This window comes from Staurois parvus, unplaced genomic scaffold (genome assembly GCF_062004578.1).
Source record: "Staurois parvus isolate SC_StPar_1 unplaced genomic scaffold, SC_StPar_1.0 ptg000321l, whole genome shotgun sequence".
In the NCBI taxonomy this organism is placed as follows: Eukaryota; Metazoa; Chordata; class Amphibia; order Anura; family Ranidae; genus Staurois; species Staurois parvus.
The window spans coordinates 1487292-1631470 of NW_028318117.1; the positions used below are offsets into that span (position 1 = coordinate 1487292).

Sequence of the window (144179 nt, forward strand, 5' to 3'; positions counted from 1 at the left end):
ACTCACAGGGTGAAATTCACCAATAACATGACTTCTTATCTGATCTTATTCCTAATTTATCTATATGATCATGCCTGTTATAAACACTCAACAGTTGTACAAAGGAAGTGGAATCTACAGCATCAAAGCCCTCTTTTTTTCATTACAAAAGATCTGGGCTGGCAGCCAGGCTGCTAATTTTTATTCTGTTATCTTTGTTACAAAAATGTTGCAGTCCTTTAAAGTAGTAGTAAACCACGTCCGAAAAAAAAAAAAATCCCCTTCAAGGTAATTTCATAATGTGCTAGTATGCATTGCATACTAGTACATTATGAAGGACTTACCTTAAAACATGGAAGCAGTTGTCACCACTGTAGAGGCTTCCATACTCATCCTGTCTTCCTTCGGAGTATGCAAGCTCTGGCCATTCGGCTGGCTGAGCATCAATGATGTCATTCACAAATTAAATTCAGGTATGTTATATTTTTAGATAGTTACATTGGTTCAGTTTGGACCAATTTAACTATGTATACACCATACCTGGTTGATGCCCTTGGAAGCTGGAGATCACTGAAGTAGATATCACACTCCTCTTGCTTTCAGGTCCCATGCTGAATGTCTGGCTTGGTGCATTCTGAACACAACAGCTCAGCCATTCAGAGAATGCTTTACATTTTCTGAATGAATGCAAAACATTCTCCGATTGAACAAGGTTGAGAGGTGGGGTGGTGATGTCACAATCTCCACCTCATCCAATCAGGGAACACTTTGCATTAATTTAGAAAATGCAACGCCTTCTCTGATTGGTGCCCATGCTAAGCAGCCAACCTCCTGTGTTTAGAGTGCATCAGGGAAGCTATTCAGTATGGGACCGGGAAGCAAGTGAATAAGGTCTTTTCTGGACTGAAATGCATTAGCATGGGTCGTGCTATGGAACATTTTACTTCTCATTAATTTATTTTTCACCTTGTTGCCGACATTTGTTCATAAGTATCTACTTTAAATGGAGATCACTGGAGTAGCAGTAGTTAGTTCAGTAATTTACAGCCTCCAGGGGCATTGGCCACACATGGTATATACATAGTTACATTAGTCCAGGCTGGACCAATGTAACTATGTAAAAGTATACCATACTGTCAGCGCTCCTGCTCCATCATATTTGCTGGTTCCAGCATCCTGGCTTTGGACATAATGCATTCTCCTTGTCTGTCTGTCCACCTGCAAGGTGATTGATGTAGCCAGTCTCTGGGTGGAGACCAAACCTGATTTAAGCCAGTCAAGCCTGCAGTCTCATGCTTGTGATAGTGCTGGTTACATGTGCTCAAGCACCCTGTTTGTGTATCCTGCTCTGCTGTCTGGATATCCTCGTTGACAACGTCAAATCAGAAATCAACTATTCTCTGAATTCTGCCTGCCTTTTGACTACAGATTTGACCCTGACTATTATGAACCTTGCCTGCTTTGTACCTGGACTATTGAACCATTTTGCCTGTCTGCCAATTGCGAGTATCTGTTTGTGCTCAGTTTTCGCCTGCCTGATGTGGTGGCTAGGCACTATAGCATTGTGTATAGGGGGCAACCGAGTACCAGTAGGTCTGCTTTCCTTATGGGAAAGTGGGCTGCTATAGGCGAAGAATACAGAAGCCAGCTATAATGCCTGACCACCTGCATTAGGGGTAAGCATGACACATACCTGGATTTCGTCTTTAAAAAATATGGTTCGTGAGAAGCCTTATGTTAAATGGTCAAATGTTTTGAAAACCTGACCATCACACCTAAAAGAGCTTGTTGGAATGCAATTTGTAATATCATGAGAATTTTGTATAAAATGTAGTAAACTGTACTCTGGGTTAGGGTTATAACTGTTAAAACTGTGATTTAACAGCGAGAAGCTAATAACACAAACTACCCAGCATTGCTCCATCACTGCTGAATCAATAGTACAGCAATAATGAACTAATATCACAACTGAAAACATGTACCAAATTTTTAAAATATAGCCTGCTATGAACATATCCAGAATGAAATAGCATTCTATCCATTTTCCCCTAATTTACTTTAAACCTTACCCCGTGGATGCTGAACAATTAGGTATTTAGATAGAAAGAACACAATAGAGTAAAGGATATTACACATTCTTGTAAGGCAGATAGGGAGACAAAGTTAAAATGTAAAAGTACCAACATAAGTGTTTTCCTACAGTGAAGCTAACCCAATACCACGTCTGGCTTGCATAAATATGCATCATGTAGTAAACTTTGGGTGAGCACCCTACAGGCTGTAAACAGCTGTGTCAGCTTAGATGAGGTTCACATGGTCATCTGAAGGACTTTCTCTTCCTTGTCATACGTTCATGAGAAAACAGACATGACAAGTGAGGGAGATGGAAGGTAGATTAGAGAAACATAGCAAGCTATTGTTCTCTATGCTGTCCCATATTAACTGCACAGAAACAACCTGCCATACAAGGGAAAAGCACATCCTGCTGCATTCTTCTCCCATGTTTTCCTTTTTCTGTTTATGGGAGATTGAGCAAATAAGTACCTGCATAAAGAACCATAGCCCCCTTTATTACCTCAGCCACTGTCATGTTATATGTTAGCCATTTTCTACAAAAGTTTCTCCAGACAGCTTTTTGGATAAACTACTGCCCTACATTCTCAGGAGAAAACAAAGTGAAGGAAATTGGGAACACATTTCCAACCTGTCTGACTTTTCCAGCCCCAAGGTTATGTGTTTTCAATCATTTTTCAGTTGTCTGTACACTGTTAGATTGTGTTACTGATATACTAAAGTCACCTATGAAAATTTGAAAGCCATGCTTAGGTAACTTTGGGCCAGAATATGTCTGATCTGTCCTCACTGCTTACAATATTGCAGCTGATTTTTGCCAAAGAGATTTATGTTGGTTTGGGAGAAAGGAAGGTGGATTATAGGAGATATATGGAAGTTTTTTTGCCACAAACATTGGTAGCCATAAGGGTGGTATAGAAGAAAAAAAGGAATTGGTAGCAACATTGACTTGATTAATCTTCCTATCAAGTCAATGTTTAAAACTGGTAGCCTTTTCCAATAAAATATCTCAAAGTGTTACAATGGCTTTGACAGATTGGATGTGAATACCAGCATGCAAAAATTACCTTCTGGATAGTGGGTTTTGTTATTTGGCCATTTATTATAAAATATTTTAAAGTATATATTGCCCTACCAGATTACCAACACTATGAGTGTCAATGCCGGATGATTAAAATTCTATGGCTAGTGGGTTTTGTTATGTAGCCATTTATATTAAAATATCCAAAGTGTTAATATGACCTTCACAGACTGCTAAGACTTGGCCAGCATGTAATGTTCTTCTTATGGTAGTGTTATGTACCAGCAAGATCCACAGTTAACACCTCAACCTACATCACAATCCAGACAAGCAAAAAAATGAGTATTCTAGGTTGGTGGACATTTTCTGTGTGTCACCTTTATATAATGTCATATCTAAGATATACCATTCCTTTTTACATAATATTATTAGTACCTTATTAACTTGAATGCATTTTGTAGGGATTCGGTTATCGTTTGACACCAGTGGGCTGTTGGTCTCTGTTTGTGGCAAGAGAGACCAGTCCCAAAGTACAACACAAGTATTATTTACCTTTGTTTGGTCTTCTCTTGACACAATTGGGAACATCCAGCAGCATAATGGAAGGCTAATGGCTGCAAGAGCTGTGGAGAGGAGTCACAAGTAGTGGCACAAATTTGTTTAAGCAATATTGACAGCAGTTAGGCTGGATCACCATTTTGCTCCACTAGGTGAACTGATTTGTTAATGAACTGTGACTGCAGGTTACCAATTGAATGACCAATGGGTGTGTGTAATTTATACGGGTTTGTTATGTCAACATGACATAGGTGTTATTTATTAAAATTGGTGCAAAATCCAGTGCAGGCTTACATAGAAACCAACCAGGTTGCATATTTTATTGCAAAAGCTTAATTGAACAAGCTGAAGTTAGAAGATGATTGGCTACCACCATGCACAGCTGCACTAGATTCTGAGTGCTCCACTTTTATTCCTTTATTAAATATCAACCATAGAATTTTTTAAGTCCAAATAATGGATTAGAAAAAGTTCAAATACAAGTACCTGGATCATGATAATCCATAAGGCTTTGTGCTACGTCTTGAGTATAGGTCACATTTGCTTACTCAGGGAAAAAGACCTGCACTTCTAAATGGAACATGGGTTATGTAAGTGGACTGACATGAGGTCCAAAGTACCCCTTTACCAGTTCATGTAATGTCAGTGATTTGTGGCAAGAATTAGAACTGCTCAGGACATTGCTGGTTTGGATTTGCTGAATAGCTGCCAGGGAGAAACTGAGCTCATCAATAAACAAAATGTAGCCACCTCCTTTTATTCTGCAGATTTTGACTTGTGGTTTGTACAGCGCATTGCTAGTTTTGTATTTGAACACTATCCCTGGAATTCATAAAGAATAGAACAGACAGATTTTGCAAAAGTATACCTCAGGTGTTGCAAAAGTGGTGATGAATGTGACAATTCATGCACCTGTCTAGAATTATGCTCATGCTGTGTGACTTTTAGAATGCACTCGAGCCACTTTTGCAAAATCTGTCTGAGCCAGTTTTTATCTCTGTACGCAAAAAGGGAGATTGTCTGAATTAGCTTCACTTTTACATTTGGCACATTCAATGCAACATAATGTTAAGGGGATGCATCCAATGCAACACAATGTAAAAGTGTTGCTGGTAAATCCTTTGTTTGTTTACAATGTAAAAGTGGCGCATTTAAGAACTACCTAAATTAGGTGCATGAGTCGCTGTCCAAACCAAAAGCGTCAAAAAGGCTTCATGATTTTGGCGCAATAGAGTAATAGAGGGATTAACCTCAGAAAAGTGGTGCAGCAGCATTATTGAATTCCCCCTATATATTTTACATTCTGGATTTACTTTTCATGTAAACTGTCATATGACAAAGTTGGGGACAAAAGAAGTGGTGACTACAAAAGAAGTGGTGTCTGCATCATGGAGCATCATCAATCAGTTTAGCTTAAGGCAGCATGACCGCTAAATGCTCTCAAAGTAATACATCTACCTTATTTTTGTGCACTCTAGGATATTATTCATTTAATTAACAAGTTAATTTGGACCTAAACAGAATAGAGGGTAGCCTAATGTATATTTGACTTTGGTTGAAAGAGAAAAACATTCTTTTGCTTTCTTTTCAAGGTACTTGAAAATCTGTTATTTCCCAGCTTTGGAAGGAACACAACCATAATTGCTTATCTGTTTAAAAAAATTCTGCTCAATTGTATCTGTGACATATTTTACAGCATGATTTATATTCATTTTCTGGAACATTTTCTCTATTTTCAAGGTAATCTAACCACAGTGAATTATACAGAATTGTGTGTTATTTTTCATGTAGTAGGTCAAACACATGTGAATAGCAAATATAAGTTAAGTTAAATCACAGTGGAAGTGCCCTAAGTGAAGATTTAATGTGAGGAAATTGAAGTAAGGAGGCACTCTTAATAATAATGCTGCTGATTTGATGCAGTTACTTCTAATATATATATAATGGGACAAGTGGGAAAGCAGCAGAAAATGAAAATGACTCTATTTTCTGAATCTTTGTGCCTCATGAGGGCCCAGGGCTATGCAGAAGAAAACTTGTTTTTATACAGTGTGGCTAAGGCACTTCTTACAAATAGAGAACAATAGCAGATACTATAAATACAGAAGATTACCCAAACTCCATATTTGTGTGTTTGACACTGAGTGCTGTTTAGATAATTTGGTATATATATTGAGCATAACAATACTGTACGCTGCACATCTCATAAAAATGTTCTACTGTAAGGTAGTTTAAGGGATGTTACAGCTATGTGTTAAAGGATGGGTTTGTGAAATGAATATATACGTACAAAGAGTTGTATTTAGCATTCATGCTGCCGTTTGACACATCCTCCACCTGTCTGTCACTGTTATGTAATTGCTGTAATAAAATTAAAACCAGAAGATTCACTTTATTTTCTGAGGCTCCATGGTTTATTTAACAACCTGCAAAAAAAAACAGTTGCATGTTAACTAATCTGCAAAGAGTCTTGTGACTCCCCTGTGTAGACTCAGCTACCACTTTTATCCACAAATGTCCAGAGAGGACCACACAAGATGAAAATAACAATAACCAGTTGACAAATTGTAAATCATAAATTTACCTTACCCTGCTTTGATAGTTAATGTCCCCCTTGTGCAGCTTTCACCCTGGACATGCACTCGCTGGCCACTTTATTAGGTACACCTTGCTTGAGCCACGAAAATATCCCCCACACCATTTAACTACCACAAGCAGCCTGAACCATTTATACAAGCCAGGATGGATCCATACTTTCATGTTGTTTACACCAAATTCTGATCTTTCCACCTGAATGTCACAGCGACCAGTCTGCCCATTCTCCTCTGATCTCTGACATCAACAAGGCATTTTCATCTGCAGAACTGCCGCTCACTGGATATTTTCTCTATTTTGGACCATTCTCTGTAAACCCTAGAGGTGGTTGTGCATGAAAACCCCTGCAGTTTTTGAAATACTCAGACCAGCCCGTCTGGCACCAACAACCATGCCACACTCAAAGTCACTTAAATCCCCATTCTGGTGCTCAGTTTTAATTTCAGCAAGTCATCTTCACCATGTCTACATGCCTAAATGCATCTAGCTGCTGCCATGTGATTGGCTGATTAGCAATTTGTGCTACCAGGCAATTGAACAGGTGTATCTAATAAAGTGGCTGATGCGTGTACAACCTCACAGGTCCCTTTGTAATTTAAACGCAATACAACATATGGGTTCTTTCCACTAGCAACACGCATTGCACTGACAAGCATTGCATTTGTAAAATAGCTGATCTAAAAGGAAAAGCACCATAACCTGTTATCCTATTTATCTTGATCCCAAATATGTATAGGTTTATATACATACTGTATGATTACCTATTGTATCTTATCTCACATGCTGTGAGTTCAATAGCTACAATTCAATGAGAATGAAAACATCCTTGTAAACTCAATCCATTTATAAAAGTGGATACTGGGGGGGGTATTTAATATGTGTTATATTGTAAAATTGGTACACACCTTTTCTTTCATTTTACAGGAAGATGTCTCAAAAACAAACCTTTCGTTAAACCTTTCGTTAAATCGGAACAGCTATATACACAGCAGGGGTGGACTGACCATTCAGACCCTTGGGCACTGCCCAAGGACATAGGGCCAGTAGGGGGCCCCATAAGCAGGGCTATCTATCCGCACTGGCTCCCCTGGGCAAAGCCCAGGCACCATAGGTGCTTGGGGAGCCCCTGCAATCCCCCCTCAATAGGGGGGATTGTATGTGGATGGTGATCAATACAGCGGGTGGGGGAAATATCTGAAACCGATCTTTTGTAGCTCTCACTGCATCAGACCCCTGGTATTTCACCAACCCCTCCCTCCTTCACCCCCAACTGTGAAAAATATGTAAAAAATAAATATTAAATTTAAAATAATTAAAAATTTAAATATAAAAAAATAAAAATTGTAACATTTAAAAAAAAATCAGACTAATATTTCTAATGAGACTAAAAATACATATATGTGGCATAATTTAGCCACATCCACTGTATGCCATGGCTCACTATGTGCGCCGCAGATCACCATCTCTCTGGTAGGGGCCCCAGCGCATTACTTTGCCCAGGGGCCCATGATGCTGTTAAGGTGGCACTGCCTATGAGAGGCTGCTGTTACTTTGGGTCACCAGCTTTAAGTCTCCTTCCACTTTGCATGTCCCCGAGCTTGGTGCCCCTACGCGTGGGCCTGCTGCATTAATGCTGTGTCATAAAAATGGCTGCTGAGCAGATGCCATCTTTAAACCTGAAGCCCCCATGATCTCCTATTGCTCAAGTCACCATGAGTTGTCAGTCTGCCCTTGATACAGAGACTAAATACATACTGTATATGGTTGCAATTACGCGCACTGAGATGTATACAGCTCTGCCCCACATCACAACTTAAACTAACAAGGGACGAACCTAAACATTCTCTTTTGCAACTGTCCTTTCACTTCCAGTGAAATATTTGATATTAAAGATGTATTATTCATTAAAAAGCTGTGTTAAGAGAGAAGCATGGCCAGAACTTATTTGTCCATAGTTCTCTTATGGGTCACAGGCATTCACTTACTTTTGCTCAGAGTCAGCATATAGCAGGCTATTACCAACTGTCAGCTGATGCAGCAGAGCTGCTCTAGGCTCTGGAAGGATCTCGACAATATCATTGGGAACCACCCAGCTGCATGATTGACAGTTGTGCCTGCCCCTTCTCTAGTCCAGTGAGCACTGGAGGAGCAGAGCAGAGAGTTGCGTTCTGCTCTAAGCAGACTGAGTGATTAGTGGTCATGTGACAGCTCAGTTCTCAGGCCTGAAGCCGACATTGGACATCTGCAGTGTTAGACTGATGCTGCAGCATAGAGATGAATATGAATGTTTATTTTTTTTATAAACCTCATAAATCTCTTTTAATTGGTAAGTTTTATGTTTTCTTGGACTTCAACTTTAAGGTGTAATTTTTTTTAAATAAAATTATAACTCAGTTGTTAAAAGTTATATTTTTCACAGGCAAAAAGTTCTAACATGTTTGAAAATCTCTTGGCAACAAGTAATTGTTCTTATTTCAGTAGAAAAATAAAATTAAGCTTTCAACGAACGTTGGCTGACCTAGGAAGATAATTGAAATAGTTCCTGGTGATGAGCATTGCTTGTCAGTAGAGGGATGCTGCCTCTTTTGACCTCATTGTTAACGTGGTCCTGATTTGTGTAATAGAAGTACAGGTATATCTGCATAAATATTTGCCAGCAATTGTGCAGGGTTTCTATGACAGTACAGTTCGAAAGATAGAAGTAATCAGCACTCATTAACAGAAGTGGTCTAACATACCCGCCATCTTTCCTTTCATTACACGTTTGCTTGAGAATATTTTACAAGCATTCCCAGACAAAATTATATCACAAACTATTACATGCAGGGTTACAAGACTATAAAGTGATAAAGGAGTGAGACTTGAATTGGGCTTTAAACATTACTTATACAATACATTTTATGCACAGTCGAGTGGATACCAAGAATGTGATTGGCTATAAGATCGCTGTGATGAAACATTGAGGTTTTGAGTGTGATATGTAAATTTTCTATTAGTGAACTACAATAGTAGGATTGTGAAAAAGTGCTGAGTATCAACAAATTCTGATCTGTGCTTGTAACGGTAAATTGTCTGTGGCAGAAAGAGAGGGAGAGACTATCCCAGAACCAGTGTTTTTTGAAATGGAAAAAAAATGTTTATTTAACAAGCAGTTAAACTAAGACAAAACCAGTAAAAACCCTTAAAATATTTTACTATTATTATTCATTTTCAGAATAAGAAACTTGTTGACGTGAGACTTCCTTTTTGCGAAACCTTCCTTCCGAGTCCTGTGCCCAATCTTCCCACATAAAATATATATTCAATTCTATTAAACAAAGTCTGTTACATTAAAAAATAAATTATCCCAGTTTCTGTCAAAATAAAGTTGTGATGTGTAAGTCAGTAGAAGACATCTTACCATTCCTTCTACCCACTTACTGGTTTTAGTACTGAAATGATAGAGAACAATATATATACCTTAATTGCCTGTCGTGACCATGTCTACCACGAAGCTTGACAAGGATCTGATTTCACATGGCACCTTAGGACTGTCATTAATTAGACTGCAATCTTGCTTCCTGCCCACGTTTGTGTCCTTGCTTTGCTGTTGCAACCCTTTGGAAGATAGTGCAGTTATTTCTTTCAGCAATATATTATCAGGCTGACTGATCATGGCTATGGGGACAATAGGTAAAATGTAGCTACAGGGATTTTGGAGGATATAAGGTTTTTCACACAAGCTACAGATCACCCTGGTAGCCTGTTCCTGAACTTTAACATATTCTCCATTATAAAACTAGGCTAACATTAATGTAGCTCATAGTACAGATTTGTCATTGTCTGTTCCGTATTTCACAAATGAGTTTAATGCAGTAAAAAGATCTTTGGTAGGCCCTACAGAAAATATATTATACTAAGACAGCAAGTACTGTACAAATGCTTATTGTTTCCTGTGATCTGTGAGAGACGCTTGGGCACTGGCTTGGCAATGTAATTCAATACTGTACCTAGCAGTAAGAATGATCACATTGAGCTATCAAATTAGATTGTATACTAAGATGGATTTCATGCAACTTGACTCCTTAAACAAAGTCCAAAGGCAACAACTCCACCAGCTTAAAAGAAGAAGCATATGGTGTTAGCAGCCAATACTGTTACCACATTGCTGCTTAAGTTCCTCACAAAGAAGAAATTCTTATACAGCTACAATGTTGTAATATGAATATTTGTTGGCTGATCATGTTAGAATTGAAAAAGGTACTATAACCTGATGGGTCTGGAAGAGCATACAATGGGCAGGGAAATTGCACTAGGAGGACCATAGTATTTTGCTTATTGTTATTCCCATAGCACAATACAGAATAATGGTAGAGACTGGATATGACTAATTTATTAATAAAAATCATCTCCATTGCTAACCCAAAATCATATCCAGCAAAACCTTTTTTTAAGTTTTAGATGAATTGCTAGAAATGTTTGCTTTTTGTTGCTGTGTGTGCTCCTGCTGGGGAAATTTACCAACATTTCCTGTGTATTTGATGGGTGTTACAGACACAGTAAATGTCAAGAAAACTAAAAATTTTAAAATAATTTTTTAAAGATACGGTGAGAAATTGTTCCTAGTAGGGACATAGAAGGTAATAAAAATCAGTAGAAACTTTAAGCTTTCTCTACAATATACAAAATTAGCCTGAAGTTGGGCTTTAATATGATTTGGGGAGGAGAGGTGAATAATGTGTCCCTTTTCAATGAAACATCAATGTTGACTATTTCCCTGGTATCAATCTGATTCATTTTTCTCTCCAGTTATGGAAATTATACTAGATCCTAATTTCCTAATGTCCTTCCTCTCATGCCAGGGTACTAGCTGTTATCCTAGACTCTGACCTGTCTTTTTTGCCCCAAATCCAATCACTGTCAAAAACCTGTAGACTTCACCTCCGTAACATTTCTAAAATTCACCCCTTCTTAACTAATGAAACTACCAGCTATTCATTCATTCCTTTGTAATCTCTCACCTTGAGTATTGCATACAACATACAAAGCCATTACCAATTCTGCCCCAGGCTACATCACTAAACTTGTCTCTGAATATCATCCAAACCTTCTATGCTCCTCCCAAGACTTCCTGCTTTCAAGCTGTCTTATCTCCTCCTCTCATGCTTGTCTCCAGGACTCCTCCAGAGCCACTACCATCCTCTAGAACTCCCTACCTCAGTTTGTCCAGCTATCTCCTATTCTGGCTGCTTTTAGGCGATCTCTAAAAACATCTCTTCTGGGAACCCTATCACACCTCCAACTAACTGAACGTTTATCACTTCCATCAGCTCATCCCCCACAGTTATAACCTTTTGTACAATTTGTAAACCCTATTAGATTGTAAGCTCCTAGGAGCAGGGCCCTCTTAACACTCTTGTATTTTATTGTATTGTAACTGTACTCTCTCTTTATTAGGTAAAGTGCTGGGCAAACTGTTGGCACTATAAAATATGATATGATAATAATGATGATAATAATAATAATTCTATGCTTCCCATTATTCTAGGAAATATCCTGTCACCACTCAGAGATATCCCAGGAGTAGTGCAGAGACTGCTGCTGGCTTATCTGTCCCTTGCCCTCATACGGGCTTGTCTTCACCTGTGTTACACTTTCAAAGCTCATTTTTTAATGGCTTTTGAGCACGTGTGACTGCCCTTGGGTTGGGTAGTTGAAAAGTTGCCACCCTTTAGTGCTGCACTTCAAATTTTTTTACGCAACAAAAAATATTTCCATGCAATAACCATTAATAATACTGTTACTGACTTTGATTATCTCTAAAGCTAGCCATAGAAGATTAGTATTTCTTTGTTCAGCCAGTGGGCTGAATGAAAACAACTAACAAGATTCCTCCATTCACATGTAATGCCCTCCAGTGTAGATAGGGTTTTTTACAGTTAGAGGCTTGCTAGAAGCCTGCGTATGAGTCATCCTGGGAGTGAGTCAGTGAGGTTACTTAAGGCTGAAGGGCTCTGAAGGTCAGTTCTCTGATACCTCCCCCTGTTCTAGAGACTTGGAGACCTTTCTAGAAGGCAGTGGGTGGGGGTGAGGAGGGGCTGATCTGTATACTTAGGGGAACCTGGCCAATCCCCAGGCAGGAGGCCTGGTATGGTGGCTAGGTCAGCGCTTAAATATGAGAGAGCCTGGTCAGCAGTGGAGTCAGGTGGAAGATGGAGTGAGGAAGTACTGCTGGTGTGGAGCCTGAGAGGGGGCCCCAGAGGAGGGGCATCTGCCTAGAGGCTGGAAGCTGGAAAGAAGGACCTCCACTGTCCCACAGTGTGTCAGCAGGGAAGGAGCCAGACCAACGTAAGGCCTGAAAGTAAGTTCAACCTTTAAAGCTACAGGAACTGGACACTGTTAATACTTCTACACCCCCTGGGCCAAAGAAAGGAGAGGGCAGTCAAGTGCAATCTAGGAAGAGAATTGAAATAGTTCCTGGTGATGAGCATTGCTTGTCAACAGGGGGATGATGCCTCTTTTGACCTCATTGTTAACATGGCCCTGATTTGTGTAATAGATGTACAGGTATATCTGCATAAATATGATGTGCCAGCAATTGTGCAGGGTTTCTAAGTATGACAGTACAGTCCGAAAGATAGACGTAATCAGCACTCATTAACAGAAGTTCTACACCCCCTGGGCCAAAGAAAGGAGAGGGCAGTCAAGTGCAATACCCAAACTAGTTCTCCCTGGGACTGCATTATTTGTGTACATTATTTGTGTGTCTAGGAATCCCTTTCCCTGGATACTCTCAAGACAGCCAGGTGGATGAGGATATTTTCATCTGGGGTCTGAGGAAGTTCATTTAAGGGGACCAAGTGCTCCTTGCAAAGACTTTGTGTCGATCTGTCAAAAGAGAAGAGCCACTTGTGAAGGAGTAGAGAGCCTAGAATCTGTTCTTTTGTGCCTTTGCTGGATTTTTTTGTCCTTTGTATGCCTAAGAAGTTGTCCTTCAAGTTGTTTCAGTTCCATTGGGCATCCCATATACCCATAGACTCCATCCAAGTTCTTAACCCCTACTTAAACAACAAAACCAAGCTCATGGACAAAAGTTTTTACAAATTATGAATCCGACAATCAACTTCTGTCAAACACGGATGGCCAAACACACTATTTGAAATTTGTCCGGTGACTGCTGAACTGGCTGAATTTAGATCCATTTAAGGTTACCTTAACTCATCTATTTTCTTACTGAACTAACACCATTCTGTCATAAGTGAGACTTTTTATACCATCATTTTATTTGGTTTACAAAACATTATTTGCTAAAAGTAATAAGGAATCTTCATCTTTGATAGCTGTCACCAGAATATCTGTCCCCACTGAAAGATTTCTTGTCACCTCTTGCTCTCATGATGAATAGAAAGACTGTGTCTCCCCAGCAAGGACACAGACAGTGACAACAATTTGTAAGATATTTGAAGTCTTCCTTATTATATCCAGAGCTAAAAACAAAAAAAAAAGTTTTGCCTTTTTATTCCCTTTAAGAAAGCCTAGGATATGACTGGGACCAAGATTGCTCAACATATTTAGGCACATTGTCATTTTTTTATCCCACTATGTGATCAATAAAGACTTTTGAAGTGGACTTTTTTGGAGTCTAACACTTTTTTCATCTAGTTATGCTTACTTGTCTAGGTGTGCATGCTGCTGAACTATGCTGCATTGGTGATCCAAGGTTGCTGAGAAATGTTAAGCATTCAGCACTTACGAAAATGTCAGATGCATGGACCCCTTGCTGCACTTCATCTGTCCTATGCTACTGCAGGACCCATCAGTAAGGAACCACAGAGTGCAGCTGGAGACCAGGCATCCTACAAACCTAAAAGTTTACTGATTTTTTTTTTGATCTTTCAACAAACTAAGGCCTTCAATGCGATGGCATTTGGTGGTGCAGGCAATTGGACAGGTATCTTTTTTTTCTTTGTGGTTAACATTTTGTGAAGTTTTGAAGATCCTTCTGTAATATTTTTATATTCTGCTTTTAAAAATTACCTTACCATATCCAAAATGCATCAATAGGAATTTAGAAAAACATGGACTTTATAGGCACAGAAGGATACATTTAAAAAAACAAAAACAACAATATTAATATATAATTAAAATACGGATTTCAGTTTACACCCATTGTGATAAAAAGCACCCTCAACCAATAATATATCCTAATTGCATCTTAAATCCCATGATTTTCAACATAGCTACTATTTGTCGTGTATTTCCTCAATTATTAGCTCAACATGTTCAGAGATAGCCAATTCCTCAGGGGCTTCTTTGGGTGCTGACTCAAAAGCTTCTATGACAGCAGAGTTACACTCAAAACTCTGCAAAGCATACAGGTCACCATCCAGGTATAAAAGCATGTGAACAAATCAAACATTAGGAAGAATAGTTTGTCATGACACCTGAATGTAGTATGAGTCAAGCATTAAAAACCATCATATAGTTATCCATATATTAATATTTAGGGTAGATTTAGGGTAGGGCTCCTTGAATTCAAACTCAATTTTTCTTTTACAGGCCCCACCAAGGTCCTAATATTACTGCTCATGGGGGCCACTTGGTCCAGATTAGCAGAAAAGATCAAATCTTCCCTCATGCACCAAGGAGTAATGGCCAGCTGTAGGTAACTTGACAGCAGAGAACTATATCGTCTGTCCTGAGTGGATCATTCCATGATTGTGCCTTATCCAAAGTGAAGAAAAAAATGTGCTTGTCACCAAGGCTTATCTATCTATCCAGACCCTAGCGGCCTGTAGTTGGAGTGAGAGCATTGATTTGTAAAGGGGAATAAGCAGTGATGTCTTCTAGCCTTGTGTAACATGTCCACAGTCTCTGTCTTCTGGAGAAAGTCTCCAGTCTCTAGCAAGACATGTGGCATGCCTACAGTCTCTTACCATCGTTTCCTCTAGTATGTCTGCAGTCTGGCAGTCATCTTAAGCAGTATACATACTGAACATTATGTGTGGTCTTTTGGAGATATTAGAAGCAGCAATTAAGGCACCCTACACCTCATAACTTGACAGCCATTGATCTAGACCATCAGATAGATTGGTGTAGCTGTAAATGTTACAGCTACAAAAATAGACGAGGGGTGTTTACAAGCTGGTTCCCGTGGAATGACACATTTTGCTTTTTTGAGTATTTTGCATGAAACTCATTGGGGGGGGGTTACTAAAACTGGAGAGTGCAAAATCTGGTGCAGCTCTGCCTAGAAACCAATCAGCTTCCAGGTTTTATTGTCAAAGTCTAATTGAACAAGCTGAAGTTAGAAGCTGATTGGCTACCACGCACAGCTGCACCAGTTTTAGTAAATCCCCCTCATTGTGTAAAAAATATTTACAGGCATGAAATGTATGTAGCACAACAATTTAAAGTTTCTAAAACACTTCAGGTTATCTCATACAAAACACGCACAATTTAACAGACATCAACAACGTCTTTTACTGCAAATCCAGAGTACAGTTTATGGTGTGTACATTAAGTCATGCCTTAACAAAAGGAAATTAGAGAGCAGGAATCAGTAATACTTCTTGGAGCATTAAAAATTAAAAGCAAACATACAGAAACATTCAAGGATTAAGTAGGGATTATTCATGAAGTTGGCAGCCTTTGCAACATTGTACTGTACAGTATCTTATCTTATTGACAAAAGACGACCACACAGATGGCTGTTGTGAGTATTTCAGTCTGGCAATTGATATATGAAAGAAAATAAAGTTGGAGATGTCAGATCCTTGCATTCCACTCTTTAATTATTTGGTTTATTCTTTCTCACAGAACTTAACTACGGAAACAAGAGTGTTTCTGAAACTATTCCAAAGCACTTGAATACCTGTTGGCAAACTTATTTAAACAGATAAATAAATATATGCAGGTAATATGCAAACATCATTAATTTCTGCACTTTCATTTCTCAATTTAATATAGCATTATTTATTCAAGTTAACCTGTTGTTATCTTAAATCTGACTTCTAGGAAAAAAGATACAAAGTATTGCAGCTTTGTAGTTATTTTTACATCCGGGGAACTTGCATTCTCAAGAGAGTTCAGTCATGGCAACTCCCATTATTCTCACATAACAAAGTCGCTGCATAGTGGAACTTTACTCCAAAAATTAAAAATGTGCAGATAGGCAGGATTTTTAATGCAGAGGAGACATTCTATGTCTCTTCTACTTGAATGTATTTTAAACTGCTTGACTGCATCTGCCTAGATCAGGGGTGGGCAACTGTGGCCCTCCAGCTGTTGTAGAACTACAAGTCCCATGAGGCATTGCAAAACTGACAGTTGCAAGCATGGCTCCCAAAGGCAGAGGCATGATGGGACTTGTAGTTCACCAACAGCTGGAGGGCCACAGTTGCCCACCCCTGGCCTAGATGAATGCACTACCAAGCATGTGCTGGGAGTGATGCCATCCCGGGCCAATCAAAATTCCTAAAAATCTGAACCTGGAAGAAGACCATTACCCATTACCTTACCCTATCCAAAATGTATCAATAGGAATTTAGAAAAACATGGACTTTATAGGCACAAAGAGACACATTAAAAAAAAATAAAAACAGCTTTATTAATATATAATTAAAATACTGGGTACAGTTTACATCCATTGTGATAAAAAGCACCCTCAAACAATAATATGTCCTAATTTCATCTTAAATCTCAAGACTTCCAACATAGCTACTATTTGCCGTATATTTTTTCAATTAATAGCTCAACATGTTTTGCAGATAGCCACTTCCTCAGGGGCTTCTTTGGGTGCTGACTCAGTTACCTGGAACGTGGAAGAAGACCATTTGAACGTGTCACCAGCCAAACATGATCAATAAAATGTAATGTATTTTTTTTAAATGTACGCAATGTAGCTACCTGCATTTGACTTGGTTTCAGCCTCTTGCAGTGTTCGAAGAAAAATTAGAACACAGAGCCAATATGTTCCTGTGTTGCACTCTAAGAAATATGTTGCTAGGAAAAGAAAGCAGAGTGACAGAAAGATATGCTTACCACTGTGCTGCTTCTCCTTTCAGTGTCCAGTTACAGGCTGAGGCAGGTCCAGGATGACTTGGGCTCAAGGGAAGTGCTTTGAATAATGCTGGCCATTATACTGAGGACATCTAATAGAAGAAAGAGTTCCTGTTTTAAAATCTCTGGATTGAAGATGAATTCTGCATCACAAGGTAGTTTTGTTATTGTATCTTTTGTTTGGTTATTCAGTTTTTTCTTGTTATTTTGGGCTCGAGTTCTGCTTAAAAATGTATCCTGTCAGCCAGATGCACTGAGGCTGTCTGGGTGTTGCTTGATACCTAAAGTGATACTAAACCCAGAAACCTGCATTCACTATATCTGGTCTCCCACAATACACACTACATGGAAATGCAATTATTTTAGTAAATATAAACTGTTAAATACCTTTTCTCATCAGCAGTTAGAGCAGTTTTGTGACTTCAGCAGAGCACTGGTTAAAGCTTGTAGGAGGAGTTTTCTTTCTGCTCTAGGAAGATGCAAAACCCCTGACCTCTGTCTGGACAGTGCTGATTGGTGCTGTGCTGATCACATGTACTCTCCCAAGAAAAAAAAAAACCTCTCTAGCAATACACACCAAAGCATGTGCATGTGACCACAGGTTCAGTCTGTATCAGGTGATCATTTCAACAAGAGAAGGGGCAGAGAAAAGAGGATCAAACAGCCTTTTTACAATGCAGAGGTTTAACCCCTTAGGTTCCACAGTGAGTATAACAAGCATGCTTTACTGCATATACAGACTGATTTTACTGTTGTGGGTTAAATAACACTTTAAATAAATGGGATTGGGGGTTCTGAGCTGCTATGAAAGAAAGCTAAAGTTGTGTGCAGACATTCATAAGTGTTTGCTACTCTAGCGACATGGCAGCCTCCAGGTACATGTATTTCTAATACCTGAAACATATTTTACATGCAATAAACCTATTGTGCTTTCATTCTAACACAGCAAATGTGCTTACAGGAGGAAGAGCACAGGGACGACCCTCATACGTGTGCTGGTGCTTTTTCATTGTTGAATTAGCAGGTTAGGATGTGTCCTGGCCTGAGATGAACCTTCAGGAAGAGAGAGACCTGGCTGTGCTATCTGGCAGAAGTTTCTCGATAAAAGGACTGGCTGAACAGAATTACAAACCCTTCGGTATGTAAAACAGTTAGCATATATGAACTGTATTTCAAATGTGTATATAGTTGTATGCAGGACCAGCGCTACCACTAGGTGAACTGGGCATCCGCCTGGGGCGCACTGCCACCTTGGGGGCAGAACCACAGCCACTGGTTACCCTACTCTCCGCCATGGATGGATCTAGGGGGGTGCTGGGGTGGGCTATGCCCCCCTAGATTTGAGTTGTTCTCCCCGCAGGCTAGTCTTTCTATGGACGCTGCGCTGGCCACTAAGAGCCCTCTCCCATCCCAGCACTCATAGCTGGGACAAGGGGAGAACAGCCTGGAGCAGGGAAGCCCACAAAGGAAAAATTACCGGAGATTGCTGGAAGGTGCAGGCTGTGCTCTCCTGTCAGTGGAGACACTGTATCACTCTTACATTGGCATGTTTTTAAGTTTTTTATTCATTCCGTAGCTCCATGCTGCAGAGAGATGAACGGTCATTGGAGGAGATAGGGGGTAATCAAACTGTGTACAGCCTGATCCAAAAGTGATCCTGTGTCATCTGCTGTAGGATCAACCCTTTAACAGGTGTGAGAGAGTACAGCACAACCCTCCCCTCTGCCGAGTTTACCGCCTGTAATTTTTATGGGGGTTGGGGAGCTTACAGGGTGGCGAACTGTATACAATGAAAGGAGGGGTAACAAATATTTGTGCTGAGATGAGGTTTTTTTTTTGCAGAAAGGGGAGATGAGGACTATTTGTGTTGGGGGGATATTTTCTAGGAGTAGGGGGGAGATTTTGGGAGGGGGGTGGAGAATTGTGCTAAAAGGGAGGGGGGGGTATTTGAGTAAGGTAGACCTACCATGGGAGACAGGGGCGGACTGACAACTCATGGGGTCCCCGGGCAAAAGGGGATCATTGGGCCCCTGTTTCCTTGCTCAACCTCAAAAAAAGCCTATGAAAAAGGTACCAGGGGCATCTCATGGGAACCCCTACTGACCCCGGCCTTCGGGCAGTGCCTGAGTTTCCAAATGGTCAGTCCGCCCCTTATAGGAGGTGAGATATTTTCTATCCCATGTTGACAAGAGGTGTTTTGGATTGTCACTTTGAACATACAGTATATTTACCAGATGGATTAATGGGATGTATCACATTATTATATATAATGGATGACACCTCTCTTGGTGGTTGTTGTATCAGTTCATATATATTAAAAATGAAATATCCTCCTGCGGTCAACTATGAAATTACCTAATAAATAGCCAGCTGCTATCACCTATTCCCTATACCTCAGGATGTGTAAATTATAACAAAAAAAAAAGGTGAAGCGCTATGCAAATGCAACAAATCAGTGTATATACACACAAATATCGGTGAATAAATATACATTAATAAGCAATAATTAAAACGTGAGACTACAATCTTTTAAATAATATAGATTGACATGTGCTTAAAACAGCAACACACTGTGCAAAAACAAATGCCTGGTCTGCCAATAAAAATATAAACACACCAGGTTAAATGAAATATATACCCAAAATAGATATATATACATAAATAATATTAACGTGAGACTCCAATCCTTGAAATAATACAAAGTGACCCGTGCTTAAAAACAGCAACACACTGTGTAAAAAATGCCTGGTCTGCTAAACAATATGTATACACACCAGGAGTGAAATATATACGCAAAATTAGATATCCATTATTAATATATGTCCAGGATCCGTCTATGTGTGGTGGCTCTTGATGCACTGACTGCAGCCTCAGTCCACTCCTTGTGAAAGTCCCCAGCACTTTTGAATGGCCTTTTCCTGACAATCCTCTCCAGACTACGGTCATCCCTGCTGCTTGTGCACCTTTTTCTTCCACACTTTTCCCTTCCACATAACTTTCTATTAATGTGCTTTGATACAGCACTTTGGGAACATCCAACTTCTTTTGCAATTACCTTTTGAGGCTTTCCCTCCTTATGGTTGGTGTCAGTGATGGTTTTCTGCACAACTGTCAGGTCAGCAGTCTTTCCCATGATTGTGATTCCTACTGAACCAGACTGAGAGACCATTTAAAGGCTCAGGAACCCTTTGCATGTGCTATGGCTTAATTAACTGATTACAGTGGGACACTTTGAGCCTAGAATATTGCACCTTTTCACAGTATTCTAATTTTCTGAGATTGTAGATTTGGGGTTTTCACGAGCTGTAAGCCATAATCATCACAATTATGACAAATCACGGCTTGAACTATCTTGCTTTGCATGTAATGAGTCTATCTCATGTATTAGTTTCACCTTTTAAGTTGCATTACTGAAATACATGAACTTTTGCACGATATTCTAATTTTTCGAGTTTCACCTGTAGTTTATTGCTTTGGTGCTGCCATGTTGACCAAGTTAGCTTAGTTTGTAATGGAAATTAGATTACCACCTTTCCAGGAACCAAAACACCTGTCACTATTAAACCATACCCTAAAACCACCTAGCATGTTTTTAAAGCAGTGAATGTGACAATTGCCAAATATTCATTGGTGGTACCTATTCCCTGTATACAAAAACACATTCACCCTCTAAATCTTTTGACCAACTGAAGACCAAGACTTTTCTGACACTTTTTGTTTACATGTACAAATCAGTATATATATAAGAAAATTGGACTGCTGCACAAAAAAATCTTTTATTCTTGAAAAATCACCATACAAAAGGGTGATCCAAAAAAATGGAAAACGCCATACATCATAGTGTTCATTGGCTTTGTCCATTTTTTTGGATCACCCTTTTGTATGGTGATTTTTCAAGAGTAAAAGTTCTTTATGTGCAGCAATCCAATTTTCTTTTTTCTATACAGTATATGGCTTTAGGGAGGGGCTGATTGTTATGCACCGTGATTGATCAGCGTTGTGCACTCCACCCACATTACTGATATATATATATATATATATATATATATATATATATGTAAAGCAGAGGCTCTAGAGAATAAAATGGTGAATTTTACAATTTTTTATGTCACACAGTATTTGTGTGTGCAGTGTTTTTTTGGGGACAAAATGCACATTTTTGAATTTGAATGCACAAAAATATAATTGTTTACCCCATTGTTTCGTAAAATATAAAAGATGATGTTACACAGAGTAACAATGGGCAACTATGTGGCCAATGAGATTTAATGTTGATAAATGTAAGGTTATGCACTTGGGGTTAAAAATATGCATGCATCATATATACTAGGGGGGTACAACTGGGGGAATCAATGGTGGAGAAGGATCTGGGGGTTCTGGTAGATCACAAGCTTAATAATGGCATGCAAAGCCAAGCTGCGGTTCATAAAGTGAGCAAAATCTTCTCTCGTATTAAAAGAGGTATAGACTCCAGAGAGAGAGATATCATTTTACCCCTGTACAAATCATTAGTAATACCTCATCTAGAATATGCAGTTCAGTTTTGTGCACCAATTCACAAAAAGAACATTGGGGAACTGGAGAAAGTACAGAGAAGGGCAACCAAACTGATAAGAGGTATGGAGGAGCTCAGCTATGAGGAAAGATTAGAGGAACTGAATTTATTCTCTCTTGAAAAGAGGAGATTAAGGGGGGATATGATCAACATGTATAAATACATCAGTGGTTCATATAGTGAACTCGGTGTAGAACTATTCACCCTGAGGTCATCACAGAGGACAAGGGGGCACTCTTTACGTCTGGAGGAAAAGAAATGTAATCTCCAAACACAGAAACGTTTCTTCACAGTGAGAGCTGTGAAAATGTGGAATAGACTCCCTCAAGAGTTGGTTCTGGCCAGCTCAGTGGATTGCTTCAAAAAAGGCCAGGATTCTTTCTTTGATACACAGAATATAACTGGATACTAACATTTGTAGGTAAAGTTGATCCAGGGAATATCCGATTACTTCGTGGGGGATCAGGAAGGAATTTTTTTTCCCAGCAGGTGCAAATTGGATCATGCTTTGCTGGGGTTTTTTTTTGCCTTCCTCTGGATCAACTGTGGGTATAGGATTATAATGTTTTTTTTTCTATGGTTGAACTGGATGGACTTTTGTCTTTTTTTCAGCCGGACTAACTATGTAAATGGTGTAAATTTTTCTGGCGAAACCGGAAGTGATGAAAGCTTTTGGTTTCTGACACCATAGAGATCCTTGCAGCTGTTCTGGTCTCCAATCAGCTCTTGGTCAGCCAGCAGAACTGCCAGCTGGACGTTTGGGTCTCCTGGTGGGGCGGAAGAGCACAATCAAGCTGGTGGTGGATGTCCCCTCCCACTGCTTGTAAAAGCAATCCAGTGGTTAATTATTCACTAGGATTGCTTTTACAAGAAAGCTGACCGCTGGCTGAAGAAAACAATACTAGGATGATGCCTGCGGCTGCAGGCATAATCCCGTTATAACCACATGAAGTCCAGCACTGTACTGGTATGTTACTGGTCAAAAGTGACTTTGTATCAGCATATACCAGCCATGACAGTGGCATGGAAATAGAATCTTACGCCAGTACACATTACTTTCTCACTCTTTATTACCTGTTATTTTATTTTCCATTTCCTCCAATCCAAAGGGTATAGTAATATTGTCCAGTGGATCCCGCATGCCTTAATCTGGCCCTGAATAGTGGTTGTATCACTTTAATATTTTCTATCTCTTTTTCATGAGCTTTTTGGCTATGAAATCCATAAAAATTTTGACTCTCAAACTGCATTTTTTGAAGATGTTTGCAGATCATGAACATATACAGTACATTTTCAAAAGACCTTTTGCAACCAGCTAATATTTCTGTAAAAACACAATGGCTTTGAGGGACAGATGCCTGAGATAATTCTGAGATCCGATTACTGGACTTTTCCAACCTTACATCTATTGTCTAAACTTGGAACAAACAGAGTTAATCCTGAATGACACTATAAAAAGATGATTACTATGGCTTCAGCTGGCTTGATAGTTGGCACTCTGGGCACGAGGGAGCAGCAAGACTATGGTAACGTGATTCCTATCTTTATCATGATGTTGGGTAGTTTGCTTTTGCATTTTAACAGAAATTATTTGAATTTGCAATAGTGTTTAACATATTATCCCATATTTACATTTGTGATATAATATATTTTTACATTTGAATAACAACAAATGAATGATATTATTGCAGATGGTGAGGGAAGAAGGGTCAATTTTGATCCCATACATTGGGTTGCATGAGCAGAAACTAGCATATATATTTTTTTAAACAAAGACACCATTTTTTTCTTTTTGGTAAATTTGATATGGATGATGTTGGAGTTGCAAAAAAGCATCTCTGTTTGTTCTGATATGCTTGTACAGAGTGTTAAAGTGTCAGTTTGGAGGTGTGGAGGAACTGTACACTCTATAACTCCTATAGAGACTACTAAAAAGAAATAGATAAAAATCTAGAGTGATCTCTAGGCTATTGAAAAAAGTACCTATTTCTAGCTGGACACAACAACTTCATCGAGCCAGATACAAAAGACTGATCACAAAAATGTATTATATTTGTTGCTCTGCTTTTTTGATAAGAAGTATTATTCTTCATGTGATTTAGAATAGGAGATTAGAGATTCTGGAGCATAAAGTATAATAGCGTATTATAAAAACTACAGGAAAGGAAAGTGGAAGCATTGCCTATAGCAACCAATCCAATTCCAGCTAATATTTTCTCAGTGCAGGTTTGAAAATAAAAGCTTATTGTTTAATTGGCAAAATGTCAGCTTGCTATATTTCTTATAGAACAAGGCAATTGTCAGTAAGGGGTTCAGTAGGCAATCAGGGTTGTGCTGCCAATTATGCAAATAATCATTTGGAAGCAATTATATAAATATTATTATAGGTAATAATTGAATCACTTCTTCTTTCATGAAACACTCTAGCAAAATCATTGAAATAATTGTTGATATGTACCAGTCGCATCAAGTAAATTGCTATGGTTCTATGGCTTTGTGTTTTATAGACTATAAGTGAAAGCAGCCCTCCCACTGGTAAAACCAAAAGTGGAAGGTCATAGCTATTCACGGTGGGTCATATGCAGGGATATGAATGATTCAACCACCAAAGTATATTTTTTCTTAAAATACATTTAAAAAGATTTTGAAAGTGATGCAAAAACAAACGCTGCCAGACAAATGAGCCTAAAGTAAGTCCCCAATTTCTCCTACCCACTTCCCAACTCCCTGTGCAGTAAAAACATAAGTTAAATGAATCCCAAGCATGTACAAAACATTACAGCATAATACGCAAGCACACACAAGACCTGGTGATCATTACACACAATTTGTAAACATTTATGTACAGAGTACTCCATGGACACAAAGTCCAAACCATGAGGATTCCCACCCATAAGGCAGCCAATCCTGGCCTTCTCTCCTCCGCAGACAAAGAGAACCTCTGTGTTGGTCAGGCCTAATGTTCATAAGTAGACATGTAAAATTGCAGGGAAGATTTGACTAGTCCTTTCCAGAATGCAACTATGGGAGCATCCAGTTCTTTCCAGTTCCAGTTCAGATTAAAAACCCTTGTAGGGGTAATCTTCTACACCTATCCAAGCAGCCAAACAGAGATTGACAGAATAATGTATAATATGGTAATCTCATTCACAGTAGACCCAGCAGAGCCTCAAAAAGAACAAGGAGCAAAATAGAAGTCCGCTAATACACCAAAATAAGGTGTGGATCACAGCACCAAAATATTGCTATGAGGCAAATTTAAGGGAAAAAGATCCCAAGAAAGAAGGTCATTTTTGCGTGATCCAAATAGTTTGACTAGGCAACAAATTTTATTGCAGAACCATGAAAAATCAACAAAGTGAAAAAGAAGTTTCTGTACAAAAATATACACCTCCACCCATCGCCATTAAGAGTTTGACAACATTGTCAATTAAAACCAGGGAGTCCAGACGGAAAATGACTTTGGAGCAATGTCTGACCATCAGCAATATCATGTCTTAAATATCACAGACCTCACCTCAAAACTGAGCATGAAAAATTAAACAACGTATCCACTTGAAAGGAGGAAAATGATAAGACCTAATGCTGAAGATTGCAACTCCTTTGCAACACTGTGTAAATCTATCTCTGATAAATGCAAAACAGCTGATATAATGTACTCATACAGTAATGAGGAAGCAAAGGGAAGAGTTAACAATGGCCGGAGCAGGGTTTAAAGGCTGGATAAATGCACCTGACAAACAGCTGCTTGCTGAGGGAAGTATCAAGCCAACATATGTATTGTGGCAATTAACCTAGCCCATATGCAGCACGGTGAGTGGCTTTAGGATATGAAGCATATACAATGGATGTCTCTTAAGACCAATATAAGATGAAGTAGTCCTGCAGATATTTGGAGGTATAGCAGTCTCAGCAGTACAGACCCAAGTGGAAAAAGCTGAGGAGAGACCTGATAAGGCCTAGTTTACTTGAAAGCTCAAATAGGTTGTAAACTCATTTATTATCTAAAGGCCTGCTTGCTGTGGGAGGCCTGAATCTTGGAGAAAAAGGATCAAGCCATCCACATAGATAATCAGAAGCTCCTCAATACTGCCCACTAGCAAGTGCCTAATGACATTGGAGGTACATTGGAGGTACAAAGGGCTATAGCCAAAGGCTTCATCCATAAAGAATATGTAAACCCAATATTTCATATTATTGATATGTGCTTGTTGTACCATGTATTTGTATGAAACAGTATCCTGTTCTCTTTGTATTTCTTTGTATGAATCTCAAACATTTGGTAAAACCAACAAACATTTCCCCACTGACTGTATAATCTTATCCAAAAAAATCTGGAACTAAGTCAGTCACTTATAGGGAGTCATACTCACAATGGACATAAAAACACAGGCATATCACACTGAACAAGATATTCGATCCAAACAGCATCTGAGTCCATACAATGGAACTCTGGATGACCAACTGGCTAACACGTTTCAAGGACACAGCCTCTTCCTCAGTGGCTCTGAGGAAGAGGCTGTGTCCTCAAAACGCATTAGCCATCCATTTCCTTTGGCGCTACCCCAAGCTCCATCAATATTGAAAGGAAGTGGTTGATATAATTAATAATTTATTCCAAGCTGCTATACATGTAGACCCTACATGTTGCCTGTTGAATATTCTGGGTGATATAGAGCCTAGAGAATTCACCCATGAGGCAATTTCCAGAGTTCTTTTTCTAGCACATAAATTACTTTTGGCCCATTGGAAATTTTTGAACCTCCCTCCTTAAAGGATGCCCTGTTAAATTTGATAAACTATGAGTGTCTTGACTGGATACCCCTGAACTCAGTCCTTTAGAGCTGCTTCAAATGCAACTTTTGCAGTGCCTCTCGGGTTGATACTGTACCAATCATGCACACAGAGATGGACGCGGTCATCCATTTTGCTCCAAACCCCTCCATCTTGTATCTCTCTCTCCCAAATCAGATTCCTCTGATATCCCCCTCCCTCCCTGTTGAGTGACATGTGGTCTGGATGTTGACAGAGATCACAGGCAGCAAACTCATTGGGAGGGCGTCATGGCTATAAACCACACTAGCTGGTGCCCCTATGTCTGCGAGACTCTTGCTGGAGAAGGGATCGTAAAACAATAAACCAAGCCCTCACTGAGCCTCAAAGACATTCCAGGTAGTCGTAAAAACAGACTTACATTTAAAAACGCACTTTTCCATATAATTTTATATCTTCAAATAGGACATAATTACATAAACATGGAGCACATATTCGGACGGCTCACTTTAATACAAGTCGCCTGGTATATTACACCCCCTAGCTGGCATATACAGGAGAGCAGAAAATTATATCTCCTTAACCATCCAAGCAGGTATGTCATATTGCATACCTAGACGTTCCGCAGGTGATTCTGCATATTAATCTACTAGTGGCAAGGCTGCTAAATGGTTCTAGCTTGGGTCTCCACCCCAACACCCCTCCCCAAATGAGGCGATTGGTTCTCTGCTCTAAGGAGACACCCTGCTGAGTTCCTAGAAAAAGCTGAGCTAAGTTAAGAGAAGTTGAAGATTCTCCCTTTTAACATCGGAACTAACTTTGGGAGATAAGGCATCCTTTGGCTCTGAAACCTGATCTGCTTAACCCAAGACTGACAGCAACTACTTTATCCCTCTAAAACTTCTTTCTGTTATCTCTTCGCTGTGCTATTGCTTTCTGTATATTTATATATATATATATATTGGCTACATCTTTTTCTGTAAATATTTTTATTGCACCCTTTTAACCTTTTAGTAATAAATCTTACTTTCTGAAAGTGTTGAACTGTTTCTAAAGCTCTTTAATGCAAACTAAGAACCCCTGCCTCTGAAGAGCGCTACTGTATGTGTGTTTTAAACTTCTCTATAACCTGCCTGCGGTGACAGTGGTATACAGACGCTTATACAAACATCATAGTGTTATTGCTAATATTGCCGAGTTTCCTCTTTCTTTGTACAAAAAGGAGGTGGTGGCAGTGTGAAGGATTAATTGTGTAATTAACCTGACCCAGTAACAATCGATCTCAGGCTGCAGGTACACAGGTTGTGGTCCATTAGCTGGAAAATCTGTGTGCAGGGTGCAGCTGGGTGTGGCATTGTTACGTACGTGACAGCACGGTTTTAGATTGGCCAGTCCTTCGGTCACGAGTTTGGTGAGAAGGGCTGATGCCGCGATCGTCACAGATACTGCTTGTAGATTATCTGTTCCTGTGATATTTGCATGCTTATGTTTTATATTTGTATACCACGATACTTACTGGTGATTGTTTTGGAACTTTGCTTTAGCTTTGTGATTTTGGTCAAACTGGACTGCTGTAATTTTGTCTGTATTTAATAAACTCTTTGATTTAAAAAAAAATTTCTGTGGACCCTTGCTTGTTAGCGGGGAGCAACAAGAGTAACATCTCACTGGCTTGGCCAGTGAGGGAGTGACGGCATTGGGGCACCCTGATACCAATTAATAGTGTACCTATCATTTCCCAAAGAATGATTGGCCTTGGATGTTTTCATTATTTTCAATAGTATGCTGCTAATCAAAGACACAATGCTAGTCACCTGATCTGCCTGAAATCATGTGGGTCAGGTGACATCTCATATCTTGAGTGACCTTTAATTTAAAGCGATTGATTGATTGATTGATTGATTAAAATATCCTACATGAAACAAATCCCACAAAGCCCATAATCTGCATTAATTAATGAATTAATGCAAGTAGCACAGAAAGGTTTATTGAGGCATATAAATGTTAAGTATGCTAGCAATCAATTAGAATTGTCTGATAAATTTGCTCTATTATGTTTTTGCATGACTGCATACCTCTAGACAGGAAGACAACTGTAATAAACATTATCATTTAGGCTTCATGCCAAGGTGCTTCAAGCTCACTCAGCCTAACTCCTGTCCAGGTCTGATTTAACAGACATTAGTGGGTTCAGGATTCCTTCTGTTAAACTCTAACATAAATCAGTGAGCAAAAGAATGCAAAGGCCTGTAGTTTATATACACTGATTATAACACAGACTTGCACAGTATACAGTATATATACATAAACCTCATATCCTGTAGAGGTGATTGGAAGTTCAGCACTAGGAATGAGCGAATCGGCCTGGGTTTGATTCGCAGGGGGATTTTGTGCAATCCTGCTTAAATCTGCAAAACTCAATTGTATTTAGCAAATCCCACTAAAGTCTATGGGGGTGAATCTTGATACTAACTGGAGACATTTGACAAAGCAAGAACAATGTTTAAATATCATACAGCAGGGAGAGAATTATTTTAATGCAATGTTAAAGTGTTAAATTATATGCTTCAAAGCTGTCTGTAAAGTGGGTGTAAACCTCGGACTTGAAAAATGAACAAAGTGTATCCCACTATAGTGTGTACTAGCCTGAAGCCAAACCACCTAGTGTGGCTCCTTTCTGACAGCTCCTCTCTCTGCTATCTGGATGAGTCACTTCTGACAGTTTTTCCTAACACAATACCCTAGAGCAGGGGTGTCAAACTGGCGGCCCTCCAGCTGTTGTGAAACTACAAGTCCCATCATGCCTCTACCTTTGGGAGTCATGCTTGTAACTGTCAATCTTGCAATGCCTCATGGGGCTTGTAGTTTTGAGCTGGGGGCTGCCAGTTTGACACCCTAGAGGGAGATGCCCCCCCCCCAGCACACATCAAGTGACTCACAGCCTCTAACACACAGCAGATGACTATTTTCTATGACCCTATGTGCCTTGCGCCTATATTCCTTTGTAGAGAGGGGGTGTCTCTTTCATCCAGCCAGTTGCCAGATATCAAGGAACTCTTTCCTCTATGCTCTGCAGTATGAGTGACTTCAGATCCCTGCCCCCTGCTGCTAGAGCTGAGAAGAGAACCTCTGATCTGTGTCTTTTTAGAAAAATCTACATAGGAGGTTGCTTCAGATAAACGGGTACAACTTATGTAGGATAATTTGTTTAATTTCTGTGTATCATCTGAGGTTAGTCACTTCACTGGGTATACAGGGCTGTGGATAAGGGGGTACCACCAGTCCTCCTGTATGGGGCCCAGGCCAGCAAGGGGGCCCAGGCAGCTGGGCAAATTGGATGTGGGTAGGAAGCGTGATTGCACAGCAGGGGGGAAGGGCAGTTACTGAAACCGATCCCTACATTCCATGCCCCCACCCTCACAGTGCTGCCGGCTTACCTCCTCTCCTTTCCACTTGCAGCGGCAAGAACACAATGGGATCCTTCAAGATGGAGAGTGGAGGAAGGTCACATTTACCAGTCCCTTCCTTTCCTGAATGAGCACAACTAGTGATCAGTACCGATCACTCACTGTGTTTATTCATAACTGAAACATAGTAAACTTTATTGGGGAGGCTCTGTCAGGTTGGCAGTATGGGGCCCTGTTGTTTCTAACAGCAGCCCTGTTGGTATATGTCAGGGTTTACAACCACTTTAAGCCATATGTGGTGTTATGAAATAGTATAATTTCTCACAGACAGTGCCAGTAGCATCATATATTTTGCATGTGCAATTGATTTTTTTAACTTTTACATTTACCTTGGCTTAATTACAGCAGCACCACTATCTGATTCATTTCAACTTGAAAAAATATCTTTTTCAGGTAGTTTTCAGGGACAAATGATTTTTTTTTAATCCAATGGTAATAGGCCTAAATGGAACAGTACAATTACCATCCACAACAGATCTAACAGCTATAGGAACATTTATTTTTAAATAAAATAAAGCTAAATCCCTAAACTTTGTACACATTGGCCAGTGCTATAACAGTAAGGTAGTGTAGTTTGTGAGATTCCTTTTCACACTACCACACTTCAAAACCACAACCTCAAATTCTTTGACCCCCCCTCCCATCCTTGTATCCCCAAGTCAGGTGGCTTGAGCAGACTTCGCCCAAGCTTTTGAGCTGCAACCCCTCCCCTATATAATCTATTAGAAATTTCCCAGCCTGGTTTGCCCCAGGGTGGAATATTCCCAGATGCAATTTCTTATTGCTTTTTTTTTACTCATACTATTTTTATTTTCATCTGTATTTTTATTTAATTTTTGTCTGGGTTTTGAGTTATTAATGTGGTGGTTGGACTGCACACAGGCCAGGTGCATCTGCAATACTCAGGACTGCTGTTAGAAACCATGGGGCCCCATAGAGCCAACTTGACAGCCCCCTCCCCAAAAAAAAGTTTACTATGATTTAGTTATCAATGAACACAGTGAGTGATCAGTACTGATCACTCATTGTATTCATTCAGGAAAGGTACAGTAGGTATTGGTAAATGTGACATATTTACTGAACCCTTCCCCCATTCTCCATCCTGAAGGATCCTATTGTGTGTTTGCAGTTGCCAGAGAGAAAGAGAGGAGGGAAGTTCGCAGCACTGCGGGTTTGGGGGCACACAGGGGGGCCCAGGCAGTAAGGGGAAATGTATGATGCACAGGAAGGGTTATGTGTTTGACAGGGGGAAAATTACTGGAACTCATCACATGTATGGCTCTCTCTGCAGCAGCTGAAAGCCCGCGGGAGGTTGAGGAGAAGAAGCCAGCTTTCAGCTGTTGCAGAGAGAGCCATATAGGGGATTGGTTCCAGTGCCCCCCCCCCTTTCCGCTGTGCCTATCACCCTTCCTTCTCACATCCAATTTACCCAGCTGCCTGGACCCCCCTGCTGGCCTGGACCCCATACAGAAGGACTGGTGTTACCACCTTATCCACAGCCCTGGCAATACTACTTTCCCAGCGTAGTCTTTCTCCTCCCAGGCTCTCAGCAGCTGCTGTATTTGTATGTAAGTATTCAGTAGGTGACAAGTCTTGGTACTGTGACCTCTTTCTCCTCTTCCCCCCAACATTACTACCTTCTTCCCTTCCTCCTTCACTTCTTCCTCCTTCTCTCCCACCTCTTCCCTCTACTCCTCTTCCCCTTTATTCATCTTTTCCTCCTCCAATATGATTACGGTATGAGGAGAAGATCTGGTGAGCTGGGTTTTTTTTCACCCCACCAGTGGCTCATTATGCAGGAGGTTGTGAAGTGGCTGACAAATCTTCCTCTTCTTATTGCTCCTAGGCACAGAGCAGCCAGTTCTCTGCAAGCATTACCAATGTTCTATTTTCCTCTTCTACTAATCCACCATAGCCAAAAACTAGTTATTAAGTGTCGACAACAGGTGACTGCAATCCACAGGGTTGGTCCACAGAGCTCTTCAGTGTGGGCCTTTTTAAATGTGTCCGCTACTGGAGCAGAATTAATAAATGTCCCAAAATAACCCCCATGCCCATCCTAATCTCAGCTTTATCAAACTGCTGGCTTTGCAGCAGCTCCCCTTTGAGCTTGTGGAATCACCCTTTTATACGAGTGACATCACTGAGCTACTGTGCCTCACCACTGCCTCTTGGGATAGCTGGATGTCCCAAATCCCACAAGAAAATACTCCAGCCCATTTCAGGGGCATAGTCTTGCAGGTTTTGTACACCCAGCTATCTCAGGAGGCACTAATGAGGCACAGTGATGTCTTACATGCCTAACTTAAGTGCTGGAAGCCAGGGAAGTATGTTTTCCTTTTATTTAGCAAATGCTATATTTTTAAATCACTTTTGCAGGTGATTTGACTTTATTGGTTGGGGGGCTTTCAATCCATTTTTATTAGGTCTGATTGAAAAAAAAAAAAAAACTTTGAAAATTGACAATTGCAGTCAAAAATGATTAGGTAATGTGCTCCACTTGCCCTCCAGAGGATCTACCTCCCTTCCTGACCAGGCCATTTTTTGTGACATGGTGCTGCGTTACTTAACTGACAATTCTGTGGTCATGCAACACTGTACATAAATGAAATTGATGTCCTTTTTTTTCCACAAATAGAGCTTTCTTTCGGTGATATTTGATCACCTGTGCATTTTTTATTTTTTGTGCTATAAACAAAAAAACCCGACAATTTTGAAAAAACAAACAAACAATATTTTTGTCTTTTTGGTATAAAACATCCATTAAAAAAATTTGAAAAATCAAATTTCGTCATAAATACAGGCCAAAAATGTATTCTGCTACATGTCTTTGGTAAAAAAATCCCAATACGTGTAAATTAATTAGTTTACGTGAAAGTTATAGCGTTTACAAATGGCGGTGTAAATACTGGAATTTTTATTTTTGTTATACTAGTAATGTCGGCGATCAGCGACTTATAGAGGGACTGCAGTTGACATTCTGACACTGGGGGGGAACTAACTACCACTGATATCCCAATGACACTAAAACAGTGATCAGTGCTAATAAAAAGCTCTGCCTGTACTAATGACACTGGGCAAGAAAGGGTTAACATCTGCAGAGATCAAAGGGTCAGCTGTGTGCTGTGTGCTGTTTTACTATGTGTGCTGTGTGTGTTTTACTAGGGAAACATGCTGCTGTGTATTTCTGTGCTGTGCAGAGAAATACACAGCAGCATGTTATTGCTGGCAGGAGAGAGACCTGTGTTGCACACAGGTCTCTCCCGTCAGTGTTGATCAGCGATCGCCAGGTGCTGGCTGGGAATCTCTGGCCAGGACCCAGTGTTTAACATCTGTAGCCGCCAATGGCAGTGTGGGTGGAGTGGCATACACGTGCCCCCTACCCGGAAATGCAGATCACGTATATAGATTGTAAGCTCTAATGAGCAGGGCCCTCTAATTCCTCTTGTACCAAATTGTATTGTAACTGTAATGTCTACCTTCATTTTGTACGCTGCGTAAACTGTTGGCTCTATATAAATCCTGTATAATAATAATATGTCATTTTGCGCAGCCGTGCCACCCTGTAGCAGTACTTCTGCTATAGGGCAGAGGGGAAGCGGTTAAAAAACACATGCAGATTGTTATTACTGTAGTGTATGTGGACAGTGACAGGCTGTAAAGACATTAGCAGAACATTAGCAACATTAAAATAATATTAAACCCCAAACCGTTTATACCTTGATGCATTCTCTGCAGTAAGGTAAAAAAAAAGGTCTGACTACCTGCCCTACCCCTCCTCCTTTCCTAAACACTTACCTGGCTCCATGTCAGCACTGCCGACTCCAGAATCACTCACCTGACTTCCTGCTTTCACAGGCGAAACTGAGAGCAGCGAAGCTATAGGCTCCTGTTACTGTCAGTCAAACACCAATGAGGGAGTGAGGGCATGTCCTTCTGGTGCTGTGTGTGTCTATAGACACACAGCTTGGCACAGGACCCGAGAAGTAATGTGCATGCAAATGTGTACATTTTGCACCCGGCTTGCTACAGGGGGCACCCAAAGGAGGGGAAGACCCCAAAGCACCAGAAGGACCAGCTGAGGCATAAGTGACATTTCTCTTCAATATCATTGGACAGAGCAAGTAAATGTTTTTAATTAAAAAATAAATAAATATTCTGAGTGTTACTTTAAAGGTAACAAAGGATGAAACAAAAAAAAACCCCTTTCCTCTACCCCATCCTACAAATTCTCCAAGATACACAAAATTTTCCTACTTACATGACATAAGTACAGATTTACATTCACTTTAAAAGACTTTCTAGTGCCTACAAGCTCTACAGTAATCTTTTCCTCTGCACTGTATTTGCAGCATTCCCCAAGCTTTTTCTGCCAACACAATTTCTCAATATGGCTGCTGGGAACTCACCCTTGTGTTACTGGAACTCAACCTGCTATTGGTCCTTCTAATCCAGCTGACCTAAGTTCAAAGGCCAGGTAGTGTATTATAGTTACAATGCAAATGCCCACTTTTTTGCTGCAGCATTAAAAGGCAAACACGTGGAATGCACTTCAAACCCATGGTACCTGCATACCCAGACCTTATTCCTATTCAAAACCCTCTAAGGGGTTAACAATTTTTTAATGATTTTGTGAAACAAAATGCCTGTTCTTAGAAATTGCGGGCTGGCTTTGGAAGCATTGATACTTTGGTTTAATTTAGTTTATTAATATTTTATTTATTTTAATGCATGGGAGGAGAGTTATGAACTACATCAATGTGTATAATTTACTTTTTTTTTTTACTAATATGATATTTTTAATTTCACAGATGGCATATGCACAATGTAATTTAATGACTGTCCTAAAACTGTTACCTATAATTATGTGTAATCACTAAATCAAGCTATCTTTTGCTGAGATGGTGTCTGGTGGTTAGTGGGATGTATTATGGATCACAAATTCAGGAAATAACATAGAGTACATTCTGTTTGGTGCAGTTCTGTGTCAACAGGTTTTATTGAGCCCTTAAGGGGATCTCTTTGACATGCTGAGCATATGCTTTTATATTTCCACACAAGACATTTGGTGATATGCTTTTTCAATTAAAATGTATTGCTTAGAACAAACTGATCTCACATTTTGATCATTAGCAGCTAGCAATTAGATACCTAATAACATGATTTTCTGATTTAATCTGCCATATCACATAGCAAGCCCCTTACCTTTTACTGGATTTATTCACATTGTGTTGGATGTAGAATACACTTCCAGACTGGGACATGACAGCTGTACTATAATGTGAACAAACAAGCACTTAGCGGTGCCTATGGTTCATTGTCACTCAGATAAGAACTGCTTTTACATTTTTTCTCAACAGGAATGCAGGTTAATACACTTGCCAATTAAGTACTGTATATCCTGTTGGGACAGGTTTCTGCACCTGCTGTGATATCTTTGGACACAGAAATCAGAACCCCATGGGAAGGGGCAACTCTCCAGTTGCTGCAGAAGATCACAGATGAGATGTCATACAACACTTTATACACGTTTTGTGGCAGCTGCCCTTGATAACACTCCTATTGGTTGCCTCTGTGCTTGGTGTATAGCTCTGTTATCAACCATTGTCCAAAGTCTTTAACACTGGCTGGCTATTATTCTTGGAGTTACCTAAAATTATTGGCTTTAATCAATAAAGAATTATAATTCTTAAATTATATCTAAAATCGAGACTTTTATTTAATTTTGGATAGAGAAGGGAATGAATAAAACCCCAATTAGTATTGTTTTTGCCATATGTGCCCCTTTTGGGACATGTTCCTTAATTTTCTGATCTGTAGACAAAGGGAAGTAGAGATCATTTCTCAAAAGTGAGGGAAATTCATTTCTAGGCTGACATAACCAGAAAAAGTGTGCCCATTGGAAGACTTCTATTCCCATGGACATACTGAAAGGGTGAATCTCCACAAACAGGGACACCAATACAAAACTAATAAGGGTTCTAAACATTGCCTACTCTATCCAAAACAAAAGAATGACTTTTTTTGAATATACAGTACTTTAGGTGGTAATTCTTAATAGTAATAACTCATTCCAAACAGAATTCACTCTGTTGAATCAAACCAGAATAAGATGGATTGTGATTAGTTGCTATGGGTTATTGGACTGACCACTTATAATATTACCTAAAATCACCTAAAAAGGGAAGTTCTACATTTCCCCTTCCTGCCTGCAAGCTTTTGGGACACGCTGTCTCGTGCATGCACTGGAAAGCCAGTTGTGGAGTACCAGGAAGTCACATCCAGCTTCCCACATCCATGATGGTGTTGCTGGGGACCCAAAGGCCAGCAATGAGCTGGCCAAAAGTGAGGATTGTGCTGAATCCCTGGATTGGTAAGTGCATGTTTACTAAACATTAGCAGCTACAGCATTTGCAGCTGCTGACTTTTATTTTTTTTTTTTAGATTGAAGTTCCTCTTTAAAGGCCCATTCACACTGTATACATTGGGTTGTGCTGGGCAACGTTGCTCAGCACAGTCTCGGCACAGAGACAAAGTAATTTGCCTTGTCTTTTATGGTGTCAATCCACAACCCTGGGTTACGGCAGTGTGTTCTGAAAAAAGTACTGCATGCAGTATTTTTTTCAGCTCAGCAGACTGCAGAAGAAGCCACCACACCCCAACACTACTGTGCGAATAGAACTTAATGAAATATCACTTGTGACATTTCAATAAAGTTCTAAAAAAAAATAAAACAGTGTGATGCGCTGGGATCATCAATTTGGCACAATGCCCACTTGCCAGGCACACACCAATGGCCAGGTGTTCTAAATGGCTTGTGGTAGGAATGGACCCTAAGAATATAGCATAATCCAGTCAAAACTTAATATGTAAATGTATACAGGGAGTACTACCTGCCTGCTCAGTACTTCAGGTTATGTTGGTAACCTGATGATCTGAGAACACTGGCTTGCGATCTATAAAATATACAGTATTTCCAAATAAATTCTCTGCAAACATTTTGCTGTCTCTTACATATTAAAACTTTCAGTCTCTGTGATGTGATCTGTGGATTCCTTTTACTATGAATTAGATAAAATTCAACAGTAAGTAGAGAGAATATCTGACTGTAGCACAGTTGCAGTTTTTGCTGGATAGCATTCATAGCTTCACAACTAATATTCTTCTGGTGCCCTGCTCCTTTCTTATATGGCTGGGGATCTTTATAGAGAGGGTGAGCAGTCATCTAGAAGCAGCAGTGTTGAAGTGCTCTCCTCTGGGGGAAAATCTGTAAGCACTAAAACCCAAATATGTTACATCATAAGTCCATCTTGTTTATTGTAACCTGGAGAGCATCACAGCATCCCCTCATAGTTTGTATCTAGTGGGGCTTTCAAAACACAATACTGACTGAATAGTGGAGGCTATGCCATATAGATTGGAGGGAAGTATGCCAAGTGTTTGGGACTATAATGTACACTGCACAGTGGAAAGCCTGCAAGATGTTCTATGGAATGTTTAGTAAAGTTCATAAAAGCCACTGCAGTGCCTCATTACTGAGCACAGATGAAAGTGACATTGCTATGGGCAATGTTGTGCACTCACACTGACTATTGTAACTGTGCACGGGCACAGTTCACACTTTTGTTCCATCCCAAGACCACTTGGAAAAGGTGTTCCAGGGACACAATGCACTTAACTGTTCCTGTTCCAATACAGTTCACTTCAGTGAGAGTGTAAACTGTGCCAGAGCCAAGAACTCACCATTGATCACTGAGCACAGATTCATGGATCACTATGATCTAGTTGGCAGAGGTGATGATGTAAATGTGCTTGAGAACACTTGTTTATAGCCCAGCTTGATTGCAGACCAGCAGGGGAGGAGGGACAATTGAACTTGGGCATGGTTCAGCTCAACTGTGGTCTGTGTGAGGGCACTCTTAGAGGTTTGAAGTACAGACAATACCTGGGAAGAGTGTTTTGCAGTAGGCTCAGGTTGACAATGGGTGGTAGCCTGGAGACAGAGGGCTCATCTCTGCAGTGTCTGGGCAGACATACCTGGGTTTTCAATCTTTGGCTCTCAAGTAAGGATGGAACCTGCTTAGGATCAAGATGTGGAACTACTAGAGAAATCAAGAGCATGAAAATATATAGTATATAAGTGTTCCTTCAAACCAGACCTCCTTACTGAGAGAATTCTAGAACCTATACACATGTGTAGAGTCAGTGGGGTGCGGTTTGGACCATCTTGCTCCACTCCTGCAATGTTGCTGTTGAGGCACCTGGGTATGGAACTAGCTTACCAGCCCAGCCCCTGAGTGGCCTGCCTTTCAGTGAGACCTGATTTTTATGTGCTGCAATAAAGTAACACTTACAGGTGTTATCCCTCCCCCTGACTTTGACTGGACAGTAAGAGGAGAAGCAGACTGATGAGCTCATTTCTCTGTCACTCTGCTCACACCTTTTATCAGCACTCTAGTTAGCACATGAGGATTGAAGCAATACTGACTTACTTGTTTGCTACTTCTGCCTCTCCCTGCATCTGTCAATCTGAGCACTACTATAAAGGGACTGCAAGAGACAGATATCAAGTACTACTACTGTACTATTGATTAAATAAAAACTGTATTCATTTGTGTTTTTATATCTTTCTGGACTTGATATTTAAAGGGAATCTGTCATGTAAGAATAATGGAGGTTGACATTGCCAAACTCTTCCTATGAGAATGCAAGTTCCCTATTATGCATACTTGGCACATGAAATGTCATGTTGTTCAGGTCAAAGGTCACCCATGCCATTTTGTCAAAATAAGACACAGAGAAGCAGTGACCTTTTAGCTGCATGCCAAACTTTGATAGGATTAGCAGACTCTAACCCCAATACACCTCTTAGCCCCCTCATAAAACCATAAAACGTATAAACTTGAGTAATTAGGAAAGTAGGCAGATATCCTTCCCACTAATTCCCCATTGTAAATACCATAGCCGGAGTCATTAGCGAATACACATTTCTGTCTATCTTGTTCTGAACCATTCAAACCTGAGTGTATTTCATAACTCCTGACATAATAAGAGTACATCCAGGTAAGGAAATATTTACCCATATCAAATAATCAGCAGCATTTTAAGCCCAAACACCACTATATTAGAAGATACAGGCAGCTAATGGGACACATTACCTCTTCTAGGTGAAATAGACATCTGAGGTCCCCCCCATATTTATATTACTTGAAAAGGTAATTTCACACTGGACAATAATATACAAGTTTACAAGTTAGCAGGTTGTAACTTGTAGGTATTCAAACATATTAATAGCTATAGAAAACTGTATCTGTGGCATGATCATAAACATTGTGACATCCCTTCAGCCACATGTTAGACCTAGTGATTGGCCAAATCATTTCTGTCAACAACCCCCTCAAGGTCCAGAAAAGAGGGGCTGAAACCACACTGGACAGCATTCCTTTATCATCAAAGCAAGGAACACCTGTCAAGATTTATGAGAGCCAATGTACCATCTTGCCTGTTTATTGGACTCTGGTGAACCAGGGCTTGATAAGTACTTTTCATTCTTTAACCCTTGTTGTTTCCTGTTGCTTTGTTGTCTCTTTTTTTATGTAACACCTTTTTCTGTAAATATTTTGTCTGCACCATTTTTCGTTTAGCTGTCTTTTATTTTATTAAACGATATTTCAAAATTGCTAATATTGTCTCTAATGCACTAAAGCTGAACTTAAAGAACCCCTGTCTCTTGAAGAGTTCTAATTCATGGTAAACCTCTGGATATACCTGTCTGTGGTGACAGTGTGTGTACAGACATTTATTTAAAGTCATAAATCGCTATTCCTAATATTGTGAACAGGTGATAGGTTGACAACCCTAGTTGGTCGCAGTGTAAAGGGTTAATTGCTGAGAGTGTCATTGTCATGTAGCTGACAACAGGGTGTGAGTTTGACCAGCCATTTGTCACAAGTTGGTGAAGAGGGCTGTGGTCTGATGCACATGCTTCACAACAGTGTGTTATTATTATTTTATTACTAGACAATAGTTATATAGCACCAACAGTTTGCACGACACTTTACAAAATGAAGGTAGACATTACAGTTACAATATAATTTGGTACAAGAGGAAACAGAGGGCCCTGCTTGTTAGAGCTTACAATCCAAGAGATATGCTGATGTTATGGCTTCAACACCTTCTAATTTGCAGTCCTAGAAAAAGTATAGAGGCAGTCAATTCTGGCCGTTTTCTGACACCTATTAGGAGCATACTTCTTCTGGGTCTGTGACTTAAAGATATTTGTCAGACACAGTGAAACAATTAGCATTTTCTTCAAGAGGCCAGCAATGGCAACCTCTGTACCTCCCCTGCAACAGTGTCTTTTTATATATGTAAAGAAAATGTAGCCTTGACCTGGATTGGCTTTTGATTGCTGCAAATACTAACTAAATGTTCTTTCTCAGGTCAAAATTAATAAAGTGATTTTTGTTACTTCTTTTTTTTTTATTTCCAGTCTTAGCCCAGATGGATGGAAATGGCTAAAACCTGAAGTATGAAATAAGTGTATTTGTATTAGCATTAGAAGGATGTGGAAAAAAAGCTGATAATTGTTTTTTAATCCTCTAGAAATGTTCAAGTAGTAATTATGTCAAATGATCTCTGCTGGGAATTTGTTCTTTCTGATGTCTGAAGGCATTCTTCAATATTACTGAAATGTTGAAGGCATCATAATATTTCAAATGCTTGGTAAATCTACTTTCAAAGGATTAGTCCACACAAAGGCAGCAGAGTGAAAATAATTACACGTTTAGCTTGAGCTGTTGGATACTGACAAACAGTAATGACGTGCGCAATGATAGACCACACAAATTTACTGAGCAGAGGCTGTGTTATTTTAACTAGAACACTGGAATGTAACTGAGGGTGACATAAAAGTATTCCTCTATTTTTATATTCCAGTGAGTCCGGGGAGGGTTTATTGGGCTTGGCGACACTCTGTAGTGAGCTGTGTATGCAGGAGCATTTTGGGGGCAGTGATTCATGTGTCTGAAAATAGATGCGCTTCTGATAAACTGTCTGGAATGTACCACCTGAACTGAGAAATCAACATGTCTCTGTAAAAATACTTTATAAGAGTTAGCAGAAATTTTCAAAGAATTGCTTGATTGTTCCATATGAGTTACAGGCAGTCTGCAACATCTTTGGCTTTAGAAAATTTGTGGACAGATTGTCAGGAGGGCAAGGAGCTCTTGGTTTAACAAAATACATATATCATATACAGTTTCCCACTGACACTTGCTCCTTTACAACGGTGCCATGTTAACACCACAGATCCCAGAACAAATGCAAAATGATTCTTGAACTTTGTGATCAGGGAACAATGGTACATTGGATATGGAATCACAGAACAATGTTACTCTAGCCTAGTAATTAGGGAACTACTATGCCACTCTGAATTAAGAATCATAGAACATAGAGAAAATGGCCTTGCAATCTCAGAACAATATTACACTGACTTGACTTGACTGAAATCACAAAATAATGACTGAAATCACAAAACAATGTTAAACTGAGCTAGAAATCACATCACAATGGCACACTAATCTTGTAATTCCAGGGCAATGTTATCCTGGAACTGCAGAACAATGTCACACTGACATTGGAATCATAGAAAAATGGAACACTCTTGGAATCACAGAACATCACATTGACCTTGGAATCACATAACAATATCATACTGACCTTAAAATCACAAATCAATATTACACTGACCTTTAAATGTAGATGTGTACCCCCTTAGGAGTTGCTGGATTATTTTTGGGCTTCCTGTTGCTCGGGTCCTTCTTTGAAAGTGCAACCTTCTGACATCACAGTACACTCCTAACCGGAATAATCACCACCAGAAAGCCAACTCACACACTAATTGAAGTGAACTGGTAAGAAGTTTAAAGCAAACTTTAATGTAGCTTGTTTACACAGCATAAACAGAATTGGCATGTGCACAGTCAGTTGTTACTTGTGTCAGCTTTAAATAAGAAGACAACACTTATCACAAAGTCTCTGCTAGTGTTAGCAGGCCTGCTTTTCAGAAACTAACCCAATACCTTCAACCTGAGGTGGCTTTACAGTCCCCAGTGAGCAGTGAGAACTATCAAACAGGTAGACTAGCTTACTTTGGACCCTCAGGACTTGATGGCAGTGAGGTAGCCTGAAATAAGAAAAAAGCTCTTTACCACAAACAACAAATGTTCTCTTAAATGCAGTGAAGAGTCTTCTGCATGCGTGATGGGGCCCAGTTGGTGCACAATGAGAGGAAGTGTGAATAATGATTCTCTGAAGAACAATACAATAAAGAAAGGGAAGAACAGCACTCCCCTTCAAAGTAGAAACTGACTTGTGTAATGCCCCTTTAAAGCACTAGTCACTAGTAGATCTAAAGCAGTAAGATGTTAAGCTGGCAGAAGTGACTGTTGAGATAGGACAGCTCCTCTCTGGACTGCAGGACTATTGGCAGAATAGGGAAAAGTCTCTTTAAAAGAGTAAATTGATTATGGTGGTGACACAGCTGTGGATTGGCCTGTGGAATGGCTGTTCAGCTCTGATGAAGAGGCAGTGTTGAGTGTGGTCAAGCAATAGCGACTGGAGGAACTGGGCTGCATCTTACAATAACTATGTGCAATGTCTGCAACTGTGTGCAGGAAAATAGCAAATATGGAGCAAGTGTCAGTGTTCCCTTTTCTTGGTAATGCTTGGGACTCTCTCACCTGAGGGATGGCATCTGATGAATCCTGGCGGTCTTTCTCTCTCCTCCGATGGGGCCTCCTCCGGTCCTGCCTGGAGCATTCCGCCCAGTCGCCTGCTGGAAGATTAGCTTTCTAGACAATGTGGCAGGGTCAGCGATCAAAAGGTTCTCCTTGCCTCTCTTCTTTCTCTTTCCACGGTCTGGTCCAGTCCTCTGTCAGCACACTCCTCTCTTCATATCTCTCCTCTCTTTCTTACCCCTCAGTCTCCAGGCCTTTTTTACACTATATTGCCAAAAGTATTAGGACACCCTTCCAAATCATTGGATTCAGGTGTTCCACTCACCTTCATGGCCATAGGTGTATAAAATCAAGAACCTAGGCATGCAGATTGCTTCTACAAACATTTGTGAAATAATCAGTCGCTTTCAGGAGCTCAGTGTGCTACCATGATAGGTTGCCACCTGTGCAGTAAGTCTATCCGTGAAATTTCCTTGCATCTAAATATTCCACAATCAACTGTTAGTGGTATTATAACAAAACAGAAGCAACTGGGAACAGAAACTCAGCCACGAAGTGGTAGGCCACATAAAATGACAGAGCAGAGTCTGTGCATGCTGAAAAGCACAGTGCACAGAAGTCACCAACTGTCAGCAGAGTCAATAGCTAAAGACCTCCAAACTTTGTGTGGCCTTCAGATTAGCACAACAGTGTGTAGAGAGCTTCATGGAATGGGTTTCCATGGCCGAGCAGCTGCATCCAAGCCTCACATCACCAAGTGCAACACAAGCGTCAGATGCAGTGGTGTAAAGCACGCCACCATTGGACTCTAGAGCGGTGGAGTCATGTTCTCTGGAGTGACAAATCACGCTTCTCTGTCTGGCAATCTGATGGATGTGTCTGGGTTTGGTGGTTGCCAGGAGAACGGTACTTGCCTGACTGCATTGGGCTTAGTGTAAAGTTTGGTGGAGGGGGGATTATGTTGTGGGGTTTGTTTTTCAGGGGTTTTTCAGGGGTTGCTTTTGGCCCCTTAGTTCCAGCAAAGGAAACTCTTAAAGCATCAGCTAACAAAAACATTTTGGAGAATTTCATGCTCCCAACTTTGTGGGAACAGTGTGGGGATGGCCTCTACCTGTTCCAACATGACTGAGCATCAGATATGGATAAGCGAGTTTGGGGTGGAGAAACTTGACTGGCCTGCACAGAGTCCTGACCTCAACCCAATAGAACACCTTTGGGATGAATTAGAGTGGAGACTGCGAGCCAGGCCTTCTCATCTGACATCAGTGTCTGACCTCACAAATGCGCTTCTGGAAGAATGATCAAACATTTCCATAGACACACTCCTAAACCTTGAGGCCAGCCTTCCACACTCCAGCTCCTCTGGGAAATGTAGTTCCTACATACACTGCTCCTTAGTAAAGTCCTGCTATTCAGCATACAAGTTCCATGGGGCTGTTCTACAGAGTGTGAATGCCACTGTTCTTCAGGACACTGTGTTTGCTTTAACATCCTGCATCGAACACTTGTAGCAGGGTTTTACACATGGAATCACCTCGCAATGGCACAATGACCTTGGAATCATACACCAATATCATGCTGACCTTGGAATCACAGAACAATGTCACACTGATCTTGGAATCACAGAGCAATGCCATACTGACTTTGGAATTGCAGAACAATGTCACATTGACCTTGAAAACACATAACAACGATTGTCCTTGGAATCACAGAACAATGTCACACTGCCTTGGAATCGCAGAGCAATGCCTCACTGACTTTAGAATTGTAAAACAATGTCACACTGACCTTGAAAACACATAACAATGTCACAATGACCTTTAAATTACAGAAAAATGTCACACTGACTTTAAAAACACAGAACAATGCCACAATGACCTTGAAAACACAGAGCAATGTCACAATGACCTTGGAATCACAAAATCACAGAACAATGGCACACACTGATCTTGAAATCACAGAGCAATGGCTTAATGAGCATGGTAACACAGAACAGAGCAGCGTTGCTTAAAATTTGCAAATATTTGGAGAATTTTATATGGTTCCAGGGATTTCACTACCCATGTGCACCTATCCGGTGCTAGTTATAAATTGATAGTTCCCAGCTTGGCCTCTGTATAGCATACATATTATTTTTCATTTGCTTTCAGTCACTTACAAGCACCCATCATGTTGTATCTTTTTTAAGCATAGTTAAATGCTAACTTAGGAAAGAATAATGTAAATAAGGGATGAAACAATTATGTTTTAATGTGGTTGTTATTAGGCAGGAGTATGGTAGCATATTACTACTTTCAGCAAAATGTGAAACTGTTCTAACCCTATACTGTACACTATATTGTAACCAATATTTTGGCAGCACAGAACAAAATATTTTTCCTGTAGTTTCCTAAATTGCAATTTAAAGCAAACTTCTCTGCTACCAGGTTCGGAAATAATGTAAAAAAATAACAACCCCACTATCCTACTGTTGCTGACACAGAAATAACAGCCTTAGAATTATTCAATACTGTGTCTGGCAACAGTATTTCAAACACATTCACACACATTCAAACACAGTTCACACTTCTTCACTGTCAGTAAAATAAAGCAAAAGAATAAAGAAAAAACATGAAGTGTTGTTATGGGCAATGCCCATGGTGTTGTGAGCAGGGGTGTACATGGCACATTTGACACCCAGAATGGATTAATTTTCACAGTACCCAATGTTCATCTTTATGTCAAAATTATTTAAAGTAACAAAATGAATATTAATATTTGGCATAAAAAATTAGAGGCAGTGAAGACTTTATTTGAATACTGTAGATCTACAGTAGTCATGTGGGTAAAAAAAAAAAATCAAAAGTTAATTAGTTGGCTGGGGCAAAACACTGGCATAATATTGGTTAGGTAGAGATAATAGTGGTCCTCTAAACGGTGGTGACTTGAAAATGTATAGACAGAAAATAACAATCCTGACATTAAATGGGCTACAGATAGGAAATAATATACAATACAGAAATGGCAATTATGACAACATGTAGGCAACAAACAGTCAGTTGTGAAATTATGCATGCAATAAATGGGTAATCATGACAATATGTGGGCAACAAATTACTGATCGAGGAAAATGCTGTATGTGGACAACAAATGGGCAATCTAATCATGACTTTATATGGATCTTCAAAACAAAAATCCCCCTCCCCCCAAAAGATACATAGGCAAAAATGGCAATGCTGACAATACATGAACTACATATGGGCAGTTGTATAAAATACAATTGTGACAATATTCAGGCAACAAACAGGCAATTATGGCAATATGTGGACAGAGAAGAAAATGGCAATCCAGTTGTGACAAATCATCTTTTCCAGCAAACCTCCCCCCTTCCTACTAAGCCCCATTCCCAGTAAAAATCTCTCCCTCTTCTCCCACTCAAACACATGCCAGGTCTCAGAAAGAGCAGTGCCAGGAAAAGAATGAGGGGATGTCTTCCAAGGCTTCCACTTGGCTGTGCCATAAGACACTTTAGAGCTGAAAAGGAGGCTAGAAGGATTTCCCTTTGCTCATTCAGCACAGCTCTATCTTAGGTCTAAAGCTGAACATAGATGAATCGAATATTTTCAGCAATGACCAGCCGAGATTCAGTCTATCTATATGCAGGCTGATTGTACCCAAGTTGAACCATCAATTGACTTGGGTACAACCAGTCTGATGGATTTTTAGCATGTGATTACTGCTGACGGCTATAGCTGCCAGTAAAAGTCATTGTGCTCTGCTGGCAGGTAAGGCTCCCTGCTGGCAGAACAAAACAGAACTGGGGGAGGAATTCCTCTATCAACACTGACTGTGTTGATGGGGAAATTAAGTGATTTTCCTTCCTTCCACCCATGATGGAAGGAAAGAAAATCGATTTATATATGGCTTGCCTTAATGACTGCATGGCAAAATCCTCCATGCAAAGCCTCTGTGCCTGCACAGCTGTTGGCCAAGCAGTTGCAGACAATTCCTCCAAGGTACTCCTCTAGTTACAGTATTTGCTAAACTAGTTAAACTTCCCTATTCCAAAACATGGTGCTCCACATTAACATTTTTCACATACACTTGATACACAAAGTGGTGTTCTAGTCCGTTGCATTTTCAGCTTTAACAGTTTATACTCTTTTAACAGGTGTTAAGCAGGTTCCCCCTAGTGCGGGCCATAAACTCTTGTTCACATGGATACATGTATTTTGTAATGTTACCCAACTGTGTGTAAAGGTTTTCCAGACAAAACATTATGTTTTTAAATAATTAAAGTATCCACTGATATCCGTTTTAAATATGATGTGTTATTTGATAAATCTCTAAACAGTGTGATTTACTGTTGGACAGAACCACCACTGAATGTATGCGATGTACTCCCTGGGGAACGCTGGCTGAGAGCCATTGGGGTTGATTTATTAAAGCAAATAGACTGTGCACTTTGCAAGTGCACTTGTGCTCATTTGCACATGATCGAATGATGGAAATCAGCAGAGATTTGCGGCATCTACTAAGTTTCAGGGAAAATGAGTGCAACTACACTTGCAAAGTGCACAATCTGTTACCCTTTAGTAAATCCACTGCTTTGTGTTCTGTTTCACACATATTAATCTACAAAGGCAGAAAAAATATGTCCATCCAGTATTAACTCATCATAAACTACACATGGAAAACAAATCTCCTGTAGCATAAAACATAGAGGTAGCAAGTAGATATCACAATTCCTAGACTTGACACAACAAATTTTTGGCAGGCTGATTCATGCCAGCTCAGCAGCTGACTTTGTCAACTGTATGATTTATTTGTCTTTGCAGTCACAGTAGGATGGTGATTCTAAAAATGTGATTTTCTGTCAGGTTAGTACTCATTCCTCCTCATTCCTTACAAAACCTTTCATACATTCTTTCATGAAGTACAAGTTTATGTTGCCCTCAGCCTCGAGGATTGCTCTGATTAATGCTGCTTTGGTTGTAAGAAAAAGCAGCAATGGTGGTGGTTGCAGGAGGCTGTACTCCAGATCTAAGGAGCTGGTTATGTTGCTCTAGCCTTGACTTTTAGAGTGCCACATCTATAACAAGCTAAAACTACAGAAATTTGAGAAGCAGTGGTCATATTTAACAGACCTTTCCTATATGGAAATATTATTCCACATCACTGGGTGGCATATCACGTGTGACTTAGGTAGAGAAGGGCTATGTCGTGGACATGCAGAATTGAGTCTGGGAAATTCAGTTCTCTTGTAGCACATGAAACACCATCATATACATGCAGATGTAAGACAGTTGATTCCAAAACCATCCTCCTCTTCCTTCCCCTCCCCTTCAAAGTTTGTGGAAGCAGGTGGTTTTTGCAGGGCTTCTATTCCTCAACTCAAGTCTTAGACTGTGGACCACCAAGGTTTGATTTAAAATTTGACTAGTGGAAAATTATTGGCTGAACAATGACTGCATCCTGTATTCAGGCAACCCATGGGTACCATGTCTATTGAATACAATAATGTAGACTGTGTAGTCTCAAATACAGTAGTGTAGCCTGAAAATCGAGATGTACATTGCTAGCTTAAAACACAGAGAACAGCTTTATGATCTGCACATTCCTAACCCCAGAAACCACTAAACAGCTCATCCATTCCCTCATCATATCACAACTGGACTACTGCAACTCCCTCCTCACTGGCCTGCCTCGCCACAGGCTATCCCTGCTTCAGTCGATCCTGAATACGGCTGCCAGACTCATTCACCTTTCCAACCGCTCCATTTCCACCTCCCCCTCTGCCAATCCCTCCACTGGCTTCCGATTGCAAAACGGATTGAATTCAAAATCCTAACATTGACGTACAAAGCTGTCCACCATACTGCCCCAAATTACATCACCGACCTAATATCCAAGTACCACCCAACACGCACACTCCGCTCCTCACAAGACCTCCTTCTCTCTAGTTCCCTGGTCTCCTCCTCCCATGCATGCCTCCAGGATTTCTCCAGGGCATCACCCATCCTCTGGAACTCCCTGCCCCAACCCATCAGATTATCACCTACTCTCCTCTCCTTTAGGTGCACCCTGAAAACCCACCTCTTCAGGAAAGCCTACCCCACCCCTTGCTAATTGCCAACCTCCTCCACTCCTCCTACCACCCCACCCCCCACAGCTATCTACTCTTGTACCACTATCCCCTCCCTCCTAGATTGTAAGCTCGAAGGAGCAGGGCCCTCGAACCCCTCGTGTATCACATTGTATTGTTATTGTACTGTCGCATGTTCTGTCTCCCTTTGTAATGTACAGCGCTGAGCGAACTGTTGGCACTTTATAAATACTGTATAATAATAATGATCTAAATGCTGCTTCTACTGTATTATCAGATCTTTTTAAAACAAGAGTTACCAGTCATCTGATTCAGTGATGACAATGGATGAAGATTTGGGAGGTTTGAAAAAGAATTTGTTTTACACCAGGTCATTTGCTCTGTCTGTTTAGGCTGATGCTTACCAAGGCATGTTCCTCCTCTTCCCAAATATTGCTAGTTATCCATTGCTAGATGTCCTGTATTATCTTTGGCATGTCCATGTACAGTAGCTGTCACTATACATGATGCGATAGCTATGGCCAGGAACAGTGTTAGTTTTTTTTCTCGGATCAATTTAGCAAGTAAAAATGAAGAAAATACACTACAGCAATGATGGCAGGAACTAGTACTATGGTAGTAGTAGTACAATGAATGTGCACTGTAGGTTGCCAGAGTAGATTATTTTCTGTCTCTTCCACATTACCCTGAAGGAATATCAGTTCAGCAGAATCATCAAATACCACAGCTTCTTTGTCCCTTTTCTCTTCTGTTTTTTTTTGTTCAGCCAATTAAATGCTGAAAACTTTGTCCCTTTTCTATCATGTGCTCCTAATAAGCTTGGGAGAGAAAAGCAACAAATCAAGCTAATTATTGACTTTCAAAAACTGTAATGTTAAAAGTATCTTTTAAACTGTGAGATTATTTTACATTTCTAGGGTTAACATATGCATAAAGCCCCCCCCCCCAGCTAAGCTACTGGAGGATAGATAATCTTGTCCCCATAGCTATGAAGACTCAGAGCTGCACTACAGCCTGGTCAGATCTTTCTATTACCAAATAATCCTGGAAATGAAGAACTAGTTTAATGCAACTCCTCCTGGCTTGCCATTAAATGGTAAAGGCACAGGGAGACAGGAGGACATACAATGCACAATGAAGAAGCCAACAGAACACCACTAGAAGACGGAAATGATGCAAGGATTGTTGCTGCAAGTATCCACCTTAAGGAAATTGCCTGAATCTGGTCATCTCTGCTTGATATCTCAGGAATAAAACCTATCTGACACAAGCATTCAAGGGCTCACAGAACAATACCATGCTGATGAATTCTTCAAAACATGGCATACAGGTATTCAAGGATCCAGCATCCTTGAAACATGGCATCCTGACGCTTGGAACAAAATGTCAAAGAGACACTGGCACCAGAACTCCTAGATGAAAGGCACACTGAGATATATGCTCTCAAAACAGTGGCACACACTAAGTTCCTGCGACAATGATGAGATGATACCTTGGCTACAAGCACATGGTATAATAGCATTTGAGCGCCATACTAAAACATATGCCATTGTGATACTCAGGGTACCTGAATAATTTACACTGGTATATAGGGTCCAATGACAATTAAATATAATGTGATTTTTCTCCCTGAACAATGATATTGACATATAGAGCCTAGAAGTATGGTGCACTATCATTTAAGCCCAGCCCACAAACCGTAAAAAAAAGACAAGAAAAGGGTTTTCAACCATTAATACTAGAGTTTGACTGAAATTATAAGGTATATTTTTTCAATTTTTTTTTTAATTCTAGTATGAGGAGTGGAAACTATAGCAGACCTCCCTCACACTGAAGCTTTTATAATGATTTTACTCATAAACAGATTTCAGGCCAAAACTCCTCCTGCAGATGTTGAGTAATTAAAAGACAGTAGACTTTGGAAGAACAATATCCAATAAACTGAAACCACCCTCAATGATTCTCCTCGTTTAGAGATTAGGAGTATCATGGGGAGACTTTGAGACTCTTGGATGCATGAGAATGTAAAGACACACCCTGATCCATTGCTCTTTTTATGTGTTATCTTAATTTATGTTGTTTAATAAGCATGTATAATTTAACAGACTTATCCTGTGAATCCAGTTACATATGGTGCTTGCCCTGCATTACTGATGAAAGATATCAATATTTACAAAATTTTAATTCTTTAAAATTAAGGAGTGCATTCAGAGTGAGTAGCAGCTGAACTTTGCACTACTGTGTAAGTGGTTCATTATTAAAAGAAAAGTTGTTGATACAAAGTGTTCACAGAGACAGCTGAAATCACAGAGCGTGTGTGTTCTACACAGGACTTGGGATATGGGCTGGTGTCATTATCTGAGCGGAGCGAATAAAGTACAGGGGTGTGAAAAAGGCTGCTTTAGGAATTTTAATAGTACCGCTGTGATCTTTTAAAACATACAATCACTCTGCCAAAGAATATTGTCAATCATATTTTTCTCTTTTGAGAACGTCTTATTAATTGATAAGTGGTCAGAATATAAACAGGGAACATAGGCAGATCTTGGTAGCTATATGAGCTGCCTATCCTCATACTAATCACCAGATACTGCTATGAGCCACAACTTTCACTCCTGATGACTTTTTGTATCAGGCACAGATGGATGATGGAAGGTATTACCTTCTTTTATCACATTATCAGTCTGTGCAAACATAGTTACATAGTTACATAGATAGTCTGGCTGAAAAAAGACAAAAGTCCATCCAGTTCAACCATAAAAAAAAACAAAAAACCTATAATCCTAACATCTATTACCTGGACTGTTGGTGCTAAAGCTTGGAGAAGCAGCAAGTTGTCATCTAGCACCTTGCTGACATCTTGGCTACATCATTATCTGAATGGTACTGTTCTCTCGCAGTAAAGGTGTTATTACCCATATTTATGGCAATAGACATGATCAGACATGACTGAAAGCTGGTTAAAAAACAAATAGTATACACATGGTACACACTGTATGTCAAGCAGTTGTCAGCAATTCAGAAAACATTGTAAAGCAATGCCTAAACCATGGCATAGTATGCCTAAGCTATTTTTAAGGCGCTAAACTGCAGGAAAACAGTTAAAACACAGATGTTTATCTTCCAAAGCATTGGAACTTCTTTCCATCCAGTTCTGATCCAGTACTTAGCCTCCTTACACATCATAGCCAAGTAGATTATGTTATTTATAGTTACGGAATATGATGGTGCCATTTTTCCACCCAGTCTTCTGATTGGACAGTAAAGGAACAGTAGCAGACTGATGAAATCATCACTTTGCTCTCTCCACCTATCAGAATGTCCCTTGACATTACATCTCCATACAACAAACCTGATTGGATCACAATCCTGATCCTCCCTTTTTCAATTTGTTTGCTGTTGTATAGAGCAGCCTTTTTCAACCAGGGTGCCCAGGCTCTATGGGGTGCCTTCATGTTTCTTCAGGGGTGCCTTAGCAAAATGCCTAAAAGGTGCCCAAAATGTGTATACAAGCCAGCGGGTGGAAGAAGCCTGCTTTTTAATTACACAAAGTCACAGGTTTTTTTCTGCACTATTAAAACCTTCTAGCTGCCGGCGTCCTAACAACCAGTGATGTCATTGGTGGACATCAGGTACCTGCACATCATCCTTGTTGGACCTCCTCTTCCCCACTCATCAGCACTGGGGTCACCACATGAGTGAGGATATCCTATATGTGTGGATGTTGTTGCGGTATGTTAGTTCAGTTTTTTTACATTTTAGAATGGAGTGCCTCGGGATTGTGCAGAATTTTAAAGGGTGCCTCGACTGAAAAAAGGTTGAGAAACCCTGGTATAGAGAACTGCTGATACCAAGTCAGGTACTTACACTACATACAAAACTGTGAAGCTGCACATTGCGGATTCTACAGAGCATTAAACATCTTTATTGATCCAGCAGCACCAGGGACACTCCTCGCATGAACTCCCTCTGCATGTTTTGCCCCCTACCGGGGCTTTGTGTTTAATCCAAACTAAGCTCTGAAGAGCATTGGAGGGAGGTCGTGGATGGAGTGTATCATTCATAACTGATCAATAACGTTGTTCAGGCTCTATAGAATTAGCAGTGTGTGGCTTCACATTTTTGTATGTAGAGTAGAGCAGGTTAGTAAGGGGGCCAAGAGATTGCCAACACCCGTGGCCAGAGCAAGAGAGTTGAGAGACCTGAAAGTGATATAGCCGATCTGTGAGTGGACAGGTAATTGCCGTAGTTATGTTTTTTTAATTATTATTTTTAAAGTGAGAATGCAATAAGAATGGTAAACTAATTACATAAAAAAAATACATTTATTTTGTGTATTATGAATACAAAGCTGCATTTATTTATGTCATTTATATCTGTCTGGAGTTCAACTGTAGAAAAAATGGCCCACTTAATTTACCAGCCCCAGTGAAGAATAAGCAGCATTGCTCTGCTTGCTTTTACTGGGTGGGATCTGCAATTGGCATATGTCCCCCATAAGATTATACTGTATGTGCATTTATCCCTGGTTCACACAAAATGCGGCTTTGGAATTGCGCTACTTCACTGCGATTTTAAAGCCGCCGATCAGTGCAATCTTATGTATGGTTTGCCTGCATCTTTGTGGCTTCATGCACAGATGTCAATGCAAGTCTCAAAGTCACACCAATTTGGCCTCTTCCATTGCCGCAAATAGGGTGCAAACAGGACTTGTCATGCAACTTTGATCTGACAAGGCACATGACATGTTGCACCAGTGTGAACCGGGGCTTAATATATCTTAGACATGTTAATTATATGTAATAGTGTCCCTTGTGCAGACATCCAGTAGTCCTGAGACTCCTACTACATGTGATGTCAGCAGCCCCAGTAGACTCAGAGCTGAGACTCTAGTGACACTCTATAGTATTCTCCTTTGCTCTTCCTCCAGCAGCTACAGAAAAAGATTTTGCAGGAAGGGGAGGGGTGGAGATGCTGGGTCAGCACAGACAGCAATTAGACACTTCCAGAAGAGGAGAGGGCTATGACGTGCAAGGAGGGAAGGGCAGCACTACATATTTGACTCTCCTGGTGTAAGTCAAAGTTTCTAGCAGGTTCATACTGCAAATGAATAAAAAGTATTTATGGAAAGAAAATTACTGTAAGTAACTTTTACTTTAAGTTCATCTTTTAGGGCTTGTTCACACCATGGTGTGCATTCTGCAAGGGCACAGCAAAATCAATTGCTCTCTATGTGTCCTGTTCACACCACAATACTAGTATCACGTGCAGATTTTTTCTGTGCAGGAATCTGAAATGTGTATAAAACTTATTGAAACACATGAAAACTGATGTCTCTGCAAGTGAGCGTCAGTTTCCATCAGTTTTTCTGCACATATGGTGTGAACGAGGCCTAAAGGTTCCGTCATTTAACAAGCATTTGTAAGAATCATTGTACATACTGAAGTACAGATATTGATTGTACACTTATTTTTATATTTTTCTTTAGTCTCCCAAGAAAGCAAAAAAGAAGGCAGATGGAGGTTCAAATGTTTTCTCCATGTTTGATCAAAGCCAAATACAGGAATTTAAAGAGGTAGAGTATTTGCCCATTTGGCATAACATGTGGTCTGTTTTGTATATAAAAGGGTTTTTTTACACCATATGCAGTTAAAGGATAAGTTCACCTTTGGGAATATGTTACATGTTCCAGCTGTTTTTAGGGTGGAACATCAAACACGTTTCCATGGCTGTAGCCGCTCCTGCCGCCCCCCCCCCTCCCTTTGACAGATAGTACAGGGGGAGGTTTCCCCGTGCTGTCAGATTTTAAAACAGTGCGGTCGTGCGGGGCTCCACCCACATGGCCACGTCACTCATTCACAGAGTTCTGAGAAGAAGTGCCTACAAGTCCAGGCAGCCTTAGCGGCTGTCAGTTTGTAATTTTCCACAAACTACCACAGCGCTCCATAGTCCATTGAAGTTTCTTGTTGGATTATCTGCTTGTTTGTACATCCCATATGGCAAGCAGATATTCTGACAGGTCTGCAGGAGACCTGCATGGCATCAGAAATCTACTGATTAATGTGACTATTTAGCCTCCTGTACAGTATAGCCTTGGCCTAGAATCTGTCACTATGTCTGCAACAGATATAAAAAGAAGTATTGCCAGTTCGCAGGTAAACAAACCCAACTTAACTCTCTGACCAGCTCAGAGTTGGTGTGCAGAAGGAGGGGAGTGTTTCGTGTTCATTACTTTTTTAATATGTCCCAATGTGTTTTATATTTACTTTATTGGTTGCAAAGATGAACGCCACCTGCATCCTAGCAACCAATGAGACAAGTCACACTGAACGAGTGGATCCAGATAGGGAACTCTTAGAATCTAGTTCCCTACCAGGTCTGCCTTGCCTGTGATTGATAGTGGATGGCAGTGTTAGGATTGCATAGTCGCTATTCATTCCAATAGAGGCTTTGGAATCCACCCATTGCCATCTATTGTCAATCACAGGCAAGGCGAACCTGATGGGGGACTAGTCTCAGAGTTCCCCGGCAGTCCCTGCCCACATGACAACTCAAATTCACAGCAGCTGTGCCAGTTGGGAGGGTAGAGCCTGATGGGGAACTATGAGACTAGTCCATCTTACCTGTGATTGATGAAGCACAATAGTGGGCGGATTCCAAAGCTGCTATTGGACTAAATAATGACTATAGTTTTGTCCACTGCCATGTGCTTTCAATCAAAAGTATAGAAGACCATGATAGGGAACTAGTCTCTCAGTTCCCATCAGGCTCCATCAACCCCAATACAAAACTCCTTGGCCATGCGTCTGTCAGTGTAATGGAGGCAGTGGCTGGAAGAAAGTGCAGTAGTGAGAGCACTGAGGAAGGAGTGTGCAGTGTGGACACTCTTTCTTCAGTGCATGGTCACAGGTACATGAATTGTCTGCAAGCATAGACACTTTCGGTGCTGCTCCCTGGCAGAATTCTAAAGGGTGTCTATGGCACTCCTCAGTTAATATCCCTAAGCAGTATGTGGAAGTTTGCATATGCCCTCCAGCTAACTCTTTTCAGGGGAAGAAACAATCATCGGAAATAGATTTCCATACTGATTTCTCCATTGAGAAAGTCCAAAGATCAAATTTCTCCATCCTATTCAAGGGCAGAGTGTGTCTTTTCCTCAATATCAAGGTGTGGGATCTGCTAGAAGCTTTATATGGCAATATTAGGTTACCAGTTCATTGGTCACAACATCCAAAGTCACAGACTATGATAATCAATGCAGCCATCCCTGGTGTAAATGCTGGATTGATTTTTTAAAGAGAGAACCCATTCATTTCTTTCAGATCAGGCCTCATGTTATACATTCATGTAAGACCCTACATTGTGTTGATTTGATACTGCTAAAGGCTGAGAACATTAGTACATTCCATTTTCTCATATGCTGGAAAAATGAGACAACTTTTCCTTTGCAACCCCACTTTCGCAGTATTGTATTTTTGCCTCTTTTTTTTTTTCAAACTCTCATATAGAATTAACACTGGCTGTATCTAATCATGTATTGGAAGCCATCCAGCATCATATTGTGCCTAGTATTAATTTAGTTCATGGAACTAGGGGTGGGTTAATTGTATTTTAATTAAACCCCTTGTCAGGATTCATTAGCATACTAAACGTGTGTAATTCACAGAGGCTTTGTTTGTTGCTTATTTTTAACTGAAAGTGAAATGTGTCACAGGCTGTAAGCGAAGATCATAGAGGATGGGAGATCCTGCGGATCTAACTAATGCTGTGCTGTTTCCTTGTCACCAGGCCTTCACCATTATGGACCAGAACAGAGATGGCTTCATTGATAAAGGAGACCTGAGAGACACATTCGCTGCTCTGGGTAAAGAAAAAGAAAAGTGATATCTAAATCAAATTCACATGCTCAAGTATGTAGGAAATGATTATACTTAAACCGAAGCTGCGTGAGTCAAAGTAGATATGTCAAGTGCAGCGAGCCAAAAGGGAAGTCTGCCAAACTGATTTAATGTGATCCTCTTGTTTATGGGTTTGGAACCATTAGGAGTTTAGTGAAGAGCAATCCCTTTGAATATATATGATTACATGTGTTCAGGAATGTTAACCTTTGTAAACACACGCTCACCTCTCTGTATATATTAAAAAATAAAAATTAAAAAAAAAAAATTAAAAAAAATATATATATATACACACACACGCACACACATATGTGCTGCACACTGACCTGGAATAAGAATGCAGTACAATAGGTCTGACTCCCAGGTCAGGAACTTTAAATTCTCTCAGTCATGGCGTTGTATCAAATGACTGCTAAGGGCTAAGAAACAATATTGTCTGATTGCTTAATGATTTGCAGTGGCAGTAATAGCAATGTGACTTAGGATAGCTATACATGCACAGATTTATCTCATGCTGCTTACGGGCTGAAAAGAGAAACCTGGTAGATTCCTCCATCCACACTGCAAACAATTGTATTCAAACAGTCGTGACAACTGCAGTTGCTTATTGAAACATTGACCGTATTTGCTCTTTTGATTTTCCAGTCAAAATTTGTTGAGCCGGCTGGTGCTAACAGGATCACCCACGGTTCAAATTTCAGCTGATTCTGCAGGAATCATTTGAAATCAGAGCCATGTATGATGGTCAGCTTTATTTTGAATAAATCAAATATAAAGTTTATGAACCTAGCAGATTGCTTTAAAGTAGTTGTAAATCTTACATATACTCAATGAACTGACTGGTCTCAGGTGATACACAGAGATGAGACAAATCCTCCTACATAAATTTTACCTGTTTTTCTGCAGTCTTCTCTTCTCTTCATCAGTCCAGGTTCATAAAGCTTGTCTGAGCTTTCAGAAAACAAGTGGCGAAGAGTTTAAATTACGCACTGCAGAACTTAGTGAGGGGTGCTCTGGGAGCTGATTGGTGGGAAGGGACACACCCCTCATTACACAACACAGAGAAACAGAGCTGAAGCTGTCAATCACAGGCTGTGTACGGGAGATCTCTCACCCTCACCATTTTTCATTGGTGTCAGGAAAACTCATCATAAGTGATTCCTGCTAATAGCAGAAGAATGAGGCAGCAGACAGAGATGACGCTTATTGTTCTGGATTGAGACAAGTACACACTATAAAGGAACATGTTGTGTTCATATTTCATGTCTGAGGTTTACAACCACTTTAAAGACAAATGTTATTCCGCAGTGTTAGATATTGAAGGATAACATGTTACACATTATTAGGTCTACTTTGAAGAGTGATGTAAGCCTTCCAAAGGATCTTAGTTGCTTTTGCTATTATAGCTTGTAATTTCTAGTTATGTCCCTGATCTAATACATGCCATGTTTTTCATAAGTCAGGTAGTATTCAGAGTAGCATTGATAATAGAAGGCCTCCTTAGTTGAACTGAGGTTTAATGGGGCAGAATTATTATATGTCAACTAAAACATTAGGGCTCTTAAAGGAGACAACCCATAATGAAACCATCCATAGTTAGCACTTTCAAAAATTTGGGTAACTGTAGAAAAGGGAATCCCAAGGACTCAACTAAGAATACTTGTATAAAACTAGCAGTCAAATTACTGTTTAAAAATGTACAAAAGGCTGTTTAATTAAAATCCAAATTAAAGTATTTGTAAACCTCAGACATTAAATATGAACAAAGCATATCCCTCTATAGTGTGTACTTGTCTTAATCCAGAACACTAAGTGTCATCTCTATCTGCTGCCTCATTCCTCTGCTATTAGCATGAGTCACTTCTGACAAGTTTGACTGACAACCTCAGCTCTGTTCCTGTGTGCAGTCATCTGTCAGAGCTCCCCTCACTGATGTACTTTTAGCTCCATGCCCCCTGTTTTTCAGAGCTGAGAGATCCTATGAAAGTTCTGCACTTTAAATGAATGTAGAGGAAATACGGCCGCAGAAAAACAGGTACAACCTATGTAAGAGGATTTGTTTAATCTCTGTGTTTCACCTGAGGTCAGTCACTTCACTGGGTATATGTAAGGGTTTACAACTAACTTTTTGGTAGTGGTTAGAAATTCACTAGCAACGGTAGGAAATACCTGGTCACTTAAGCTGGCCATACGCAAAGTGAATTTTAACCAGTTCCAGATGAACTAGATGGAATTCGAGCTGTGGGTGAAGTAAACCTTCCAAATTTGATTTTACTATTGTACCCTGTCATTTTTAGCTATGACCCTGATCTAATGCATGACATTTTTTTCATCAGTCAGGTAGTGTTTAAACTAACATTCACAAGATAAGGCCTCCTCAACTGTTTTAAGGTTTATTAGGGCAAATAAGACTCAACTAAGACCAGATGCATAAAACTAGCAGCCAAATTACTGTCTAAAAAGATACAAAAAGAACCTGTTCAATTAAAATCCTAATTAATTTTATTGGTGAATGGTGATATTGGTATTGGTTAATGGTATTAACAAATCTCATCTGGTTCTGGATGAACCAGCCAAACTTTTAGCTGTGAATAACCTTCTTGGCCCCCTCCTGCCCGACATTCTTCCATTTGAAAATCAAAAGAAACAGGCAGACAACTGTCAGTCAAAGAGCGGCTGCATCCAATCAGATGCAGTCATTGTTGGAGTTGTATCACTGCCCCCTAAGGAGTTGCTGGATTTTTTTCAGGCTCCCTGCTGCTCTGGACCCCTCTCTGAAAGCCCAACCCCTGCTGACATGACAATACACTCTTAACTGGAATAAATTGCCATCAAAAAGTACACTCACGCACTGATTGGAGTAAACTGGTTAGAGGTTTATAGCATGTTTAAATGCAGCTTGGCTATGCAACTTAAACAAAAACAGCATATGCAGAGTCAGCTCTCACTTGTGTCAACTTTAAACAAGGAAAAGACAACACAGTGTTAGCAGGCCTGCCTTTCAGAAACTAACCAAATATCTTCAACCTTAGGTGGCTTTACAGTCCCCAGTGAGCAACGAGAACTATCAAAACAGGCAAGGCTAGCTCACTTTGGGCCCTCAGAACCTGATAGCGGGAATGTAGCCTAAAATAAAGAGCTTCTGCGTGCATGATGGGGCCCATTTGATATACAGTGAGAAGAAGTGTGAATGGTGGTTCTCTGAAGAACAATGCAATAAAGCAAAAGAGGAACAGCACTCCACCTGAAAGTAGCAATGGACTGGTGTAATGTCCCTTTAAATGCACTGGTCACTAGTAGATTTAAGGCAAGAGGATGTTGAGCTGGCAGAAGTGATTGATGACACAGAGCAGCTCCTCTCTAGACTGCAGGACTGTTGGCACAATAGGAAAAGGTCTCTTTAAAAAGGTAAATTGATGATGTTGATGACACAACTGTGGTTCGGCCTGTGGGATGGCTGTCCTGCTATCAGTGTTGAGCAAGTGTCAGTGTTCCTCTCTTTTGGTAGTGCTTGGCAGTTTGTCATCCAAGCGATGGCATATGGTGAATTCTGGCGGTCTTTCTCTTTCCTCAGATGCGGCTTCCCTGCCTTCTCTAGTCCTGCAGCATTCCTGCTGGCAGATTAGCTCTCTGGATCAAGTGGCAAGATCAGCGATCAGCAGATTCTCCTTGCCTCCTCTCTCTCTTTCTGTGGCCTGGTCTGATCCTCCAGCAATCAGCACACTCCTCTATCTAGACCTCTCTTCACTTTCGGTCCAGTCTCCCGGGATTTGATATATATATGCCCCTTCCCACGTGTCAGCTCTTCTGGGAAATGTAGTTTCTAATTGCACTGCTCCTTAGCAAAGTCATGCGATTCAGCATACAAGTTCCATTGAACTGTTCTTCAACATGTGAATGCTACTGCTCTGCAGGACACTGCCATCTTGTGCTGGCTTCAGCATCTTGCATCTTACATTTATAGCTAGGTGTTACAGAGTATTCTTACAGCTGTGGGTGCCAGCTGTCAGAATACAATAGCAGGAAGGGGACACTACAGCCTCACATGGCTTACATATGGGGGAATCTATAGGTTTTTTCTTTTTCAGCCTTTGGGCCGAATTAATGAAATCTTACGGTGTATGCTCAACCTTAGATGGGTTCCTCTGGCCCACTAAGATGCCCACTTTTCTTACAGCAAAAACACATGCCACGGGATCAATATCTCTAACTCTGTGAGGCACTATTGAGGACTCTGTGAGGCACTATTGAGAGCCTGGGCATGTCAAGTAGCCCAGATCATGCAAGTTGACACTATAGCACAGTGTAGTAGTGACATCTTGTGAGATTTGGGATGCTTGGCATTCCCTGAAGGGATTCTGACCACAACCTAACCTAGTCAATGGAATCTAGGATAAGGTAAGTTTATTGATTATTTTTTTTCTCCCCTATGGGGGATTTTCTTCCCTTTTTATTTTTAGCAGTGTTTGAACGTAGGCAAGGAGGGCCATACCAAATAAGTGAACTTGCTGTTTTTATTCAAAGGTATGCAGCACAATGACCTATATCACATAGTTTCTCACCCAAAGTTATGTGTACTTTGGGTACTTATGCTTTCTACCACTTGAATCTGCATTGACACAATCTTTGGTGCCTACAGCAACACAGAGACCTTTTTCTCAGAACAACATGTTTTTAAACATAGTCTGGAATTCTTACCATGAAAACATAACAGTACTCGAAGACTTCTGTGCTGCAGGACTCAAATCTAAAATTAGGAGCACTGTTTCCGGGGGGATCAAAATTTTACTTATACTAAAAAATTGTTTAAACTGATGAGGACTGTTTTGGACTAACAGAAATGAAAACAAATTGTTGTATAATGACTGCTTACACGCACCAAGCTCTGCATTGGCCTGTGTGGCACAAAGCTAAGGCAAAATAGATGTATAAGCCATTTGAAGCACTATTCTGAATTCAATTCTGATCGTCAGCTAGCAACTAGCTACACTGCATATGCCCTAAGCTCACTTACTTGGTAAAAGGTTTGTAGGTACATTTGTCACAGGGAGTGATTCTTGTCTCAGGATAGCAAAAAGATGGGTGTCATTCACTTCATAATTTAACTTGAAGAGATTTGTAGCACTAAGTCATGGAAAATAGGAAGGAGGGTAGAGGGAGCACAGGATACCTGAAGGTTTCTACATGGAACACAGTCTCTGGCATTCTGTACATCTTTCTAAACTTTCTAGGTCCCCCTCTCACAGGGCTTGCCTTAGCCTTAGCAATTGAGGTTCTGGTGGTAGCTCCACCTTTCTGTTCCAAGGGAAGGTTCTTGTATTTACTTTCCACTCAGCCGTTCACAGTCATCAGTTTGCTTCCTCTAGACCAGTGGTGGGCAACCTTTTTTTTCAACTGAGCCAAATCTCGCCAAAACCATGATTGAAATTTATTTTGAGAGCCACATTTTTAAAACTGAAAATACATCTCCCATATAGTAATTCATCCCCCATAGTAATTCATCCCCCATATAGTAATTCATCCCCCATAGTGTAATTCATCCCCCATAGTGTAATTCATCCCCCATAGTAATTCATCCCCCATAGTAATTCATCCCCCATATAGTAATTCATCCCCCATATAGTAATTCATCCTCCATATAGTAATTCATCCCCCATAGTAATTCATCCCCCATATAGTAATTCATCCCCCATAGCAATTCATCCCCCGTATAGTATTTCATCCCTCGTATAGTATTTCATCCCCCGTATAGTATTTCATCCCCCGTATAGTATTTCATCCCCCATATAGTATTTCATCCCCCATATAGTATTTCATCCCTCATATAGTATTTCATCCCCCATATAGTAATTCATCCCTCATATAGTATTTCATCCCTCATATAGTATTTCATCCCCCCATATAGTATTTCATCCCTCATATAGTATTTCATCCCCCCATATAGTATTTCATCCCTCATATAGTATTTCATCCCTCATATAGTAATTCATCCCTCATATAGTATTTCATCCCCCCATATAGTAATTCATCCCTCATATAGTATTTCATCCCCCCATATAGTATTTCATCCCCCCATATAGTATTTCATCCCTCATATAGTAATTCATCCCTCATATAGTATTTCATCCCCCCATATAGTATTTCATCCCCCCATATAGTATTTCATCCCCCCATATAGTATTTCATCCCTCATATAGTAATTCATCCCTCATATAGTATTTCATCCCTCATATAGTATTTCATCCCTCATATAGTATTTCATCCCCCATATAGTATTTCATCCCCCCATATAGTATTTCATCCCCTCATATAGTATTTCATCCCTCATATAGTATTTCATCCCCCCATATAGTATTTCATCCCTCATACAGTAATTCATCCCTCATATAGTAATTCATCCCCCATATAGTATTTCATCCCTCATATAGTATTTCATCCCCCCATATAGTATTTCATCCCTCATATAGTAATTCATCCCCCCATATAGTATTTCATCCCCCCATATAGTATTTCATCCCCCCATATAGTATTTCATCCCTCATATAGTAATTCATCCCTGATATAGTAATTCATCCCCCATATAGTATTTCATCCCCCCATATAGTATTTCATCCCTCATAAAGTAATTCATCCCTCATATAGTATTTCATCCCCCACAGTACTATTCCCCCCCCCCCCTTCTAGTAAGCCAAGTCCCCCGTGTCAATTCACTTACCTTTTGCGTTCCTCTCGCTGTCTTCCCGCGCCGTTCGGGTCTTCAGGGCGGACTGTGAGAGGAGCCTAGCTCCCCTCCCCTCACGTTCGGCACGCTGCCCCGCCTACACACATCCTGACAGCCACATCCGCAAGCCGGATTAAAAGGTCCGCGCGGACTTTTGGGGCTGCCAACCGAGAGGAGGCAGGGGAGCGGCCGACCGAGAGGAGGGAGGGGAGCAGGCGCCCGGCACACAGAAGAGCCGCATTAGACTGGGTAAAGAGCCGCATGTGGCTCGCGAGCCGCGGCTTGCCGACCACTGCTCTAGACCAAAAACCTCCAGACCTGGCAGTCAGTATCTTCTTGGACTCCTACTAGGAGGATAAATCCTTCTAGCATTCCAAATCCTAGGCACAAAGTCCCGAGAGAAAAAGATAGTTGTTACAGTAGCATCTTCACCAGGCTAAAGTCTAGGAAGATAAACCACATACCAAGAAGTGTCTCTAATATTAATCATCTTTCCAGCTGGCAAACCAGGTCTCCCAAAGCCTGCTGGTCATCAAACATCCATAAAACAGAAGGTCCATAGACAGATACAGCACTGGGAGAACACCAACAGACACATAGGGGTTTATTTACTAAAGCTGGAGAGTGCAAAATCAGGCTCACTTCTGCATAGAAACCAATCAGCTTCTAACCTCAGTTTGTTCAATTAAGCTTTGCTAATAAAACCTGGAAGCTGATTGGTTTCTATGCAGAAGTGAGCCTGACTTTGCACTCTCCAGCTTTTGTAAATAAACTTCATACAGTCAGTCTGAGCAAAGCTCTTGGCTTTCTACAAGAGGGGTTTAGAAAAATACTGCATCCATATACATAAATAAAATATAGTTGGTTGGTTACTTTAATAATGTTCTATGTCTTTCTGTCACAGGGAGGATCAATGTGAAATCTGAAGAGCTTGAAGACATGGTTAAGGAAGCACCTGGGCCTATCAACTTTACTATCTTCCTTACAATGTTTGGAGAAAAACTGAAAGGTATATAGACTGATGTACTTTCACATAGTCCACCTAACTAAAATGATGATAATATTAAAAATTAAAGACTGTCAGTGTTAATACAGTATTTACATGGTACAGGTATGGGTTTGTTTACCATATCCACCCGTCTGTTCTGTCTACTCCACAGATGTACTGACAGTTATTGTTATTTCAGGTACTTATATAGCACCATCAATTTTATGCAGCGCATTCCATATGTATTGTACATTCACATCAGTCCCTAACCCTCAAAGGGAATACAATCTAAAGTCCCTAATTTACATTTATACATACACATACTATTATATATTCATTACACGGATCTAAAAATGTGACAGCAACCAATATGTTGCTAGCTCCTACCCTCATTTCTACTCTTCTGTTATCCTCCATGTATGCTATAAATAATACAAATTTGCAGTTTACTGTGATTAGGATATTTGGCCAGGACACTATCTGCATGGAATTAACATGTTCTTTCCGTGCTTGCGTGGGTTTCCTCTGGGTGCTCTGGCTTCCTCCCATACTCCAAAGACATGGTTTATTGGCTCCTGTCCAAATTAGCCTTAGTACAGTATGTGTATGCATGTATGTATTCATATGAAATAGGGACCTTAGACTTTTGGAGCAGATCATACTTGTAATATTAATTGCACTGGCTGGGTCAATGCTATTAATGGCACTGGGTGCTATCAGAGTTGAGCAAACTATAGTACTACAGTACTCACATGAAGTACATGGGAAAATATTTTTCTAAGCATGGCAGGTTCTGAGAGACCTTCCATTTTTATTTTGATTGGATAAGTTCCAAGCCCCATAGTGACATTTTTTTCCTGTCGTACTAGTGCAGCACGTGCACTGCAAATGGAAAAACCTTTTTTCTATGACTAAACAGAAACAGCAGCAACTTAAGAATATGACAGTACATTTCTGAATGCAATACTTTCAGTGATCACTATGCTCGCATACACTATATTGCCAAATGTATTGGGCCAGCCCACCTGATCATTGGATTCAGGTGTTCCAATCCCCTCCATGGCCACAGGTGTATAAAATCAAGCACCTAGGCATGCAGACTAAGGCTGGCCATACATTATACAATTATCTGGAGATTTTTGGTTTAGATTTACCAAAAACCATATAATAGGAGGACAAACCTAAACAACACTTTCAGTTGTATCCAATTAGGCAGGCCCTTGCACTACACAGTTAAAGGTAAATCTAAAGGAAATTGGGCAGAAAATTGGAAGATAATTGTATAATGTATGGCCAGCCTAATTCTACAAAACATTGTGAAAGAATGGGTCGCTCTCAGGAGCTCAGTGAATTCAAGCGTGGTACCGTGATAGGTTGCCACCTGTGCGATAAGTCCAACCATGAAATTTCTTTGCTACTAAATATTCCATGGTCAACTGTTAGTGATATTATAACAAAGTGGAAGCAACTGGGAACAACAGCAACTCAGCCACAAAGTGATAGGGTATGTAAAATGACAAAGCGGGGTCAGCGCATACTGAAGTGCATAGTACGCAAAAGTTGCCAACTGTCTGCAGAGTCAATAGCTAAAGACCTCCAAACTTGTGTGGCCTTCAGATTAGCACAAATGTTCATAAAGAGCTTCATGGAATGGGTTTCCATGGCTGAGCAGCTGCATCCAAGCCTTACATCACCAAGTGCAATGCAAAGCGTCGGATGCAGTGGCGTAAAGCACGTCGCCACTGGACTCTAGAGCAGTGAAAGCAAGTTCTCTGGAGTGACAAATTACGCTTCTGTGTCTGGAAATCCAATGGATGTGTCTGGGTTAGGCAGTTGCCAGGAGAACAGTACTTGCCTGACTGCATTGTGCCAAATGTGATGTTTGGTGGAGGGGGGACTATGGTGTGGGGTTGTCTTTCAGGGGTTGGGCTTGGCCCCTTAATTGTAGCGGAGAGAAGTCTTAAGGCGTCAGCATACCAAGACATTTTGGACAATTTCATCCTCCCAACTTTGTGGGAACAGTTTGGGGTTGGCCCCTTCCTGTTCCAACATGACTGCACACCAGTGTACAAAGCAAGGTCCATAAAGAAATAGATGAGCTGACCTCAACCTGATAGAACACCTTTGGGATGAATTAAAGTGTGAGCCAGGCCTTCTCGTCTGACATCAGTACATGACCTCACAAATGTGCTTTTGGAAGAATGGTGAAACATTCCCATAGACACACTCCTAAACCTTGCGGATAGCCTTCCCAGAAGAGTTGAAGCTGTTATAGCTGCAAAGGGCAGGGCCAACTCAATATTGAACCCTACAGATTAAAACAGGGATGCCATTAAAGTTCATGTGCGTGTAAAGGCAGGCGTCCCAATACTTTTGGCAATATGGTGTAGCTTGCAAATATTAAAGTGTTACTAAACCTACAACAGTAAAATCAGTCTGTATATGCAGTAAGCATGCTTGTTATACTCACTGTGGAGCCTAAGGGGTTAATCCTCTGCATTGTGTAAAAAGGGTGTTTGATCCTGACTTCTCCCCTTCTTCCAGAGCTCCCCTCTTATCTCCTGATAAGACATATCTTGTGGTGACACTGCACAAGCTCAATTTGGTGTGTATTGCTAGAGAGGATTTTTTTTCTTTGGAGAGTGCATGTGATCAGCACAGGGCCATTCAGCACTGCCCAGACAGAGGTCAGGGGTTCTGCATTCTCCTAGAGAAAACTCCTCCTACAAGCTTTAACCAGTGCTCGGTTTAACTGCTGATGAGAAAAAGTATTTAGCAGTTTGTATTTACTAAAATAATTACATTTCCATGTTCTCTGCACTGTTGGAGACCAGATATAATGAATGCAGAGTCCTGGGTTGAGTAATACTTTAGGATATGTATGGTAAGGTGACTAGATTTTTATTACAATCATTGTTATTGGTTTTCAGAAGAGAATAATGACAAATACATTACACAGAGGCTAAAACATCTTAACAGACAGTGAGAGTACATAGTCAAATTTAAGCAACATTAAACTTGTAGGTGAGTGGCCTAGACTATTGTTTGGTCCCATAAGAGATGACCAGATTTTCAAAATGGGGCACTCTACTGAGCACCCCCACTTTTAAACACACCCACAAAATCAAGCCCCTCCATTTTAACCAATATTTAAACAGAATAGATAATATGTAAACCTTAACAATGCCCGTATAGGCAATTTGCCTAGCTTTCCAGTTAAAAATTCAAAACAATGTGACAACATGTGAGAACAAGTAGCATTAGGAAACACCTGGGGCATTCTCAGATTGATTCCAGAAACAAATTGTGGTGCACTAGACACACTAGTGATAAATTGTGTGTATGGCAGGATTGCATCTAATGGTAGGTGTTAGAAATTCTGTATATAGCCCTACGGAACAGACAGTGCACATTCCACAAATGCTTTTCTGCTTCACTGCAACAAGGAAAACAGGAAACTTTATTCAGAGAAAAGACATAGAGTATACCATAGATGAAGCTACAAACTTATAAACACTGCCATCTACTGGTTGAAGAATATATCTCTACTGATTACTGATGTAGTTGTTGCACAAAATACATGAACACTGTATTCCAACGGTAGGAGTGGTTTAAAGGGGGATGATAAAACAGAACATGTGTCTGTTTACTGTATATACTGCACTCACAAAATACTGATAACAATGAGGAAAAAAGAAATGCTCTAGTGCCGGAAGAAAGAAATCCAGCATTGCAGCCACTATGCCTGGCACCCAAATCTTGAAGAGGCTGCCTGGTAGGGGTACAAAAGGGGACACAGGCTACAACTGGGGACACACATGGGGACACAATTTGTACACAATAGCCTCCTTAAAATAGCAGACAGTCCCCAGAAACCAGGAATGTCAGGTCACCCTAGTGTATGGCTGGTATAACGTAAACAATTTATACTGCATATCCACACTTGGATGATGCTGGTTAAAGCATTTTTAATTTACATTCATTAATTCACAGGATACAGGGACTGACTCCTACCCTGTTGATTATATAAACCTGTAACAGTGTCACCCATGGGCACTTTTATGTTGCTCATTGATTATGATGTGAAATAAGGACTTCGACAGCATGTGGGACTATCTGGGAGCATTACGGCAAAGCAAAATTACAGATTGCGTAGACTGGCATCACCTGCAGTCTTGGTCTTGCACTGTAAATGATTTTAGTCACAATAGGAGTCCAATGCGGTTGCTAACTGAGATATAAACTGCTCACAGACTGACTATCATCAGAGCCTGTCTTAATGCAGGTACTGAATGTCTGGAACCACTTTTTTTGTGATATGACTGCTTTTATTATGTGTATAAGATAAATGCACTGTGAAGGAGCTTTGCTTCTATTTATACAAATAACTTACATTTACCAGTATGGGAGTGAAGCCGAGACAGGTGTTTTTGGTTTGATCCAGCTTTGTTTTGTCATTTCTGCATCTAATGTAAGAAGCTTGTTATGTAATCTTCTTACATGATTTAACACAGATCATTAACTTCCCACAGATTTGGCAGAGATCTTTTTAAAGCAGAGAAAAGATGATATAATGCATAAATGATTATATTTCTTATTTATATCATTTCATATAGCTTGATCTCTCTCTCTCTCTCTATATATATATATATATATATATATACTGTATACCACTCTAGTAGTTTCAAATGCTTGTTCAATGTAGTATTGAAATCAGCACAAGGGAATATACAAGGCATGTGTCAGTTTTCAGCTGAAAGCCTAGCTCTTCTTCAAGCCCACAAGTGGCAAAAATGTCTGCCACTAGTGGGCACGCCTTGTCCCATAACCAAAGAAACCTACCAATAGGAAGTCCATTATAGAATAATACATTAAAGTAACTACCATCCCATGATTGTATATTTTTGATTATGGTGGAAAATCTTAAAAATAAAAACTCAAGCACTAGGTTTTTTTTTTACCAGTGGACAAGGAGGGCAAGGTAACCGGCATAAAATTTTTGCCTGTGTTGTACAACTTTTCTATTGATTTCTATAGGTTATTACAAAAAAGTGGCACCATGATACCTGAGGGCCACTCAGTCAATTATAGCCAATACTGCTCACTTCAAGGTTGATCTATATACAGTATATTTACATGACTGGGCCATTAATATTCCTGGCTATGTTCTCTTTCGGAGAGTAAGTAGGAAAGATGGTGGTGTCTGTCTCTATGTGAGAAGTGATCTCAGAGCGAGTGTGAAAGAGGACCTAGTTGATGGAGAGTGTGATGAGGCTGAAGCATTATGGGTGGAACTGCACATGGTGCGTACTACATAGGTAATCATTGGAATTTGCTATAGGCCTCCCAGTGTTAAAGAGAAGGTGGAGACTAAGCTCCTTGCACAGATCCTTACAGTCTGCAAGGGCTGGGACAGTGTTAATAATGGGGGATTTTAATTACTCGGAAATTGCCTGGAGTAATGGTACTGCAGGAACAGTTAAAGGGCAAAAAATTTTAAACCTACTACTAGAGGACAATTTTATGGTACAGTTCATAGAGGCCCCTACTAGGAATGATGCTCTGCTGGACCTGGTAATCTCAAACCATGCGGAGCTTATTACGAATGTCCATATAAAAGAACATCTGGGTAGCAGTGACCATAACATGATTTCATTTATTGTTAGCTGTAAAAAGCAAGCACATACGGGAAAAATAAAAACGCTCAGTTTTAGGTGAGCTAATTTTCCAAGGCTGAGAGCTGCTCTCCAAGACTTAGAGTGGGAAGGAATATTGGCATCGATGAACACAACACAGAAATGGGAGTTTTTCAAAAAGACTGTATGTGAACACACTGCAAAACATATCCCCATGGGCAACAAGTTTAAAAGGCTAAAATTCAAACCCATGTGGCTGACGGCCACAGTTAAAGAGGCCACAGTCAAAGTTAAAGAGCTATAGATAATAAGAAAAGAACTTTTATTGAATATAAAAATGATTGTTTAAACATTACAAAGAATATAATAGAATATGCAAAAAGGAAATAAAAATAGCAAAAATTTAAAACGAACGACAGATGGCAAAAGATAGCAGGACCAACCCCCAAAAAATTCTTCAAATATATGAATAGTAAAAAGGTCCGGTCCGAGCATGTAGCCCCTTTACAAAATAATCTAGAGTGGGTGACTGGTAACAAAGAGAAGGCAAATTTATTAAATACCTTCTTCAGCTCTGTGTATACAAAGGAGCATGGGGGAGCTCTTGTTCATAATCGGCATGGTTGACACAGCTCCAAATAATCCACATTGGCTCACAATTGATATGATTCAAAAATATTTATACAGAATAAAGGTGAATAAAGGTGAATAAAGCACCTGGACTGGATGGCATACACCCACGGGTCCTTAAAGAATTGAGCTCTGTCATTTCAAAGCCATTGTTTCTAATTTTTAGGGACTCTTTAATGACTGGCATAGTACCACTGGATTGGCATAAGGCCAATGTGTTGCCAATATTTAAAAAGGGGTCAAAATCTTTACCAAGTAATTATAGACCTGTTAGTTTAACTTCTATAGTTGGGAAGATACTGGAGTGTTTAATAAAAGACCACATAGATGAGTTCTTGCTGGAAAAAAATATTTTAAGCAACAGACAGTATGGATTCATGAAAGGCAGAAGTTGTCAAACAAATCTGATTTCTTTTTATGAGGTGGTGAGCAAAACCTTGGACAGAGTGGCGGCTGTGGCCGTGATATACTTGGATTTTGCAAAAGCGTTTGACACAGTTCCCCATACACAACTAATGTGTAAGGTAAAGTCTACAGGCTTGGAAAAATCCATATGTAAATGGATAGAAAACTGGCTAAAACATCGTATTCAGAGAGTAGTGGTTAATACTTTATACTCTGAATGGTCTAGGGTTGTCAGTGACGTACCCCAAGGTTCAGTGTTGGGACCCTTACTTTTTTATATATTTATAAATGATATAGGGTCTGGGATTAAAAATACTATTTTAGTCCTTTCAGATGGGCAACTATGTGGCAAATGAGGTTTAATGTTGATAAATGTAAGGTTATGCACTTGGGGGCTAAGAATATGCATGCATCATACATACCAGGGGGGGTATAACTGGGGGAATCAATGGTTGAGAAGGATCTAGGAGTTCTGGTAGATCACAAGCTTAATAATGGCATGCAATGTCAAGCTGCGGTTTCTAACGTGAGAAAAATCCTCTCTTGTATTAAAAGAGGTATAGACTCCAGAGAGAGATATCATTTTACCCCTGTACAAATCATTAGTAAAACCTCATCTAGAATATGCAGTTCAGTTTTGGGCACCAATTCACAAAAAGAACATTGGGGAACTGTAGAAAGTACAGAGGAGGGCAACAAAACTGATAAGAGGCATGGAGGAGCACAGTTATGAGGAAAGATTAGAGGAACTGAAGAAGAGGAGATTAAGGGGGAATATGATCAACATGTATAAATACATCATTGGTCATATAGTGAACTCGGTGTAGAGTTATTCACCCTGAGGTCATCACAGAGGACAATGGGGCACCCTTTACGTCAGGAGGAAAAGAAATTTAATCTCCAAACACAGAAAGGTTTCTTCAAAGTGAGAACTGTGAAAATGTGGAATAGAGTCCCTCGAGAATTGGTTCTGGCCAGCTCAGTGGATTGCTTTAAAAAAGGCCAGGATTCTTTCCTAGATACACAGAATATAACTGGATACTAACATTTATAGGTAAAGTTGATCCAGGGAATATCCAATTGCCTCTCGGGGGATCAGGAAGGATTTGTTTTCCCTGCAGGAGCAAGTTGGATCCTTTGCTGGGTTTTTTTGCCTTCCTCTGGATCAACTGCGGGTATAGGATTATAACTTTTTTCTTTTCTTTTTTAATGGTTGAACTGGATGGACTTTTTGTCTTTTTTTAGCCAGACTAACTATGTAACTATATATATATATATATATATATATATATATATATATATATATATATGAGTTAGAAAAGAATGCAAACACTATATGATTTCAATCTCAGTCTTCATGGGACATTTTCCCGATGTATATGCCATCATAACCTTTGAAACTGTAACTCGCGACATGGCAAATAAATTGGCAACTTCAGTCACAGAGGCACCAGCTAACAGGGGACCAACAAATTGCCCTCTTTGAAACTCAGTACGTTCTGACATGACTCTGAATTACTAGCAGCGCACACAGTGAATGACGAAAGTGAGGTTTCCTACCTGTTAGCTAGATGTGTCTCATTACACAGCGGAAGCAAAACATGTGAACACTTTCACACCTGCAAATCATGTAGTGTTTCCTTTTTTTGGCTAACCCCTGTATATATATATATATATATATATATTAACCTCCCTGGCGGTATGATTATTTCAGATTTTTGGTGCTGAAAGCGGTACCATTTTTTTGCATGGAAATATGTATTTTTTTAATTGTAGGCCTGTAATTTTTAGGAAAAACTCACTGAAATCTGTCTGAACAAGAGTCTAGTAAACATCCCGGGTATGATAAAATTTGAAACACAAAATCATAAATTATAATTTAATAAATAGTCATAAAAATAATATAAAAATAATAAAAAATTTAATTCAATAATATAATCAAACCAAAAACACTGAAATTTGAAATATAGCGCCAAGTTCGCACATTGCTGAGCTCAGTCGCAGAATCGTTTTCAGTGTCTGATGACGAATTTCCCCCACGAATCATTATCACTCAATTCTGCAAGTGGTTCTGATTTACTATCGCTGTTCTCTAGCTGATCTAAAGGGACACTTTTTGGACGCCATGGTCGTTTCTCAGTTTCCAGGCAGAAAGAACAGACAAAATGCAGGCAGGGCGCTGGACAAAGCACTCAGGACAAAATGTATGTGAAATTGGTTGAGACAGCAATGTTTTACTATGTAAAATGTAAAAAAAAATGACATTTTTAAAAATTTTTAAATTTCCCGCCGCCTGCGGCGGCGGCGCCCGTACATCCCGACGTCACAGGGACAGGACACAGAAGCCGGATGCTGGCATCGGCCGGAGGAGATGGCCGGGGATGCTGCAGGGGACACATCGTGGGAGCGCAGGGTAAGGTAAGTGAAGAACACATGCCGGAGCAGTGCCACATGGTATTCCCGAGTGTAGCTCAGGGTTACCGCTTTTGGTACTGAAATGTTACCCCGAGCTACACTCGGGAATACCGCTAAGGAGGTTAAAATGTGCATATGCATGTGCATATACTTTTCTCTATTGTCACGTTAGCCTTGTTGCTACTTTGTATGCCTACATTATCTGGTGCCTACATTAAGACTGTTCATGTCTGTGAGGAGCTAAGGCCAATCGGCAGAGGTCGTGGCACAGGCATTTCATGTTGAGCTGGGACAACATATTTCTGGATGCCTGCACCCGTCAGCGGGGGGAGTCACCAGATGAGTTTAGACTGATGCTTGGAGTGGTGCTCCATGAGTTTTCATAAGGATCTCCTGAGTGAAGTTTAAACCATAATAGTGGTAGCATGTGTTTCGTGAGCCAAAACAGAACCATCTTAGTGGGATCAAAACCATGTTGCAACAGCAAATACTTGCATTTTTAATTGTGAAATTTTAAAGTGAAACACCAGTCATTTACCTTTTGTATTGAATGGAAAGATTACCATTAGGGATGCACCAATACCAATTTTTTAAAACCAAGTACGAGTACCGATACTGTTTCTTATGTACTCGCCGATACCAATTACCGTTACCTATTTTTAGAATAGCCAGCATTCTTTTGTTTACATTTCAGGTGACAACGCTATTGGTGCAACACTTATACATACCGTACACCCAAATAGCAGATGCTCATATACACTGTACACCCAGATAGCAGATGCCCATATACACTGTACACCCAGATAGCAGATGCCCATATACACTGTACACCCAGATAGCAGATGCCCATATACACCGTACAGCCAGATAGCAGATGCCCATATACACCGTACAGCCAGATAGCAGATGCTCATGTACACTGTATACCCATATAGCAAATGCCCATATACACCATACTTCCAGATAGTAGATGCTCATGCACACTGTGCAGAGAGATAGATGCCCATATACACCACACAGCCAGATAGCAGATGCCCATATACTCTGCACATACAGATAGCAGGTGCCCATATACTCTGCACATACAGATAGCAGGTGCCCATATACTCTGCACATACAGATAGCAGATGCCCATATATACCGTACACCCAGATAGTAGATGTCCATACACACCATAAACCCAGATAGCAAATGTCCATACACACCATACACCTAGATAGCAGATGTTCACAGACACCTAGTAAGCAGATGCTCATACAGACACATATATGATGCACACGGCAAGCTGAGAGATGTCAGAAGACAGGGAAGACTTACTGTCTACTCTGCTCTCCTTCCAGTAACCAAGGAGTGGGAATATCACAGAACAGACTCTGCGGAGGTGGACACCACTGCCCGCTTCAATGAGATTAGTTCCGAGCAGTGGAAACTGCCATGATAGAGAAATATGCTGGCTCTTCGTCCATGACATCACTTCTGGTATCGGTTTTATGTATCCGTGCATTTGCATGAGTACCGATACTCATGCAAATGATTAATATTTGCACCGATACCAGTATTGGTTAGCCCTAATTAGAATCTCTGGACTTTTTTTTCACTTAAAAATTTTATTGACTTCAACAAAGAGGTGATACAGAGTAATAAAAGCATTTAGAATTGCTGTAATTAAATTTCTGAGCAAATGACATTCAGGTAACACATTATAGTCGTATGTACAGGATGCACACCAGTAAGAGATGGCGTGCAGCCTGACCTGGGTATCAATCAAAACAAAGATAGAAAAAATGAAAAAAAAAGAGCTACATAAGGTACGTTGAAGCAATTCAAGCCAAGTATTGTCATAATTTAATCATAGTTGGGTTTCACCATAGATATTCTGGTGACAGGCAGAAACAATGTGATGAGAGGGTCACTGGAGAGATCAATTAGCCAGGGTGACCAATTTGCTAGAAATTTGGGGATTTTTAAATGAGCTTTAGCAAGCATATATTCCATATTTAGATTTTGGTTAAGAATGGAAATAGTTTGTGGAATATTTGGTGATGTTTGATTCTTCCAGGTGCGTGCAACAGATAGGAATGCTGCTATCAAGATGTGTGTGATAATGGAGTGGTACTGACTAGGCCAGCAATGGGCAAACTACGGCCCGCGGGCCGTATACGGCCCGGCGGACCTTTTAATCCGGCCCGCGGAGCTAGGCTCCCGCTAGGCTCCTCTCACAGTCCGCCCTGATGACCGGTGTAGCATGAAAATCTGTCTCCTATGAGGATCTGTCCCCCTCGACGTATCTGCGCATGTGCCGGAGATCGCCGATCGGCTGCTAATGCCTGAAACTGGCACATGTGCAGATACGTCGAGGGGGACAGATCCTCATAGGAGACAGATTTTCATGCTACACCGGAACGGCGTGGGAACACGGCGAGAGGAACGCGTGGAGCAAAGGTAAGTGAATTGACACAGGGGGTACTTGGGGACTTAATATGGGGGATGAATTAATATGGGGAATGAATTACTATAGGGGGGAGGAATTACTATATGGGGGATTAATTGCTATATGGGGAATGAATTACTATATGGGGGATGAAATACTATGGGGGATGAATTACTATATGGGGGATGAATTACTATGGGGGATGAATTACTATGGGGGATGAATTACTATATGGGGGATGAATTACTATATGGGGGATGAATTACTATGGGGGATGAATTACTATATGGGGGATGAATTACTATGGGGGATGAATTACTATGGGGGATGAATTACTATATGGGGGATGAATTACTATGGGGGATGAATTACTATGGGGGATGAATTACTATATGGGGGATGAATTACTATGGGGGATGAATTACTATATGGGGGATGAATTACTATGGGGGATGAATTACTATAGGGGGGGATGAATTACTATATGGGGGATGAATTACTATGGGGGATGAATTACTATGGGGGATGAATTACTATATGGGGGATTAATTACTATATGGGGGATTAATTACTATGCTTACTATGGGGGAATATTACTATACTTACTATGGATGACACATACACATCATTCATCTACTCTTGGTCTGGCCCCCGGGTCCAATATATGAACCCATTGTGGCCCTCAAGTCAAAAAGTTTGCCCACCCCTGGACTAGGCCATTGCTCCAGGCTAATTCCAAGCAGCGCCAGTTGGGGTGTAAGATCATAGGATATAATTGTAATTTTTCTAATTAGGGACTGTACATCAATCCAAAAGGAAATTAAAACAGGGCAAGTCCACCAGATGTGTACTGTTGTTCCTCTATGGCCACAATTTATCCAGCAAGCTGGAGAGGTGGATGGAAAGAGATGGGAGAGTTTTGCTGGTGTGTAATACCAGTTGTGAAGGATTTTTTGGGCTGTCTCCCAGTGGGTGAGATTTCTAGAGAATTGTAGAGTAGATTGAGTTGCTGCATGCCATTTGGTTAAATCCAGCTGGAAGTTGAGCGGTTATTCTCAAGTTTCCATGGAGAGCAATTTTTGTTCTGCGCATTGGGAATGTAGCAGTTAATAGATGTGTGAGATTCCTTTTAACGAGGAAGATGGATGTTCAAAGAAGCCTATGATATCTGCAGGGAGAGTGTTGTCCGACCATTGAGTTGAATTTAGGGAATGACGAATCCAAAGAATTCCAAATTTTGGATGTTGCATGTAGAGTGGAGCTCTTCAAAGGAGTGTATTCGGTTTTTATCAAAGAGATCTCCTATGGAGGTAATTCCAGCTGTTGTCCAGGCACAGAGAGATCCGGACAGATAAGTTCGAGTGATGATAGAGGGAGGTACTTCAGAGCCTGTTTCAGAATGCTTTTGCTTTGTTGTATGATAGCTCTCCAGGCCTTTATCATTGCATTAACTAAGCTGAGAAATGAGCGGGTAGGGTAGTAATGGAGAAAGATTGCAGCTAAGATTTGTTTGGTTTGGTGCATCAGTGCTGTTGCTTCAATTTATACCCAAGATGAATGAGGAGAGCGAGTCCACCATTGTTTAGCTTGATTGAGTATAATAGCTTTATAATAGGCGTTAATGCTTGGGGCTCCTAGCCCCACCTTCCCTGATGGAGTGCATAGGGTAGAGTGGCATATTCTGTGGTGTTTGCTATCCCATATGAAGTTAGTGAGCATTTGTTGTATTGCTGCAATTTGGTTCAGCAGAAATGTATCCGGAATTGATCGAAAAAGGTATGTGGCATAAGGTACATTTTAGCTGAAGTAATTTTTCCAGCCCAGGATGTCCGCACTTTCTTTAGAAGGCATTCAAGATTAGTCTGTACGACATTCTGAGAAGGAACTGTTAGTTGTATACCTAAATATGTAAGAGTGGAGGCTGGTGCCCATGGGAAGGGAGACGAGCTTGCAATCTGTTGTCTGGTGTCTTGATCCAGCCAGATACCAAGGAGGCAGGATTTGGAACAATTGATTTTATATAGTGAAATTTGACCAAATTTCATTAGGAGATCATATAGTTCCGGAAGGGATCGAGTAGGGTTAGTCATTACTACAATTACATCGTCTGCATATAAACCGATTTTATGGGTAGTATTGCCAACTAGTATGCCTGAGATATGTGGGTGTGACCGAATTGCTTCTGCGAGGGGCTCAATCACTAGGGCAAAAATGAGTGGGGATAGGGGGTCAACCTTGTCGTGTACCGTTAGTAATGTTGAAGGGGTTTGAGCTGATACCAGAAGTCCAGACTCTGGCAGATGGTTTTGAGTAAAGAGCTAGGATGGCCTGAAGTATTCTTCCTGCAAATCCGAATGATTGGAGTGCTACTGTAAGATATGACAAGTGCACTCTGTCAAACGCCTTCTCTGCTCCTCTCGCTGGATGCCCATTGTATGAGGTCAAGGACCCGTCGGGTTCCATCCAAGGTTTGGTATTTAGGTATGAATCCTACTTGATCAGGAGATATTAGTGAGAAGATAAACAAGGATAAGCGAGTGGCTATAATTTTTGCGTAAATTTTCATGTCTGTGTTTAATAAAGAAATTGGACGATAATTGGCAGGGTCATCTGAGGCTTTTGCTAGCTTTGGGATGGTAACTATTAAAGCCTCAAGGGATTCTTTCGGTATGTCTCCCATCAACATGAAGTGATTAAAGGATCTACAAAGGTGGGGAGTAAGCAGGGTGGAGAAAGATTTAAAATACTCATTGCAAAAGCCGTCCAGTCCCGGTGCTTTTTGAAGAGGGAGGGAGTGGATTGCCCGCACCAACTCTGCATCAGAAAAGGGTTGGTTAAGTTCTTCCAGTTGGCATGGGGAGAGAGAGGGAAACCGGAAGGATTGTAGGAAGGTTTGCATCTGAATGGGATCTGGGGTGTTGTTCACTTGGATGGGGGGCTAGACTGTATAATTTATCATAGAATTCACTGAAGCAATTGGCCATATCTTTGGGGTTACTAACACTTTGGCCTTGCTAGTTTTGCATGGATAGGATTTTAGATAGTGTAGGTTTGCGATGAACTTGTTTGGCTAAGAGTGCTCCCTGTCTGTTTCCATGTACATACCAATTAAGGTGTAGTTTTTTAATATGATGATTGAAGGAGGTGTGAAGGAATGAACGTAACTCCTCTCTAAGTGTGCGTAAACGTGTCCTATCGGTTTCGTTAGGACTTGCCTTATTGGTAGATTCTACTTTACGTTTTTGATCTAGGAGTAAATTTTGTTTCTGTGCTCGGTCTTTCTTCGCACGGGCACCCAGCCTAATAAAAACACCCCTGACATAGGATTTATGAGCGTTCCAGAGAAGCGGTTCATTTGTCACAGAGCCCATATTAAGACTAAAATAGGACTCAATTTCACTCTTAATCTGTTCCCGGTACACAGGGTGCGTCAGCATAGAGGTATTAATTCTCTAGGCCGTGTGTCGTTGGACTTTCGGTTTGAGAGCAAGGGAGATGGTTACTGAGGCGTGGTCTGACCATGTGATTAAGCCGATGTTGCCTGGTTTATAGCTTGTAACGTAATCTTATGCACCAGGAACAGATCAATTCTGGAATAAGACTTTTGCGCTGGAGAGTAAAAGGTGCAGTCTCTCTCTGTGCCGTGGAGGCACCAACATGGATCAAATAGGTCTTCTGGATCTATGAGTGTTGGAGGAGTCTAGGACTCCATCAGGAATATCATTAAAGCCCCCGCATAAAATCACTCAATCTTTTGGATATTGCAAAAGTTTATTCTTAACCAGTTGGTAAAAGGGTTTACGATGAGTATTAGGAGCATATATGTTAGCTATTGTAAGGTGAATATTGTCTAGCAGTGCCGACAGAATAATAAATCTGCCCAAGGGATCTACTTCTACATTTTGAAGCTGAAAAGATATGGAGTTACGTATAGCTATTATAACTCCTCTGATCTTTTTGGTTGCGTTGGTGAAAAACTGATGGGGGAATACGCGATGATGACAGGTGGAGGCTTTTCCTTGTGAAAATGTGTCTCTTGTACACATAAAATGTCAGTTTTTTGAATCAGGGCTTCTTGCCATAATCTCGATCTTTTAAAGGGACTATTAAATCCTTTGGCGTTAATTGTAGTTATGCGGAGTGTCAGAGTGATCTAGGTCTGGCGGTGGCAGGCAAAACAAGAGAGAGACCACTATAAGGAGAGTATTACAGTGCAAACAATGTTATGGTCAAACAAGTAAGGTAGATACCCGGGTAGCTGTGAGTGGTTTACAACAAGAAAATAAAATATGCTGTTAGATGAAATCAGCATTAATAATCAGAGAAAAAAAAGAAGAGCAGTGTGCATAACACAGGTGAACCCTGGGAGGTGTGAACAATAAAGGTAGCAACAGGCTACACTGCCAGGGCGCATGATAACAGGTGATGCTAATCCAGAATGGCCTGAGGTGAGAACATTAGTTAGGCACTTGAGTTATGTTGTTATGCAGATTATTTACATGAATGGGGCTCACCAGCTTTATTGCCCTTATTAGGCAGGTCATACTGAGGGGTGCCAGGCATTGTTGAAGTTGCTGTCATTCCCCAGTTATTTAGTTGTTTGTGTCCATCTTTAGGGGAGATAATTGCTATTTGTTGGTTTTGACAAGAAACTAGTAGCTTGGTCGGAAAACCCCAGCGATACACAATATTTCGTTCCCTCAAAATAGCGATGATGGGAGCAGATTCTTTATGCCTCTGAGCTGTGGCTGCGGTCAAACCTTGACATAGGATCACTCCTGCATACGGTGGGGAAAGCAATTTTATGGATCTGGAAGCTCTCATTAGTCGATCCTTAATGTGATAAAAATGGACGCGGCCTAGGACGTCCCTAGGAACTGCGTCTGGGAGATGCGCCGGCTTAGGTATTCTGTGGGCCCTATCCAGCAATATAACGTGAGGAGTGAGATCTGGGATAAGCTGAATGAATAGTTGCTGTAGGTAGACAAATAGATCACTATTATTAACAGCTTCAGGGATACCTCTTAACTTATAATTGTTGTGGCGGAAGCGGTCCTCCAAGTCCGCAACTTTGAGTTGGAGTTTACAGATTGCCTCTGTTTGCTCATCATATGCATCTGCTAGGTCATCGTGTGCTTTTGCCGCCTAATTGAGCTGAGAATCTATGTGTTCCTTATGCTCTTCAATGTTATCTATTCTGTTAGACAATTGAGAAATAGAGGAGCGTAGCTCATGTTGAAAGCCAGCTTGAAGAGTACGAAGCATAGCTTGAAGAGTGTTTTCTGAAGCAGGTGCATCTGAGGTGGGGAATGCTGAAAGTGATTCAGTGCTCTGTTCAACCAAAAGATTATGACTATGTGTTGTGGCAGTCCCATGTAGTTTTTTGGCAGATGGAGGTTTACCCCCTTCCTGTCCAAGCCAATTTTCAGCTTTCAGTGCTGTCGCACTTTGAATGACAATTGCGCGGTCATGCAACACTGTACCCATATGAACTTTTTACCATTTTTTTGAGACAGATAAAACTTTATTTTGGTGGTATTTATTCACCACTGGGATTTTTATTTTTTTTGCTATATAAATGAAAATGTCCAAAAATTTTGAAAAAAGTGTACAATTGTGCAAATAAATAATCTCTCTTCATAAATCTTGACCAAAATTTATTCAGTTATCTTTTTAGTAAAAAAAATAAAATAACCCAAATTAGTTTATAAACAAAAATTATAATTTTTCAAAAATGTTTTTTTTTAATTTTTAGTTTATTTTTTCATATTATTATTAGAGATGAGCGAATCGAAGTATCCGAAGTGGAATTCGAGTCGAATATCGGAAAAATTTCGATTCGTGCCGAATCCGAAAAACAGCCTAATTCGGACGCGCGAATCGAAATTTTTCCGAAAATGGCGGCTGACATGTGCGGCGACGGAGCGGGGATGTCGGGGAAGGCGCGCAGACAAGGCGCGCTGCCCCATAATGCATTCCTCAACGACATGTGATCGCATCAGCCAATCAGCAGCCAGCCAGCCAGCACTGTGTAATGGTCGAGGTATATATAGCGGCCATTTTGGAAATCTTCATTTGCCTGCAGTCATTGAACAGAGGCAGACCGCTCTGTACTAGGGACAGGGACAGAGTTAGGGCCACAGAAACGAGAATTGGGGACAGAGAGAAGTTACTTAGGGACAGAGAACCATTACTCAGGGACACAGACTTGTTAATGAGGGCCACAGAATCGTTATTTAGGGACAAAGAAACGCTAGTTAGGGCCACAGAATTCATACTCAGGGACAGACAGAATTTTCACTCAGTGCCAGAGAATTGTTACTTAGGGCCACAGAAACGTTATTAGGGCCACAGAATTTTTACTCAGGGACAGACAGAATTGTTACTGAGTGCCAGAGAATTGTTACTCAGGGACAGACAGAATTGTTACTGAGTGCCAGAGAATTCTTACTCAGGGCCACAGAATTCATACTCAGGGACAGACAGAATTGTTACTCAGGGACAGACAGAATTGTTACTGAGTGCCAGAGAATTGTTACTCAGGGACAGACAGAATTGTTACTGAGTGCCAGAGAATTGTTACTCAGGGACAGACAGAATTGTTACTGAGTGCCAGAGAATTGTTACTCAGGGACAGACAGAATTGTTACTGAGTGCCAGAGAATTGTTACTCGCACAGACACAAAATTGTTACTTGCACAGACACAGAATTGTTACTCGCACAGACAGAATTGTTACTCAGGGCCACAGAATTCATACTCAGGGACAGACAGAATTGTTACTGAGTGCCAGAGAATTGTTACTCAGGGACAGACAGAATTGTTACTGAGTGCCAGAGAATTGTTACTCAGGGACAGACAGAATTATTACTGAGTGCCAGAGAATTGTTACTCAGGGACAGACAGAATTGTTACTGAGTGCCAGAGAATTGTTACTCGCACAGACACAAAATTGTTACTTGCACAGACACAGAATTGTTACTCGCACAGACACAGAATTGTTACTGAGGGCCACAGAATTCATACTCAGGGACAGACAGAATTGTTACTGAGTGCCAGAGAATTGTTACTCAGGGACAGACAGAATTGTTACTGAGTGCCAGAGAATTGTTACTCAGGGACAGACAGAATTGTTACTGAGTGCCAGAGAATTGTTACTCAGGGACAGACAGAATTGTTACTGAGTGCCAGAGAATTGTTACTCAGGGACAGACAGAATTGTTACTGAGTGCCAGAGAATTGTTACTCGCACAGACACAAAATTGTTACTTGCACAGACACAGAATTGTTACTCGCACAGACACAGAATTGTTACTCAGGGCCACAGAATTCATACTCAGGGACAGACAGAATTGTTACTGAGTGCCAGAGAATTGTTACTCAGGGACAGACAGAATTGTTACTGAGTGCCAGAGAATTGTTACTCAGGGACAGACAGAATTGTTACTGAGTGCCAGAGAATTGTTACTCGCACAGACACAAAATTGTTACTTGCACAGACACAGAATTGTTACTCGCACAGACACAGAATTGTTACTCAGGGCCACAGAATTCATACTCAGGGACAGACAGAATTGTTACTGAGTGCCAGAGAATTGTTACTTAGGGACAGACAGAATTGTTACTGAGTGCCAGAGAATTGTTACTCAGGGACAGACAGAATTGTTACTGAGTGCCAGAGAATTGTTACTCGCACAGACACAAAATTGTTACTTGCACAGACACAGAATTGTTACTCGCACAGACACAGAATTGTTACTCAGGGCCACAGAATTCATACTCAGGGACAGACAGAATTGTTACTGAGTGCCAGAGAATTGTTACTCAGGGACAGACAGAATTGTTACTGAGTGCCAGAGAATTGTTACTCAGGGACAGACAGAATTGTTACTGAGTGCCAGAGAATTGTTACTCGCACAGACACAAAATTGTTACTTGCACAGACACAGAATTGTTACTCGCACAGACACAGAATTGTTACTCAGGGCCACAGAATTCATACTCAGGGACAGACAGAATTGTTACTGAGTGCCAGAGAATTGTTACTCAGGGACAGACAGAATTGTTACTGAGTGCCAGAGAATTGTTACTCAGGGACAGACAGAATTGTTACTGAGTGCCAGAGAATTGTTACTCAGGGACAGACAGAATTGTTACTGAGTGCCAGAGAATTGTTACTCAGGGACAGACAGAATTGTTACTGAGTGCCAGAGAATTGTTACTCGCACAGACACAAAATTGTTACTTGCACAGACACAGAATTGTTACTCGCACAGACACAGAATTGTTACTCAGGGCCACAGAATTCATACTCAGGGACAGACAGAATTGTTACTGAGTGCCAGAGAATTGTTACTCAGGGACAGACAGAATTGTTACTGAGTGCCAGAGAATTGTTACTCGCACAGACACAAAATTGTTACTTGCACAGACACAGAATTGTTACTCGCACAGACACAGAATTGTTACTCAGGGCCACAGAATTCATACTCAGGGACAGACAGAATTGTTACTGAGTGCCAGAGAATTGTTACTCAGGGACAGACAGAATTGTTACTGAGTGCCAGAGAATTGTTACTCAGGGACAGACAGAATTGTTACTGAGTGCCAGAGAATTGTTACTCGCACAGACACAAAATTGTTACTTGCACAGACACAGAATTGTTACTCGCACAGACACAGAATTGTTACTCGCACAGACACAGAATTGTTACTCAGGGCCACAGAATTCATACTCAGGGACAGACAGAATTGTTACTGAGTGCCAGAGAATTGTTACTCAGGGACACCTAATCGTTGAATTAAATAGTATGTCAGACAACATGCAGAGGAGTGGCAGAGGAGGCAATGTTTTAGGAGCGAGCAGACGTGGCAGCAGAGGAAGGGGTCGAGGCAGCTCCCGGTGTCATCCAGCGGTCGTGTCTCCACCGACAACCCTGCCGTCATTGATTGGTTGGCTCGGTCGTCTTCCTCTTCCCAGGTCACCTCTGACACCTACAGCCAACGGTCGGTGGGTACGTCAGACACAACCGTTAGTTGGCATGGCCTGGGAGCAAGCCCACTGAAATCACGTGTCCTCTACCTGCCCCTGTCCTTTGCTGTTCCCTCACCAAGCGAAGTATCGCATGCTGTGGGCTCAGCCCCACTGTACAGTGAGGAAGAGCTAACAGAGGGCGGTCAGGAACGGGGGGAGACATCGGCCTTTTCAGCAGCCAAGCGAACAAGTACTGGCGAGGAGAGTGGCTCGGTAGCCGGTCTAGAGACAGGTCTGTTTCCTGACCCAGACGCAGCCGAGGGGGCTAGTAGTGAGGCGGAGACCCTACTTGATGATGAGGAGGTTGATCGCACTTGGCAGCCTCGTCGTCATCAGGCAATTTCTTCCGCATCATCAGGAGAAGAGGGTGGCAGCTTGGCAGCGAGCAAAACAGTCGGTGGGTTGCCCAGGAGACAGCAGCAGGGTCGCATCAGTGTCAGTGGAGCCAAACGTCCACGGAGTAGAGCACCAGCTCCACTGCAGCCTACCACCACGGCCAGTAGTGGTGCCGGTGCGCACGGAGGAAGTAGCAGTCAGCCAGTGAAGAGTAGCGGGGGCAAAGTTTCCTACTCGGTGGTGTGGCAATTTTTCCTCAAGCCGCCCGAGGAAGTAAACGTAGCCGTATGTCGACTATGTGGCCAGAAATGCAAGCGTGGCCAGGGGGCCCATGTTGGGACTACAGCGTTGCGTCAGCATATGCAGCGTCACCATTCGGTGGCCTGGGAAAACCGTGATAAACATACGGCGGTTCTGCCTGCCCCAGCCCCCGCTCCATCACCCGCTCCGTTACTTGCTCCGTCACCCGACGTCGTCAATCGCCCTCTATCAGCCAGTCAAGGCTCCAACACCTCTGCTGAGGGGAGTTGTCGCTCGTTGGCATCTTCCGCTCGTTCAGATGCTCCTTCTCCTGCTACTCCTCTTCTCGGATTCCGTCAACAGTCTTTCTTGGAATCCGTATCCAAGAGACAACAGTTTGCGAGCACGCACCCGACGGTGCAAAAGCTGAACGTCCTCCTGTCCAAGTTTCTGGTGCTGCAGTCCCTCCCTTTCCAACTGGTGGACTCAGCACCTTTCCGAGAAATGATGGCTTGTGCCGCGCCGCGGTGGAGAGTGCCAAGCCGTCATTTCTTTGCCCAAAAGGCAGTGCCAGCCCTGCATTCACATGTAGAAGAGATGGTGGGCCAGTCTTTGAGCATGTCGGTCTCTGCCAAAGTGCACGGCAGCGCCGACGTGTGGAGCTGTAACTACGGTCAGGGACAGTACATGTCATTTACGGCCCACTGGGTGAACGTGGTGCCGGCACAGCCGCACCAGCAACTTGGACAGGTCACGACGCTTTTGCCTCCACGTTTGCACGTCCTTGGTCCAGCAAGCATGTCCGCCTCTACCACCTCTTTTTCCGCCGTGTCCTCAGCCGCCACCCCCGTGCCAAGTCCCATTACCCGACCGGCATATCACATGTGCAGGGCGCAACGGTGTCACGCTGTGCTGCACCTGGTATGCCTTGGCGAACGTAGTCACACAGGGGAGGAACTGCTGAGTGTAATGAACAGAGAAATCGACAGATGGCTGTCTCCGCGCAAACTAAAAATCGGAACCATGTTGACTGACAACGGAAAGAACATGGTGTCTGCTCTGCGTCAAGGAAGGTTGTGCCATGCGCCATGCATGGCTCACGTGTTCAATCTGGTTGTCAAGCGGTTCCTAAAATCCACCATCCCACTGCAAGACATCCTTAAAATGTCACGTAAACTGTGCATGCATTTCAGCCATTCCTACACCGCAAAGAACACCCTCATTGAGCTGCAGCGGCAGAACGGAATTCCACAGCATCGCCTGATCTGCGACGTTGCAACAAGGTGGAATTCAACCCTACACATGTTAGACCGCCTTTACGAGCAGCGAAAGGCCATCACCGATTTCCTGATGTTACAAGCGGATAAAGGTACTCCCCTGTGTAACTTAGATGTCAGCCATTGGCAGCTCATGCGTGACACCTGCCGCTTGCTCAGGCCCTTTGAGGAGGCCACGCTATTCGTGAGTCGGCAGGACTATGGGATGAACGACGTCATTCCTCTGTTGCACGTCCTGGAACAAATGCTGTTAACAATGGCTGGTCAGGGTGCGGTAGACGTGGCGCACAGATCTCAACGCCACATGACCCCTGTGGGGGCAGGACAGGAAGAAGAGGAGGAGGTAGAGGAGGACATTTGTGCTCAGGAATTATTGAGTGAAATGGGTGGTTTTTCCACTCAGCGGACAGGAGTGGAGGAGCAGGAGCATCTGGTAGAGGAGGAGGAGGAGGAGACAGAGGACCCAGACGCACCGTGGCAGTATGCTGTGGAGATGGAGGCAGGGAGTCCCTCGCATTCCTTGGCACAAATGGCCCATAGCATGCTCGGTTGCTTGCGTAGCGACAGCCGAATAATAACCATCAGACAGAGGGATGACTTTTGGCTGTCCACCTTGTTGGACCCTCGCTACCGGTCCAAAATGGTGGCCTTTTTCACACCTGCTGAGAGGGAGGCCAAAATTACGTACTATAAAAACCACCTATGTAGTCAGTTGGTCTCTGCCTTTGTGCGCCAACGTCCATCCTCAGACACTGTGGGCCCTGTGCGCTCGCGTTCCGCTGGCATGGCAGCAGGGGAGGGGTGGGGTGGTAGGAGCAGTGGCAGCTCCACCAGCAGCGGCTGCCTCAGTCTGCAGTCGATGATGAGTAGCTTTCTTCACCAGCGCAGTGAGGAAACTACTAACCAGCCGCAGCAGCAGCAGCAGCATCAGGTGGACCTGGAGCAGGAGCTCAAACAACAGGCTTGGGCCTACTTGGACAGCACCCTGCCAACCGAGGTAGACAATCCCCTTGACTACTGGGCAACGAAACTTGACCTTTGGCCCCAACTAGCTGAATTTGCCCTTGAAAGGCTGTCATGCCCGGCCAGTAGCGTGGCATCGGAGCGCGTGTTTAGTGCGGCAGGAGGTATTGTAACTCCGCGGAGGACACGACTGTCCACCCAAAGTGTGGAGAGACTCACGTTTGTGAAAATGAATCAGGCGTGGATTAGTCTGGATTTCAAACCACCAGTTCCTGACACAACTGACTAAATCCGCCATGAATCATGCCTCAAACATGTGCCACTTTCAGGTCTCCTCACACTGCTGGTGTGTTTAATTTTTTGACATAGGGTGCTGGCAGATTACGGGCCTCCTATAGCTGCTGCCAGGCCCCTAATCTGCCATAGGCCCCTATATACCGCCTCCTCATGCTGCTGCTAGGTCCAGAGTCTCTCATGGGTCCCTGTACGGCCTCCCATTGCTGCTGTCTCCATCGCCACACTCTGCTGCCATGTGCCACTTTCAGGTCTCTTCACACTGCTGGTGTGTTTAATTTTTTGACATAGGGTGCAGGCAGATTACGGGCCTCACATAGCTGCTGCCAGGCCCCTAATCTGCCATGGGCCCCTATATACCGCCTCCTCATGCTGCTGCCAAGTCTAGAGTCTCTCATGGGTCCCTGTACGGCCTCCCATTGCTGCTGTCTCCATCGCCACACTCTGCTGCCATGTGCCACTTTCAGGTCTCTTCACACTGCTGGTGTGTTTAATTTTTTGACATAGGGTGCAGGCAGATTACGGGCCTCACATAGCTGCTGCCAGGCCCCTAATCTGCCATGGGCCCCTATATACCGCCTCCTCATGCTGCTGCCAAGTCTAGAGTCTCTCATGGGTCCCTGTACGGCCTCCCATTGCTGCTGTCTCCATCGCCACACTCTGCTGCCATGTGCCACTTTCAGGTCTCTTCACACTGCTGGTGTGTTTAATTTTTTGACATAGGGTGCAGGCAGATTACGGGCCTCACATAGCTGCTGCCAGGCCCCTAATCTGCCATGGGCCCCTATATACCGCCTCCTCATGCTGCTGCCAAGTCCAGAGTCTCTCATGGGTCCCTGTACGGCCTCCCATTGCTGCTGTCTCCATCGCCACACTCTGCTGCCATGTGCCACTTTCAGGTCTCTTCACACTGCTGGTGTGTTTAATTTTTTGACATAGGGTGCAGGCAGATTACGGGCCTCACATAGCTGCTGCCAGGCCCCTAATCTGCCATGGGCCCCTATATACCGCCTCCTCATGCTGCTGCCAAGTCCAGAGTCTCTCATGGGTCCCTGTACGGCCTCCCATTGCTGCTGTCTCCATCGCCACACTCTGCTGCCATGTGCCACTTTCAGGTCTCTTCACACTGCTGGTGTGTTTAATTTTTTGACATAGGGTGCAGGCAGATTACGGGCCTCACATAGCTGCTGCCAGGCCCCTAATCTGCCATGGGCCCCTATATACCGCCTCCTCATGCTGCTGCCAAGTCTAGAGTCTCTCATGGGTCCCTGTACGGCCTCCCATTGCTGCTGTCTCCATCGCCACACTCTGCTGCCATGTGCCACTTTCAGGTCTCTTCACACTGCTGGTGTGTTTAATTTTTTGACATAGGGTGCAGGCAGATTACGGGCCTCACATAGCTGCTGCCAGGCCCCTAATCTGCCATGGGCCCCTATATACCGCCTCCTCATGCTGCTGCCAAGTCCAGAGTCTCTCATGGGTCCCTGTACGGCCTCCCATTGCTGCTGTCTCCATCGCCACACTCTGCTGCCATGTGCCACTTTCAGGTCTCTTCACACTGCTGGTGTGTTTAATTTTTTGACATAGGGTGCAGGCAGATTACGGGCCTCACATAGCTGCTGCCAGGCCCCTAATCTGCCATGGGCCCCTATATACCGCCTCCTCATGCTGCTGCCAAGTCCAGAGTCTCTCATGGGTCCCTGTACGGCCTCCCATTGCTGCTGTCTCCATCGCCACACTCTGCTGCCATGTGCCACTTTCAGGTCTCTTCACACTGCTGGTGTGTTTAATTTTTTGACATAGGGTGCAGGCAGATTACGGGCCTCACATAGCTGCTGCCAGGCCCCTAATCTGCCATGGGCCCCTATATACCGCCTCCTCATGCTGCTGCCAAGTCTAGAGTCTCTCATGGGTCCCTGTACGGCCTCCCATTGCTGCTGTCTCCATCGCCACACTCTGCTGCCATGTGCCACTTTCAGGTCTCTTCACACTGCTGGTGTGTTTAATTTTTTGACATAGGGTGCAGGCAGATTACGGGCCTCACATAGCTGCTGCCAGGCCCCTAATCTGCCATGGGCCCCTATATACCGCCTCCTCATGCTGCTGCCAAGTCCAGAGTCTCTCATGGGTCCCTGTACGGCCTCCCATTGCTGCTGTCTCCATCGCCACACTCTGCTGCCATGTGCCACTTTCAGGTCTCTTCACACTGCTGGTGTGTTTAATTTTTTGACATAGGGTGCAGGCAGATTACGGGCCTCACATAGCTGCTGCCAGGCCCCTAATCTGCCATGGGCCCCTATATACCGCCTCCTCATGCTGCTGCCAAGTCTAGAGTCTCTCATGGGTCCCTGTACGGCCTCCCATTGCTGCTGTCTCCATCGCCACACTCTGCTGCCATGTGCCACTTTCAGGTCTCTTCACACTGCTGGTGTGTTTAATTTTTTGACATAGGGTGCAGGCAGATTACGGGCCTCACATAGCTGCTGCCAGGCCCCTAATCTGCCATGGGCCCCTATATACCGCCTCCTCATGCTGCTGCCAAGTCCAGAGTCTCTCATGGGTCCCTGTACGGCCTCCCATTGCTGCTGTCTCCATCGCCACACTCTGCTGCCATGTGCCACTTTCAGGTCTCTTCACACTGCTGGTGTGTTTAATTTTTTGACATAGGGTGCAGGCAGATTACGGGCCTCACATAGCTGCTGCCAGGCCCCTAATCTGCCATGGGCCCCTATATACCGCCTCCTCATGCTGCTGCCAAGTCTAGAGTCTCTCATGGGTCCCTGTACGGCCTCCCATTGCTGCTGTCTCCATCGCCACACTCTGCTGCCATGTGCCACTTTCAGGTCTCTTCACACTGCTGGTGTGTTTAATTTTTTGACATAGGGTGCAGGCAGATTACGGGCCTCACATAGCTGCTGCCAGGCCCCTAATCTGCCATGGGCCCCTATATACCGCCTCCTCATGCTGCTGCCAAGTCCAGAGTCTCTCATGGGTCCCTGTACGGCCTCCCATTGCTGCTGTCTCCATCGCCACACTCTGCTGCCATGTGCCACTTTCAGGTCTCTTCACACTGCTGGTGTGTTTAATTTTTTGACATAGGGTGCAGGCAGATTACGGGCCTCACATAGCTGCTGCCAGGCCCCTAATCTGCCATGGGCCCCTATATACCGCCTCCTCATGCTGCTGCCAAGTCTAGAGTCTCTCATGGGTCCCTGTACGGCCTCCCATTGCTGCTGTCTCCATCGCCACACTCTGCTGCCATGTGCCACTTTCAGGTCTCTTCACACTGCTGGTGTGTTTAATTTTTTGACATAGGGTGCAGGCAGATTACGGGCCTCACATAGCTGCTGCCAGGCCCCTAATCTGCCATGGGCCCCTATATACCGCCTCCTCATGCTGCTGCCAAGTCCAGAGTCTCTCATGGGTCCCTGTACGGCCTCCCATTGCTGCTGTCTCCATCGCCACACTCTGCTGCCATGTGCCACTTTCAGGTCTCTTCACACTGCTGGTGTGTTTAATTTTTTGACATAGGGTGCAGGCAGATTACGGGCCTCACATAGCTGCTGCCAGGCCCCTAATCTGCCATGGGCCCCTATATACCGCCTCCTCATGCTGCTGCCAAGTCTAGAGTCTCTCATGGGTCCCTGTACGGCCTCCCATTGCTGCTGTCTCCATCGCCACACTCTGCTGCCATGTGCCACTTTCAGGTCTCTTCACACTGCTGGTGTGTTTAATTTTTTGACATAGGGTGCAGGCAGATTACGGGCCTCACATAGCTGCTGCCAGGCCCCTAATCTGCCATGGGCCCCTATATACCGCCTCCTCATGCTGCTGCCAAGTCTAGAGTCTCTCATGGGTCCCTGTACGGCCTCCCATTGCTGCTGTCTCCATCGCCACACTCTGCTGCCATGTGCCACTTTCAGGTCTCTTCACACTGCTGGTGTGTTTAATTTTTTGACATAGGGTGCAGGCAGATTACGGGCCTCACATAGCTGCTGCCAGGCCCCTAATCTGCCATGGGCCCCTATATACCGCCTCCTCATGCTGCTGCCAAGTCCAGAGTCTCTCATGGGTCCCTGTACGGCCTCCCATTGCTGCTGTCTCCATCGCCACACTCTGCTGCCATGTGCCACTTTCAGGTCTCTTCACACTGCTGGTGTGTTTAATTGTTTGACATAGGGTGCTGGCAGATTACGGGCCTCCCGTTGCTGCTGCCAGACATGTAATCTGCCATGGGCCCCCGTACCGACTCCTCATGCTGTGACGTTGCAACAAGGTGTAATTCAACCCTACATATGTTAGACCGCCTTTACGAACAGCTAAAGGCCATCACAGATTTCCTGATGTTAAAAGCGGATAAAGGTACTCCCTGTGTAACTTAGATGTCAGCCATTGTCAGCTCATGTGTGACACCTGCGCTTGCTCAGGCCCTTTGAGGAGGCCACGCTATTCGTGAGTCGGCAGGACTATGGGATGAATGAGGTCAAATCGGCCATGGGCCCCCGTACCGCCTGTTCACGCTGATGCTGGTCCCACAGTGTGACCTGGGTCCCTGTACGGCCTCCCATTGCTTCCACTCTGCCATGTACCTCTTTGAAATCTCCTCACACTCCTGCGGTTGTCCATTTTGTCATAGGTTGCTGGCAGATTAGCGGCCTTCCATAGGTGCCGCCAGGCCCCATATCGACCATGGGCCCCCGTACCTCCTGGTCACGCTGCTGCTGAGCCCACAGTGTGACCTGGGTCCCTGTACGGCCTCCCATTGCTTCCACTCTGCCATGTGCCACTTTGAAATCTCCTCACACTCCTGCGGTTGTCCATTTTGTCATAGGTTGCTGGCAGATTACAGGCCTTCCATAGGTGCCACCAAGCCCCATATCGGCCATGGGCCCCCGTACCGCCTGGTCACGCTGCTGCTGGGCCCACAGTGTGACCTGGGTCCCTGTACCGCCTCCCATTGCTCCCACTCTGCCATGTGCCACTTTCAGGTCTCCTCACGCTCCTGCTGGTTTCCATTTTGTCATAGGTTGCTGTATGGCCTCCCATTGCTGCTGCCTCCACCGCCACACTGTGGCTCCAAACACTGGTTTTGGCCCCGTGACTGGCCAAAGGAGTGAAGTGTGCAGTGATTCTAAGATCGACGGCACTCATCTGCATGTCATACTGACAGACAGTATTATTTCTCTTCCCCAGCAGACTCCAAGGGCATTTAAATTAAAGGTACAGTGTTCTGCACTAATATTAAGTCTCTCTGAAGCCTAGAAACACCCTTTTTTAAGTTAAATTCACAGCGAATTTATTCGACTCGAATCGAATATTGTCCACGAATTCGCCGAATCAGTCGAATCGAATTTTTCATTTCTTCGCTCATCTCTAATTATTATTTAGGTTTTGTTTTTTGTTTGTTTTTTAACATACCGTCACCCTAGCAGTACAATGTCACCATAGTGACACTGTACTATTTGTGGGGGGTGATGAAGATTTTTTTTTTTTTACACTGATTGCTTTTACACCCATAAAGGCTGTTTAAGCAATAATTTCTCATTCTCTCGGGCTGCATTCTTGCAGCCATTGAGAAATACTGTGTGAGCTGTGATTGGTCACAGCTTGTCACATGGTACAAGGCTGTTGTGAATAGCCCGGTACCATGTGATCTCTGTGATCATTCACAGATTTCACAGGTAGTAAGCAATGATGTCAGAAGTGACATCTTGCTTACACCTATTCATGTGATCACTGAATAGCCAATCAGTGATCACATGATCAGGACCTCACACATAGGTCCCGTACAGCGATCAGTGTTCTGCTGTGTCTGGAGGACACAGTGGGCACCAGATCGCGGTGCCGCATGCTCCCAGGGAGCACGCACAATCCAAAATGGTGGGCACCATTTATGAACGGCAACCCGCCCCTGCACTGCTACTGTCTGGCCGTTTATATACAGCGGCCGGATGGGAAGCGGTTAATAGGCAAGTGTGCAGGGGATATAGCTGCTCTCTTACCTCTGTCAGCCTGCAGGGAAGGAGCGGAGACATGAACTTCCTCCTCCATGTCACCCTCAATATGTGGCGTCCAAAACACTAGAAAAAGGTTTTGGCTGGTGTTAACCATTAACCTCTTATGGCTCCACCACAGTACATTTACTGTGGCAGTGCGACACAGGCAGGCTCAGTCACATATATACAGTGTACGTGACCTGCTTCTTCCGCGTCTGCGGGCGTGTGCATGCACATTCCCCGCCAACCCACACTGTGACACCACTGATTTTGGCTAAAACCTATTGATCAGCTGTGTCCAATCACAGCCCAAAGTCCTGTGTTGACAAACACACAGGACTCTGTGTAAACAGAAGAGCGATCTTGCTGTTTCTTCTCCTTGAAAAACATGGAGAAATAAAACGCTAGATCCACAAGTAAAAGCAGCACATATTACACATTGTTAGGCAAACAATTAATCCCTTGATTGCCCCTAGAAGTTAACAGCCTCCCAGCCAGTGTCATTAGTACAGTGACAGTGTACAGTATCAGCACTGATCACTGCATTAGTGTAACTAATGATGTCAGTGTCATTTAGTCAGTTAGTGTACCTCCCAGTTAGCATCAGCAAGCGCCAAATTGCACACCGCACTATCACAGTCCCACCATAAGTCGTTGATCACCACCATTACTAGTACAGTGTCATAGCTGCTTAAATTCCAGTATATCTATATACCATTGTTTGTAGGCACTATAACTTTTGCACAAACCAATTAATATACACTTATTGAGATTTTTTTTTACCAAAGACATGTAGCGTAATACATTTTGGCCTACATTTATTAAAAAAAGTTTTTGTTTTTTTTTTATTGGTTATATTTATAACAGAAAACAGAAAATATTGTTTTTTTTTTCCCACAATTTGCAATCTTTTTTCATTTATATAGTAAAGAATAAAAAAACCCAGTGGAGATCAAACACCACAAAAAGAAAGCTCTATTTATGGGAAAAAAAGACATACATTGAATTTGCATACAATGATGCATGACTGCACAATTGCTAGTTAAAGTAGCGTAGTGCTGAATAGCAAAAAAGGGCCTAGTCATGAAGGGGAGAAAACCTTCTGATGCTCAAGTGATTAAGTACCTAAAGTGGAAGAAAAGCCTAACTATAAGTATTCCTAAAAATGAGGGAATATTTTCAAGAATAGTTATAGTTAGACTTTTTTGCCGCTTTAAGACTAATGTAAATGTCTGTGATATTGGAAAGCTATAATATTTGTACACATTTTTGTAGATTTTAGCATTACAAATTCTAGAGCATACATCAGTAGTATAATGCCCACTATTTAAATTACTGTAACGATTATCATAATCTACTAACTGTTATAGAACCAAACACTATAAAACAGAGACTGTAGAATTGTTTTTTCTATAAGCAGTAACTAAAGTAGCAAAGATGTAGAGGCTTGCAAAAGGATTTGTTATGCCAAAACTCATATCAGAAACTCTATTTATGTAATATTAACCGCATGGTGTTCTTCTATTGAGTGCTAGAGAAATGCATTTACAGCTTGTGGAGAAAATATCTTTGATACACATCAAAAGGACCACTTTATTTACCAGCTAATCAATAAAGGATGAGTTATATATGACATTGTTTCAGACAAAGCCTGGAGAAATAGCGAGAGACAAATGTAGAACACTGTATGAAATGGTGGGAGCCCGAGCTTTGTGAACTGCCTTATGTTTGCCACTGGCAGTATGATTGACAATAGGGAACTGAGCGTAAAGAGATATTGATTGAAAAGGAAAGACGCTCAGTGATCCCTTGAAGGCACACAGAACACAATCTTCAAACTACAATAATGCATCTTTCTGCCCTTAAGTATATTTCAGGAGATTTTTATTTCCTTTATCGACAGTCTGCTCAAGTGAAACTTAAGTGATGCACTTGGCTACTGAACAAGTAAATCCCAGGGAAAAAAACATTTGATTTATCAACTTGGCATGAACAAAAAGAATAAAATAGAGCATAAATAAGATACACTTAAATAGACTCTTAATTCACATTTTATTATGTAACTTTTAATTAACTGGACATTCTTATTAAAATTATTATGGTTATAGCACCATTTGGCAATACATACAGTATTTTAGGGTAATAGTTATCTATTTACCAGTATATGTAAATGTGTTATGTATAATGCCAAAGGCCTTTCACTATGACCAGGTTGCCAACATGAAGTGTGAGGTCAAAAGCAATGTAATGCTGTTTAACAGTGAACAAAAGAAGAAGAATGGCTGCCTTTTATTGTTGATGCATTGGGTTGAGTTTAAAAGTTGAAACATGAACGTATGTTATATTCTTTCAGTGTTTGTATGGGTTTCCCATAGTTGATTTGTTTTTTTTCCAAAATCATTAAAACATATGTAGGAACGTGCAGGTTTCCCTCTGTCCTGTATGTGGGCGGGGCTTACCGCACCCAAGTGGGGACAGAAAGAGAGCACTCCAAAAAGGCAAGCTGGGGCTGCCAAACAACATAAGAGTGGCTTTTAAGGGCAGCACTCCAACAATGCTTCTCCACAAGCTTACATAATAACACCTTGTAATACATGTCCACATTTCTGTACTTTTTATACTGTTCACCCCAAATATCAGTTCCTCATTACACTTTATGCACTCTAGATAACAGTTCTTCAATACACTTCACAACCAGCCCAGTAACCAGTCGCCTCAATCCCAGTGACATTGCTTCGTATGTTTCTCATGAATACTAGGAAGCTGAGCTCTTGTACCACACCTGTGCTTAATCTTCATACGAAGCTTCACCCCAACTACTGTGACTCCCAGGCTGAGTCCTGTGAAGTTGGACCCACTGTTTGGGTTCCAGTCACTAGGGAAGGAGCCTAAGCACATACGCTCCATCACTACCAGGTCCTTCCATCACCTTTGCCAAGTCACTGCTTCCCAACTGGATAGCTGCTTATACACATAGACACAGGTACAATAGTCATCTGCAATAGTAACAAAGCCTCCTACAAATCGCTTCATTGCACATTAGACATTTCTACAGCATCTTCTCTATGTTGTCTTGTACCCTAATTAAGCACTGTTCTTTGTGATACGCCATACATGCATGCACCCCTTTAAGGTTATACTCAAGTAACTTCAGTCCAGGCCAAGTTGAATAGCTGTAATAATTCTTTACTGAAGATATTTAAGTGTAACAAATGAACAAACAACATAAGATGTTTTCAATATATATTCCTGCACAAGATCATGTAAGTGCTCCTTAATAAGTGTCCTAGTGCCCCTAAGTGACCCTTTGAGGTGGTCCTACAGTGAATAGGTGAGTCCATTAGTTCTTGGTAATTAAGTGTCCATACTCTGGAATCCAGACTGGGATCCTACAAGGAGTGGTCTAATGTAACATTTCACGTTTTTAGCAGCATTCTGTTACTTTAAATGGGGAGACCTGGAACCAAACCTTCGACCGTGTTACTAATTACAGGGCCCCCGGGAGATGGTTCTTTTCCAGGGATGGACTGACAACTCATGGGGCCCCTGGGCAATAGGGGATCATGGGGCCCCTGAGTCCTTGCCCAAACTAAAAAAAACCTATGAAAAATGTACCAGGGGCATCTCATGGGACCCCCTACTGACCCTGGGCCCTCAGGCAGTGCCCCGGGTTTCCAAATGCTCAGCCTGCCCCTGTTCTTCTCCTTTTTTATTTGTTCACTCTGGTTGAGGGCGGTACTTCCCTCACAAGTGCAGAAAACCCTGACCAGCAGAGTTAACCTCTACCTTTTAGGGAGTACCACCTCAGCCAGACAAACATAAGTTAGCAATGCAAATATATACATTTTAGAATATTAAGTTATAGCTGCACTTTCACACAGGTCTCCTCCCCAACCCCCACTCTGTGACTGGACTGTGAAATGAGAAGCAGCACACTGATGAGCTCATCTCTCTGTCACTCTGCTTGCTCCTTCTATTGGCATGCTCTTTGCCTTGCAAGACACCTGATTGGATCCTTGTACTGCTTCTTCCTCACCCTCTCTGAGCTCTGCTGTACAGTAGATTGTGAAAGGGTGATTTCAAGTCAAATTCGGGCACATACACTTGTAGTGTGGGGAAGGATTAGAACTTCTGTCAGGTTTTACTTCTATTCAGGACTCCATTAAAGAGATTTTCCTGTTCCACTGATAGTATTTTCACAAAACAGAAAGTAATGGAAAATCTGCAACAGGTACTCAACAGGCTCCTCTAACTCTACTGATAAAAGTATTTTTATTTCTGCCTGTGTTGCTATAGGAGATGTATCTTTACTTGTGACTTACTGGTGATACCGTCATCGGTAGAACAGGGGATGAGGGGTAAATCTCTCTAATTGAGTCCCGCATAGTAGTACAACTCAACACGGTTCTAACCTTCCTCACTCTATTCAAAACAAACAAAAAAAAATTTGACTAGACATACACTTTAATTTGTGTGTTTTATATCTGCCTGCAGTTCAGCTTTAACTATTTTCTGTCTGGTCACTTTAAAAAAATGGCCAGAGGGCTGCTTCCTGGACTTGGGAGAATGTATTAAAATGTCCTCCCACTCCCATTGCTCCTGTACGCCCTCTAGGGTGTGTAGCAGTGTGCTCCTTTGGATCACAAACTGGGGTAAACGGTCAATGAAATTGCCCTATACCATGCTATTGCTGTGACCAATCACAGCTATCACATTGCATGTTTCAGCGTTTGAACATTTTCATCTCACAGCGGTTACCTATGAGAGGAAACAAAGTGTACACACAGACTAGACACTATAAAGATATATTCACAGCACCACATCCCTTACAAAAACAGATGAAGATAGGTTTAAAGGGAATGGGACTTTAAATGTGCTATATTCATAAATCAAACATGGAACAGTTAAAATTCAATAATATTTATTACAAATCCATTAAAAACCAAAGAAGGATTTTCCAAGTGATTCTGATAAACATCCTCTTCAATTCTTGCAGGCAAAGTCCTCTATGCACTTTCTTCTACATGTTTCACCGTATGGCTTCTTCAGGAAGTGTGCATACACAGGGCTGGTGCTAGACTATTTTGTGCCCTAGGCAAGACCAGCTCCAACATCCCCCCCCCCCAAAAAAAAAACTTCACCTGTAGTTCCACTTCACCCCTCCTAGCACACATCCTCTTTCCTCTTTTCCACCAGAGCTCAAATCCTCTCCCCAAATCCTCCCTCCAAGCTTAAATCCCCCAATTCTACCTCCTAGCACAAATCCCCTAAATACCTCATCCTAATACAACCCCCTCCAAATTACCCTTCCCAGCACAAACCCTTCCTCCCCACCCAAATTCCCCCTCCTAGCACAAATCCACCTACCCCAGCACAATCCAACAAAATCTCCCCTCCTAGCACAATTTTCCCCCAATCCCTTAATCTCTTAGTACAAATTCCCCCAATCCCCCTCCTAGCACAAATTCTCCCCAATCCCCTCTCCTAGTACAAAGTCCCTTCAATCCCCTCTCCTAGCATAAATTCCCCCCCAAATCCTCCCTCCTAGCACAACCCCCCAGTCGCCCCTTCTAGCACAAATAACCCCCCCAATCCTCCCTCCTAGCACATCCCCCCCAATCTCATGCCCCCTATCTCTTCCAATGACCACTCATCTCTTGGCAGCAGGGTGCCAGGGAATTAATCAAACATTGAAAATGTTGATGTAAGAGTGATCCTGTGTCATCTGCTTTATGGAGGATTGCTCCACTGACAGGAGAGGAGAAGAGAGCACAGCCCGTTCACTCCTGTCTCTCTCCTGTCATTTCTCATTTACAGGCTTCACTGCTCCAGGCTGCTCTCCCCTTTTCCCAGCCATGAGGGAATGGGGGAAGGCACTCAGTGGCCAGGAACGGTGTCCATGGAAAGACCATGGAAAGACCGGCCTGGGGGGGCACAACTGAAACCTGGGGGGGCTTAGCCCACCCCAGCACCCTCTTAGATCCGGCAATGGTGGAGAGTAGGGAAACCAGCAGCGCCCTAGGCAGCTGCCTAGCTTTCCTAGTGGTAGTACTGAACCTGTTCATACAGGATACTAGCAGAAATTGAAAAATAAATATAAGATGTACAGCACAATTGATGGAATAAACCTCACCAAAGAGTCAGCCAAAGGTGTGGTCCAGTCTGGGGACCACCGCAGAGGAGGAATATCCTATAAATATGACTTATATTCATTATTATTTAATCTCTATAGGGTACAGTTAAAACTGCCTATTTCTTCTTTTATACATTGCATTCTCACAAAGGGTTATCAGGTTAAGTAGGTCCAAGAAAGAAGAAACAAAGGGGAAGCCAGGGTGTCACAGAATAGAGAAAGCTCAATCTATATGAATACACAAAAAATACATATATAGAAAAAAAGAAATATATATATATATATAGATAAATATAATTGTATATATGTTAAGATAATCAAATAAGCACAGCAGGGAAATCTCATAAAGCGACAGGACATTCTAATTCCTCCGTCTCTCAAAACAATATTGTCACTTTGCAGCAAAAAAAGTATGTAAGGTAAACTTACTTGGGCGAAAAGCATCTGTGAACATGCCACTGGCTCCCCAAACCACCACAAAATGTCCGCGTTGTGGCTAACCATGCCTCTTAAAAGTACTTTGGGGTGTTTACTCTTCAAAATGTGGTTTTAACTGTGCTCTAGGGCCTCCAAAAATATGACTGACAGTCAAGAAGCTAGTTGCATAATGTATGCCCCTGGAAAGCTTGGATGTCCTCCTTTTGGGCCTCTTTATGTGGTTAGGTTGTGAAAAAGTCTCTCAAATGTAGTATTCCCATGCTTGAAAGGAGTGGATTAATTTTTTTTAGTATAATTCTACGTTTGCTCATGCTGTGTGTGAGAATTTCCAAAAAATTGTGGCAAAAAATGACAGTTTCAAAAACTACCTTGTGTTGTTTGCTTTCCAAAATGGGGTAATTTGGTTGGTGTTTCTCCTGTACTGGCACTTCAGGGCCTCGAGAAATTTGATAAGTTGTCAGGAAATTAGGTGCGTAATTTATGCCCTTTGAAAGCTTGAAGGCACACCATGGATTTTGGACCCCATTACATTTTGTGGCTAGACTCTGAAATGGTCTCATGAATGTAGTATTCCCATACTTGGGAGCAGAATGTGTTTTAGGGTGGAAATCTAAGTATTGTGTTGTGTGTGAGAAATATCTTAATAATTGACAGCTTTGTATTTAAAAAATCCCATTTTATTTTTCTTTTTGTATTTTCCAAAAACCTTGTGTCAAAAAATGTAATCTTCAAAAGATTACATACGCTTTAGAAAATATGTTGGAGGGTCTGCTTTGAAAAATATGTTCATTTTGTGTGTGTTATCCTACCCTGGCCCTTCAAGGCCTCAAGAAATGTGATAGGAAGTCAGTGAATTAGAAGTGTAATTTATACCCATTGAAAGCCTGAAGGTGCTCCTTGGATTTTGAGCCCCTATGCATCTACACAGGGTATAAAGTCTCACATGTATCGTATCCCCATACTCAAGAGGAGTATAAGAATGTGTTTGGGGTGTACTTGTAAATATGTTTATGCTGTGTGTTAGAAATAACTTGTTAAAATAACAACTTTGTGAATAAAGCACATTTTATTTACCAAAAAAGTGACAAAAAAATAAAACTGCAAAAAACCCACCATGTGCTTGGGAGAGTACATACATGTTTTTTTTTATCTTTCCCCCTCTCTCTCCCTCTCAACTTAGCAGGGATAACAACCCCCCCCCCCCCCCCCATGGGGATAATCTGAGGTCTAAAGGTGCAGGAATTGGTATTGATCTGAAATCTGAAGGGGCAGGAATTGGGTTTGATCTGAGGTCTGGAGGTACAAGAATTGATACTGATCTGAGATTTGAGGATGCTATTATTCACTGGCATGCCAATTGCCTAATGCTTTTAAACTGACACTTGTGGAAAAGATTGATGACCCCTAAGGTAGATGACAAGTTGTGGTGTTTATTGGCCACTAGATCTCAGAAGCCACAATCCACATTTAAATAAATTCATGTATGCAGGTTCCACTTTCAAAGTTCCTTCCAAAATCAGCTTGCAGCTGAAGTTCTCCTTTAAATTAATTACTTTTTTTTCAAAGAAAATAAACAAACCTTAACCATGATTCATCACAAAAAATGGTACAGTATATAGCTGGTAACTTCAATTTAATGGAAGACTGCCCATTGTTATTATATATTGTAACATAATGGATCTATCATAGAGACCAACTAAAAATTATAGCCATTCTTGTACATTATTAGTTTTCTAAGAAAAGGAATCTCAGTAGAACATTTGACTCCTTGACCCCTCCAGTACATTTATCTGTGTCCAGCAAAGAAAATGTAATAACGATATTAGCCTCCAGGTAACAAACAGTAATGTACTTTGTTGCAAATATTGAGTGAGACATCAATGATGGCACTGTCTAATAGGCTCTTATCACTCAGCAGAGCTTGACAGCTCTCCCCCAGGCCCTGTCACTCTCTTAGTAATTTAAACTTTGCAAGGTGCTAAAGGAGTTTCTGGTAGTGGACTCCTCAGTATAGCAGGGAATGAGAAGTAGAATGTTAAAGATAACTCATCATTTATTAAGACATTCAGGGAGATAGTTAAATATGGAACTGACTTGCCTCACATTAAAAATGATGTGAATGAAGACAGATGTTTTATGAATTATGTCTGTTCTAGGCACAGACCCAGAAGAAACTATTCTAAATGCTTTCAAGATTTTTGATCCTGATGGAAAAGGCCATATAAAAGCAGATTAGTAAGTATATCATTTTTATAACATTATTTCAATAAATGAATAGTAACCGATCCATTTTAATGCATTAAGTTCAATGCGCATTCAGTTTTAGGTTAAAGGTAGCATATCAATAATGGCCTTTGCAAAGTTATGTATTCATCTCATGATTTAGGAAATATTCAAGGAAATGCAATTTTACTAAAATATATTTATAAAGAAGAAACTCATTCCACCTCTTTTTTGTGATTTTTGGCAATTTGCTGTTATTAGCTTGCCCTTGTGAAGATGGAACACAACTATGCTCCTGACACAATATATATACAGTAAATCCAATTTAGCCTTGTATAAATTGAATTTACCAATCAGTTTCACCTTCCAATTTGCAAAGCAACAGTATCTTTTCAAAGAGCCCACACTTTTGGGCCTTTTTCAAATAGGTTGCTGAAGGAAGGGGGTAAGAACAGGTGGCTGAGCCATGGTTTTACAGCCCCCTGATCACCACCTAAAGGAGAACATGTATTCACTCAGGGCTGTATACACTGTCACTTTTCCCAAGGTGGCAGTGTCTTTTCAAAGGCTTAATCTACCCAAAACTGAAATCTAAGTTTCTGGTAGATGCTGGAAAATTGAGTCACTTAACAATATCTTATATTTCTTGAGGATTCTATTGGTGAGATTTTTGCATTTGGGTTCCTGGATCTGTACACCTCTATTGCTATTATAGTGGATTTCTCACTCTCCTTGATGGATGTTTAAGTTATTTTATATTATGAAGAATGCAACAGGAGGTCTCAAAAGACTATTGGAAAAGAGAGGTGATGAGAGAAAGTAGTAGATGCTCATATATAGAGATGAGCGAATCGAACTTGGCGAAGTGGAATTCGTTTCGAATATTAGGAAAAATTCGATTCGCACCGAATCCGAATTTTAGCAAACTTCGGACGCACGAATCGAATTTTCCCCGATCAGCCGGCAAAAAGTGTCACTGCAGAGAGCTCCGCTATTTCTGACAGTTCTCTGACAGTTCCTTCACATTTACAGCGGTTGAAACATTGTATCTATTTGTTTCCATTTAGGATACAGATGTTTTTATTCAGAAATAAATAGATACAATGTTTCAACCGCTGTAAATGTGAAGGAACTGTCAGAGAACTGTCAGAAATAGCGGAGCTCTCTGCAGATACACTTTTTGCTGTACTAAAATTCTTCTTCTTTTCATTCTTCTTCTTCTTTTCATTCTTCTTCTTCTTCTTCTTCCTCTTCTTCTTTTCATTCTTCTTCTTCTGCTTTTCATTCTTCTTCTTCTTCTTTTCATTCTTCTTCTTCTTTTCATTCTTCTTTTCATTCTTCTTCTTTTCATTCTTCTTCTTCTTCTTTTCATTCTTCTTCTTCTCATTCTTCTTCTTCTTCTTTTCATTCTTCTTTTCATTCTTCTTCTTCTTCTTTTCATTCTTCTTCCTCTTCTTTTCATTCTTCTTTTCATTCTTCTCATTCTTCTTTTCATTCTTCTTCTTCTTCTTTTCATTCTTCTTCTTCTTCTTTTCATTCTTCTTCTTCTTCTTTTCATTCTTCTTCTTCTTCTTTTCATTCTTCTTTTCATTCTTCTTCTCATTCTTCTTTTCATTCTTCTTCTTCTTCTTTTCATTCTTCTTCTTCTTCTTCTTTTCATTCTTCTTCTTCTTCTTTTCATTCTTCTTTTCATTCTTCTTTTCATTCTTCTTCTCATTCTTCTTTTCATTCTTCTTCTTCTTCTTTTCATTCTTCTTCTTCTTCTTTTCATTCTTCTTTTCATTCTTCTTCTTTTCATTCTTCTTCTTCTTCTTTTCATTCTTCTTTTCATTCTTCTTCTTCTTCTTTTAATTCTTCTTCTTCTTCTTCTTTTCATTCTTCTTTTCATTCTTCTTCTTCTTTTCATTCTTCTTTTCATTCTTCTCATTCTTCTTTTCATTCTTCTTTTCATTCTTCTTCTCATTCTTCTTTTCATTCTTCTTCTTCTTTTCATTCTTCTTCTTCTTCTTTTCATTCTTCTTCTTCTTTTCATTCTTCTTTTCATTCTTCTTCTTTTCATTCTTCTTCTTCTTCTTTTCATTCTTCTCATTCTTCTTTTCATTCTTCTTCTCATTCTTCTTTTCATTCTTCTTCTTCTTCTTTTCATTCTTCTTCTTTTCATTCTTCTTTTCATTCTTCTTCTTCTTCTTTTCATTCTTCTTCTTCTTCTTTTCATTATTCTTTTCATTCTTCTCATTCTTCTTTTCATTCTTCTTTTCATTCTTCTCATTCTTCTTTTCATTCTTCTTCTCATTCTTCTTTTCATTCTTCTTCTTCTTCTTTTCATTCTTCTTCTTTTCATTCTTCTTTTCATTCTTCTTCTTCTTCTTTTCATTCTTCTTCTTCTTCTTTTCATTATTCTTTTCATTCTTCTCATTCTTCTTTTCATTCTTCTTCTCATTCTTCTTTTCATTCTTCTTCTTCTTCTTCTCATTCTTCTTCTTCTTCTTTTCATTCTTCTTTTCATTCTTCTCATTCTTCTTTTCATTCTTCTTTTCATTCTTCTTCTCATTCTTCTTTTCATTCTTCTTCTTCTTCTTTTCATTCTTCTTCTTCTTCTTTTCATTCTTCTTTTCATTCTTCTTCTTCTTCTTTTCATTCTTCTTTTCATTCTTATTTTCATTCTTCTTCTTCTTCGTCGTGCCCCGTGACTGCCCAAATGAGTGAAGTGTGCGGTGATTCTAAGATCGACGGCACTCATCTGCATGTCATACTGACTGTCAGTATTATTTCTCTTCCCCAGCAGACTCCAAGGGCATTTAAATTAAAGGTACAGTGTTCTGCACTAATATAAAGGCTCTCTGAAGCCTAGAAACCCCTTTAATAAGTTAAATTCGCAGCGAATAAATTCGCATCGAATCGAATTTCTCCCGCAAATTCGGCGAATCAGCCGAATCGAATTTTTGAATAATTCGCTCATCTCTACTCATATACTATGGGTAAAATAAACTATTTTTTTTATTATTATTTACAGAGTCTAAGGTTGACCTCCAAAATGCATTTAGATGTATAGGCATGTCTATGAGTAAGTCACATGAGTAATAAGGCATAGTTCTAGGTTCCCAAGACTTCCAGCTCCCTCTCCATGGGTGCAATGCTTTCACAAGTGTTCTGTCCACCAAGCAAAACTATTAGAAACATACAGAAATGTAGGTTGCACTTCACTGTCTCTATCAGGTAAAAAATACATCTTTATTTCAGGTTAGCATATATGCATTATTGCAATATATTATTTGTATGCATGCAGCTAGTGGATTATTATATTATTATGTTTCCATAGTTTTCTTTTTACTTTGTACCTCCATTTTTCTGTAATTTCAGTTGTACTTTCTGAAATGCAAATTACAAAAAACATGTAAAGACATTTTCTTTGAAGTACTCAAATATAATAGTCTTAAAGACCTGAGTCAGCGATCTTTATAACTTTGGGCCATAAGTATTGCATTCCTGATTGATGCACCCGATGTATATATTCTATAACAGCACATCTAATTTTCAATTATTTTATGTAACAGCATCAGGGAAATGCTAACAACTCAAGCAGACAGATTCAGCCAAGAAGAGGTATGATTGCTTATTTATCTTCTAATTTGCAAAAAGTTAATCATGGTTACACCAATATAATCTTATTTATTTCACGGTACAGGAAAAATGAGCTGCATTGCTTTTGACTAGATAGGTCTAATTAGCAAATATGAAGTGCTGTTGTCCAGGTTTGTTCAAAATATCCCTTAGAAATGGCATGGTCATATTAAGACATAGAGCTAATTTGAACTGTATTGACAGATTGTATTTATTTTCCCTTCCTAAAGACAGCTTTTGCAATATTGAATGCAGTTAAATAATAGAGTAGGTACTTTGAAGAACTGCCCACTGCTTGGCACCAATAAAATCCCTTCTGACTTATGATCTTTTCTTTGCTGTTCATTGCTATTTGCACTTGTACTCTCTTATAAAAAAAATAACATTACTTGCAAGAGATATTCCAAGCCCACTAATCTATAGGGTCAAGGTCAGGGGCAGACTGACCATTCGGGAACTTGGGCAGTGCCCGAGGGTCCAGGGTCAGTATGGGGCCCCATGAGATGCCCCTAGTACCTTTCATAGGCTTTTTTTGGGTGTGGTTTGAGTGTAGGCGGGGACACAGGGGCCACATGATCCCCTATTGCCTGGGTGCTCCATGAGTTGTTAGTCCACCCCTGGTCAAGGTACTAGCAAAAGTCAGGTTATGCAGGGATAATCAAACAGTTATAAAAATACAAACTCAGCACCACACTTTACTGTATATTTCTTAGCCCACCCACTCATTTATTTAACTTAATTCAAAGTTGAACATTAGGAACCCTCCAAAAGATGCCCATTTTGAGTAATAATTTAGTAACCATATTCGCTCCCACCCCATTGTATATATACAGAAACAAAATTTTGCTCTTCTGGTAGTGGTTACTTTAAAGCTTCTCAGTATCCCTTTGAAAAGTGTTCCTTCTGTTTCCCATATACTCATGCCATTGCCATGATGCCATCTGATCAGAGTCTATCCTCAGCAAAAGCTAGTATCCTGTGCCTGCAATAGTAGCTGTTCATTGTGTCTGTATTACAATCACCTGTCACCATTTACTGCTGCAGCACCATTACTGGCATCACCAATACCATTGACTTTAGTTCTTGTGATTGCTATCATCTTTACATCCAGTCCAATGCTATAACTAGACTCCACCTCCGCAACATCTCCAAAATACGTCCGTTCCTAACCCCGGAAACTACTAAGCAACTCATTCACTCCCTTATCATATCACGACTTGACTACTGTAACTCCCTCCTCACCGGCTTACCTCACCACAGGCTATCCTCGCTTCAGTCTATCCTGAATACAGCGCCCAGACTCATCCACCTTACCAACCGCTCCATATCTGCCACCCCCCTCCGCCAATCCCTCCACTGGCTTCCGATTGCCCAACGCATAAAATTCTAATTACTAACATTGATGTACAAAGCTGTTCATAACACTGCCCCAAACTACATCACCGACCTGATATCCTTATACCACCCAAAACGTACTCTCCACTCCTCACAAGACCTCCTACTCTCTAGTTCCCTGGTCTCCTCCTCCCATGCCCGTCTCCAGGACTTCTCCAGGGCTTCCCCCATCCTCTGGAACTCCCTACCCCAATCCATCAGACTATCACCTACTCTGTTCTCCTTTAGGCGCTCCCTGAAAACCCATCTCTTCAGGGAAGCCTACCCCACCCTCAACTAATTGCTGATCTCCTCCACTCTTTCTACCACTCCATCCCCCACAGCTATTTCCTCGAGTATCACTATACCCTCCCTCCTAGATTGTAAGCTCCAAAGAGCAGGGCCCTCTAACCCCTCATGTATTGAATTGTATTGTTACTGTACTGTCTCGTGTACTGTCTCCCATTAAAATGTACAGTGCTGAGCAAACTATTGGCGCTATATAAATATTGTATTATAATAATAATAACTATGCAAAATTATTTATTAATAACTTTTAATAATTTTTATCAATTAATTAAAAAACCTGACTGGCGTAATCCAATCATGTGCAAAACAAAAAAACTATATTCACAAAGCAAATTTTCACTACATTTACTAAGCTATGGTAAAATTTAATTGCAGAGTAATCATTCCTTTGTGCATTGACCAGTCTATTTGCCTAGGAAATCAACTCCATAGTATTTACTGACTTTAATTTTTCCCACAATATCAGACTTAGCACTTTAGAGGCCTGAGGAATTGCTTTAAAGACCAGCTTTCTCATCACATTTCCCTGGATGTTCTGGTGTTTGATGATAATGATAATTCTAAGGATTTTTTTTTGCTCTTTCAGCACGATGGTAAAATCTGATTCCTTGGTTATTAAGGCCGGTGCCAGACAAATATCCCTTTGAACAAAGCAACACAAACAATTCTTGCCAATGTCACATGTGTGTACCACATTGCCACATGTTGCACAAGAAAAAATGCTGAACTCATGAAAAAAAGATATTACCAGGATTTTATTGAGATCTGATGTAACCTTATATTGTATTCATGTCATAGATCAGCCAGATGTTCCATGCCTTCCCCCCAGATGTTGCTGGGAACTTGGATTACAAGAATCTATGTTATGTTATCACCCATGGTGAGGAGAAGGACCAGGAGTAGTAAGATGACACAATTAAAGACAGAGCTCCTACAACGGGAACAACATTTCAACATGTTGCCTAATTTACTGTGATGATCAAAGTGCCTAAATTGTTTTAACTGTCTCAGTAATAAAAACAAGTATTCACTGCCGGTATTTGCATTATCATTGCCTGTGTGTTCAGAGTTTAACATGTTCTAACTGATGTATTCGGAAGTCGACATGTTTAAGGCTCAACTATTGTTCATACTAATAGAATTTACACAGTCAGAGGCATCTCCTTTAGAGCATAAAACAGACAGAGCTAAAACTTAAGTATTTGGGGGCAATGTAATCTGCAACTCATAACTTTACAATCTTAAAGTGCTACAGATACTAGATTAAAAGGAATTGAAGAAAAATTCCAAGTGCAGCATTTTACATAGTTTATTGGTCTAGCTCAATCCAATGTAACTATGCATATACAGTATCGTACCTGTGGGATCACTGTAGAAGCTGGAAATTACTGTAGTAGACAGTAGTGACCTCCACTAGCTTCCAGGTCCCATGTCAAGTGTCTGCCCTGCTGTACTCTGAGCACAGGCAGTGAGCTGGCTGGCAAACGTTCCATTCAGAAAACGCTTAGCATTTTCTCAATTGGGCAGTGAAGTTGTGATCTCCATTGTGTCCAATCATAAAATGCTTTAAATTCAATGCAAAGCATTCTCTCTGTGGCTCCTGTGCTAAATAATTGACTTCCTGTGTTCAGAATGTAGCAGTGCAACCTCAGATGTACTGGTGTCTGTTACAGTGTCATCCAGCTTCTAGAGAGGTCCCACAGATTATATATTCTTAGTTGCACAGGTCCAAGCTGGACTAGAGTCATTTTGTAAAAAGTGCCATACCTAGATTTTTTCTTTAATGGAAAAATCTGCTTTTTCTAAAAAAAAAATCAATATATCAACATATAGTTCCTATACATTATGAAATTTAATGTTATTAAAACTTACCTTTCCATTTTAGTCTGCTATGGTTTTCAAAACTAAATGGAAATTAAAATGTGTCTTGTTTGTAGCCATGACACCTGAGCGTATTCTGTACATTGTACTTCCCAAGAAGAGTGTGTGATCATGTGATTATAACCAGACCCCTCCCGTTCACTTGGAAATCAGGAAGTGATGAGAATGCAGGTAATGGTGTCCACACAACAGGAACAGGTAAAATGCGAAGGAAATAATTATCGGATGGAGAGAGCAAATTTCCCATTATCTTTGTCCCAAGGATTTACTGGTACCACATCCTTTAATACATAAATGCAAAGAAAGAAAAATCCTACAAAAAGGTACAAACTATATAGGATTTTGAAGCTACTACGCCATAAACAAGTCAACTTTTATTGATATAAAAATAAAATATTTTAAAATCCCAATGGAATTGGATTACACTCAAAGCATAGCTTAGATTTGCTCATACTGAAACTAACATATACACCGGCAATGGTTAGCAACATAAGCTCCAGACAGTATATAGTCACGGGGAATCATTTAGGTGGATGACTTCAATGCGATTTGTGGAAAATTTGAAATCCACAACCACACAGGCATATTATTTAATTGTATATAATATATGAATATTACTACCTACTGTGAATGCTGAAGCAGTATGCAATATATAAAAACAGGTGTGGAGCTGTGTTTTTTAAATATTGCATACTGCTTCAGCATTCACAGCAGGTAGTAATATTTACAGATTATATACTATGAAATGTCTATGCCTGCATGATTGTTGAAATCAAATTTGCCTTTTGTCTATTATATTTTCTTTGTATTTCTATAGAAGTTAACACTTTCTGAAGGCCTTGTCCTATGAAACATGTCAAAGATATCCAACTAAATTATTCCCCATGAATATATACTGTCTGGGGCTTAAATTGCTAACCATTGGCTGTATATGTTAGTTGCAATATGAGCAAATCTAATGTATGTGTATCTAAGTGTAATCCAGTTCCTTTGGGATTTTAAAATATTTTATTTTTGCATAAATAGTAGTTAACGTTTTATCATATATTTATGGTGTAGTAAATTCAAAATCCTATATAGTCTGTACTTTTTGTTAGGGGTTTTTCCTCGCAGGAACAAGTAAAAGCCTGTGTTAAAGTTTTGTAAAACTCTTGCAATGGACACAGCATGAACATAGGATGTGTTAAGACACCTTTAGCATGGAATAATTTTTTAAATATTTATTCCAAAAATAAACTAAAATGTTTAATAAAAGATATAATGTGTGTATTGGACATAAAATATATGTCAAGTAAGCTGATTTTTAAAATCTAACCAGAGCATATAAGGCATACAATAGCATCACAAAATATGTGATTCGATAAAGGTTAGTTTAAGACTTGACAGAGAACCACAGGCTAAATCATACTAATAATGTACTTAAGCAGCAATTCCTCCTGCCTTTTGCATGTTATCTCATTAGGGCCAATTCCCACCAGTGTGTTGATCTGAGTTTTTAGCACAGCTGTAAAATGCAGATTAATGCAAGGACATCTGTAAAACAATAATTTCCAATGTGTCCTATTCACAGAATGCTGGGTTGACCTGTGTTGCGCTAAAATGCAACATGTATGCATTTTAGTACAACACAATGGATGCACGTGGATGTAAGTGGATATCAACACAATGCACAGGTTATCCTATGAATATGCATGTCAACAGATGTCAAAAATGTATGTCAATGGATGTCAGCGCATGACTAAATTAGATGGAAATGTACATCCATTTTCTATACATTTTAGCGCAAGTCAGTGTGAATTGACCCTAATATAATGGAAGTGTAGCCCCTTAACCAGGAGATGCTGGAACAATGTGCATATGTACAACCCTTATTTCCACAACAGCTCATTTTTAAATCTTTTGGTAGATCAATGTTCTTAGTTGCAGATTCAACCACTTACCAGCAATTGTATATTTCTAGAGTGCAAGGTATAAAGTGCCAGTTCTTAATAACTGCAACCAATCACAATGTACTTTGTTGAATCATACCATTAGAAGATACAATTGAACTGGTCAAATGTGATTGCGTTACTGTGCTGTATTTCCATAAATATAAGTGATTAATAAATTAAATGTTAGCCTTCATCTGTCCTAAGTACTCAATATATACAGAGCCTTGAAAAAGTATTCATATCCCTTGAAATTTTCCACATTTTATCATGTTACAATCAAAATCATAAATGTATTTTATTGGGATTTTTTGTGATAGACCAACATAAAGTGACACAATTGTGAAGGGGAAGGAAAGTGCTAAAAATTTTTTTTACAAACAAATATGGAAAAAGTGTAACGTGCATTTGTGTCAGGTATCTACTGGCGATGACTCTAGAGATCCACAGGCCGGGATTCCCAAGGGTGCGGAGTCTAAGCCCAGTCTGCTTGTTCACCAGAGCCCCTGATGGTGGGGATGGACTTGGAGCAGGCTGAGACCTGGTCGCGGCCCCTGAGTACACCCAGCTGCGGTAGAGGTAACCACCAGTGGCACGTAGCGGATAAGAGCCTGCTGTGAAGAGGCTGAGTAGATCTGGGCAGTAGCGGATGGATCCATGCAGGATGGATGGACGGATGACACCATGAAGAGACAGCGAAGACAGGCAGGCCAGGTCAGTAACAGCGGAGGTGAAACGGTACAGAGCAGTAGGCAGGGAGTAATCGGGTCACGGGCCAGGTTCAGCAGCAGGAGGTCAGATAATCAGGAACAGGCAGAAGAGAAGTCAAGACGAGCCAGGGGTCAGGGCAGGAGACGGTGAACATCAATCAGGGTCAGGCTACGTTGGCAACAAGGCAATCTAAGGAACAGAACGAGCAGGAACAACAGGAACAAGACCTTGAATTTGAGCATGCAAGGGGTCGATTTAAATAGTGCGCCCTGCGCTGTCATTGGTGCCAGGCACGCGTCCACGTTTGTTTGGCCACGTTTGTTGCCGCGGTCGCCTATGTCCTAGCGCCCGCATGCTGGTACGCATTGGTATTCTGCGCATGCGCAGACCCGTGCGCCACGGCGGACCTTGAGATCCCTGACAATTTGTATTCAGCCCCCCTGAGTCAATATTCTGTAGAACCACCTTTCGCTGCAATTACAGCTGCAAGTCTTTTTGGGTTTGTCTCTAGACATCTAGACATCTAGAGAGTGACATTTTTGCCCATTCTTCTTTGCAAAATAGCTCAGGCTCGGTCAGATTGGATGGAGAGTGTCTGTGAACAGCAATTTTCAAGTCTTCAGATTCTGAATTGGATTTACGTCTGGACTTTGACTGGGCCTTTCTAACATATGAATATGCTTTGATCTAAACCATTCCATTGTAGCTCTGGCTGTATGTTTAGGGTCATTGTCCTGCTGGAGGTGAACCTCCTCCCCAGTCTCAAGTCTTTTGCAGACTCTAACAGGTTTTCTTCTAAGATTGCCCTGTATTTGGCTTCCTCTATCCTCCCATTAACTCTGACCAGCTTCCCTGTCCCTGCTGAAGAAAAGCATCCCCACAACATGATGCTGCCACCACCATGTTTCAAGGCGGGGATATGTTCAGGGTGATGTGCAGTGTTAGTATTCCGCCACACATAGCGTTTTGCTTTTAGGCCAAAAAGTTAAATTTTTGTCTCATCTGACCTTCTTCCACGTTTGCTGTGTCCCCCACATGGCTTCTTGCAAACTGCAAATGGGACTTCTTATGGCTTTCAAGGGGTATGAATACTTTTTCAAGGCACTGTATAAAAATATACAGTATATATAAGGCATTTGAAATAAAAAGAGGATTCATATACCTAGCACTAGCATTGCATATATTTCTAGCATATAGTTTTAAGAATACAATATTTTCTGCAATAGTGTTCCTTTACAATTATCATTTCACAAATTTTATAAATAAAGCAATTTGTAATTTTATTTGGAGTTTTTGGATATTCGGGTTAATATACAGTATATAAGCAGGAATTGACCACAGAAGTTCCCAAAAAATTATTTTGCCATGACTATAGAACATTGATGCTTATTACAGGAGTGACTGTTAATATGGCCTTGTACTTTAACCTCTTGATGCCAATGTCACACAAATAAGCGGCCTCACAGAACTGGACTTTCTTCCGTGGGGCCGCATATTTGCATACCTGTCTGCACTGCGTGCTCCCAGCACAAAGACCATGGTGTCACTGACAGCCCTGGGTCCTGTTATAACAATCGGGACCCAGGACTCCCAATTCCGGGTCACATGATCACTGTGATAGCCTCTGATTGGCTATCACAGTGTTCAGTCACTGTGCAGCCCGGCCCCCTTGTTTTTCTCTCTCTCTATGAATGGAGATGAGAGATACATTGTATCTCTCTAATTCCTGGCATAGAGAGAAAAAAAAAAAGAGATAAATAAATATTACAAAATAAAATAAAAAATAAAGAAAAAATACCTAGATCAAGGTTTGATCTAGTTCAGTGCCAGGGTTATTGTTTGGGTCAAGGTCAGGGTCAAAGGTCAAGGTCAAAAGGTCAGGGTTATAGGACAGGATTTAACAAAAAATGGTATCAGTGTCAGTTAGTGTCAATGTCAGTGTGTTTTAGGTAAAAAAAAAAAGACAAAAACAAAATGCGCACTATTGCTTCTGGGCTGTACTACGGGTACAAACAACAAATAACAAACACATATATGGTATTGCTGCGATTGTCAAGAGCTGGAGAATTTATGTTGGGTTGTTTTTTGGTGGTAGGTTATGATAGTAACAAGAAACACACAGCTAAATACAAAAAATTATTTTTTTTTCACTATTTTGGGCCAGTTTTCCTTTGATGATAAAAAAAATCAGGAGATATCCATTACCATTTACCATCAAATGAAAGCCCAATTTGTCCTGAAAAAAACGCGGTATAATTCACTTGGATGTACAAAGTAGTTGTGATGATATGTACGGTTTTACTAACACATGTCATGTTGCAAACATCTGCTTAGGCATTTAGATTTGTTTTACCCTTAGGCGTGAAGGGGTTAAAGGAGAAGTAGGGCCTAAGCTCTTTTGGCCCTACTTCTCCTGTGAGTCACAGGAGTGCACTTAGATCTGCACTCCTGTGACCCGTAGTTCAGTTGACAGTGGGCTAAAGTCCACTGTTGGCTGACATCACTCAGCCAGTCCAGTCCAGTGGAGGGATCCCGACTTTAATGTTGGGATTCACCCTTACCGGCAGCTGGCTTGTCCTCTTAGCATGCCGCCGAAGCCTGAGCCAGCCGCACCACCCCATGTACAGCTAGGAACTCCAGTGAGAGCTTGAAGGGCAGAGCAGAGAGCTGGTGACTATCAACAGTCACTGGCTCTCTACACACTGAAGACCGAGAACTGAGTGATCACTAGTCTTTGATCAGTCAGTTCTTAGTCTTAGAGGCGGCAGGGGACAAATGCAGCATTGGACCAATGCTGCATCCACCTACGTGAGTATGAATGTTTTTTTTTCAATCCGTAATCAGATCATCTGATAGTCATTCCATGAAAATCCTTCCATGTGTTTTGCTTAGGTTTTTGAGCTTCAGCTATTTCCTAGTGAATACAGAGCATTGAATAAGAGTAGAAGATTTATCTTCTACTTCCGAATACCAATGCAGTTAACATGGTAGGTGAATGGCACCAGGTTCACTTCATTGAAAAATAATAACATCTGTTAAATATTATACTGTAGCTTAGCCGGTTTTTGACTGAATTTGCCCTATATGTGTGTACAGGGGCGGACTGAACATTTGTAAACTCGGGCACTGCCCGAGGGCCCGGGTTCAGTAGGGGGCCCCATGAGATGCCCCTGGTACCTTTTTCATAGGCTTTTTTAAGTGTGGACAAGGACACAGGGGCCCCATGATCCCCTATTGCCCGGGGGCCCCATGAGTTGTCAGTCCGCCCCTGTGTGTGTATATGAACATGGCAGGGACATAAGGCTGTAAACACTTTTAGGGGCATGGAGTGATATGAGTTGTTGGCTCTATGTCGTCTCTTGGTGCCTTATTAGTGAATTAATTTTCATTGTCATATGCTGTAAAAGCCTCAAGAGAAATGGTCCACATTATCATTTTTACTACACTGAGGTGCAAGGAAGTCTGTGCCAATCATTTCTGAAAATACTGAATCTGATGTGAGAAAAAGTCTAGAATATTTTGTTCACTTTCTGAGAAGCCACATTTTTCTCAGATCATTCAGAATATATCAGGGGACCAGAAAACCAGTCCCAGAAGTGATATTAGGCAGCACGCACCACTGGCATGATTTGTGAATGCCTTACAAATGTTTAACCTTATGGCTAAACAGGGCAGAAAGTGCTGTCACAACAAGTAAAAAATAAACAAATGAACAGCCAAAAAGAAAAGAGTTCAGAGGCAAGGCCCGGTATTTAATACTAAAGCATCAATATAGTAGTGAATGGATGTACATATGACCTGTGCATCACATGATAAGGTCTGGAATTATTATTATACAGGATTTATATAGAGCTAACAGTTTGCGCAGTGCTTTTCAACGTGAGGGCAGACAGTTCAGTTACAATACAATTGAATACGAGGAGGAATAAGAGGGCCCTGCTTTTTAGAGCTTACAATATAAAGGGGAGGGTCAAGTGACACAATAGATAATAACTGTGGGGGATGAGCTGATGAAGAAAATACATGTATAGTTGTTAGGTGGAGGCAGGATAGGCTTCTTTGAAAAGAAAAGTTTTCAGGGATAGCCTAAGAGAGTGGAGAGAGTAGGAGATAGTTGAACAGATTGGGGTAGGGAATTCCATAGCATGGGAGAGGCTCGGGAGAAGTCCAGCAGGCGAGCATGGGAGGAGGTGACACGGGAACTAGAGAACAGGAGGTCTTGGGAGGAATGAACAGAGTGATGGATGAAGTGAGCGATGGATATGATAGAATGGTGCTTTTGATTCAACAGTAGCCTAAATTTACATTGAAAGTAAACTGTGTTTTCGGTTCACACATATGTTCAGCTATTATTGCAGTGTCTGCATTAAAACTAAGCTTTCGGCAGACTGCTATTGTACATGTGCATTAAAATGTATAAAAATGCTGGAAAAATGGATGTACATTGGCTTCCACTGACATACGTTGACATGCATTAATGTGCATTAAATTGCTATGCATTTTGTAGGTTATTTTCTCTGAAATCATGTCATTTTCCTGTTTGTGGGTTCAGAGAAAGAGTGAGGGAGAAAAACACAGAGAGACAAAGATGAGCACATTTTTGTTTTGGAAAGGCATTGGCAAATGCGATGTCTAGCATAACAGCTCTAACCATTGTGGATGCGCTTCCTATATTGAGGAGGCAGATGAGGAAACTGGGGCAAGTCAAACAGTGCTATTGAGCGAACCCATTGCTTACACCAGCCTTTCTCAACCAGGGTGCCCAGCCACCCTGGGGTGCTTTGAGGTTTCTTCAGGTGTGCCTTGGCAAAATGTCAAAAAATTCCCACAAATTGTATACAAGCCAGCGTGTGGAACAAGTCTGCATTTTAGTTGCACAAAATCACGGGTTTTCACTGTGCACCATTACGATCTTCTAGCCACCGGCGCCCTGTCAACCAATGACATCATCTATTAAGGAGGATGTCATCTGCCTGCACAGCATCCTAGTTTGACCCTCCCCTGCCCATCTCCATCAGTGCTGGGGTAACATTAGCTCAGTAATGGAGAAAAACTGAGGGAGAAGAGAAACATTGGAATACTACTCAGAACCAGTGTGCAAAAGTGTATTGCTTTGGAAGAATAAATCACCTCTAATGTTGGGTGTCCAACATGTATGGATGTTGCTGGGTTACATAGAACTATTGGAACAGTTTTTCACTTTTTAGAATGGGTGCCTCAAGACTGTCCATAATTTTAAAGGGTGCCTCGGGACTGTCCAAAATTTTGAAGGGTGTCTCGGTACTGTCCATAATTTTGAAGGGTGCCTCGGGACTGTCCATAATTTTAAAGGGTGCCTTGACTGAAAATAGGTTGAGAAACACTGGCTTACACAATGTAGGAGTAACTGGCAGTTTTGGACCTTATACCAGGATTTACAATGTCAGTCATCTAGTTCATAAATCCTGTCATTTTATTTCCCCTCTAAGGTGGCTGCTCTATGGGTCCTTCTAGGGCACAAAACAATAAAAATCTTTTCTTTCCCTTTCAATAGACTTACATTGCATTGATGTGCATTTACATGCATTTACGTGTGTTGCATTGTATTCAAATGCATTACATGTAACCTTTTAACATAATGCTCCGTACTACACATGACACCAGCACCCAGCACTGTTGTATGGACCAAACACATAGAAAATAAATGTAAATGTTTTCTATATGTCCTTGCTGTGACCTGCATTCTTCCAGTGCGGTAAAACACAGGTCACTTCAGTATGTGTAAACATGTCCTAAGGCGCCTTTCACACGGCCGGATTTGTTGCAACCGTAGGATTCCTGTGGCAAGGATCTATGGATTATTGCTGCTGGAATGACTGGGTTATGCAATCTGCAGCCACTTCTGATCACATGTAGCCATACACAGAGTGCTTAGCTGCAGTTTGGGACAGATGTCTGAGCCTGGATGCAGTCAGCTGCGTTCAGGCTTGGACGTCTATCCAAAACCACAGCTAATCACTCTGTGTACAGCTACATGTGATCAGCAGTAGCCACTCAGCGCATATAAACAAATGACAAGCATGTAGCAATCACATTGTCGTTTTTTTTTTTTTATCTACCTGGTGTCCAGATTTAAGTATATTGTTTGCATTTTTACATGCTTACACTTAGGTTTTTAATTATGTTAAATGTAAAACTTTGTAGAGCAAAGTGATACTAAAGGTTCATTTTTTTTTAAAATAACAAACGTTATACTTGGTTATTTATAAAGCAGCCCCGATCCTCCTTCTCTCAGGTCCCCCGTCAGTACTCTTGGCCCATCCCCCTTGACCAGTGCCCCCAATAGCCAGCTGCTTGCTATGGGGGTACTGGTGTGTGCTTGCTCCTGAGCCCCACTCTATGTGTCCATAGGACACATAGAGCTACAGCTCAACCCCACCTCCCGATCCCTCCTCACTAGCTGTGAATGACAGCAGTTGAAGCCAGCCCACTGCTGTGTCTCAGCCAATGAGGAGAGGGAGACCTGGGGAGACCCGAGGCTCTTATGTACATCGCTAGATCATGAGGGGGGCTCATGTAAGTATTGAGGGGCTGTGGGGGGAGCGGCACACAGAAGGTTTTTTACCTCCATGCATAGAATGCATGAAGGTAAAAAATCTTCAGCCTTAAAAACCACTTTAAGCACTAAAGGGAACTCCATATTTCAGTGCAATTCCTCTGTCCCTGATTAAAAAGTGTTGAGATAACATATCAGAACACACAAGCACTGCTTGCAATAAGTCAAACAGCTCATAGGGCTCCATTTACTAAAAGAATTAGCTTGTGTGCTGTTGCATTGATAAGTCAGTGAACCAGGCTGAACAACAATCATATTGTCACAGTATTTACAAGGCTTGAGGATACATGTTGTCATCATTAATACACATACTTACACTGCCTTATATATTTAGAACCTTACTGGCAAGAGCACATGCTAGCGGTTTGTTGGATCGCTTCTTTGTTTGGCCCAAGTGCCTTGTTATACCTTTAAAGCCTAAGTCAAACATTTTTTTAATCAGCATACGTAAGGGCACTTGTATTCAATGCCAAGTTTACATTGTACTGGTGGCTGGTCTATTAAAATCTTAGGTCCTCTGCCCACCCCCAACCCCCCAAAGCTGTAATCCTTCGGAGCTGCAGAGGTTAATACAAGTGCTGGACCTGTAACAGGTCATCATCAAGAGTACTGATTATGGCCACCCTTTCCACCCCCTTCCTCCATTCATAGATGCTGTACTAAAGCTTCATGAATGTAAACCATTCTGTGAATGGAGGAGGAGGACCTCCATCAATTGATGAAAGGCTAAAACGAGTAAGCATGATGCATGTCACAAATATTATTTTTTTTAGGGCAGGATCTTAACATACACATCACTTAGTTCAATGTATCTGCATATAAGGCACAAAACAACACTATTTCAGTGTTCAATGCACATTGCGAAATAGAGACCATAACATATCCATTGATTATGAGTGTAAGCTCTTGTTCGCAAACCCCGATAAACATGGTCCCTTTCATTATTTTACATTTATCATATCAAGATTTTTTGTGTCTGTGATAAGTACCTTGAAATATCAGTTCAACTTGCCAGAATCTTCTGCTTGTAGGTGACAGTGCTAATTACAAGGTTCCGTTTAATTGGTAACATTCTCAGCCTGCCAAGTGCACTCTCTCATCTCACTACAGGATGCTGTGCTGATGCACAATGTTTCTGTAGTCAGCCAGTGACTTTATGGTGAATGAGCACCAATATTAAAGTGTTACTAAACCCAGGGCCCTGCATTCACCATATCTGATCTTCCACAGTACACACTACATGGAAATGCAATTATTTCAGTAAATATAAACTGCTAAATACCTTTTCTCATCAGCAGTCAGAGCAGAATTGTGACTTCTATCAGTGTTCAGCAGAGCACTAGTTAAAGTTTGTAGGAGGAGTTTTCTTTCTGCTCTTGGAGGATGCAGAATCCCTGACATCTGTTTTGGACAGTGCTGATTGGCCCTCTGCTGATCACATGCACTCTCCCAAGAAAAAAAAAAACCTCTCTAGCAATACACACTAAACTGAGCATGTGCAGAGTGTCTCCACACCATATGTCTTATCAGAAGATAAGAGTAGGGCACTGGAAGAAGGGGAGGATCAGAGAAGTCAGGCTCAAACAGCGTTTTTGCACAATGCAGAGGATTAACCCCTTAGATTCCACAGTGAGCATAACAATCATGCTTTACTGCATATACAGACTATTTTTACTGTTGTGGGTTTAGTAAAACTTCAATCTCTGCCCACTACCCTTGTAGCTCGGAGGTGAAGAGAAAAGATAACAGCCACATTACTGCAAAACAAAATTAAGAAAAAAATTATTTACATTTGTTATTTTCAATCTTTTTACAATAAGGAACATAAAGCACTGGTAAGCATGCTACTGATTATCTTTTGGGAATATGATTTCTGTCTGCTTTAAAGTGATTCTAAAGTCAACATTTTTTTTAATAGCAAACATGTTATACTTTCCTTCTCTGTGCAATGGCACAAAGCAGCCCCAATCCTCCTTTTTTCAGGTCCCCTGGCTCCAAAAGTGCCCCCACAGCAAGCTGCATGCAGAAGGTTTTTCACCTTAATGCAGAGAAAGCATTTAGGTAAAAAAAAAAAAAATATTCTTCTCTGTTCTCTCAATATACACACACTAATGAGAACTTGAAAAACAAGTATGCCATAACAATCTTTACCTCTCTCATACATTTCCTAAACCTGTCTGATAGATTTACAATATGGGAAGAAGCTGTAAAGTGCAACCCTTGTGTAGCATTGAAAAGAAGGAAGCAGAATCTGCCAATGTAATAACACACATAAATTAGGCTTTTTGAAATACCAAATCTTTATTTAAAAAAACTGAACTCTTTTACTTTCTCTAAAAACACATTGATTAGACTGCACGTTCCTTTAAAAATTCTGTTTTAACTGAACATGTTTTGCACCATTCTATTAAATACTCAAAATCAGCCATTTTGTTTCCACTATCCCATTGCCCAGTAGTGGTGATAGAATGTTCAACAAAACCGGTTCATACTCATCTTTGTACAATAACCCCGAGCATCAAAATAAATGGGACTTTTAAGGTATATGCATGTAATGATGTGAAAAGAAAACTGTATAAAGTCTATAAGGCACCAGGTTAATAGTGAAGATGTAAAGTGTTACTAAACCCACAACAGTAAAATCAGTCTGTATATGCAGTAAAGCATGCTTGTTATACTCACTGTGAAACCTAATCCTCTGCATTGTGTAAAAAGGCTGTTTGATCCTGTCTTCTCTGCCCCTCCTCTTGTTCAAATGTCCACACTGATAAGACAGACTGAACCTGTAGCCCTTTTGCACATGCTCAGTTTAGTGTGTATTGCTAGAGAGGTTTTTTTTTTTCTTGGGAGAGTGAATGTAATCAGCACAGGGCCAATTAGCACTCTCCAGACGAGGTCAGGGGTTCTACATCCTCCTGGAGCAGAAAGAAAACTCCTCAAGCTACAAGCTTTAACCAGTTCTCAGCTGGACACTGATAGAAGTCACAAGATTGCTCTAACTGCTGATGACAAAAGGAATTTAGCAGTTTATATTTACTAAAATAATTGCATTTCCATGTTCTGTGTACTGTGGGAGACCAGATATAGTGAATGCAGGGTCCTGGGTTTAGTAACACTTTAAGACACAAATTCAATTAAAATAATATAATTGTATTCAAAAGAGTCATCTTTGCACAATAATATCCCCTATATAGCTACATATACCACATCTTGGATAAACAACAGAATCTACATTTTGTGAAACCTTTTACCTTTACTTACCTGGAAAATTAAGCAGCAGAAAATAGCTGCAGTAAACAATATGATCGAAAACAGGCCTATTTTCCAGACTGGCAAATTCCAACTTTCTGCCTTTATGGAAATATTTATTCCGTTGCTTTGGAAGGCAAACAACTTTCAAAAGTCAGTCCTTCTAAAACAAACATAACAGGAAGGTTTTGATTTTTCAATTAAACAACAGAATGGCCACATCAATTGATGTGTTCTCTGCTGTGAAAATGTTGCCGTGTAATAAGTGCCATGCTGAAAAGGAATGTTCAATAGCTGCACATGTGACTCATTGAAGACAAGAACAAAGGGCAATAAAGTATAAACAGAAACAAAAAAACAATTGTCCTATTAATGCTTAGATTTTTCCATTGCATGATATTTTGTTCCTCAGCACTAGGATGACAAAACGTGAAACTCTACAATATGTTTAAAGACCTTTTCATCAGCGTTGCAACGCATGAGTGTGAATTCCCATGCTGGTTATCAGCTTACCCTCATGAGTTTTTTTTAAAGAGTGCAGAGAGATGTTATTTTGGCTGAAAGCTGTTTTGGAAATGGTTGACTAATGTTTCACATGAAATCATTTTGAGGTTAAATACATGGCATATATTTTATATAAGGAACCCCTGTTGCCCAATGTAACCTTTGTTCAATGCACGAGAACTGTAGAAACAGAAAAGATCCTCCCTGCCAGTTATACTGGCACTGGATCCAATTTTGTTTTAGCAAAGGCTAGCAATAAATCATTTTGTATGGTAGGCTTTACATGTGCATGTCATTATTACAGTTATAAAGTATCTGCATCAATAAAACATTGTGAGCAAATTGCTAGCATATTGGACACTTCCTATTGTCTAAAGTGGGGACTTAAAGTGGTATTAAACCCAAAACCCAAAAAATTAATATATTGCAGTTTACCAATTCATAGATGTGGTGGCGGCATTACTTTTGTTTTTTAGCCATTTTTTCCCTTTATCCCACTTGGTGATCCTGCCAGTAACACACTTCCTGTCATAAGGCGTCTGCATTTTGGATGAAGTAGTAAAGCAGACACCTTTGGACAGCAGCAGTTTGGGGGGAGGGTAATGTCAGACTAATAGATTTAGATGGACTCCACTAATACTTTATAAGCCATTACAGCAAACAGCTTTTTCCCCTTTTGGGATAAAAGTTTTACATAAATGAATAAAAGCTGATCATTGTAAGCACCTTTATCAGCATTAAATGTTTTGTCTCAATCCTCTAACTACTACTTTGTCCAGAGAGCTTGGTCTGTTAGCTGCTTTCAGACAGCCCGCTCGCAATGTACTGCGGACAGGGGGCCCGTGTAGGCAAAGCAACATACTGGTACGTCGCTGTCTGCTTCCGGGTTTAGGGTGCACTCTGTGATTGTACACAGCGGTAGTCTGTCAGCAAGTCCCAGCCAATTATTATGGGCCTGCTGATTGGCTGTGTGGAATCACAGCCCAGAGCCTTGCGATGACATTTAATAGTGCTCTGTACAGACGGATCGATCTCACTGTTTCTCATCCCTAAAAAACAGGAATGAGAAACAAACAGATCTCTTAGTAAAAGCAGCTCATAATACACATACATTGGTAGGCACACATTTAACCCTCTGATCGCCCTAGATGTTAACCCCTTCCCAGCCAGTGTCAATAGTACAGTGATAGTGTATATTATTATCACTGATCACTGTATTAGTGTCCCTGGTGATGTCAGTGGCAGTTAATCAGTTCCCCCTTAGCGTCAGTTAGTGTCAGAGTGCCCGCCGCACTTTGAGGGGATAAATAGCCAAATGTAAGCTATCTACCCATTGTAGGTTTGGCACACAAACACTGCCAAGGAAGACTGGTACTTGCCATGGCTGCAAGTGTTTAAATTTATGGAGTCATGTGACACACAGAGAGTATCTAGGCATGACAGGGTCTGAGTAACTTGGCAGAATGTAGACCACATGATTGAGAACAAATACAATATAAAAGTCTTTATATACCCCTTTCTGTACCCTTTTTCCAAGAATCTAGTTTTCAAAATATGGAATTGATTTAAATAATCTTACATGCCATCACAATTGCGTCTCATGAGTAAACATTGTCCCTTAGGGATTTTATTTAACCATTGTGGGTGGTGACAGCTGTCTTTTGGAATGAAGCTGTTCCTATCCGTAGGTTTGAAAAAAGATCTAGTATGCAGTAACCCATTCTCCACAAATAAAGTCAAATGGAGGAAATGAATTATGTTAGAGCTGAATTCATAAGATAACAAAATATTTAAATTATTTCTATTCAAATATTCCAAAAATTGGGAAAGTGACTACACTACCATTCCAAATAACAAAAAATGTCAATATATCCAAAAAAGACAGTGCAGGCCATTCTTTAGAGACTATAAACTAATTTTCCCATCTAGCCATAAATACATTTCCTCGGCTGGGGGCAAATTTTGCTCCCATAGCCACTCCTCTTCGTTGAAGGAAGAATAGTTTACTAAACCATAAATAATTATGTGACAGGGCAAACTCCAATAATTCCAAGATGAACCTTTTCAGTGGAACAGGGATATTAAAAGAGAGAAATTTGTTTTTTTTCTCAAATTATACTTACCTAGATGGATGCAGCATTGTTCCGATGCTGCATCTGTCCCCCGCTGGCTCTAAGGCTGGCCATACATTATACAATTATCTGGAGATTTGTGGTTTAGATTTACCAAAAACCATATAATAGGAGGACAAACCTAAACAACACTTTCAGTTGTATCCAATTAGGCAGGCCTTTGCACTACACAGTTGAAGGTAAATCTAAAGGAAATTGGGCAGAAAATTGGAAGATAATTGTATAATGTATGGCCAGCCTAAGAGTGAGAACTCAGCGATCACATGATCGCTGATTTCTCACAGCTGCTCTGAGCAGGGAGCGGTGACTGTCAGTCAACCTCATAATGGTCAATATCCACTACAGCCAATGCTGCTTGGCTTGTGACAGGAATGCACATCTTATAGATAAGTACAAAGCCTAAACTTGATCTACAGAACTTACATACTATACTTGTTCCTCACAACGTTTTGGCACTTGCAAACATGAAAGGTTCTTCTGACTAAGCAAACACCGTGACATGGCTTTCATAAGCTAACTGAAAGGAGGAGAGGCTCACTTTATTCAGTCTGGGGCAGGGGCGGACTGACCATTTGGAAACTCGGGCACTGCCCGAGGGCCCGGGGTCAGTAAGGGGCCCCATGAGATGCCCCTGGTACCTTTTTCATAGGCTTTTTTGAGTTTGGGCAAAGACACAGGGGTCCCATGATCCCCTATTGCCGGGGGCCTCATGAGTTGTCAGTCCGCCCCTGGTCTGGGGCATATTTTGGCTCCAGGGGGTCATAGGCCTGGTAGCAACAAACACCTCTACTATTACTATGCTAGATGCAGTTCTCCTTTAGCAATTTCAGAGACAAGTTACATTCATTACATTTACATATTTACATAAATTGCATACAAAATGCAACAAAGCTGAGTCTGATTAGCTTTACTTAATTTTTAATCTATGCCAACACCTTGATTACAGTGTAAATTAATCCTAAATGCAGAATGTATGCATTGAGAAATATATATTTTTTAATAGACTAACTCTGCAAATATTTTAATTGTTTTCCCTCAACCAGTCAAAAGTCATGTGATAAACTGGAACATAAATCTAATAGAAAATACCTAACTTGTGGGAAATGTAAAAAGGAATGACCTCAAATAGTCATCGTTGTTACACAGATGGGGAAATAACTAAGGGTCTAAATCAGTGAAGCCATAAATCTGACTTCATGCTCTGCAATATTTTTGGTCCAGAGTACTTGTATAACAAAGTCTGTAAAAGGATATGAAAGTCAATCCAATATAACCCATACATTATTGTATTTGGATGCATAATAATATGACATTATTCATATCCAATGGGTTATGTGATCACATTTTAGCTATTTTAGTGTAGAGAAAAGCTGCAAATATTTAGTCAGATTAAACAGTGTCTATATATAGAAAAGTGATTCATTTAGTAGTAGCTATTTTCTCACAGTGTTCAGACCAGTTTAACCATTTACCTCCTAGGTGGTATTTTAATATTGCATTACACTAGCATTTCCTTCTATCCGAGTGGTGATTCTAAAAAAGTATACCTGGCATAAGTGACCGAGGCAAGTCTGGGTGGGAGTTATCTGCCGTCTAAGACAGCCAAGGTCTGGTGTTAAAGTGGTATTAAACTCAAAAACCAAAATGTATTATTTTGTAGCTTAACAATTTTTTGGATGTTTTGGCTGCAGTTGTTCTCTTTTTAATCTGTCTGTTATTTTTCAACTTCCAGAACAAGTTGACCAGCAAAAGTTGTAGTTAGAAGGTTGAAGCAAACCATTTGCTACTGACAGGGGTGCTTACAATGGTCAGCCTTTATCAGTTTATGGAAAACCTGTATCATAAAACTAAAAAAAAAAAACCTGTAACTGCTGAAAAGGTGCTAGCAGGAGTCCTACTTTAATTTGTTAGTCATGTCCATCTTAATCTGCCAGTGCATCTAACACTACTCTCTCCGCAGATAGAAAATCATGCTGACCACAGGTGTCTCCATTGCACCTCCATCAAGAGACACTCAAAGACAGAAAGCACATTACTAGCTGGATCACCGGGTACAAATAAAGGGACAAAGCCTAAAAAAGAAAACTGCTGCAACCAAACAAATATAAGGATTGATAAACTGTAATATATTACTTTGCTGTTTTTGGGTTTAATACTGTTTTAAGCCTAGCAACTGAATGTATCAGCCGCTGTCTTGCTGCAGGGCACAACATAAAAATACTGTGGAAAAAATTGTAACCACAATTGGGTTGATTTATTAAAGGCAAACAGACTGTGACCTTTGAAAGTGCAGTAGCAACCTGCATTTGCTCCAGAGTTTAATAAATGAGGTGGAGCTTCACTTTGCAAAGAATACCCAATCATATTGGAAAATAGAGAAACAGCATTTTTTCTCGCACGTGATTGGATGATGGAAGACAGCAGAGCTTCCCCTCATTTACTAAGCTCTGGAGCAAATTCTCTTGCAGAGTGCAACTGCTCTGGGCTCCCTCAAGGCATATTTGTCCTCAATCTATCTATTATTATATATGTGCTCCAACTTTGTGAGACTCTCAAATTTTTTTAATTTAGGACTGCAGTTCACTGGGGTGCCATGACATGGCATCTGCAGCCTACTCATATATTTGCAAATGAGTGCAAACTAAACCCCTTGTTTTAATGTGAACAATTAGACAGGGTTAATTAGGTTTGTTACAGGCTGCCTGGTAAGTGAGCAGGGAATTTGTATTTGTTGTTTTTTTGACATCCATGTGCTCCTTGATGCAAAAGGCCAGTTATAGATTGGGGCGGTTGCCATTTGTTTGTAGAGTGCAACTGCACTTGCAAAATGCACAGTCTATTGACCTTTAGTAAATCAACCCCAATGTTTCCACCTTAGATTGTACGCTCTTTGAGGGTCAGGGACTGATGTGAATGTACAATATATATGTAAAGCGCTGAGTAAATAGGCGGCGATATATAAGTACCTGAAATAAATAAATAAATATTGTGGTTTCAAGGGAATCCTGTTACATTATCCTGACAGTCAGGATGTGCGATCTCCATCTTGGCCTCCCCCTGCAACAACAAATAATGAAAATAGCGCTCTGTTTCTCGCTGAGTGACAATGAAACAATGTGCAACAGATGACTGTCAGTAATATAAGCAAATCTAAATTCCACCATTCCCATTTACACCAAGTCACAAAAAATATCCTGGATGCTCTGGGCGACTTCTGTGTTTATTGTGTGAGTATCAAATACGTATGCAATCATGTACAATGTCATTCTGAGTGTAACCCAGTCTGCAGTTCCAGCACGAAAAGCGAACAGTGTTGCCCTGGAAATACTCACAAAGGCACCGCCTGTATAGTAGAGACAGCTGTCACTTAATACAGAGCAGCTAATGTTTAACTGCCCTCCACCCACTAGGGGGCAATGAGGACATGAACTATTGGAGATTTTGAAGAGGAAATGTGGGGGATTGTGGGGAGTGTATTTCACTAAAAAGACTCAGCCTTTACTACAGGCTTGCTCAAAACTACAATTCCCAGTAGAGAAACATTCAAAAGAAAGGGTTGAAGTAGTTTTCTCTGGCTAAGAGAGTAGGAGGGCTCTCTTTCTATGGGGAGACCAAGACAGAGACAGACTGCAACCTATTTGATAGCTGTGGAGGTGGACCAGATGCTATTTTGGAGCCTTGGAGTGAGGCCTGGACTTTGGGGAGCCTGCTTTGCTGTTAAAGAGCTGAATGCGGAGGACACCATCAGAGAAAGACACCTTTGCCTGGTGGGTTGACAGAGAACCTCTGCTTACAGAGGACTGGAGAATAGCTGGTAACCACACATACACTACAATATACTAGTAGAGGGACAAATTTGCCAACTAGAAACACTTCTTCATTGTATGCAAACTTTTAAAGAGGCAGTGACCCAAAAGGTTTTGCACCCCAATGAGCTGTCCAGCAGAAGGTCTATGTGTACTACTAACTGACTGTTACTGTGATGAATGTGACAATCGCGGCGTCACACCCCAGCACTTCTCACCAAACTCGTGACCGAAGGACTAGCCAATCTAAAACCGCGCTGTCACGTACGTAACAATGCCACGCCCAGCTGCGCCCCGGAACACAGATTTTCCAGCTAATGGACCACAGTCTGTGTACCGGCAGCCTGGAAGCGATTGTTACTGGGTCAGGTTAATTACGCAATTAACCCTTCACACTGCCACCACCTCCTTTTTTTACAGAGAAAGAGGAAACTCTGCAATATTAGCAATAACACTATGATGGTTGGATAATCGTCTGTATACCACTGTCACTGTCAGGCAGGTTATACAGAGGGTTAAACACACACAGTAGCGCTCTTCAGTGGCAGGAATTCGTAATTTGCATTAAAGAGCTTTAGAAACAGTTCAACACTTTCAGAAAGTAAGATTTATTACTAAAAGGTCAAAAGGGTGCAATAAAAATATTTACAGAAAAAATGTAGCCAATATATATATATATATATATATATATATATAGAGAGAGAGAGAGAGAGAGAGAGAGAGAGAGAGAGAGAGAGAGAGAGAGAACAATAGCACAGCAAAGAGATAACAGAGAGAAGTTAGAGGGTTAAAATACTTGCCAGTCAGCCTTGATTTAAGCAGCTTCCAAGTTTCAGAGCCAAAAGGATGCTTTTATCTCCCACTGTCAGTTTCGATGTTAAAGCAGGGAGATCTGCTTTTCTAGCAATTCCACAGGGTGTCTCCCTGGAGCAGTGAACCAATCGCCTCATTTGGGGAGGGAGGTGTAGGTGGAGACCTAAGTTATGACCAAAAAACTCTCATAGCTTCTATTATGATTCATAACTTATTCTCGGGGCATTTAGCAGCCTTTCCACTAGTAGATTAACATGCAGACGCATCTGTGGAACGGTTAGATATGAAATATTCGCTTGAATGATTCAAGAGATATAATTTTCTGCTCTCTGGTATATGTCAGATAGGGGTGTAATATACCAGGGAATTTGTATTAACGTCAGCCGTCCAAATATGTGCTCCATGTTTGTTTAATTACGTCCTATTTGAAGATATCACTTATAAGAAAAAGTGAGTTTTTAAATATAAGTCTGTTTTTACGACCCCTTGGAATGTCTTTTGAACTCCGTGAAGGACTTGGTTTACGCTTTTACGATATCCCAGATGGCGAGCAAATAGACAGCTAGGCTGGGGGTTTTATAGCTCTGGAGTTTTCCTGCTGTGCGCTGATTGCCTGTGACCTCTGTCATCACGCAGACCACATGTCACTCAACAGAGAGGGAGGGGGGATGAGGGTAACTGCTTTGGGAGGGAGAGACATGATACAACATGGAATGGTTTGAAGCAAAATGGATGATCGCGTCCATCTCTGTATGCCCAATTGCTACAATGAACACTTATGGGTCCTCACCTCTAGTTAGGCATACCCAGTGCAGGTTTAGGATAGAGGTCTATTAAACATTCGCTATTTGCAACCTGTTAATTATACAGGTTTAATACTGCTGTACTACTATTTGCTGCTGTTTGAGCGTTGACTGCTGTGGTATATCTTTTAACTGTGAATTTATGCACTGAAGTAGCCAGCTCCATACTCCATTTGATATCAGCTCCATTACAGACTAATAAACCCATATCGGCTCAGCATTGGCTACAATTTATGACAATTAATAGACAAGATAAATCTCCATATATACACTCCAGATAATGACTGTAAATACATAAAAAGACATCTCTGGAATGAAACGCGTTGAGGCAGGGTCACATGGTTGTGTGTGGAAGTCAGCTTTCAGAGCAGCAGCCCGGGGAGCATTCAGTGACACTGACACACAGCATGGCCCACTGTGATTGCATCATTCCAAAGGGCTCTAGAGATTCTTGAGGAGACCTCACTGACATTTTATGAATGAGTTTGTTCATAAAGGGAAAATGTAAGTATATGGAGATGGTGTTTAATAAATGTTTTTAGCCAAGCAATATTACACTATATGTGTCTCTTTTTGCTTTGGCCATGTGCATATGGATGATGATTTTTTGCTGTCATGAGAATGAAAGTGGTTTCTATTAGTGAGAGAAAGATCAACAAGGGAGGCATTCCAAAGTGTGGTTTTCCTGTCTTGAGAAAAATTGGCAAACAAATCTGGTGAGTGTATGTCCATCCATGTGGTGGTGGGATTCACAAGGTGATTGTACAGAGAAGCTGGTTTAAGAAGAGATTTGTGTGAGGGTAGAAGATCACTGTGACTGTTGACTAATATTTTGACGCTTTTGTTTCCATTCTAAACCTAGGCACTGGCTTAGGCTATTTGAAAGAAAGTGGGAGCGGGTACCTATCAAAACTAGATAGTCACTCCCCAAAATAAATGATAATATGCCAAATATGGTAGAGGAGGTGGGGAGGAGGACATAAAGTTGAACTTCCCCTTTTGAGTGAAATTCCACTCTAGGTGAATGTAAATTGTATTTTTGTGTTTTGGATAGAGTAGGGAAGGTTATTAAAAAATGGGTTCTTAGAAAAATGGTGGACTTTCTAATTTATGTACACCTTTAGTGTTTCTCGGCTGGCATTACCAAATAATTGGTGACTTTTACTTGTTGCCTGGAATTTCTCTTTAAATAATGTAAGCACTCCTTATAAATCAAATGTAAAAAAAAGTGTAACCAAAGCAACATGTAGCACAACCAGCATACAATAACCATAATGACATTCTCCGAATCAGTGCATGTGATTGGGGCTGCATAAGCACTGAAAAACAATGGCATACTGTAAAATGTATTCAATTCTCCAAACATCCTTTTATGTTTACATGTATGTAAGCAAATAAGCATCTGCAAGGAATAATGTAGGTATTTGCATCCCAATAGCAAGGATTCACAGGAACAAAAATAAATTATCATAATTCATACCATGGAAATGTGTCTAGCCATGTGTATTATTCCCAGCTGATAAGGACGAAGAACATGATCAATGACTATATATTGTAATTGGTTCTCAGAATGTCCCACTTTTCCAAAATGGCTCAGAAATGGACATCTGAAGAGAGCTAATATAAAAACTGCACTTTATCAATGTGTCACTGAATTTTTGTATAGGCTCCCCAATATGTACTTGTATACCACATAGAAAGATTGAGGGATTTCTAATATGGATTTATGGACCTGAATGAGAATGGATGTAAAAGTAACCCATCAATGTATAATTGCAAGTCACAGATGGCTAGAAACCATCTTTTGGGCCCTATAAAAGGTAACTGGCTCAGCATTTGACAGGAGAGTAACTAGAGAGTACAGTGCAAAAAAATATTCTACAAACTGATAAACTAGTGTAAAATCTTACACAATTGATACAATCTTTATATATCCAAAAATAAAACAAACAAAACAAATACTTAAAATGTATTTTAATTTTTACAGCTGAATTGGGAAAACTCCTAACTTATATTTGTTACATGTTCTCATTCACATAGCTTAACTTAAACAAAATGAAAATTGCTGTTTACATTTACTTGCTCATTTCTGAAAACTCCAAAACTGAAGTATTCCTCTGTTATGCAGAGGGAGCTGGGAGGTTAATGTTTACCATAATTATCCGTTTTTACTGTGGTGGCAGCTCTCATTATCAGTTGTAAACTAGATTTGAACATTGTCTGCCTTAGCAAAGGGTTAAAGTGATTCTTAAGGCTTTTTAATTTAAATAACAAACACATCTATACTTACCTGTTGTGTGCATTAGTTTGGCACAGAGCAGCCTGGTTCTCCTTTTCTTGGGTCCCTTGCTGGCGCTCCTGGCCCCTCCCTCCTATCGGATGCCCCCACAGCAAGCAGCTTGCTATGGGGGCACCTGATATTCCATGTGTCCATTTGCACACGGAGCCACGGCTCAGCCCTGCCCCCTCTCTCTCTTCTCATTGGTTCACTGGCTGTGATTGACAGCAGTGGGAGCCAATGGCTCCCACTTCTGTCTCAGCCAAAGAGGAGAGGGAGTCCCAGGATAGCCAATACTCCAGTGCACATCACTGGATTGAGAGGGGGCTTAGGTGAGTATCAGGGGGGCTGCTTCTGCTGCACAGAAAATGTTTTTTTCTTTCATGCATAAAACTTATGAAGGTAAGAAACCTCAAACCTTTAGAGCCATTTTAATGATCTTGAAACTGGCCTTCTGCATTCTGTATAGGAAAGTCAGTGTGCCCCTATTTCAGAGAGGAAAGATTGAGTTTCCTCTTATTTCAAATTGAGTTCCTTGTAGTCTGCCTGAGGCCAACACCCCATAAATACCTTAAAAGGTGAATGAGAACACATAACAAAATATAGTGGAAATTTCCAAAATATGACTTCAGAAGTAGAAATACACTTTAAGTATCTAAATATCACAACATACTGTATATGTGTCACCAAGGAAACAGTCTATGTATTCAAGGCTTCTCTTCTCCAACTGAATAAAAATAATTAGTTCCATCTGCACAATGATGATCCTCCACCACCTTTAATTGGACTCATGCAAGATATGCCCTCTCCTTAATAAAATAAGTCACAAGTGCAAGTACATTTGGGACTTCCAGTGGCTGATTAATCAATCCAAGACTTAAAGTGATGTTAAAGGCAAAAAAAAAACCTGTTATACTTACCTGCTCTGTGCAGTGGTTTTGCACAGAGGAACTCGGCTCCTCCTCTTCTCGGGTCCCCCCCACAGCATTCCTGGCCCCTCCCTCTTGCCAAGTGCCCCCAGAGCAAGCAGCTTGCTATGGGGGCACCCAAACTGGCTCACTCGCAAACTTCTGCTCTGCATGTCCATCACACACAGAGTCACGGCTCAGCCCCACCTCTTATTAGGTCCCTGTATTATTATAGAATACATGAAGGTAAAAAACCTTAAGCCTTTACAACTGCTTTAATTGTTCAGATCCTGTCTTTTCCAGATCATCAAACAGAATCCTAGGAATGGTAATACCATCCCCAAGTATGACACTATGTTCAATACTCAAAATCTATTCATCCCCTGATAAAGTCGAATCATGAATTACACAGGGAGTAGAATGCAGTGATATCATAATGTAAGTAGTGAAAAGTCTTTGCAGTTTGAACCAATGAATGTGGGTGCTATTGTCTGCGGGTAAGCAAGCAATCCAGGGACTGGACAAAACAGTACAATAATGCAGAGAGCACATAAAGGTTTCATTTCCAAAACTAACCTGCATCACTGAACTTTGTTACATTGGGCAATACAGTATTTGGATGAGGTATGCAATCTGTCATTCAATAAGAAGATAACCAAAGGGTTAACAGGAACTACTGCAAGGTCAATGAAGGTAGACCTTAATCAGGGCAAGCATGGTAAACAACAAGGTAAGTCCAGAAAAGGTGCAAAATGTTACAATGGACAACCAGAATAGGGAAATTGGTGTCTTTAAGAAATAATATTAGACCAGTCAGGACAAACACCAATGCCTACTGACACAAGTGCACACAAAGTGAAGTCCCTGCAAATACACAACATGCCTGAAGGCAAGCATTGGTGTGCATAAATGTCCCCAAAAGGATGACATCAGACCGAAGGCAGCAGAATCAGTAACAGCAGGTGGAGTACAGTTAGCAGCAACCAGTGAAGAGGAAGCAGTGGGGAAACCACTAGGAGAATGTTTCAGCCAGTAAGGACCAATGTGAAGCCAATATGTCAATGCTTGACTATGTCTCACAGAGCTGCTGACCTTTTGCCAACTGTCTGACTGGAGAACCCACTGAGAGTAGAATGGGTCTTGAAAACAAATACTGCAATTTAAACCTAGTACACATGATGAGAAAATCAGAAGACTGATTGTTCGATTTTCAACAAAAGTGCATATAATGATGTAGTCAGAATGGCAATGACTTGTAAGATAATTCTCGGCCGACAAAGGCAGACGTAGCTACTCACTACTGTAGTAGAAGAGGAAGTGTAGGGTTGTTCTTTGCTTCTGATCATGCCTGTTTTCTGTCTATTCAATTATTTATGTACGATTACTGCACATTTTAGCCAAAAATCAGACGTTCGTTAACATTTTTCTAGCTTGCACCCTCGGTTTTTGTCGACCAAAAAGTTGGAATCGGCTGTCAAAAACACTATAAGAATGATAGGATAATATACCGATCTTTCCTCATATTTTCGTATGATTTTTTTATCATATGTATGGGTCATTAGACTCTGACCTGATAACATTCTTGTTGTAGAGTCAACTTGCCAATGAAAAACGTGAAAAAATAAACTGTATGAAAACATTATTACACTAGAAATGTCAGTTACAATCTGTCTCATCCAAATTAAGGTTGGTCACTGGTTTTATTACTACTATGTACAACCTATGTGCTAAAGAAAACCATTTGAACCTTGTGGTGATATAAGTTAATGTTCTCATCAGCTGAATTCAGTTGGTCATGGTATGGTTACACATAGACAATATATATTAGCAGGATGGTTGAAGAAAGCAAGAAACAATTCAGTGAAAGAGATTTCAGAAGACCTGCTCACCTCTGCTAGCAAGCCTCAATAATTTGTTTAATTAAAGCAATTTCATCTGATTGTTTCCATTCATAAATCTGTTAAGGCATATTTATTTCATATTTCATTTGGAAAGCACAAGAAAAGAACAAAGCCATTTTATTGATAGCCTTTATCCGGAAGAATTGTTTCCTAATTGCACACATACATCACAGCAGTACAAATCACCAGTAAACTTGTCCAGTGAAATATCTGTTGCTGCCTTGGCTGCATTAATTAGCAATTTCTGCAGAAAACATTCCATTGAAGTTAACCAATTCCTCATATGAATATATTTGCCTGAAGAAAGACCTTAAAAGGCTGACCAAAAGCTTCTTGCATACTTTAAATACTTGCTTATTTGCATCTAATGCTATTTTGAAGCAGATAAAAAGGCAAAGCATTGTTTGAAATTCATTCTTCTGATTCCAGTGTAATCTTTATGGCTAAACTGAGATACTAGACACCTGTCATCATGGCAGACTATTCTGATCTGAGGAATAATATGTACAGCTGTCACTACAGTAGAGTCAAATCTGTCTACATTGTATAGGTGTTTTATATTGATTTTTGTCTTGTATTTTGTTTATATTGAATATTAGTCAATTAATATGAACAACTGTGTTACTTCATAAATTTGGCCTACACAGAAATGATTTCAAAAAGAACTGTCAAAAAGTAATGTATGTCTTTCAAAATGATGGAAGCTGTTATTGACAGACAAACAAGCCACATTCTGGTCCTATTGCAGTGATGTTGAGAATCAGTAAAAGTTAAGTCAATGCTCTAGGGATCATTTTTGGTACGTGTGTCAGAGAATGGTCTATTCCATAATCTATGATCTGCTTCAGAGAAACATACAGGGGGTAGACAAAAAAATGAAAACACTACATGATTTGCAGGTGTGAAAGTGACAACGTTTCGTGTTGATAGCTGAAGTGATAGCACATTCTTTTGCTTCTGCTGTGTGATGAGACACCTAACTAACAGGTGGGAAACCTCACTTTCATCATTCACTGTGTGCACTGCTAGTAATATGGAGTCATGTCAGAGCTTACTGAGCTTCAAAGAGGGCAAATTGTTGGTGCCCGCTTAGCTGGTGCCTCTGTGACTGAAGTTGCCAATTTATTTGCCGTGTCGTAAGGTCAACAGTATCAAAGCTTATGATGGCATATACAATTTCCCGGAAAACCAATAAGTATAAGTGTGGTCGACTTCATCAACTGACCAATAGGAGGACAAGAGGACATTATGCAGGATTGTGTCTCTGAATAAGAAGACATCTGCTGCAAAAGTGACTTCAGAGCTCATTCTCAGTCTTTCATTTCAACAGAAATGTATTCTTCCCCACTCTACACAAAATGTCAATGGCTACCACAACACATAGGTATAAAGGGGCCTTTACAATCTCCTTTAAAAGCACTGAAACCAAAGTAAAACTGAAATTTGGACACAAATCAAACACTTTTAACATACCTTCCTTGTCATTCCAAGACAATATGAACTAAAAATGCGGACCTCAGATGAGGCATTTAACTTGGGAAGCTTGCAGTAGCTGACTGACCACAATACTGCGCCTGCACTGGGGAGTTGCACAGACCTCTGTGGGCGGCTTAGTCACTGAGATCACATATGGGCAATGTGCCCATAAGTGGTCAGCCAGCTCTGGGACAACAGAGCTACTCCTAGCTTCTCAAGTGAAATACCTAACCTTATAGTTTAAAACATTTTTTTAGATATTGGGGATTCTCTGTAGTGCAAGGGGGTCCATATAAATATTGTATTTGTATTTTCATTTCCACTTTAAACCCCGTCACTGTACCTGTCCTGGCTCCTGAGGTTTTCATCGATCAATTCTTACACATTGTGTGACTAAAAAGTCTAATACTTCTGAAGTATAAGAAATCATGCATTAAAAAAGATATTTAGTTACCTAAACACAATAAAAAACGAACACACCCTTAACTATTTTCTATAATTGATTTAATTATTATTTATCTGCCTTCGCCCCTTGGCTGGTGTAGTCTGGAAATTAGAAAATAATTATTCCTGGTGTGACATGTCTTTAACTGGAAAACTATTATTGTTGCTGATTATTTAAAGGCCTGTCAAGCAACAATGAAAATTGGCCTCTTAAAGCACATCTGTCGTTACATACATTTGTTTGCATTAATATTATTTGTTTACACCTTTCTGAAATATTTTACCATATACTTAAAGCAAACGTGGTAATGACTGGATCCATATACCTAAAATGATACTATACTGCCCAAAATAGCTATGTACAAATACAGTGCTGCCATCTTGAACTTCACTTGTTCTAGATCTCATGCCTGTGTTTTACTTTGCCCATGGTTCCTCTGAATTAAAGTACAATCTCACATCTGATGGTTATTTCTGGCATTGTACCATGTCATCTTGTGCATTTATGCTGTAATGTGAGTTTGACTTCAATAGGTAATGTGACCTCCCTGCAGCACTTGGGAGAGTTAAAGCTGAACTCCATGTATCTTTAAAATTTCACATTACGGTCATTCCCTGCATTGCATGGGTTAAATGCTTATTTTGTCTATGGGGAAATTAATAAGCAAAATACTTATCTTAATGCCGGCTGTTGATGGATTCAGATTTGATCCATCTATGGGACAGGCTCATTGTACCCAAGTCGATCCATTGATAAACTTGGGTAGAAACAGCATTTTGGATTTTCTGCATGCAATTATTGCCAGCGGCTATAGCTGCAAGGAATAATCATTGTGTTCTCCCAGCAGAGATGGCTCCCCATGGGAGGGATTCTCCCATCAACACTGACTGTGTTGATGAGGGAATTGAGCAATTTTCTTTCCTGCAACCTGTGGTCGCATCATCTATGGCCTGCCTTATTCCTCTTTTTCTCCATGGCTGGTGTTTTTCTCTGCTCTCCGATGCTCCGGGGATGCAGGTGGGCCCTCTACCACCTCATATACAATGCAGGACCACTGGCTGTAATAGCTCCTCATTCCTGTCTCCTGTATCATCAATCACAATCAAAGCCTCAAGGCAGATAAAAATCTGATTAGTAAATTTTTTTTTTTTAATCAGGTTTCCCGTATTTAAGAGACAGGAATGAGTCTGAAGTGGGTGCGTTTGAGAATCCCCCTTCTATATGACCAATAGGAGCTCTCTTCACTACAGCGATGGTTGGATAACTCAAAAGTACCAAGCAGGTAGGCTGTTCTTCCTGACCTGTGTGCACTTCAAAATGTCTTCTTTTATTGTGATGGGAGCGTACCTTTCATTTTTGTCTGATGTGATTATGAATAAATAAAAGGAACACATAAAATGCCATACTAGGTCGATTCTCCCTTCGGACTCCTCCCCCCCCCTTTCTAACCTCTCTTCCTAGTTATTTTTTCCTTTTTCCCTTGTCTCTACCTTTGCTCACTCCTCCCCACCCCCGTTAAAAAAACTAGTGGCCTCCCATCAAATTTCTTTGCTGACTCTCACTCATTAATTTGACCCACTTATCTATTGGTAGGGAACTGGATTCGTGCCTGCTCTTGCTTACTGTATTTATGACAATAGTTTAATCTACTTAACTATTGTTTGAGATTTGGCCAGTGCCGGTTCTCCAGTTTACTTGTCACTAAATCTTTGCTAATTTTGTGTTGATCACAACATTTGTTATTTAGCCATGGTGCATGATTGTTCTGTTCTGTCAAGTGGCTGTTGATGTTGCTTGGGTGTATTTACTGTCGTGCCACAAATTTTATAAATATACATATTCTGAAAACAAATCTGTCTGGTAAATGCGTAGCTTATCAACTTTAAATTGTCATCTGTGCCCCCACTGGGTAGATTTATCTTCTCTTTTTGTTTTCCTGATGATGATCATCACACAGAGAGTGAAAGGAAATCAACATTTTTCTGGTTGTCTTTGAAATAGTAAAAGTGGAGAAATCTTCCAATAGGGACAACTGTCTAACAGTGGAATTTCCTCTTCCTCTTTCCACTTCCTTTTTTTATCTCCAGGACAGAAAGTAAGGGAAATCCCCCAAATGTAACACAAACAGCAACAATACTTATTGTGGTTGGAATGGGCAGATAATAGGCACCACATCCCCTAAATGGTCTTAGAAACAGAGAGAAAAATACAGGCATATAGGTCTACAGTATATGGGACTTGATGTCGACAACAACAGTCTCAAATTATATTAATCTGCATTTTTTTAGTACAAACATAATAAAAACATTAAGAAAAAAACCATGTACATCAATACAATGTTGAATTTATACAAATTGCCACATTTGTCTAATATCTTTAGCTTTGCACACGCCTGACAACTCTGATAGCCACCTACCAGGCTTTTATATCATCTGCCTTTACATAGGATCAAAACACTCAGTACTTGTCTTTAAAGGGTTAGATCATCCTTACTAAAAACTGCCTATGCAGGTAAGGGGTGCCTGTAGATAAAAGCAAATTGTGAGGCTTTGACTAAAGTTGGATAATGCCCTTGCTATAGGTGTAGGCCATTTACATATCTTGCAAAGCCTGGTGGAAAAATTCCCAGAGATGGCATCCCCCATCCTACTTTGATGCCAAGACTTTAATAAGAAACTCCCAGCCCCACCCTCATAAGATTCAGCTCTCAAACCCCATCACATGTGTGGTCTACTATCAACTCCGTTGCAGCAGAACTGGACCCAGAGTTACTGTGACTCGGGGAAGAGTGCACATGTGAGGGTGTTCGGAGCAGATGGATCTTAGCAACATCCTAGCAACAAGACAGAATGAGATAATGCCATGTTTGGAAGTTTTTTGGCCAAGCTTTGGGAAGTATGGAAATGGCCTATTCCTATAGCAAGAGCATTACTTAACTTTGGTAAAAGCTGCACAGTTTGTTTTTATCTACAGGCGCCACTTACCTGCATAAGCAGATTTTTGGTAAAGGTCAACCAACCCTTTAAAACAATCTGGTTGAGACATTTTGCCTGTATCGATAAATATATACAGGCCATGTCTCCAGCTGACCCTGACCTTCCTTAAAGTACCTCAAGAGGGGCTTATGTTTCTGTCTTTGAGGAACCTGATCTGGAGACATCCCCAGGGAGTGACTCCGCCCCCCATTATTTTTCAGTTTCCTTCATTCTTCTCCCCTTTTTTTCTCTTTATACACTCTGCTACCCTTAATCTCTCTCTTACTTAGATCATGTCAGCTGCCTTGCCATGGTAGGTATCCAGTGTTATGATTTTATGCAGTATTTGGATTGACAGTTCATTCAGGCAGCTTTATATGGTTAAGTTCTAAGTTGAATAGTACGTTAGAATGTTTCTCTTCTCACATAACTCGGAATTTCTGATTGATTGATGTATATCTGTCTTATAACTCAATCTGATGCAATCTTCATGCTTATTTACGTTTGAGGAAAGTTGGAAATGTAATGTAGTTATTGACACTATATCTCTGTTTTACAAACCGATGTCCACATTATCCTTTGTAAGAAGGTATCCATAAATAAATAAAGCATAATAAAAAAAACAATCTGGTTGATCTTGCTTATTGCAAGCCAGAGTTGTAAAAGGAGTGCATGGTGACACTGGTAAATCGGGTCCCCCTCACACCTGCCAGGCAGGGGGCTGCAGGGGAATTACATATTTGTTTGCTGTGTCCTTAGATAGATACACATATGTCTTTAGAACAAGGAGTAAGGAGGGCCAAGACCATAGATTACACCTTTCCCACACTGTAATCACCTTCCTGTCATATATATAGGACTGGGGCCAATGTTATATTTTTAGTCCTCTCACAGAACTGAGAGTTGGTGCAAATCCCCTTGTGTTCCTCCCTATATTATAGATGTTGGTCTCGCAGTTGTCCCCATGTGATGACATTTCCTGACAGGTGTGCTCCCCGCATATCTCCATGTGCCAGATGGCACCAAAACCCTTCTCTAAGCTTTCCAAAACTAAAATAAAAAAATGCTTTATATGTATTTTAAATACAACTAGATTCATTTTTAGCAACCCAAAAATAACAAGTTTCAGCATTGCTATGAATGATTTTATGGTCCACAAGCCAATCCACATAAACAATGACAAGTTTTGTTTGTGAACTGTAAGCCACAAACACAGGCTTAAAAATGCTGTTAACAATCAGGTGCGACATGCGAGTAATTATACACTTAAAATAATGGTTTTCCTAGTTCTTTTCCTGAATTCTACCAATGATTTAAATAAGTGAGTGTTGTGTAACAAGTCTGAAGAAATACTGGGAAGAAGAATTTATGATAACACAGCTATTGCTTCCAATTGCTGTTTGAACGCATTCATTTTGTTGTCTATGTGTGTTTGATAGTCAACGGAATGCCTGAGGCTTATCCATATCTGCCAAGATGGCAGGAGCCCAAATGTGATTACACTAGCAGTTTTCTGGAAGATTTAGCACTGCATTTTAATAGCATCATAGACTATAAATGTGTCTGGAGAGAAATTGAACAGGCATGCATGTCACTTAATACCCCACCCCCTCCTATGATGTAAACTGTCTGCATAGAAAGACCCATTGAGGAGAAGGAAAAGTCCTGTACACTGTGCGGTGTGGATTCTAAGTAGCAGGATCTCCATCAGTGGTTGGTGCAATGGGGCCTGGGAAATGAGCATCCACCCCCGCTCTCATTACACCGTGTCATTTGTATGGTTATCACTCGTAGGTGGAGCAAGCAAATCAATTACAACACAAAATGCTGTCAGCTTCTCCCTATCACATATGGCAATCTATCATGTTTAACACTGCATACATTTTAAATACAATTGTTCTCACAAGTACATGAAAATTATAGTGTGTTCTCGTAAATTATTAAGTAGGAAGACAATTACACCAGCAAGCTTATTTAGTAAAAGCAACAAAAAGAGCAGTAACCTATAGCAATACATTAATCAAGGTTAAATTGACTGTATTCAAGTCATTGAAAGATTTTGATTGGATTATTTGGGCTATAATAGGGAATGAAGACATGAGGTTACACTTGGCCTTGTGCAGTTAGTCATAAAACAAAGCTGCAGGCTTCCCCATGTGCCCATTGCCCAACGTGAGTTGCGTGAAGGCAGCCTTTTTGCCCGTTTTAACGCCTGTGCACCACAATGTATGAGAAGTCAGACATTAACTTTTTTTTATTACTTTGATTGGATTATTTGGGTTATAATAAGGAATGAAGATATGAGGTTACACTTGGCCTTGTGCAGTTAGTCGTAAAACAAAGCTGCAGGCTTCCCCCATGCCCATTGCCCAACGTGAGTTGCGTTAAGGTAGCCTTTTTGCCCGTTTTAACGCCTGTGCACCACAATGTATGAGAAGTCAGACATGAACTTTTTTTCATTATTTTGATTGGATTATTTGGGTTATAATAGGGAATGAAGACATGAGGTTACACTTGGCCTTGTGCAGTTAGTCATAAAACAAAGATTCAGGCTAACCCACGTGCCCATTGCCCAAAGTGGGTTGCGTTAAGGCAGCCTTTTTTTCCGTTTTGAATACCTATGCACCACAATGTATGAGAAGTCAGACATTAACTTTTTTTTTTCAACAGATCACACCACAGATGATGTGATGGCCTTACATGTTTTTTTTTCTCCAACTATGTGTTCTAATGTTCTGAAATGCATGTGCCCAAGGTGTTCCTGCAAGGTGTGCTGGGGTGTCATTCAAAATAAATAGCTCTGCAACACACAGCGCTATGGCTCATGTGTTACTATGCAGTGCAGTGCACTAAAATGAGACACAAAACCAGCTTTCGCTGCAATATTCACCTTCAATCCAGAGATTTTCCCAACAGTACATTTTTCTATGCATTTACAAATGTAAATCATTGATTTTAAACAGAAAATACCACATTTGTTCACTAGATGGAGCTAAATATTATAGGAAACCTTCATAATACTTAGTACCCTCTAGTGGCCACATTGGGCTTTGTGCCCCATTCACACAGAATAAATACAGTCAGGTCCATAAATATTGGGACATCAACACAATTCTAAAATTTTTGGCTCTATACACCACCACAATGGATTTGAAATGAAACAAACGGTGTAGGAATTACAACAGTTTGCAGATGTGCCTCCCACTTGTTAAGGGACCAAAAGTAATGGGACAGAATAGTAATCGTAAATCAAACTTTCACTTTTTTAATACTTGGTTGCAAATCCTTTGCGGTCAATTACAGCCTGAAGTCTGGAATGCATAGACATCACCAGACGCTGGGTTTCATCCCTGGTGATGCTCTGCCAGGCCTCTACTGCAACTGTCTTCAGTTCCTGCTTGTTCTTGGGGCATTTTCCCTTCAGTTTTGTCTTCAGCAAGTGAAATGCATGCTCAATCGGATTCAGGTCAGGTGATTGACTTGGCCATTGCATAACATTCCACTTCTTTCCCTTAAAAAACTGAATA

The 144179-nt window shown here is 41.0% G+C and overlaps 1 protein-coding gene across 1 annotated transcript; it reads left to right on the top strand.

Annotated features, from left to right (window-relative positions):
- Positions 1-23288: 23288 nt before the first annotated feature.
- MYL10 (myosin light chain 10) lies at positions 23289-109282 on the top strand. Its single transcript, XM_089683748.1, has 7 exons — positions 23289-23347; positions 54375-54461; positions 56675-56750; positions 64410-64514; positions 102877-102955; positions 106498-106546; positions 109046-109282. Exons 1-7 carry the CDS (start codon positions 23345-23347, stop codon positions 109148-109150), a joined length of 504 nt encoding a protein of 167 aa, XP_089539874.1. The 5' UTR covers positions 23289-23344; the 3' UTR covers positions 109151-109282.
- The last annotated feature ends 34897 nt before the right edge of the window (positions 109283-144179 follow it).

Coding starts and splice junctions, on each gene's coding strand:
- MYL10 (XM_089683748.1), top strand. Junction 54,462..56,674: donor AAATACAGGAATTTAAAGAG/GTAGAGTATTTG, acceptor CCTTGTCACCAG/GCCTTCACCATTATGGACCA. Junction 64,515..102,876: donor GTTTGGAGAAAAACTGAAAG/GTATATAGACTG, acceptor TGTCTGTTCTAG/GCACAGACCCAGAAGAAACT.